Source organism: Lepisosteus platostomus, chromosome 18 (assembly GCF_059453375.1).
Source record: "Lepisosteus platostomus isolate fLepPlt1 chromosome 18, fLepPlt1.hap1, whole genome shotgun sequence".
Taxonomy (NCBI): Eukaryota; Metazoa; Chordata; class Actinopteri; order Semionotiformes; family Lepisosteidae; genus Lepisosteus; species Lepisosteus platostomus.
Window position 1 is genome coordinate 16,641,218 of NC_142628.1, and position 142,972 is coordinate 16,784,189.

Sequence of the window (142,972 nt, forward strand, 5' to 3'; positions counted from 1 at the left end):
CTGTTCGGACGCTCCGGGCATAAACTGCAAAGTATATCTCAGCTCATCGATGTAGGTTTCCACATTATTCCCTGACACTGACGGGTCAAACCTTTCTACATCTTTGGCTAACTGCCTCAGGGAGTGGAGGTTAATTTTTACGGTTTCTCCGCGGGCAGGGGGACGGCCGTGATCAGGAGCAGGGGGTCTATGCCTGAATTGCATCGCCCTTGCGTCTCGCGCAGGACTCGGCGATCTCCCCCATGCCGATCCGACCACAGACCCTGGCCGGGAGAACCTCCTCCCGGCGCGCTGGTTGAGCGCTCCGGGCTGCTAGGTGGGCTGGCATGCAAGTGGGATCTAGCCTGTTTTGCTTCCAGTACGAAAGCATCTAACTCCTTTTGCCTTTCCTGGCTGAGTTCATTTAAACTCTCAATTTCTTTTTCTTTTTCTTTCAAGCTCGCTTCCAGGTCTCTCCTAGCTACCTCAGCCGCAGTTTCTCTAGCAGACAAGTCATCTAATTTACCTAAAACTTCCCTGAGTCTGTCTTCACTTTCCTCATTTTTCACTCTCTTTTCTCTGATTATATCCAACAACTCAACTCGCTCCGCCTTATATCTTTCTAGCTTTCCCTGAAGCTTTTGAAACTTTGTCAGCTCGGACAAAGACAGTTCCAGCTGTTTAGCTAGATTTAAGGCGAAACTCGATAGGACCTGAACTGCGTTCACGGACCCTCCTGTGTTAAGCTGGTTCGCTACCTTAGCTACTAAATCTACTTGCAGCTTCTCAATATCATCAAAGTTCAACTTTTCGATACCGCTCCAGTAACCAGGATTGTCGTCGCTAGAAATAGTACTTATAAGCGACTCCACTTCAGACATTTTAGCAGCCATTGTCATTACGTCAGAGAAACTTTAAGAGTATTACTTTTTTTCTTCTTTTACCAAAATACAGTATGGAATCTAAACACCCGAGCAGATGGATTTCCAATCAGCAAGCGTTACACTAAACGCTAGAAAACAGGGGGATTTCTTTGCGCAGTTATCAGCACACCCGGTATTCGCGTATAGAAGCTGCGGTGCTGTGCTGAACTTGAACTCACAGCAATATCAGTTATTCTGTGCGATTGATTTTCATTTCATTCTAAACTCAGCCCACCCAGGGACGCCATTAAATGTAGTGGTTTGATGGGTTTACTGAGACAATTATTAATTGTAGCAGTAATCACGAGGTTGTTCGTTGGGGCTTTTAGAAAATCAATCGTCAGAACAACTAACAACGCACACACACGGGTTCAATACACGGGATACATTAATTAATATAAACTGTGCACCAAACATATACTAGTCTGCCTGGATACGAGCGGCAGACCTTACTGTGAGGGTTATCAATATACAAGGTATATAATCTCGAAGAGATGCAAACACAAAGAGATACACAACAGAGAATATATGTCAATATATATAATTCGGTTACCAAATCGCTAATCAGTGTTATTACCCACTGTTACTCTAAACTCGGAAGTAAATACATTACTCATGAATTAAATTGATAACAACTTGTGTTGAGGTACAATTGAATTCTCGAGACGCAATGTAGAACATGGGGTTTACTTATCCACTGTGTATGGATTTGGAATTTCCTGGCACGAACACCAAACCACCTGACAGGCTCTGTTGCAGCCTCTGTTCCAGTGGTTGTCCAATGGGCATTGTGTCGGCGTCCTCTGGCTACCGGCCAACCAGTCAAGGTGCAGCTCGGAGTAGGACAGGCGGAGGAATCTGACTGCGGCGCGCAGGGCAGTCGTTGCTCCGAGGGGATCTACCAGCAGTCCGGCTGGCTAGTAGAAAGTCTCTATGCACAGAGTGTGACCGCGAGTCCACACAAGTCACTCTTTTGCCTGGGAAGAAGCTGGTTCGTTCCCGGTCCAGCGCTGCTTCTGAATAAGCTATTCAGGTTGTCGACGAGGGTCCAACTGTAGGCTGCCGTTGATCAAGCGGAGCATTCACGTTGGTCATTGCAGAATTCTAGATTACGTACGGGATCCTCGGCCTCGCGCTTAGAACAAAGTCCAAGTCCTTTTGCAGACAACAGCAGTTGTCACGTGATTGTCTCTGAAGATGCGCAAAAATGGCCAAGGAGAGCCCAGAACTGAGCTTGCTCTCCCTTTTTGATCAAGACCCAGATGTGTGCTGATTGGTTGAGAGTTTGGCGGGCATTGGAGACCCACGTGGTATTACCACGCCCTGCCAGTCCCTGATTGGTTGGTCAAGGTGAGATATAAGTCACTTACTCTTGACACTTAGGAATGCAGTCCAGATGTCCATTCGGCACTCCCTAGACTGATAGGCGCCAATGGATGACCATTGATCATGATAGCCAGGCTTAGCTAAGTGCATCCCCGTCTGGGAGCTTGTTCCTTATCAAAAGAAAACATCTTAAATCAGCCTGCATGAATTCTTTCTCTGTGGCTGCACCACAGAGATGGAGGGTGAGATGGGGCCTCCTTTAGGAGAGCATACCAACGCTTAATTCTGTCTCATTAACAAGCATTGCCGCTACATATCCCCCCTTTTTGAAGGTAACGAGGTCCTGAGGCGTTGTTGCCTTCAAAACAAAAACAGAGTTAAGTGATGTCTGTTGTACCACGGTGGATTCTACCACCCAATATTCACATTACCTCTCGAGAATTTGTACAGGAAATAGTGTTGGAAAGAACATTGCATATACCTGCTCTCAGTTATAAGGTACATAGAAATGAGGCATCGGGCATCATCATTAGCCCTAGACCTTAAACTTCCGGCAGTTCACTATCAGTATCGGATAGCTCTGCAGCAGGCAGACGTTTGGGAGTGGTTACCTGATTTCGGTGATAAACCATTGCTCCCTTTGTCTCATTCAAACTACCCCACAAGGCTTTGATACAAGAGAACAGCATCCAACACATTACCCCAGCCATGATCCAGCTGCCCAGCAGCAGTGTCAAGATGACCACGTTTACTGTTCCCAGCGCCCCAGAGGATCCACAACGACTGTGCTTGGGACCTACCAGCGTAGTTTTTAAGTTTGTGTCGTTGAGAACAAATTTGACTAACTGTACGCCCTTAAGACTTACTGTCTCTTGGATTCTCTCATCCAAGACAACGCTGTGTCCTCTGAAAGCGTCCACAATCTCGAGTTCCATTTCATACAGTTCTGACTCCAGGTGATATAGTGCTAAATCCTTGAGATGCACTATAGCTCCTTCAGGAACTTGTAGAAAAACTGTTTGGTTGGGTAGCTGCACTTCGGTAGCTGTATCATGTCTGTCATAGGTTATTGTAACAGTTAACTGTGGTGTGCTGACCAGCCATTTCTTTCCCACCTGCTCAACCTGGGGTTCGTTAACCTCACTTTTGCTCGTCACTGTGGCTTTACACTTTTCAGTGGCAGCCCCCTTTCTGATATCACACAACCTCTGAGTTGTGTCCCTAAGGAATGGCTTACTTGGGCATACCCAGTGGATATCCTTGGTTGATATACACAGTTCCAGGTTTGGAACAAGGTACAAATTCGGATCATCCTCCTGGTAAGCTACGAGCGGTGGGGTGGTCAACTTCACATGCATGTCCCCCCTCCAGAAGCCAACGATGCACCCACTTGTAGACCGGAGATTGCCTTCCCTTTTCAATCCGAATTCGATAAGCTACCGGTGATACCTTATCGACAATCTCGTGGGGTCCTGTCCAACTGGGTAAGAACTTCCGGGCCACCCCTGTGGGTTTGGCAAATTGGAAGTACAGGACCTTGTCTCCTACTTGGAGTTCCTGGTTAACTGCCTTTCGGTCATAGTATGCTTTCCTACCCTCTGCACTCCTTCCCAGATTGTTCTGGGCAAAAGCAAAGGTTGCCTGCAGATGTGCGCCCAGGTCTGACACATACTGATGGGCCGTAGCAGCCCCCGTCGTGCTCAGGTCCTCCACCCCATAGAGACAGTGTAGGGGAAGAGTCATCTTCCGGCCTGTCATCATCTCAAAAGGTGGGACCCCCGTAGAGCAATGGGGTGTGGCTCGGATGGCCATCAGAACCAGGGGCAGCTTAATGTCCCAGTCCCTACTGCTGGTGGAGACAAACTTTTTGAGCATACTAACCACCGTTCGGTTTGCCCTTTCTGCCTGGCCCGAGGATTGAGGGTGGTAGGAGATATGTAACTGGGCCTTGACCCCAAGCATATTCCACAGGGTTGCCATTACTGTAGCTGTGAAATGGGTTCCCCGATCCGAGTCCACGGTCAGGGGGAGTCCCCATCGACTGAACACATGGTTCACCAACAGCACTGCAGTTGTCTCTGCCGTGTTGTTGGGTGCTGGGAGGCACTCAATCCATTTTGTGAATGCACACGTAACAGTGAGGAAATATTTGTTCCCTCTGGATGACCTCACCAGCGGCCCCACCCAATCCATTTGTAGATTGGACCAGGGGAATGTCATGTCCTTTTTCTGGAGTGGTGCACGGTGCAAGGGCCATGATGGTTGGAACTGGCTACACGTCAGACACCCCTTTACATACGCGGCGATGTCTTGGCCCATGTGAGGCCAGAATGCCACCTGCTGGATAGTGTCGTATGTGGCCTTGATTCCCCGGTGACCCCCACAGGGTTCGTCATGAGCGTGTTGGATCATGACCCCCCGATGGCAGCGGGGAACTACCCACTTTGGGACACCTTGTGAAACTGGTACACAAACCAACAACCCCTTTATAATCTTTAGGTTGTCTTTCACCTCTGCCAGCTCCTTCAGCTCCGGAGACTGGCTCAGCACCTGCTCTGAAAGAGGTTGACGCACTGGGTCAGCGATATGCTGATACATTTGCCCAATTGCTGGGTCCTGTTTCTGCATTTCCGCAAGATCGGTGTTAAAACCCTGTGACCCAAGCACTACAGATTGAGGGTCAGCTCCGACATCCTGTCTAGCCCTGCTTCGGGTGACCGCCTTGACCTCAGCCACGGTTTCTGGGGGTAGCCATTCCTGCTGGAACTGCCAGGGTTCACCCTCTAAGGCGCCAGATTTGGCCAGCCGGTCGGCCTCATCATTCCCGTCTTTGTCGGGTCCCTTCACCTGGGAGTGTCCCTTCACCTTCCTCCAGTAAACCATCATTCCAGCCTCGGTCGTGAGCTTGTCACTGGCCAGGAACAACTCTTTGTTCTTTACTTCCTTGCCCCGGGCATTTTTCATGCCGTTACCCTTCCAATACGGAAGGTGGGACACGAAGCTATGTCGGGCGTAGTTCGAGTCACTACAGATGACAAACTGTTTAAGGCCATTTGTCAGGGCCTGCTGGAGGGTGATCAGCACCCCAGCTACTTCCGCATACTGACTAGTCTTTGGTCCTAGCTTATAGCGGGTCGGCCCACAGGGAGTATTGTCTTGCCAGACTACTCCTACCCCTGCTAGCACCTGCTGTTCGTGGCGAAAAGAGCAACCGTCAACATAGGCCATGGGTAAGCCCTGGCCCACGTTCTCATCGTAGTACCGATGATTGTTCGGTAGCTCAGCAGCGGGAATCAGAGAGATGGGGCCTCATTTGGGAAAGCACAGCAACACTTAATTCTGTCTTATTAATAAGCCTCGCCGCTACAGGGGGAGGTCAAAATGGGAGAGGGAGGTTGAGTGAGGAAGGGATGCATGAGCTGTGGACTTTCTTGATGTACGAATATGTGTCAAAGCATCTGTCTTAAGCTGTAGGCAATAGGGGGAAGGCATCTTTTATGTCTCGGTTTTTGTGTGGTTTTGTATCTGAAGACATTAAGAGTTCTGGCAATTCCTTTAACAATACCTGTTGCTTTTAACCTCCCTCACTCATATTCCATAATAAAGAAGGTTTTAAAGGAATTGAAACTGACGATCGAGACAATGGACATGTTGACAAACACAAAGGGGTTGGAACTTGTGGTACAAGGCAGGGAGCAGGGGTTTCGAATTCGTGGCCTCGTGGCCGTGTTTGGGAATGAGTTGGTCACCCTGGCTGGCATGTTGACCAGGCATCGAGACATGTCCTGGCTCATTGCACACGAGAGTTTACCAACAAGGGCCGTGATGCACACACTGGGCATGGGGAAGACCTCAAGGTGCCCAGCGGAGGGATGTGAAAGATCGAGGGGCTTCTGCTGAGTCGTCTCTCCCTCATCTGGGGCAGGGAAACAGCAAGAGGGCCAACAGCACACTGGGGGACAGTGTTGAGTAACTATCACTGAGAGGACAGCACACTGGGAGACAGTGTTGAGTAAATATCACGGAGAGGCCAGCACACTGGGGGACAGTGTTGAGTAAATATCATGGAGAGAACAGCACTCTGGGGGACAGTGTTGAGTACATGTAATTGAGGGGACAGCACACTGGGGGACAGTGTTGAGTAACTATCACTGAGAGGACAGCACACTGGGAGACAGTGTTGAGTAAATATCATGGAGAGGCCAGCACACTGGGGGACAGTGTTGAGTAAATATCATGGAGAGGCCAGCACTCTGGGGGACAGTGTTGAATAAATATGGAGAGGACAGCACACTGGGGGACAGTGTTGAGTAAAGGAACAAGTAATAGGTTTATTCCATGCTGAAAAAAAGAAGAAAGAGAACACAACGTTTTGTGCCGTGGAGCCGTGGAGCCCTGGAGCCTTCTTCAGGTGTGAAGCCTTCTTCAGGCTTCTTCTTTTTTTCAGCATAGAATAAACCTATTACTTGTTCCTTTGCAGCCTACGCATGCTGACGCAGCTACCCACATGAACTAGTGTTGAGTAAATATCATTGAGAGGACAGCACACTTGGAGACAGTGTTGAGTAAATGTCATTGAGAGGACAGCACACTGGGGGACAGTGTTGAGTAAATATCATGGAGAGAACAGCACTCTGGGGGACAGTGTTGAGTGGATAGCAGTTGGACAACAGCATTCCTATGGAAATGACACATTTCAGAGTCACTTGTCTTTAAGATTGATGAGAAAATGACACTTTGTAGTCAAGTTCTTTACCAGCCATGTTGAAGAAATGGCACAGAAAGGAGTAGCTGAATATAATGTGAAGCGTCTCCAGGTAATCACCTGGATCACCACTGCAGGGGAGTCAGGCTGAAGAGAAACTCCACAGGAAGTAAAGTAAAGCCGTATCTGAAGATCTTCAAACAGCCATTTTACAACAACTGGCTTTTCTAACGTCCGGCAATCCCACAGAACGCAGTCAAGTAGGATCTGAACATGTCAACAGTTATCTTCAGATGGACATTTTAGAATTAACAACTTGCAGTTTAGATTTACACACATGACATAATTAATGTGAGGCTGATCACCACTGCAGGGGAGTCAGGCTGAAGAAAACCCCCAGTGTGTCCAACGTCCAGCTATTCCACACAAAGCAGTAAAGGAGGATATGAATGTTGCAACAAATACCTTCAAATGGCTTTATTACAACAATTTGCATTTTAGATCTACACACACTGTCAAATATGACATAATTAATGTGAATATTTCTATGGAGCTAAAAGCTGTTTCAGTTCCATAATGTGAGCTGCAATCTTAACAAACGAGTTCTTTAGTGAAGACTGTTTTCACTCAGTACAAAGCACAGAATTACTCAAATGACCTTTCATGTGGCATCACTGTCCAGTCTGTGTTAAAAGGGGAAAGAGAACCATTCCTCTTAGGTTTGTCCTGTTCTTGGTCTTTGTTTCTGCTCTCTCACTGGGTTTGCAGGACACTGCAGTCTGAACCCCTGTGTGAACAGAGCCAGAGTCTCTGCAAAGAAAAAGCAGGGGGAAAATCAGGCTGGGATTCCTCCCACAAAAAAGCACAAAGAACCTCAGTTCTGCTTCAGAAGTGAAAGCAGATTCATCAGACAAGACAGCTGTGCGTCAGGAGTAACCAGGAGGAGCTGCTCCTGCTTCAGCAGACATGATCTCTGCAGTCAAAGAGCCTGCTGGCACTCAGCGGGGTCACATGATCAGGCTTCCTCTGTGACATCACGTGCTGACATCACTTCCTCATCGCTCATGGTGGTCACATCACAGTCCTGTAAGAACCACACATGGGACTGGATCATCAAATACACAACAGCACTGCTACTACTGATTAAATTAAAGAATGCTAATGGACATCAAAGCAGTCGCCTTTCAGTTTCACAATTTATCTTGTCTTAAAAGAGCAATATGATCAGAAATGTAGGAAATATCACAAGCCCATGTAGAGCAGTTATTTCCATGCAATTCTGACACACTCGTATCCCAGTTATTCTTCATGACACAGACTCTGATCATGAGTGAGGAATGAGTAAACACTGAGGACTGTGAGCCCACGTCCTGCAGGTCAGACAGCAGCAGTATCAGACATGGCCGAGAGGAACAGAGAGCTCCTGTAGAGCTGCAGGCTGAGCTCATGGTCACGGGTTCGAGCCCGGCTCATGTCAACACTCAACAGGCTGCGTTCTGCCTGGGGAAGAGCTGTGATATTTCACAGAAAATAACCGCTGATATAAACTTCTCATGAGGGATCAACCCCACTGTGTCCTCAGTCACAACCCCCATGATCTATTAACCCTTCAGAAGGTACAGAAGTTCACAGCCTGCAGGATTCTGGGAAGGCTTCATCCGGACCTGCTGTGCCGGCAGACTCTTGGGCTCCAGCTGAAGACAACGGCTCCTGTTCCTTCAGCTCCTGTTCCTCCTGGAATCCAGAAACAAGGCTCATCAGCTCCCTGTGAGACAGCATGAGCCCTGATTCTGGGATCAGTCACAGCAGCCGAGGAAATGGAAACAGACTGACACCCCCACATCACCCCCCCTGCCTGGGCCTGAACCCCTGACCCCTCCTGCCTGCATCCTCATCCTCACCTGGACTGGACTGTGACTGTGGGGAGAGTGGACCGAGCTCAGGACTGGACTGTGACTGTGGGGAGAGTGGACTGAGCTCAGGACTGGACTGTGACTGTGGGGAGTATGGACTGAGCTCAGGACTGGACTGTGACTGTGGGGAGAGTGGACTGAGCTCAGGACTGGACTGTGACTGTGGGGAGAGTGGACTGACCTCAGGACTGGACTGTGACTCTGGGGAGAGAGTGGACTGAGCTCAGGACTGGACTGTGACTGTGGGGAGAGTGGACTGAGCTCAGGACTGGACTGTGACTGTGGGGAGAGTGGACTGACCTCAGGACTGGACTGTGACTCTGTGGGGAGAGTGGACTGAGCTCAGGACTGGACTGTGACGACAGGATCAGTCAGAAAACACATCAGCCACTACAGAGAGATGATAATCCTAACTGTTCCCTTAGTAAACCTTAGTTTCCCCATCTAACCAGTCTGTCTGAGGAACATCTGAACTGAAGAAACGGCCCACCTACCTGTTTGTGTGTATTGTGGGTATTTTGTCCTGATGGCTCTTGAGATTCAGTTTGTGATCTCAGGGAAAAAAGAGACATGATGTAACAAGACTTTTAATATGGTCTTAAAATATATTCAAATAGATGTATAATCTGGTAATTAAATCTGTATATTTGTCAGTAAATCTATATTTGTATGTTATATAATTACAGATCTGAAGTCTCTGATTGAGCTATGTTACTAATCTGGATACAATTACACAGACTGGTTTTAAGGTTTCTTACAGAATATTTGCTGATAAGGAAACTGACCTAAATACTGCACAGTGATAAATAACACTTTCAGAATTATAAGCACTGCCTTATGAACACTATAAAGTGAAGATAAATGCTTACTATACTATGAGAAACTCTACTCACCTGTTTTTCTTCTCCTCCTTATCTGGATGGACAAAGCAGGAAATAAAATGTGAGATGTCAGATATCAACAATACAGGACCAGACCACAGCTGTGTGTCCTGAAGCACAACACAGCCCCACTCTCACCACACAGCTGGGCACAGCTGGCACAGTTGGCAGTGAACACTGGGCTCTACTGCACCACAGACATTCCAAGGTCAAATACACTGAGCTCATGATGATGATAATATCCATAAAATTTGATGCATTAACTGTGCTCTTTCCTTTGGAAAAGAGTGGACAAGCCCAATGTTACAAAAAATAGACTTTCAGACTTTTCCTGCATAGTTAGACTTGTGTTGCTCACTTTTCTACACAATGTGACACTTTGTGTGATTTCAGAACAAACTGGTGGTGACAGTGGACTACAGCCCACAGTGATCAGAGGACAGTAGCTGGTGCAGAATGTCTGAGGTACTTACAGTCCGCATACATCAGCAAGACAAGCCAGCAGACAACGAGGAGGATCTGACAGGGCAAGACCACCAAGCGCAGGTCTGTCAGAGTGCGGCGGCCTTTTTCTGAAACAGCATTGGAGCTTAAAATGAGCCCCTGTTATATCACACCATCCTCTTACCAGTGAGAATTAGAAACGGACTTCAACATCATCAGAATTCTGTTGAATACATACCAGCTCTAAACAGATCATGGGTAATCTGTGTGTAAAAGCTGATTAGTTCCTTATTACTGTTCATCTGACTCATAAGAATACACATTTACAAACACATACCCTCTAGTTAAAGGTTAAAGGTTGCTTCACAGCACTTCTCAACCTGACCTGAAATGTCTGAATGAGGATTCCTGCTGCCTGTAGACTCAAGGGATTCTTTGGCGTTTGTGTCTGAGATGATTCTCCTGCATATCTGAGTGTCTGCAGACGTGTCAGAAGGAGACAGTATGAGAGGAAACTCAGCCTGTGGCTCAGGGGCCCAGACTGAGGGCTGATTGGAGGTGTTTGGGGGTGATTGATCACCAAACTGCTCTACATACATTCAGAGCTCCAGGCTGGTAGAATCTGCTACATGTCTGTTCCACACTGATGTCTCCTTCACTGCAGGAGCAGTGTTCAAGCACAGGAGCCCAGAGGAGCCTGTCCTGTGGGTCTTTAGCTGGACGGGTCACTTACCTGCCTTGAGGATGAGCTCTGCAGTGAGAGCAATGGCACTGACCGCAGGCAGGACTGAGGACCCCAGCACGTACACCCCCACCTGAGCTCGGGCTGCAACACAGACAGCAGAGCTGGGAAAACTGATTCAGGTACTGACACAACACTACAGAGCTCAACACACTGTACTGTACCAGTGACCAGAGCACAGAGCTCAACACACTGTACTGTACCAGTGACTAGTAACCAGAGCATAGAGCTCAACACACTGTACTGTACCAGTGACCAAAACACAGAGCTCAATACACTGTACTGTACCAGTGAACAGAGCACAGAGCTCAACACACTGTACTGTACCAGTGAACAGAACACAGAGCTCAACACGCTGTACTGTACCAGTGACCAGAGCACAGAACTCAATATATTATACTTTACCAGGGATTCCGTTGAGAGGCTCAAATACCTCCAGACAATTCAGAAAGACGAGAAATGTTGATTCACACATCCGTCCGAGTCGCCCTGTAATCAAATTATATCATCACTGAGGCACATAGTGGAGTGAAGTCATTTTATAAATTATATAAATGGTTTATAAATATTTTAGGTAAGAGCTTTGTGGTTGCTACACTCTAAAGTTCATCTGGCCAGATGTACTTCAGCCTTCACAGAGTCCAGGCTAACGACAGAGGTGACCACAGATGTCCAGTGTGCACCCAGAGCCCAGGGCCCAGTCCACACAGCTGAGCCCACCCAGAGCCCAGACACTCTTACCCACCTCTGTCACTCTCTGGAGCCTCGTTCAGCCAAAGCAACATGAATGCGATGAAAACTGTCAGCAAAGCCACAAGAGCAAGTTTGTGACACAAAGCTAAAAAAAGAAAAATAGGATTGTTCCATTGATGTCTCACATACCTCCACTGCACAACACAGAAACAAACAAAGCCCTTCTCATGAATGATCTCAGTCTAGTTCAAACGTTCTACATGGAGCTTGGGATTCATGTTTCAGCCAGAGCTCATGTTTCACTTACAATACAATAGTGTCACAGTTATGATGATCTTCATCAGCTCATAAAAAACTCTACATCAATGAATCTGACCTTTATAAACATTAAAGGTCTATTGTGCTACAGTTATGTTTTACATTAGATATCGGTCTAATTAAGAGGTTTTAGAAATGACTAAGATTACATTATGGATGTACCTGTTAGTCAGAGCACTTCAGTTAAAACCATGAATAATGACCCTTTAATAATAATAAGAAGAATTGCTTACACTTATATAGCGCTTTTTCTGGACACTCCACTCAAAGCGCTTTACAGGTAATGGGGACTCCCCTCCACCACCACCAGTGTGCAGCCCCACCTGGATGATGCGACGGCTGCCATAGTGCGCCAGAACGCTCCCCACACACCAGCTCTCAGTGGGGAGGAGAGCAGAGTAATGAAGCCAATTCATAGATGGGGGTTATTAGGAAGCCATGACTGGTAAGGGCCAATGGGAAACTTGGCCAGGACACCAGGAGTTATACCCCTGATACAGAAAGAGCTCTGTCAGGAGCTACAGTCCTGGCTTCAATGGCAAATTACTGCACAGTGACAATTCACACTGAGCAGCTCTGCTCCTGCTTGTTCTGCTCTGTCTCTAGCAGTGCCCATGCAGAATGGTGTCATGCCTTCCTCCCTCTCCCTCTCTGAGCAGCCCTGTGCCAGAGGACTGCAGCTCTGCAATGACTTGACTGGGAGGAACTCTATCTCCTCCCCAGCAGGTGAACAACAGACACAACTCCACTTACATGCACGTGCTCCCCAGAGACCACACCGCTCCTTAAAGGGCACAAGCACAAACAGAGCTACAGCACTTACAGCCAGTCCAGTTATGTGTTCTGCACAATGAAAAACAGAGAAAACAGGTTTGAATAAAGTGAATTTAGCGAGTCTGTGGGTCTGTGAAGTACATCATTAACACAAGAGGGAAACCACCCCATCAACTCATTTAGAAAGACCCCTGGAGTCACACACTCTGTACTTACAGGTTTGCCAGAATCATGAGTACTGTCCTCCTGGACATGACCACTCACAGACATTTACAGTGTCCTCCAGACGTCTTCACACCCCCAGTGAAAACTGTAGTCAAGAGCAACAGCTCACAAGGACTGCAGTCCTCAATAACATGCAGATCAACACACACATCAGCAGCAGCATTCCTGAACACAACAGGTGATCCTCTGAGCCCATCAGCACACAGGCGTCAGGTCACCACAGGATCAGACCCATCACAGCCCAGATATCTAACCCCAGCTAAAGAGCCAGAAACATGGAACCTATCAACAGATGTGAAAGTTTTACTTGAGTACTTACTTATTGCAACTGTCTGTGAAGTAATGACAAAATAGAATGTGAATGTGAATCCCAGACTGAACATCAAACTAAGAATGGAAGCTGTAGGGAAAGAGAAGAGAGGAGTCATGCAGAGTATCTGTGTCTCAGTCAGTCAGCTCTCAGCAGCACGTGGACAGACAGGAGCTGCTCTGTCTCCTCCACAGCCCTGGTGTGCTGAGGCCACTTCACCCCCAGCTCCAGACTCCAGAGAGGCTCAGGCCCAGTGCACTCCCCACGCCCCAGCGAGAGGGAGAGCTCACACCTCCCTGCATCCCAGCCAGGACCACAGCTGTGCAGCCCCTCCTCACCGGCCAGGACAGCAGCACACAGATCGCTGGCTCCTGACCAGGGCTCTTCTCACGTCTCGAAGCTGCTGAGCTCTGCCTGCCTGGACTGGGACCTGGCAGTGACTCACTGGAGCAGACTGGCACCTCTCCTCAGGGCCCAGGGAAGAAACCTCCTTCAGGGCTTCACTGCCTGTGCTGTCCAGACACTCAGCAGGAGGGAGAAACAGTGAAGGTGAAGACCACTGCAGAAGGTCTTCAGGGACAGAGGCTGTCTTCTCCTGGGCCACTTCCATGAAGACACCACTGCGTTTCGGGAGGTCATCTGAACCTCTTGAATTCCAGAACCGAGCGAGGAGCCTCTTGAGTACTGGGACAGACAAACCCCCAGTGATGGATCTGGGCAGCCCTTGGGGTTGAAGGAAGTGTGGCAGAGCGTGGTGGTGATTAACCTCACCTTCACTCCTACAGTGAACCTGGACTCAGACAGACAGCACAGGCCTGCCCACTGGAATGTAAGGCTGTATCTTCCACACTGTGCTGGGACACTGCAGTCCAGTGACTGAGCCAGGATGGGTAGGAGAGCAGTATAACTTACCTGATCGCAGGAGGTGTTGACAGCAGGCACTCCTTGCTATACAACCTGCAATCAGAGCAGAGATTAGGAATCTGCAGAGGCTAAAGCCAGTATAGACTCTGGGTTCTAAATGTGTGCTTATACTCTACTAGTGATTTTGTCCTCATAACTTGTTAGACAGTCACAGTCTCATACAACAATTACAGTGGGACATCAAAGTCAAAACTGTTACTTTGGTTCAGAATCAAGAAATGTTAATTTATGTCCATGAGATTAAGATGAATTATAAGTACAATGTAATATGTTTTATTCTTCAGTAATTCCCTTCTAACCTTTGAACATATTAGAACACAAATATACTCTGTACTCAACCCAGTGGTTTCTTGTGACCATGTGTACTGGGACACCTTCATGAACTCAGTGTCAGAGTGTGTCTGCAGATCCCTCTGAGACAAGACCTGCATGAAGTCTGGGACCCATGAGCTCCCCCAGCTCTGTATGTGATCACTGAGCTGCTCTGCAAGCCTCTGCTGCAGCTGCTTGCAGTTCTTGCTGTTTCCTGGGGTGGGAGACTTCAGGATCTACTGGATTTCAGTCTTGTTCAGTCCAAGAGTCTTCTGCTCTGATCTGCCTGTGTGCTCTGGATCACTGTGATACTGTATGATGAAGTGCTCTCCAATAACTACTGTAATATTTTCTTCTACATAAATCCCAAAACGTTAGGCACTGCATGTGTGTACTGGATACCATCTGAATGGGAGAAACTTCCCCATGAACCTCCCTAGGGGCTCTGCTGTCTGCAAGCCTGTGACCCCACCTGGACAAGACACACTTCTGTCCACAGGTGGAGAAAAGAGCAGTGAACTCACCAGGGCATCTCTGACAGGGATTCTCAGAAAACGTCCTCCAAGCTGCAAAACAGGAATGAGATTCTTAAATTTAAAGTAAGACCCTTTCACTAAGAACCACAGCATCTAGAACTGAATGCCTTGTAAATGCCTGGAATCCTTGGTGAGACAGGTTGACCTGCTTGGTCAGTGGGCAGCCTCCTGGCCACAGCATGAGGAGACTCGAACCCCAGTCAGAAGGAGGGAATCAGCTGCAGAGTGGAGAGCGAGAGGAGAGAAGCTTGAGACAAACAGAAGGGAGCTGTGTGTTTGAACTGATTTCGTAATGCAGTTGATTAGGTGCAGCTGTGTGTGACTGACCTGTTGTAAACGTCAGTTAACAGCTCTCATATATAAGCCATTGTAGACTTCTGTTTTTAACAGTTTTTCAGTTCTTTTTGTAACTATCCACCCAACGTGGATCAGCCCACAGCTGTAAGCCCTTAGAGTGTGTGTGAGTGTATTATTGTGTGAGTGTGTGAGTATGTGAGTGTGAGTGTGATTGTGAGTGTATGAGTGTGCAAGTGCATCAGTGCATGAGTGTGTATGTGTGTGTGAATGTGCACTAGCTAGTTCTAGTGTACGAGTGTGTGATTGCGTGTGAGTGCCTGAGTGTGTTTGTGAGTGTTCCAGTGTGATTGTGAGTGTTCCAGTGTGTGAGTGTGATTGTTTTTGTGAGTGTGCTAGTACGTGAGTGCATGACTGTGTTTGTGAGTGCTACAGTGTGAGTGTGTGATTGTGTTTGTGAGTGTGCTAGTGCGAGAGTGTGTGTGTTTGTGAGTGCTACAGTGTGAGTGCTAGTGTGTGTTTGTGAGTGTGCTAGTGCGTTAGTGTGTGAGTGCTACAGGGTGTGATTGTGTTTGTGAGCGTGCTAGAGCATGAGTGTGTGATTGTGTTTGTGAGTGTGCTAGTGCGTCAGTGAGTGGGTTTGTGTGCTAGTGCGTGTGTTTGTGATTGTGTTTGTGAGTGTGCTAGAGCATGAGTGTATGATTGTGTTTTTGATTGTGCTAGAGCATGAGTGTGTGATTGTGTTTGTGAGTGTGCTAGTGCGTGAGTGTGTGATTGTGTTTGTGAGTGTGCTAGAGCATGAGTGTATGATTGTGTTTTTGATTGTGCTAGAGCATGAGTGTGTGATTGTGTTTGTGAGTGTGCTAGTGCGTGAGTGTGTGATTGTGTTTGTGAGTGTGCTAGTGCATGAGTGTGTGATTGTGTTTGTGAGTGTGCTAGTGCGTGAGTGTGTGATTGTGTTTGTGAGTGTGCTAGTGCGTGAGTGTGTGATTGTGTTTGTGAGTGTGCTAGTGCATGAGTGTGTGATTGTGTTTGTGAGTGTGCTAGTGCGTGAGTGTGTGATTGTGTTTGTGAGTGTGCTAGTGCATGAGTGTGTGATTGTGTTTGTGAGTGTGCTAGTGCGTGTGTGATTGTGTTTGTGAGTGTGCTAGTGCGTGAGTGCATGTGTTTGTGAGTGCTACAGGGTGTGATTGTGTTTGTGAGCGTGCTAGAGCATGAGTGTATGATTGTGTTTGTGAGTGTGCTAGAGCATGAGTGTGTGATTGTGTTTGTGAGTGTGCTAGTGTGTGAGTGTGAGTTCACTGCTCTTACCAGACTGAGTGCAGTGATCAGTGAATTCAGGCGCAGGTGGAGACAGGCGGCTGACAGGGGAAGCAGGCAGGCAGGGCTGTGCAGCAAATAATCAGCCGCAGTAAAAACAAACCAAGTTCAAGTCAAAAAGATACATTGCAGAGGCACCACAAGCACATCCAGACACGAAGCAGGGAAGCAAACAGGAATCAAAACACAGATTATGTCCAAGTACAGGGGTAATCCGAGAAGCAAAGTCAGAGAAACAAGCACTAAGACTGAGCAGAGAGGCACTGCTGAGACTCGACTTAAATACCGTGATGATAACAGACACGCAAAGGATCTAACTACACGCAGGTGTACAGATCTAGTCACTATGGTCTCTGATGATCAGGGCAATTGAGAAGGGGCTCTGTTAATTGCTGTGGTGTTTCGGGTGCGTGCAGCAGCAATTTCACAAGAGTGGGTATGACACTGAGGGCACACACTTGGCACAATGAGGACGAGCAGGCAGACTCCTTCAAGCCACTCAACTTCCAGCACATCATGGAACATCAGCACATCAGGTATTTTATTTTTTTAAAGAAATGTTTGTTAAAAGAAAAGTCGTGGCACCACAGTACCACCCACAAGGTCACATGAGGAGTGGTGAAACAGCCCTACACATACAGTATCAACAGACATTGTACAGCGTGTTCTATTGTGTTGCAGTATATGAATATAATTATATCGTTAATAATTTCTTTAGATACGCGATTCCATATTATATTTTCAGAAAAGCTTAAAACTACCACTTTTTATACACATTATTTCACTTGTTAAAGACTTTGATGCTTAAAATGTTTAGGGAGAAATGGAATACTGGAGTGTATTTTTTCTTTAAAGTACCGAGACCAGCCATATACTGTAATACTGTATGTTTATGTTCCAAAATTAATATCCTTTATGGCCTTCACATGCGTTATGCTGCTATTCTTTTTATGCTCAGCTACTAAGATTTCCCTTCAGTGGTAAAATTCCATATAAATATTCAATACTAAAATGGGCCCTGTCGGTCAACCAATCACGCACTGCGGTATTGCACGTCATCGTGCGTCACAATGCACGATAACGAGCCAATTACCCCCGGTACGTGTCTGTGCCGCGCACTTTGAATGGCTGCATCTCTATATCATAATGATCTTTGGTGATTTACATTCTTAAAAGCTGACCCTGTGAAAGGTCACCACGAAGAATCTCTAAAAGAGGAGAAACAGGGTGTTTGTTCATCACAGGCCTATGGAAGACATTGATTTTGTTGTTACTAGACATGTAAAAACACATTAAGGAGCAAAGTCTAAAAAAATGTTTGGTGTGAAATCACAAAGGAGTTGAAAAAAGCATCCTTACCTTTGATAGAGATCCCAGTGAGAAATGCCAACAAAGAGCACCCACACAAACTCCAGACAAATGTTTTGAAACGTTTATCTGGTGCTCTAGTTTTAAAAAACACCGTGAGAACAACTGGATAATAAGACAAAAGGAACAGAAAGAAACATTTAGAATCTAGGTGTCATAATTAAACAAAGCGTTTAGAAACTGGTATTACATCATTAGCTTAATAATGACCAGATTGCTATCGCTACACTAAAGTGTATGCTTTGTAAAGACTCTGAAGTTTTGAAAACAAATACTGTAAGAACTAAAATCTGAGAAAAAATTTAAATCATAATTCATTTCACTAACCCTAAATATATTGATCCTAAAGTATGTAAATAAACCTCTTCCAGTTCTTCACTGAACTGCGCTGTGATTCTGTGCTTCTCTATGATACCAAACTGTTGTTCACTAACATATTGATTTCCAAGTGTCAGAAGCTGTGCGAATTTAAGTATAAGACCCCTTGGTTATGGGGAGCCCCCTGACCACAGCACTGGGGGACGACTCAACCAAGGGGCAGCTGCACAGGTGGAGATGGGGTGGCGGAGAGATACAGGAAATATGTTTGTGCGAGTTATGTACTGTATATATACTGCAGCTAACATGGGTAATGATTGTGATTTAGCACTGCTGGGTGAAACTGTCTTGTCGTTATTCCTCATGAGAACTATACTGTAAGTCAGTTAAGAACTTCCAAAAAGACACATTCAGTCAGTCAAATCCCTCTAAACGTCCCTCTTACTTACCAGAACACATTTCTGCTAAAACAACACCCAACACAAACGGACCACAGAAGTGCTTCAGAAGCTTGCGAAGGGTGTCTGAAAAAGAGAAGTTTTTACTAGCAGCGATTCTCAGCAATACTGAAGCATGACTTTCTGAAGGGGCCTGCACTGCACCTGCTGGACTCCTTCATCCCCCCAGACTGGGAACAGACTTTCCCTCCTGGAGCACAGAGCCAACAGGAACCAGCTGTCTGTGCAGTCAGGGACAGGAGGTTCAGCACTGGTCACAAGAATCAATCTGACCTCTCTGATGAGTGGAATGGAAGGACCATTATCAATCAGTATTACACAGCACTTATATTTCACTGGTGCTGTTAAAGAAGAGGGAATGTGTGTCTTCAATCACACACTCGGCACCAGGATTCCTGACATGGGATTTCAATGGCTGTGCTGTAAACACTAATTACTTCCACTTTCCAGCAGCAGAAGGGGTTGTTCAGCTGGGCACAAGAGACTGGCGGTCCAAGTACAAGACAGTGTATCCAGAGAGAAGGGGGACTTTCTGGACTGGGGGGTTAGAGACTCAGCTCTGTGTCCTGAGAGTGCCATCACTCAGGAAGAACAGCTCTCCTCAAGGTGTTGGACATCTATAGATTTCTTTATCTCTGAACACTGCGCTCAAGATCTCACACAGCACAGGGTGCCGACACTAACCAGCAAACACAGGGACTAGAGTTAATGACATCGGAAGACTGTGGACTGGAGATCAGGAGCTCTTTCAAGTGGGCTGAAGAGTTTACCTCCCAATGGGTCTCGATCCACCAGTAACACATGTGAGAACTCAGTCTCATGTCCCAGATCAGCTGCGCTGCTCTCACCTGGATACCTGTGTGAATAGGGGGCCATCATTGACACCAGCAGGATCCTCAGCACACTGACAGTGGCGCAGGTGACAGACTCCTGGAGAAAACCTTCAAAACACACAGAGATCTCAGAATAGGGAAGAGCCCAAGATCACAGCGTGGATAAGGACCTGACAGACTCACCCACCTTCAGTCAGGCCCCACAGGATAAAGGCTACAGACAAGAGGAGCCCAGGAGCAACACAGTTCACCAGACAGCAGCACCACCCCCTGCTGGTCTCACCTGGGACAGGAGACAGGAAGGATTTTAGACAGTTAGTGGGAAAAACTTACAAGTATAATGTGAAAATGTATAATATCCTGTGGAATTAATTAATATAATATATTAAGGGGTTCATGTCATCAGCCCACTGGATAAAGGAACATTCCACAGGATAAGGAATTCGGATGTCTGGTGATATGCAGAAGATGTGCCTGCAGCTCGGTGTTCACCACACTGGTATGAATAAAGCTGTTTCAATCTGCAAAGTGCATGCTGGGACATGACGTCAGCTGCCTACTGGGAATAAGAGCAGGTTCCCTCTGTCTGTGGGTTTCTTCTGAACCAGTTATGCTGCTTCTGCTCATAGTCCTTATTACTGCAGACAATTTTACACTTTAAATGTCATTAAGATTGACAAATAAACACAGACAATTAAATTAAGCATTGTGCTGATTAACAGGTCTACAGAAGCACAAACTGCAGTGGCAGAAAGACTTGAAATTAATTATTTAGTGCACCTGCCTGGCTTCTTCAGACTTCCAGGGAAAACTTCAGTACCAGAGACACAAGCACACCTGCCTGACAATCTGAGTTTAAAATTCCTTTATGAGTGGGTCTTGAAACTCTCTGGTTTGATTTTAATAAGTTATGCAGAGGGAGTTCTTGTTGCTTTTTGTGCTTCTGGGATGATTTGGTTCCAGCCTCTATCAGACAGGTGCCTCTTTGGGAGCAGAGATCTGTCTCAGTGACAGAGGTGCAGTTACAACAAGAGAACACCAGAGGGCGATGCAGCACTGAAGACAACCCAGTACAGTTAAACCTCAACTGTGGCTGAGCAGGAGGCTGACTGAGGGTCTCAGGGCAACACAGTAGCAATCAGAGTCAAAAGTTTCTTTCAGCTCTGGTGAGGATTTTAAGCACAGGCAACATATGATGTTGCAGATTTAGAATTACAGCATGAAATTAGGTAAAAGCTGAACTCACGTTTCTTAAGCAAGAACTGGTATGTTGGCACGCTGGTCAGGATCACGACTCCCAGTGCAGAAAGAGCCAGAAGCAGGATCCAGATGTGAGCTGTGGAAAAACCTGGGAAGAGCAGAGGAGAGCAATCAGCCGCGCTGGGCCAGTTCACCCAGTAACCACAGAAGGTAAAAAGACAGGAGAGTCTACAGCATAGGCCTGCAAGGGCAATGCTGTGTCTCCATGGCTGTGGAAGAGCTGTCAGAGTGTGGAGTCAGGAGTGGGGCTGACATGAGTGCTGAGAGAAACATCCCGACACTCAGCTTCAGCTCAGTGCCACACACACAGGGCTGAGTCTCCAGCACAACCACTTCAATAATATCACAGTCATGTTCTCCTAAAGCTTTTATTAACCCATGTGACGAATATAACACAAATTAACTGTTTTTGGAACTTAAACAGTTTGCCTCTCCAGGAATAAGCAGCTTTATGAAGCTGCCTCTCTGTATATTTTAGCTGGTATATCAGCTAGCAACTGTAATCAGTTCACCAGTCTGAATCAGCCTTTCATGCTCCTGATGAGCAGGAGGAACAGACACCAGGGCAGTACTAGCAGGGCAGTTCACTCAGGGTGTTGTTCTCACTTTCACATCTTCTCACTTACTCAGCTGTTCCAGCTCTGCTGTCGTGTTTGCGGAACCCGAGTCTGTGTGGACTCTGCACATGTACTCCCCCTTGTCTTCAGTCCGGACGTCCTTCAGCCGCAGAGAGAAGTTTCCTCTGGGAATCTCCTGAGGGAAGAGCTCCGCTCGTCCCCGGTAGCTCTGGTGCTGGGACTCCGGCCTGCTCTCCCCCTCGGAAAACAGGAGCACCAGCGTGTCTGGATCTGTCCTCACCCACTCCACCTCCAGCTCTTGCAGGGGGACATTTGTGTCCACAGAGCAGCTCAGCACCACCTCCCCTCCAGGGTAGGACACAACAGCACGATCAGCTCCAGTCACAACTAGACGCTCTGAAACACAAAACCAATAAACTTGATCACAAGAGGTTAAGAGAGACACAGCAGTGCAATAGTCAGCATTGCTTGGGACCTGGGCTCAACTCCAGACCTGGGGAGCTGTCTGGGTGGAGTTTGCATGTTCTCCCCATGATCAGGAGGATTTCCTCTGGGTGCTCTGGTTTCCTCTCACAATTCAAAGACATCCTGGTAGGGTTATTGGCTTCTGGGAAAATTGGTCCTGGTGTGAGTGTGTGTGTTTCTGCCCGTGTATGCCCTGTAATGGACTGGTGTCCTGTCCAGGGTGTACCCCGTCTTGCACCAGTTACTTGCTGGGATAGGCTCCAGGTCCCTGTTAGAAACTGGAAGAGTGGACAAACAGAGGAGGTTTCTGTGTCTGGTGTGACTATGCACACATGTGCAGAGAGGTGATCCTGCACTCAGCTTTACTACAGTGGAAACACTGCCATCAACAGGAAACACTCTCCACTAGACAGAGGTGCAGAAGAGGCAGCACACAGTCCAGCCGAGCAGCTGATGCAGGTAGACATGAGCACAAATTCATGTGTGTTAAGTGGTTTTCCAACACAATGGCGGGTTAAAGAGCAACACAGAGCTTTCCCATCTTACACAGTATCTAGCTGTATTGTGTTGCTGTGAGCACGCAGCTCTGGTCTACATTCAATTATTGTTTGTCAGGTGAATTCTTTCCAGATCTTCTTGCAATTTTCTTTGCAGCTTCTAATGTAAAACATGTAAAACCTTTAATGAGTTAATGAGTGTTTTCTCCAAGAGATAAACTGGTGAAACATTGAAGATCAGGTACATGTGTGGTTTCCTTTAAAACCTCAAACAGTATTCTGGCTTAGCACTTGCAACGTATTTCCTCCTGCTGAGGTACAGTACCACCTGGGCGCTCTAGTTTACTAACTGTAACAGAATCTATACGGATCCCTGTTATCACCGAGGAAGCTTGGTGGTCCTAATACTGATCCTTGTGGTACGCCACTCCTTCAGAGGACTGTTATAACAATAAGTTCCCTGTCACTGTAAATAGACACACTGGGTGATCATTAGTCAATTAATTTGATTATTGGTTAATCCCACATTCTATATACAGGGCTTCTACGGGGGGTGGTGAGAGTGAAGTTTGGAGGGCAGTCAGCTACAGAGCTGTGGCAATAAAGCCCACTGCCCTTCCTCTGTGGTCAGTTTATCACAGAGCGCAGTTTCACTTCTGTATCTCTGTGTTCTTTATAATAACTCGAATTCCTGTTTTCCAGAGAGGATGATGTCTCTGTGTTCCCAGCTCACCCTGTTCCTTCAGCTCCACTGTGGTCTCACCGGAGCCCTGCGCCGTGTGGACGGCACACCTGTACACTCCTGTGTCTTCAGCCGTGACGTTGGCCAGCCACAGAGAGAAGTTTCCTCTGGGAATCTCCTGAGGGAAGAGCTCCGCTCGTCCCCGGTAGCTCTGGTGCTGGGACTCCGGCCTGCTCTCTCCCTCGGAGAACAGGAGCACCAGGGTGTCTGGATCTGTCCTCAGCCACTCCACCTCCAGCTCCTGCAGGGGGACAGCGCTGTCCACAGAGCAGGGCAGCAGCACCTCGTCCCCAGGCCTGGCCACTAGAGGCTCCTTGGGGCCCTGCACAGAGAAACCTGGGGCCACAGATTAGACAAAAAGATCAATTCACATCCTTAAACTTCCTGCCCCCCAGATACTGAGGGGGACAAACCAACAGTGAGTGTGTCGTTCATCAGTGGATAAAACACTCGACCTGTCCAGTCCCCTGTCCTGTACCCCATCCAAACCTCTGTCAGCCCCCTGTCCAATCTTCTGGTGAAAAACCTCTGTCCAGTCCCCTGTCCAGGCCTCCATCCAAACCTGTCCAAGCCTCTGTCCAGTCCTCCTTCCAAACCAGCAACACTGCTCGTAACTGTGCGAAGCGAAGACTCAACTTTTCACTGCCATCTGCTGTCCTGACTCTGGGCTGTACAGTCTGGACAGTAAACTGACTCCTGACTGCTGGGTCACTAGAGACCCCAGGGCTGTGTGTGAGAGGAGGGGTGCTCACACTGCTGTCCTGACTCTGGGCTGTACAGTCTGGACAGTAAACTGACTCCTGACTGCTGGGTCACTAGAGACCCCAGGGCTGTGTGTGAGAGGAGGGGTCCTCACACTGCTGTCCTGACTCTGGGCTGTACAGTCTGGACAGTAAACTGACTCCTGACTGCTGGGTCACTAGAGACCCCAGGGCTGCGTGTGAGAGGAGGGGTGCTCACACTGCTGTCCTGACTCTGGGCTCTACAGTCTGGACAGTAAACTGACTCCTGACTGCTGGGTCACTAGAGACCCCAGGGCTGTGTGTGAGAGGAGGGGTGCTCACACTGCTGATCCCCCTAATTCAACCTCAGAGCCAGTTTCTCTCTGCTCCCCTGGGCTGTGTGCAGGTGGAGGAAGTGTGTATAAAGATGTGTATGAAGAGCTCGGGGATGAAAGGTGTTTTATTGCTGCAAGTATTGTTATGGAAGAAACAGGGTCTGTACCTTCAGTGCCCAGTCCTCTCCACACAGCGGCCAGGAGTCCCAGCACAATCAGTGTCCTCATCTCTCCTGAGGGTCCCGGGTTCGACAGAACTGCCGCAGAGTCAAGAGGTTTCTGCAGAGCTGGATTTACAACATACCAGCTCATGTTAGTATAGGGTGATAATGACTGTGATATGATTTAGAAAGTACAGCAGCCTCTGGATAGCTGTGACTGTTTACATGTCCTGATTCCAGTCAGTTTGATTGAACTCTATTATCAACCTAAGTTAAAGCCTTTTCTGTGAGAGCTTGTCTGGTATTGCCAAGTTTTCCTTATTGAGTTTACTTTGCCCATTTTGAGTTGGGCCTGACCAACATGCATGAACACGATGTGTCACTCCACACTATGTGTGCAGATGAGGTGACATTCGATTTCATCAAACTACGAGTGGAGAACAAAAAAATCTTAACAGCATTCTTGGCTGGAATGCACAGAGCTACTGGCAAAGAAGCATCGCAAAAGCAGCAAGAACAGAAAGCGTTCTGACCCTGATCCGTAGCCAGCGTGTGCCGTCACGAGGGAGTGTCTCATCACCTTTTTATAACGGTGCACCTCTCGTGCTCGTGCACCTCAAGTGCACACCTGCTCTACGTCACAGAAGTGTGGTCCTGGGGAAGGGCTTAGGGCTTAGTGAGAGATCTGGGACACAGCCTGTACCCCCCCTGTGACCTGGAGCTTCACAGGCGCAGAGGAGTTTGAGCTCTTGGCCAGAAGGGGGCGCCTCTGAGGAGATTCAGCAAGATGGCGGCCAGCTGAGACCTGTTTTTTGTAGGTCCGAAAAATCTGGGGGTCTTATTTCCCAATATCTTGATGTAGAAAATTTCTGTTTAGAACCGTATGCCTTGGTAGACCAGCTGTTGTTTGTTATTTCTCTGAGTGTTTTACTTCAACTATTTCCCAAAATAAATAAGCCCAACTTGGCAAATTTGCTGATTTAGCATTACTTGAAAAAGCCTCCTGTAGATAACTCACTGCTTCCGCACGGATACCATCACCCATCCCACCTCTGGTATAAACAAGAGAAAAGAGAAGCATCCTTCTAAAACACAGCGGCCATCAGGAGGACAGAAACACTTTGTAGCACTTTGTAGCAGGTACGAGCTGTGGAGCTGTGAGTCAGGGGTTATACTCCCTTGACCGTCAACTGAGCTCAAGTCAACCATAGCTGATATCACCTCTGATTCTCATACTCCATAAGTCCCATGAAGTCCCCCGACTTACACCTCTCATACTCCCTTGGCAGCAAACTGAGCTCAAGCCAAACACAGCTGATATCAACTCTGATCCTGAAGCTCCTGGAGTCAGAGTCAGAGTCTGAGCCTGATCCTGAGCTCACACCTCCTCGACTGCAAACTGAGCTCAAGTCAACCACAACTGGAGCAGCTACCCAATATCAGCTCCGACCCTGATACTCCTGCAAAGCCTCAGATCAAGACCATGAAAGAGGAACCGTCCCTGCTTGAGCTGCAGAATAACACTGTGGTTCTCCTCTCCAGGAAAATTCTCGAGAGAGCAGATCATCTGGAGGACAGGGTTAGAAAGAATTGCATCGGCATCGACACATTAGAAACATCCACACTTAATGAGGTAAAGGACTTCCAATCTGATATGAAAGCAATGGATACATTGACCAAGAACAAACACTAAATTAACTGGAGCAGAAGATAAATAAGGTGGAAAGTTACCGTCAGAGCTGGGTCCTGAGGCTGCACAGGAGGATGAGGAGAAGATGAAACACACAGTGACCGGTATCTGAGGAGCTGTCGTTCCTGAACACAAGGACAGATTCAAGGCTGATGTGAATCTTGTCCTCAGGTTGGGACCGAGGGAACAGCGATCATTCAGTCACCAGCACATCTACTCATGATCCGCTTTGGAAAGGAGCCAAGACCTGTGAGTTTCTGGATCCGGAGTGCCCGCGGTCCAGAGGAGCTGAGCTCAGGGGAGGTGGTGGTGAGGAAACTGCGGAGTCGAGGTTCACCGATGGTGAAGTGAAACTGAAGTGAAACAGGAATAAAGGAGGGACTGTTCTTGTGGTGTTTACAATCCCCAACATAAGATTTCTGTAAGAGATTTAAGTGCCTGTTAGCTCTTTTACATCTTATTTCTTATTTTTTTTATGGTTGTTTTGTTGTGCAAGGGATTTAGTCCAGATTCTTATTTTTTAGAACATTTTCTTTTGACTTGAACTTCTGGAAGATCAATGGGCAGTGATGTCTGAGTGTAATCCTCCTGCTGGGGCTGCAAGAGGTACTTTGAAAGGTACATTTATTGGCAGTTAAATCAAAATGGAGGGAGATTGATCGTTGTGACAGGAGCTCTTGGGGGAAAATGTTTCTTTCAGGGAAATATGTCTTTAATAACAAAAGAATAGCGCTCTGTTTCTTAAAGTTGAGGAAGAGATCACCAAGATTAAAAATAAGTTTCAGGATATTGAAATCATTCTCGGAGGAGATTTTAATACAGTTTTTGATGCCATGATAGACAGATTCCCTGTGCCTATTAGATCAGCCCTCAGGCTCAGGGCTGTATAGGTTATGTCTAGGAGTCACTGACTTACTGCAAGGAGATCTGAACGTCCAGGACTAAAGGAGTTCATAAGGTGTAATATAGACAGATCTAACAGTCTTGAACTGTTTTTGGTAAAAAGGGAACTGCAACATTATTTTCACATTTCAGGGTTAGAAAGAATCAGTACTGATGAGGGCATTTCAAACCACAGTGAAAGTAAAATGTGCACAGTAACTTGTAAAACCTCCAATTCACATCTCAAAACAGATTAAATATCCTGGTGGGCACAGCGCCATGCTCAGCGATTCAAAACGAGGCAAGAAAGCGTCCAGTGAGGTGAAACCCTGTTACACTGTAAACCAGCAGGCTTGTGAAAACAGCTCTTTAATCCAGCAGAAATAGTGCTCTCGCTCTCAACGACACATAGTTTGTACTGTACTTGTTCACTCTGCCTGCAGATCATGTTGGAACATCTCTGTGGGGCAACGTCTCCTGCACAACCTGCACTTATTCAGTCGTAACTGTGATTAATAATAACACCTCCTTACACTTATATAGCGCTTTTCTGGACACTCCACTCACAGTGCTTCACAGGTCATGGGGATCCCCTCCACCCCCACCAGTGTGCAGCCCCACCTGGATGATGCTCCAGTCCTCTCACACACACCAGCTCTCAGTGGGGAGGAGAGCAGAGTGATGAAGCCAGTTCAGAGATGGAGGTTATTAGGAGGCCATGACTGGTAAAGGCCAGGGGAAATTTGGCCAGGACACCGGGGTAACACCCCTACTCTTCTCGAAAGTCACCCTGGGATTATTAATGACCACAGAGAGTCAGGACCTCAATTTTACACCTCATCCGAAGGACGGCACCTGTTTACAGTATAGTGTCCCCGTCACTATACTGTTGCATTAGGACCCACAGAGACCGCAGGGTGAGCGCCCCCTACTGGCCCCACTAACACCTCTTCCAGCAGCAGCCTTAGTTTTTCCCAGGAGTCTCCCTTCCAGGTACTGACCAGACTCACACCTGCTGAGCTGCAGGGAGCTGCCAGCTGGGAGCTGCAGGGTGATATGGCTGCTGGCAAACACATTACATCAGTCATTACAGAGACTAGTGAGCAGGAAGGGCTGCTTCACAGCGCAATTCATGGGAACTCTCGCTCTCGAACAAGGTCTCTATTGAACCATCAGTACTGACTGATCATAATCAGGTCAGAATAGGGAATTTATGAGGTGGAAGATAAGATCAGCAGCTGTCAGAAGTCAGGAAGCTGCAAACTCCCACAGAGTAAAGGAAGAGGAACTTCATGAATGAGGACAGTTTTCTTTTACTGGTTGATTTTTATACAGTAGGGCCTCTGATACAATTGAACGTTCCTTTTTCAGACTGTTGACTTCTTTGGTTTGGGTAAATATTTTAAAGGGTAATTAGAACTGTGTACAACTAAGGCGATACTGTAGCTCTATTACACTGGTTTGGGATTTGGAATTGGAAATTCAGCCCATTTCTGTTCCCAGTGGTCACACAGGTTATGGCTGCTCATATTACAAACTGATGGTTCTGGGTCTTCAGATACAGGACAGAGAGATCAAGTGTTCACAACAATCTCTATAGGAAACCACACACACACAGGCGGATCAAGCCAATTCGTGCTGAGAACTCCTGTGCTCTCTACCTGGTCTTCCTTTCAATATGAAAAAAATGTGAATTGCAGATATTTTGTTGTTACAATAAAAAAAAAATTAAAATAATAGTCTGCTCCTGTGCGTGTGACCGCGACTCTGTACCGTGAACGCGCAGCCAGGCTCAGAGAGGGTGGGGTTATTACATCAACAAGACAGCATTAATTAGATACTGTTTATGAATTATTGCGAACTCTAATAATGCTCTGGTTTACAAAGTTATGATCCATAATAGCAGTATTATTAATGATAGAAATGATATTAAAGCATGGTCAGTAAACGCGTTCTCTCATTTAGTTCTGTTTCTATTTTATGACGCACGATGTAACCGACAGCTGCTTGTACTAATACTGATAATAATCTATTAATAATAATCCCGAGTTTTCTCCCTGATCCCTCAGTGATGTTGTGGAAAGCGGTGAATAGTGATATTAATGTTTCTGCGCTTTACAATCAGCTGACGCGCCGGTCAGAGCACTCGATTGGAAATCCCACATTTTTAAAATAAAATAACTACTCTGACGGTGTTGATTAAATCATCACCGGGGAAAATATAAAGCATAAAATTAGATTCCTAGGTGTTGGGCTGAAACGTGTCACATTCCCGAGAGTCCTGGGGATTTTCCAGCTGCTCTGATACGGGCGCTGGAGGGACTTCAGCAGCTCCGACATTCGCTGACATTGTGCCAAAAGAAGAGCGTTTTCCCTCGAAAGCTCAAACTCCTGCTGTTTCCAGGTCTTTTCTGAAACCCTTCAGCTGCCTGACGCTGAGGTCCTACATAACAGCGTCGAGCTCAAGTGTGTGAAACCTCACAGCCCCTGAGTGGAGCCGCAGACCTGATTCCTGTGGTGTTTATTCACCGTCCTTTCGGCCACATGTCTCGGTGAGTCACCGCTCCTCAACTTGTAAATACAGCGCGCACTCGACTCAGTTCATTAAATATTCTGTATAACAGGTATTAAACTAACAGCGGCAGACTACAGTGACATTTATACACACTATATGAGCAGTATATCTATATAAACGAACCGAGGACGAGTCTTACTCACCCCTCCGGCTCCAGGCGCTGAACTGGGCTGCGCCCCGTGAACGCGCACAGGTCTGCTTTCAGTTTCGCTCTGCGCTGTTCTGAGCTGCTCTGTTGCGGCCCAGCAGGCAGAGAGAGTCCCGGTCCGAGTCCAGCAGAGTCAGCGAGCGGGATAGAGAACACACTGGAGCCGCGAATACACTGGAGACCCAGCACAGCGCGAATCCGACTTTCAGCTGAGTTATAAAATAATAATAATAATAATAATAATAATAATAATAATAATAATAATAATAATAATAAACGCCTAATACTAATATACAGTAGCACATTTCTGGACACTCCACTCAGAGCTCTTTACAGGTAATGGGGATCCACTCCCCCCCACCAGTGTGCAGCCCCACCTGGATGATGCTCCAGTCCTCTCACACACACCAGCTCTCAGTGGAGAGGAGAGCAGAGTGATGAAGCCAGTTCAGAGAGGGGGGTTATTAGGAGGCCATGACTGGTAAAGACCAGGGGGAAACTTTTATAAAGAGCCCTTTGCCTTCTGTCTTGAGGCAGCCAGGCTGTCCTGCTGGCCCTGATCCTGTGACCCTCCTGCTGAGGAGCAGATAGAGGAGATGCTGGAGGTCCTTCAGTGTGCAGGACCAGGAGACACAGGAGAGGAGCAGGAGCGCCCCCCGGAGGCTGCGTCAGTGAATCAGGGGCTCTTCCAGGAGATGAGAGAGCTGTCAGGCAGTGCAGGTGACGCTGGGGGGTGAGGAAGGGTCTTGTTTCCCAAAGCCCACAGAGACTGAGCCAGTGACAGAAGATCAGATCACCTGGAAGCCCTGGTCTGTACAAAGATCAGTCAGTGGAGCAGAACTAACAGGACTGTCTGGGGTAACTGGTAGAAATGACAACAGAAGGGATGAGAACAAACACAGAGGAGACAACAAAAACAACAGCAGAGCCAGTGGCAACGAGGGGAAAGAGCAGCAGCCAGAGATCACAATGGCAGCCATGTTTCAGACACACAGAAACAAGAAAGACAAACCAGACAACAAGGGCAAAGATGATCATAGTAGACAACACTGAAAACATTCGGAAGCCAGAGACTCAGTCTGGTCACGAGTGAGCTGTAGATCACTGATCTGAAGATCTCCAGGTGCTTCAGTCTGGTCACATGAGTGATCTGTAGATCACTGAGCTGAAGATCTCCAGGTGCTTCAGTCTGGTCACATGAGTGATCTGTAGATCACTGATCTGAAGATCTCCAGGTGCTTCAGTCTGGTCACATGAGTGATCTGTAGATCACTGATCTGAAGATCTCCAGGTGCTTCAGTCTGGTCACATGAGTGATCTGTAGATCACTGAGCTGAAGATCTTTACAAGCTGTTTCATCAAGGAAAGAGCTCCATCAACACAGCTGGGAATGTATTTCAAAAACATCTTTAAAAAATAGGAATGATGCAGAAAGGACAAAGACAACAGAGGCATGTCAGCAAGGACATGAAGGACAGACCAGACAAAGACAAGGAGAGGGGAGATTGAGGATGAAGAGAAGGACCAGTCAAGAAATCAGATTTATGACACTGACTTTTAATAAAAATTCTGCTGAAATAAATAATACATTAACACATGTAAGAGATATACATGTATGATGAGAAACAAAAAAATATACATTAAAATACACAATCAATTGTCCACATTTAGCAAGTTCATAAGTGTGGGAATAAAAGATCAATTTGCTCTGAGCAGTTAAAGTCAGAGCCCAGGTGGAAGGAGCTCAAATTCACTGAGCAGGGGCAGGTCAGGACAGACCTTTCTTGACTTCAGTTTTCTTCAAAAGGTTTGAAACACGTTGAGCATCAAATTCAACCTTGGTGATGGTCATGCTGGTCAAACAGGGTAAAAACCATGTAGTTCATCAGCCAGCTCTCTGTAAGTGTTAAAACCATCAGTGTTCACTGTGCTTTTTGAGAGATTATCTCTGTCCTGCAGCCTCACCCTAGTTTTCATTCTGCTCCATGGACATTTCTAGAACTTGGTGCGCCTTCGAGTTTTTCCTGGTACTTGAATCTTCTCTAACGTCAGACCTGACTTCCCTCTTCACAGGCTCGCTGCCCTGTGGTGAAGCAGTGTACTTGTGGCAGGTTGGCTCTTCTGTGATTTGTTTACCCAAGGCTCACTACCTGAATAAACTTGAATGGGTTTTGTAAGAATCACTGTTTCCCTGCAGAAAGATGTATAACTGCAGAGCACAGCTGTGAGTCTGGCTGACTGGTCGCAGGTGTAACAGGCCAGACCAGCCGGTGCAAGAAGAACAGACCCTGACTGGCAGCACTGAGCTTCCTCCCTCTGCAGTGCTGTCCTGCAGGTGGGTGTGAGGAGCAGTGCTGAGCTCAGACGAGCCCAGAGAAGGATCCACAGCAGCCTCGTACGCCTCTCTGATTGAACCTGGGTTCTACTGTTACAAGCTGGGCAGTTGACATACTGGGAGAAGTTATTCAAAGACTTTCTCGGGCTGCAGTAGTTAAAATCACCCAGGATCAAATTAGGTGTGTGGGGGGACAGAGATTTAACAGAGTCTCATTACAAGGGCTGTTTACTGTCGTTGTATCATTTGCTTTGGGGAATGTACACAAGGGTTATGGACATCTGGGGGAATTCTCTGGGCAGATGAAAAGGTCTCCCTGATACTGAGAGCAAGTCAATATCAGGCAGACAGAGCCTCTCTCGCACTGTGACGATGCTGATACACTCCCAGACAGTTCTGTCTCAGTCCAGCACGAGCAGGGCGCCAAACCCATCAACGGTCAGGTCCGGGTCCAAATCTGAGTCTGTGAGACAAGTCTCTGTAGAGGCCAGCAGTCCTGCAGCCATAGAGACAGCTGACACTTGCTTGTAGCTCATCAGCCTTGATCCTAAGTGACTGGACATTACTGAGGGTTATCAATGGCAGAAGGTCGAGATTATTACTCCTCACATGGACTCTGTCCCTTTCCGACGCTTGCAGCCTGGTTTCTTAAATTCTTTGTTTTTTCCCTCGTGCTGTTGAGATGTTCACCTCAATAGCGTTCTGCAGAAATATGTCCACAGAGTGATCCTGCAGACCTGCCTGGGTCTGTAGCAGGAATTCTCTAGAGTCCTGCTTCTTGTTGCATGTGGAGGACTCAGTGCCAGTAGACTCTGTGTACAGTTCAGAGAGGCACTAACAGTAGTAAAAAAACAGGTCCATTTCAGTCCATTCTCATACACAGATGCACCAAACAGTAAACAATTAACATGAGTGGAAACAGACTCACACAGGACTTTACATATCAAAACAACTTTAACTTTCAACTTTATTTTATTTGTCATTATACTTACACAGGTGCATAGTATAGTGAAAAGTGTTTCTCATTAGTCACTCAGGTGCAGTATATAAATAGAACAGAGGATAAGACAATAGACACGAAAACAATAACAATAACAGTGTAATAACATTAACGTAATCAAAACTGTGCAAATATGCAAACAGAGAAAATAATACAACAGGACAAAAAGAGTGCAAGGTAATTTGGGGAACAGTATGGTGATTAATAAATATTACAAATAATATGGTTTTAAGTCCATTTTTAGCTTCCATTCAGTTGTGGTGTGTGTAGTGGTGTAGGAGTACAGTCATTGTGGGTACAAGAAGACGTGAGGAGAGATGACAGTATGTTGGGAGGGACTGGGGGCGTCACCAGCTTGACGGCTCTGGGGAAGAAGCTGTTTTGGACTCTAGTTGTGTGCGACTGGATTGTCCGGAACCTTCTGCCAGATGGTAGGGGGACAAATAAGTTATGACCTGGGTGAGTGGGGTCAGACATAATTTTGGTGGCTTGTTTCAGACTCCTGGTGTTGTAGAGTTCCTGGATGGATGGTAAGGCACTGCTGATGATGTGTTGGGCAGTTTTGACCACCCGCTGCAGTGCCTTACAGTCGGATGCGGTGCAGTTGCCGTACCAGACTGTGAAGCAGCTGGTCAGTATGCTCTCCACCGTACATCTGTAGATGTTGTTAAGGATCTGTGGACACAAGCGTATCTTCTTCAGCCTTCTCAGGAAGTACAGCCGCTGTTGTGCCTTCTTGATGAGACTGGATGTGTTGAGTGTCCATGTGAGGTCCTTAGAGATGTGAACACCTAGGAATTTGAAGTTCTTCACCATCTCTCCTGCAGACCCTCCGATGTAGATGGGGGAGTGGACTTTTCCTTGTCTCCTGAGGTCAACGATCAGCTCTTTGGTTTTGCTGATGTTTTGCTGATGTTGAGACATAGGTTGTTGGTTCGGCACCAGTCTGCAAGCTGTTTTATCTCCTCCCTGTAGGCAGCCTCATCGTTGTCAGTGATCAGGCCCACGATTGTGGTATTGTCAGCAGACTTGATGATGGTGTTTGTGCTGAACGTCGCAGTACAGTCGCGGGTGAACAGGGAGTAAAGCAGTGGGCTGAGCAGTACAGACATCAGCTATCTGCCAGGCACATGTTCTGAGTACCAGGCCAGGGATACCATCAGGTCCAGCAGCTTTCTGTGTGTTCACTCTACTTAGTGATTTCCACACATCTAGCTTGGACAGTGTGGGGGGTGGCGTGGCAGGGGAGTCAGTGGTCCAGGTGGATGGTTCAGGGTTATGAGCTTCGAAGCGTAGAAGGTGTTAAGCTTGTTTGGAAGAGAGGGGTCAGTAGCGCTTACAGGGCTTGTTTTGCTCTTGTAGCTTGTGATTGTATGTGTGTCTTGCCACATGCGTCGTGGGTTAGCGTTGGTGTTGGAGTGGTGTTCTATCTGGGATTTGTACTGTTTCCTGGCAGATTTTATGCCAGCTCTTAATTTTTTCCTAGCCCCTCTCAATTCTTCCTCATTACCAGATTTGAAGGCTGCATCACGGGCAGCGGATCTCGGTGATCATCCAGGGTTTTTGATTCGGGAGTTTGCGTATCTTTTTAACGCTCACCACATCATCAGCACATTTGCCGATGTAGCTGGTGTCTGATGATGCAGACATGTCAATATCGGTGTGGGATCCGTGGGAGGCTGCGTCTTTGAACACACTCCAGTCTGTGCACTTAAAACAGTCCTGAAGCATTGATTCTGCCTCTTTGGTCCATGTTTTTACAGCTAGAACTGAACCCCTTGGTGCGTCTGAGAAGTCGTAAGTAGGCTGGGAGTAGGAACAGGGAGATGTGGTCAGATTGTCCAAGAGGGGGTGAGGTGCTGCTTTGTAAGCACTGGGTACATTAGTATAGTGTGTTGTTTCCTCTGGTGGGACAGTCAATGAGTTGGAAAACAAGTTACACTTCTCACCACCAAACAAGACACACAACCTCACAGTGAGTGTCTGTGGGTGCTGGTGACACTGAGTGACAATGGGTGACAATGGGTGATAGTGGGTGCCTATGGGTGACAGTGGGAGTCAGTGGGAGTCAGTGGGAGTCAGTGGGAGTCAGTGGGTGACGGTGGGTGACGGTGGGTGACGGTGGGAGTCGGTGTTCCTGCTCTCTTCAGGTCTGGGTCCTGCCATCAGTCAGACTCCTTATTGAGCTGAGCTTCTCCTGGGCTTCTCTCTTCTTCAGGGGGGTTAGAGTCTCTCTGTAACAGAAAGAGACACTTTCACTGGACTGCAGTCTGTCTGTGAGGGACTGTCAATGGATCAGCGTCTACAAACCCACAGGGGATAAGAGAGCCACACACTCCAGCTCCTTGTGAAAAAGTCTTTTCATTTGGAGTTTCATTGGTTATTATTTATTACAACAGGTTTCTACTCAAAGTGGTAATTCTGGAATTACCACAGTAAACAGGGGAAAGTGTCAAAGGGAAAGGAGACACCAATAACTGCTAATTAAAGATGTGTGTGATTCATAACCTGGCCATCTGGAGCAGCAACAACTCAAGAGCCTTTAGCAAGAGAAGAGTCTTGAGTTAAATATGTCCTATGTGGCCCCATCAGAGCCCAGTGACGACTTGAGCTCCAGTTCCTGAGGGTGACCTGTGTCCTGGACAATCACACAGGGGCATTAGGAACAACACCAGCCAACAGCTTATTATTCATTTATTCATCTGTTATTAGTATTAGTATTATTATTATTATACAGCCCTACCTGTGTGCTGTGACTCACCTTTCCTGTCCTCCTGTCCATAAACTCTCCTACAGACTGCTGCCCCTCATTCCTAATGTCTTTTCCTGGTTTTAGGACGACTGAAACAGTCTTTGGAAATTTCACTGCACACTGACTTTAGATTTCCCTGATGCAGAACTTTCCCAGGCATTTCCCTGGACAAACAGGATCCAGTTTTAAGTGCAAACCTATAACACTCATCAGTTTAAATGCCTCTCAGATTTCTGGATTCAGCTGGTATTGGTCTTTTTGTCAGTCCTATTAAGAGCAGGACAGAAAAAAATGAGAAACATACAGTACCTCCTGTTTTTGCAATAATGTCTGTAATGTTGGTAATTTTCCCTCTATCCTGTAAAACATAAGTGTTATTTTAAGATTTTCATACATATATATTATGTAGCGGCGAGGCTTATTAATAAGAAAGAATTAAGTGTTCTGAGCCTTCCCAAATGAGGCCCCATTTCTCTGTTCATCTCTGTGGTGCAGTTCACTATTCATGCAGGCTGATTTAGGGTTCCTTTGATAAGGACAGCTCCCAAAGGGGGATGTACTTAGCTAAGCCTGGCTATCATGATCAATGGTCATCCATTGGTGCCTATCTGTCTAGGGAGTGCCAGATGGACATCTGGACTGCATTCCTAAGTGTCAGGAGTAAGTGACTCATATCTCACCTTGATCAACCAATCAGGGACTGGTAGGGCCGAGTAACCCACGTGGGACTCTGATGCCCATGGAACTTTCAGCCAATCAATGAGCTGAAGTTCCTCCAGGTAAAAACAGGCAACACAGAGAGCCTGAGGGATTCGGGGAGATTCAGATTCAGAAGGGATTCAGGAGAATTCTGTGGACTTTTATAAAGGGAATTCAAAGGAGAATTCCAGGGCAGGACGGCCCAGGAGCAGAAGGCTCCCATGGGCAGGACATTCTCGCAGCGCGCCTCCTGACCATCCTGAGACTTAGCCCAGACAACCACGGAATGGCCAGTGTGTCCGAGTGCCAGAACTTTCCTTTGTTCTAAGAGTCTAGAGCGGAGGTTGCCAGAGAGTAACCAGAGGATCCACCCGAGGTTAGCACCAGCAGCAAGCCTCATGAACAGGTCGGAACTGTGGACAGCTGAATCACTATTCAGAACTAGTGCTTCATCAGGAACGAACCGGTCCTCTTCCTGACCTGCTAGGACCCACAGTCATCTTTTCTCCTGTGCGCAAACTGTGCTAGTTAAAGCCAACACTAACTAGCCGGTCAGTGAGCATCAGCAGCGCACCGTCACAAGCCGCACAGCACAGCCTGGCACGCAGCCAGAGAGCGCGGATTGGACAGCAACAGCCTGCAACTGTTTCTTTGTGCCTGCAGGAGATCTGAATCCCCAGAGATTGGATGAGTATTCAACTTCACTGCATTACAGCTCGAGAATTCAATTGTTATCCCAACCAGTTGATATCAATTTAATTCCTAAGAGTTATGTACTTGTTTTGAGTATCTAATGTAGAAGTTATAACCAAGTTCATTTACGAAACGGTCTAAATGAATGATATACTGAACGTATGTCCTCTTGATATATGTAACTCTTTGTAACTGACTGAATATATACCTTTTGTATTCTGATAACCCTCTCGATAAGATCTGTTAGGTTTACATGCATATTCTATGTATTAATAAATGTATCCTCGTGTATTAGTACCTGTGTGTGTGCGTTGTTTGAGTTATGTCGCATGGTTGGACTCTAAAGCCATCAAAAGAATCAACTTTGTGATTTACTGCTACAATTAATAATTGTCCCAGTAAATGCCCAAACCCTACAGAACTGGTGCCTTCAGAGAGCCACTACATTTACATTTTGGCTATGGCACCGTTACATATTTGGCGTCCCTGAACGGCTATGAAACACTACAATTACATATACCAAATTTAATGTTTAAGACTTTTTTTAAAATATAGTACCTAAACAAACGTTTTTGCTACAGAATGGCATGCTTGCTTAAGTTTAAAGACAGTTGAAATGCTTTCCTGACACTTTTCAGAATTCATTCTGCTTTCTGTTTATAACAGCTTGAAAACTAATTCTCGTTCCTGTACATATTCAAAGTGAGAAATATTTGGCTTTTTTACTTACTCGGGTTTGTTGTTCTTATTCTTGTTATTCTTATCTGCAGAGGACAAAAAACAAGTTTAGACAAACTAAACATTCCCATCAGTTTAAAATCATCAAAAAGAGAAAAAAAACAAAGATGTTGTAATCTTAAGGTTACCTAAGAAAAATTATTCAAGTCTGTAAGGAAAAACATTGGTGTCACAGTTAATGAGATACATATATACATAGATATACATATACTGTACCTGTACCTGTACCTCATCCCCACAATTGTGATGAGTCAACAGTCAACAGAGCTGAGCAGTACAGTACCTGTACATACTGTATACAGCAGCACATATAGAGTACAACACCACCCAGTTTGGACAAGAGCATTATCCAGCCTGAGGTTGTGTTGAGATTAACAGAGGCTGATAAATCAAGTGTCTCCTTCAGCTGTGACACTTCCTTTGTTACAAGACGAGTATGTCTTTCTGTATGAGACACACTCAATTCTGTTTTCACACAACGTCACACCAGTATTCCCAGGAACAGGTCAGAGCTGTGAATGGTGATGTAAATAAGTTCCCAAGCACTGCTGATGTAATGCACAATGCTAAAAAACATTTTTCAGTTTAATTGATGTGAGTTTCTGTTAACATTATTATTTTTGTGTGAATTGACTGCAGTGTTTTTACCCAAGCGCACGAACTTTGGTTTAAAAGTATAATATAACAGCAAATGTCGCACTGGGGTGAAACACAGCAGCGCTAATTAATAGCCTCTGTAAATTTTACAGAAACCTAAATAAAAGTGTTGTGCCTGAATGGACACGCTGCTTCATTCCTGAAGTGCAACACTGACAACAGGAAACCAAGACAAACTTTCTGCAGAGGGCCTTATCTCTCACCAGACCGGCTGCTCTCTGGTATATCTACTGTACACAGTATATCTTCCAGTTGAAGATATCTGGGCCTCAGTACCTCTAAGAAACTACAGCAGGAACCTGCCTGTGTCCCTGGCTGTCAGACTCTGAGATGTTCCAGACTTGCTGTGATCAGTTCAATTAAGGAAGGACCTTCTGTGAAGAGGTACCTGTAGGGTGAGGGTGTTTAAAACCCTTTAGTGATCCAGGCACCCAGAGCCAATTTCCACCTGGAATATTCTCCCCTCAACATAACAGAGGCCTGGTTCATGTCTTACACTGAAGCGAACCCCTGGGGCATTAAGTGTAAACAATCACATTTCTTTTATCTCTTACTGTGTCCTCTCAGAAGACAAAAAAATACAGACAAAAGCAAAATAACAGCAGGCAAAATTTTGTTTTTCTGTCTTCAAAGATCAATTTTTCAGAAGCTGGTGTTCAAATGAAACAATCAAAAATTCTGCAGCAGAATTCATTACTTCTCTTTCCTTCAATTGCTTAGATAACACACTTTATTTCACTGGGAACAACATCCAAGAACTGAATGCCTTGTAAATGCCTGGAATCCTTGGTGAGACAGGTTGACCTGCTTGGTCAGTGGGCAGCCTCCTGTCCACAGCAGGAGGAGACTCGAACCCCATTCAGAAGGAGACAAGCTGTAGGGCAGAGCTGGGTGACTGACTTGTTTATCCCTCCTGATCTCCTGTTACTGGAAAAGCTTCCAGTAAGGGTATCAGTTGAGTGAAATTGTAAATACTCAACCTCTTTACAAATCTCACATGTATTTTATCATCTTACATAACTGTGTCAATAAAATCCTTTCCTAGAATGTACCAACAGCTGCTTGTATTTTTACCACAGATGTTAAAACAACCTTCAGTTTTCTCCTGCTCTGTCTCTGTCCTCCATTACTACTGTATAAAGGATAACTGCTAGAACTCATGGCTGAGATACTCACAGTAATTATACATCAGACGCACAACACCGCAGATCACAAAGAGGGATTCACAGGGCACGACCACCAAGCGAAGATCTTTCACAGCTCGGTAGCCTTTAGCTGGAATTCAAGACATTGATACTGATAAGCAAGTGGTGGCAGAACATCTGACATCATAATTTTACTGATTCTTTTTAAAACTACTGACACTGCTATCACATTTTATGGTGATACTGGTGTAGTGATAAAATGTGAAAAACATTCCACAGGCACTAAATGGCACATTTTAACACACAGAAGTGTTAAGAAATTGATTTGGTCTGCCTTGTCTAAGTTTACTTTGGTACTGTTTTTCAATAATACTAGAACTTTCTACACTCTGAGAGTGACTCTTCACAACAAGCTCATCATGTCAGTTAAAGGCCAAAGGATCTCCACTCCACCAGCTACAAAGAAACTGATCATTCATTTCTTTCACTACTGATCCTAAAAAATGTTCAGTAGATTCATCAGCTCAAACTTTTTATTGTTTTATTCCTTTTTTCATTCCTTGTTTTTCTCATTTTTTTTCTTTTCATTCCTCTCTGTAGAGAAAGATGATATTAATGGGTAAAATAATGGAGAGTTTGGAATAAAAGTTTTATGAAGAGATGAGACCAAGATAAAAGAAATGAAAGTAATAAAGGTTTATCTAAAGTTGAAGGTGAGGAGGAAGATGAGGGTGTGGTGAGAGTTGAGGGTGAGGAGGAAGATGAAGGTGTGGTGACAGTTGAAGGTGAGGAGGAAGATGAAGGTGTGGTGAGAGTTGAAGGTGAGGAGGAAGATGAAGGTGTGGCGACAGTTGAAGGTGAGGAGGAAGATGAAGGTGTGGTGAGAGTTGAAGGTGAGGAGGAAGATGAAGGTGTGGCGACAGTTGAAGGTGAAGAGGAAGATGAAGGTGTGGTGAGAGTTGAAGGTGAGGAGGAAGATGAAGGTGTGGTGACAGTTGAAGGTGAGGAGGAAGATGAAGGTGTGGTGAGAGCTGAAGATGAGGAGGAAGATGAAGGTGTGGCGACAGTTGAACGTGAAGAGGAAGATGAAGGTGTGGTGAGAGTTGAAGGTGAGGAGGAAGATGAAGGTGTGGCGACAGTTGAAGGTGAAGAGGAAGATGAGGGTGTGGTGAGAGCTGAAGATGAGGAGGAAGATGAAGGTGTGGTGAGAGTTGAAGGTGTTTAGTCAAAATGTGGTTTAGCCCGCTTGGCTGAAGGCTGCCCTCCTGGCCAGAGGACCCCAAACCACCTGGGCAGAATGAGGGGAAGTGTAGAGAACTGCTCTGCTTGAGGTTTGAACTGTTTGTGTGAAACAGAACTGCTCAGCAGCAAATCCAGACTTAGTAAGAGCTTGATCTTGCAGATTATAGAGAAACCAGGAGAGGAGAGCTACTCTAATTGAGTGTCAGTAATTATAATCAATGAAAAGTGACCAGTGTAAAGAAGACTGATTGGGTGATGTGACGTCTTGTTGAATACTCCAGTGTCTGGTAGTGTTAGTGATTAACGAAGATAAGGAAGAGTTAGTGGAAAGGTCTGACTGAGTCATTTAAAGAAGAACAGAGAAACAAAAGACCATGCAGACTCCCCCAAGAGAGCACCAGTGAATCACCCAGTAGGCTGGAGTGTCTGTGAGATTGAACACAGAGCACTGGAAACACAGAACTCTAAGGTGACACGTTGGCAGGGCTGTGTTTGTGGTCCTTATTGAGCTGGAGTTGTCACACAGGCATTTAAACAGAACAACATTTTTAACTAAGAATATTTTTGCACCTTAAATACTTTATAACCTTTCCTAAAGATGAAGAAAAGTTAACAGCGCATGTTACACAGAGAACAGTGGACAGATCATTATTGTCACTTACTTGCTTTCAGAATTAATTCTGTTGCGAGTGCAGTGGAATTCACTAAAGGCAACCCAAAGTACCCCAAGTTGAAGATAATCATTAAAACACCTGAAAAGCAGAAAGATGTTGTTATTGAAGAGTGTCTGAGCAAATGGGTTTTACAGGATGAGCTCACAGCTGTCCAGGCCTGAGTTTCTGCTGTGATTGTGAGGAGTGTAGAACACAGTGAGAACAGCAGGGAGGGGTGGAGGAGAACAGGACAGATGAGCCAGATGTGTCACAGGGTCAGTCTGAAAGAGGACATGAGGGGCTCTGGGACACTAAGCAGCAGGAAGTCAGAATGTGAACTGAAACTGTAACATGTTTCAAGGAATCACTCACAACTACTTACAGAAGACACTCAATCACATTCAATCACAACTGTCTAAAATAACACTTAAATAATTCCTACTGTACCATCTACATCTCTGTCTTCCTTTGTAAAGACTGTCCCAACAGCCAGAATCCAGAGAAACAGGACTTCACACATGAGTCCAGGTCCCCCTGTAATCATAATTAATAATCACTGTAATTACCTGAGAGTCACAGCAGGTGAGCATCACAGTATCTTTCAAAGAAACACAGTTTCACAATGGGAGGGCACTGCTGAGCACTAGGATGTCAAGAAGCAAAATGTGAGCTCCTCAATTTGTGTCTCTTAAAGTTGTACAATTAAACATTATTTTTCCTCGTTTCACCCCTCAATTCTGCATATCGTCTTGGAGTTTTACTTGATTTGATCTCTGTGTGACTTCTCATCACTCCTGGCTCACCCAACAGAACAGAAGCAGGTGGCCTGTGACCTCCGCCCTCACCAGCGTCAGGCAGCTGTTTAACTGGTGCAGCAGCTCTTATGGCGGCTACAGTCCTCAGAAACTGGACTTCACTCATTCGCTCAGTGTTTGACTGGCTTACTGCCACTTGTCAAGAGGAGAGCTCTTCAGTTCTACAGCCCAAAGACAGATGAAAGACTCAATGATCTTGGAAAGAGCACTAATGACTGGTCATCTTCAGTTGTGTTGTTGGAGTCGAAGGTACATGAGCTCTGCATGAGATGTATTGATTTGGAGGGGAGGCTGAGGTATAATAACACCTGAATTACTGGATTTTCAGAGAATCAAGAGGCTTGTGGTGGCTCTCAGCCTGCAGGAAACAGCTCTGCTGGACAGAGCACATTGTTTGAGTTTCACTGTGAGAGAGGAGCTCCTCCACCTGGCCAGACAGACGTGCACAGGTCACTGTGAGAGAGGAGATCTCCACCTGGCCAGACAGATGTGCACAGGTCACTGTGAGAGAGGAGATCTCCACCTGGCCAGACAGACGTGCACAGGTCACTGTGAGAGAGGAGATCTCCACCTGGCCAGACAGACGTGCACAGGTCACTGTGAGAGAGGAAATCTCCACCTGGCCAGACAGATGTGCACAGGTCACTGTGAGAGAGGAGATCTCCACCTGGCCAGACAGATGTGCACAGGTCACTGTGAGAGAGGAGATCTCCACCTGGCCAGACAGACGTGCACAGGTCACTGTGAGAGAGGAGATCTCCACCTGGCCAGACAGATGTGCACAGGTCACTGTGAGAGAGGAGACCTCCACCTGGCCAGACAGACGTGCACAGGTCACTGTGAGAGGAGATCTCCACCTGGCCAGACAAGTCACTGTCAGCTGCGATCTCAAGAGAAGAGTGTGTGCGTTTTTCCTCATTTTGACCAGGGTTGTTCAGACAGTAGGCAGACATGAGGCACAAGTTGATCAACAAGGTCAAAATGATCAATGGGAAAATCAAATTGGAGCTAAGTGTTTATCCTTGTCACAAAGTGTGCTACTCTGTGGTTCAGGGAACTCTGATATCTTGTGTAAAGAAACCCTCAGTTAAAAATGCCCTGTCCTCGTTAGTGGGTGCATTTTTAGAACAGGGAGATAGACTCAACTGCAGGTTGAATTCTATTTAGTTTAGAAGACATCTTGTCTCTTCTTCTGTGGCCTGTGTAGGGGTTACATAAGAGTTTGAATACTTGGTAGCAGTCTGGTGTTTTTGTGGGTGGTGAGGACTCCTTGTTTGACTTATTTACAGTAATCTTGTACTGTGAATAGTGTAGCTTATTTGTTGTATGTTTCTGTTGTGTGTTGTTAGTGTGTGTATTGTCATTGGTAATTGTGTGCCTGAATGTATTTTTTTCACCAAATCTGTGCCACACAGAACAAAGAGCTCATGTGCCTATAATTATATCAACCACTCAGGTACTGTATATTCTTGGCAAAATCTTTACAAGTAGGGAGTTTTGATTATTTATTTTAATTATTTATTCATCTGCTTGGTCATTTTGTGAGCTTTCTCTAATTTCATACTCCCCAACTGGTAACAATGTGCAGAATGCATTAATATGAGAGAGCCCTGCATACAGGCCTGTGAGAGTTACACTGTGATGCTGTGTCACACTTGAGATAACTCTGGGCTGGTGCAGCAGACTTACTGCAGAGGAATGTGATGTGTTAATGTGTGACTCAGGGTGTGTGTCCAGGCTGTGAGACCTGACTTACGCCCTGCTAGTTCTCTCCAGGACTGGAGCACTACTGTCCACTCAGAAGATACAAACCCTGGGGAGTCCTTTCCTCACAGCAGCTGAAGAGCCGCACAGGGGCTGTCAGTGGGGCTCAGAGGAGTGGGGGGCCTGTTTGCTCAGGACTGTGGAAACACTGGGGTGTGAGTGCAGCATGATGACATGCCCACAGGATGTCCTGATTCACATAAAACACATCTGTCTGAACTGACAGGTGGGCACACAGGAGGTCAGCTGTTGTCAAAACCTGCTGACTGTCACACACTCGCCCCTGTACATACCTCTGAGAGTGTCCAGGACACTGGCCAGATACAGCAAGCTCAACACGAACAGAAGCATGAAGAAAAACACAACTGCAGCTTTCTGACAGAAATCTGAAAGAGTAAAACATGCATTTGAATCTTATTATAAACCAGAAATATCTGAATAAGAAAAACATGCAAGAGTCCAGTATCAGGGCAGAAAGGAACATGCTGTTCACCTACTGTACACACAGGCCTGCTGCCCATTTCAAGATCAAACAGAGGGTTTAGTTTAAAGGGAGTGTCCCACACTGACGGGCCGAAGGAACTGAGTCTCTTTAGTCTTAAGAGAGTGTTCCACACTGACAGGCTGAAGGAACTGAGTCTCTTTAGTCTGAAGGGAGTGTCCCACACTGACAAGCTGGAGGAACTGAGTCTCTTTAGTCTACACTTCCCTCTCCTTCAAAACTAGAGCAGCCACTTCTGCAGCTTGAGCTAATTTTGAGCTAATTTTCATAATCAAAGCTCTAGGCTGCTGGTCCTCTCCTCCAATCAATCTCTGTGCCCACACAGCTCCCTCAGACACCTCAGCTGTCCATCTATCCATGACTAGCAGCTGGAGTGGGGCGTCTGTTCCCATGGGACTCCAGAGGTTTCCCCTCGATTGGCATTTAAGGGTTTTTTTCCCTCCAGTGTGCAGTCAGACTTACATACAGCCTCCATGTCTCATTTTCATCCATCCTTCAGACAGCGTTTGGCTCTTTAGTTGTTATATGTTTGAACAGTTTTGTTTCTCCTCACGGGTTTTGGTGAGAGAGTGGTGGGCCATGTGTCCATCTTTTGGGGGACACGAGAAGCTCATTCCTATCTTGACCTCTTCTGGGGAGGCTCTCTCAGTGTGAGAAAGAAGGCACCCCTGACCAGACTGTCCTCTGCAGCTCCAGCTTACTGATTCTGCTCCTCTCTGTCCCCAGAGCTCTCAGCTCCCAGGCGTGAGGCAGCCTCTGGGTCTGAAGAGATAAACAACCCCGACTCTCTGGAGCCACTTGAGGTCCCAGTGCAGTCTGGACGCCCCTTTCCTGTTCTTTACTGTTCCTGCTGCTCCCAGTGAATTATTCTTGTGATGTTTCATAGTGGCAGAGGGACAGTTCTTGTCCCAGTAGATGTTGACTCATCAGTATCCTGTGAATCTGTATTTACAGCACAGTCATCACTGTTCCTACTCACCTCCACATCGTCCTCGGGCAGAACAGATCCTCTGAAGTGTCAGAGACACAACCAGGGCAATAAGAGCTACAATCAGCACAGTCAGATAACCTGGGAACAGAAGAGTGGATCAGGAAGGATATATCTTTTATCGAACATGCAGGACTGTACACAAAAGAGTTAGTAACATACAGGTTCTGTCAGCCCTGTGGAAAGTGGTCTTACAGGTACTGATGCCGTCAGTATAAAATCATTCCAGTTAAACACAACTCTGTACACTGTAAACAGTGGGTGAGGTTGGAAGAGTGCTCAGTGTGGACTTCATCTCTAACTGATATGGAACCTGGGCTGTGGGCAATGTAAGTTCACCATCAGCAGAGTGAGATACAGAAGGACCCCCTTCGCTATTGGAGCTGCTTCACTTACCATGAGTGGTTAAAAAAGGTGCCCTAAAACAGGGCATATATATACAGTACATAAGCCCTATACCTGTCCCATCACTCCTGACTGGACAGAAGAGGGATCAGCTGTCTGTGATCAAAACCACCAAAGAGCATTAAAATTAGGGACCTGGAACATCAGGACCCTCATGGACTTTCCACTTAATGACACCAGACTTGGTTTTCTGACAACCTAAGGAAGAGGTCACCTAGACAAAGAAAGAGGGGATCCTGATGAGATTTTTGATAATCTATTCAATTGTACTAATGACTGCATAAGCAAGCACACAGACAGACACCTCATGAAGTTTGCTGATGACACAGCCCTGGTCAGTTTATTAAAGGACACAGAATACCATCATGGGCCCATCCTTAATGATTTTACTAACTGGTGCAGCGAGTCCTCCCTAAACTTAAATGTTTCGAAAACAAAGGAACAGGTTATTGATTTTAGGAAAAAGACCACACCTCCTCAACCCACTACAACTGATGGTCAGCCTGTTGAAATTGTCGATGACTATAAGTACCTGCGACTGGTCACTGACAAAAACCTAGGACAAATGTTGTGACACAATCTATAAAAAAGGCCAACAGAGACTCTTCTTTCTTAGGAAACCCAGGTACTTTAAGGCAGATAAAACTATTCTTACACTTTTCTACAAATCATTCCCTGAAAGTGTCTTCACATCCTGCTTCACTTGCTGGTGTGGCAACATGAGCACCGGTAACTGTAACAGGCTGGTCAATTAGGGAATATCAGGGGCAAAATAATCAGGAATAATCAAATCAACTGAAGTATCCTTTACAGACAGAGGGTGACTAAGAAAGCCAAAAGCATCAGGGAGTGTGTGTCTCACCCCTCCATTGCGAATTCACACTTCTCCCATCTGGGAGACGCCTCTGTGCCCCCAGGTGTAAAACCAGCAGACTCAGGAAATCTTTCATCCCCACTGCAAGCTGACATCTCCTGGGACAGCACCTGCTCACCCTGCCAGAGAGAGTGGGGGTCCCACACTGGCCTTATCACTCCCCTGGGGTCATGAAAGACACTCACCCTTGACCCCAAGACACAGCCAGTGACTCTACTGCTTCGACAGACACACCTGAGTTAACAGCTGCAACTACTGACACAGCCCAGTGCTCCTGACCTCAGTGTAGCTCAGGAGACACAGGCATGAGCAACAGGCTGCAGATAAGCTACAGTGGGCCAGGATATCAGTTGGAGAACAGACACAGCTCCCTGGGTCTGCTCAGGACCACAGACTCCAGGCCAGAGACCTCTCCTGCACACAGTCCTGCCTTTAAATATCTTACATCACTGTGACTGTGTCTGGATGTGCCAGCTGTAACAGATTCACGTTCAGTGTGGTCATGTGTTGAAGGTCTGCTGTGGATCTGGTGTGTTACTGGAGTATAGTACTTACCCACTATGAGCCTTTCTATGGAAGCTCTGAAAAGGATGAAGACAACAATGCTGCCAACTGAACAAGTGAAGGGAACTGCAGCAGAAAGAGAACAAAGCAGGTACAGTATCTGTTAGCGCCACACAGTCCCTCTCCCCTGCTATCTTCACCTATAGTGGGGTACCACCCTCCAGCTCTCCCTGGCTCATTGCCTCTGACAGTACAGGTGTCTGCACACAGCAGAGACCAGAGACCACACATCGCTGTCCAGGCCTGTGGGAGGGACAGCAGAGTCCCCACCCTGTAGTGTGACCTGGCCTGGTCAGCACTGGATTGAGAAACCTCTGCAGTCTCAAGCTGCTACAAGTGGTGCTTGTGGACCAGTAGGTGGCGCTCTCTCCTCAGAACAACACTTTCTAAAGCAATTCCTCACTGTAGTGACAGGGGACAATGTGCTGTAAGAAATATCAACTTTAGATAAGAGTGTCCTATAAGTCTCTAAAGAATAAAGTTTTAATTATTTTTCTCCCTGGTACTGTAGATTTTCCATTATATTCCATTTGAAACACAACACAACATGTTCAGCTCAGAGTCTATCTGCTGGCATCTCTCCCTGGAGCTGGATTCTGCTTTGCGCTGTCAGTGATACCAATCAGACTTCAGCATCATCTTTCAACTCATGAAAGCAGGACCATCTCCCTTTGGAAGGGTTGTACAGATGTATTGCTCAGTATAAAGACGTGTTGTTAACTGTTTCTCAGTACTGGTCCTGTCCACATCACTCTGCAGGAACAGTTTGCTGCCCATGGTCTGCCCACGATTCAGGATGTAAGAGATCTTCTCTCGCTGTCTGGTGTTTCTGTTTTGTGTGTCTCAGGTTCTGCTTGGCCCTGCAGTGTCTCCTCTGTCACACACTGAGGTAAGAAGACCATACCTGTTCTCCTGATGCTTTGAGAAGATTTCCTCCACTTTGAATACACTGAAGAAAGAAGATACATAGACACTAAATTTAAAACATGTTTTAATTATGATATTGAAAAGAAATACTAAAAACTGTTTAATAAAACAATTTATTTGTCCTATTTACTGTTTGGTGGAAGCACTGTACAGCATGTGGCTGTTCTTACTGATGGAGTTGGAGACAGATGACAGTAACCAAGTTCTGTTTCACCCCTGTTACTCTAACTCATCACACATCTTCCTGAAAACCCTCATCTTCCTGCACCCCTCCTCTACCTCAGCTCTGCTCTGCAGCTGCCCCTCGGATGACATCACTTCCTGCAGGAGGGCCCTGAGGTGCAGGTGCCTCTGGGAGCTGCCTGAGCTCCTGCACTTGTCTGAGCCACGTTTGTGCCTCTGAAAGGAGTGTTTGTGCTGCTCTCCTTCCTCAGAAAGTGCGCCCTCGATCTTCAGGGAGTGACCTCACTGAGCCTCTGAAGTTGTGTCCCCACAAACAGCAAAAACAATTTCCCGAAAATGTCATTTAGATTTAAATCTTGTATAGGCAAACGCATGGCTGTGATACAGAGGTTTTAGGAATGCAGTATATAGTGTCTGAATTTCCTGACTGGTCACTGCTCTCTGGTGTTTGTCCAGACTATACGACTGGTATATAAATGTAGCTGTGATAGGTACCACCTCTTCATTGACCATGATTTTACCTTATTTCAGGACTCAGTGACCTACAAGCTCTAAGCGATGAGGCATGTTACAGAACTGATGGTTGTGAGACGTGGTCCCGATGCTAGTATAGATTTTGGGCACATATTGTACATATATTCCCATAAACAGGTGGTTCAAACAAAAGTAAAACATTGGTTTAGTCTACATTTTGGCTCATGAAAGACTGTTTTCTTTCAGAACTGTTGAGATGTTACTGTTTACATTTGTGAGATATCAGACCTTTTTTACATTTACAATGTAAATGACAATTTACAACATTGCTTTGATGACTTATTTTAAAATACTGCTGACACAGCAGGGCACCAGGACGGACATACTGTATATTCCACTAGCCTGGAGAGAGAGGGCACTATTTCCCAGGATGGAAAGCAGGACAAACTGCTTTTAGTGGTACAAACTGGCACAAATGTATCTGAAATAAATCTGGTGAGAGTCATTGTTTGTGCTGCTAGTAGGCAGGGGATCTTCAGCCAAGAGAGTTAAAATATCTTAGGTCTAACTCCTCAATAAATAAATACTTTTAAATTGTGAATCAGTATTTAGCAGCCATATCACCCTGCAACTCACAACTGGCAACCCACTGACGCTAAGCAGGCGTGAGCCTGGTCAGTACCTGGATGGGAGACTCCTGGGAAAAACTAAGGATGGTGCTGGAAGAGGTGTTAGTGGGGCCAGCAGGGGGCGCTCACCCAGCAGTCTGTGTGGGTCCTAATGCCCCAGTATAGTGACGGGGACACTATACTGTAAACAGGCGCCGTCCTTCGGAAGAGATGTAAAACCGAGGTCCTGACTCTCTGTGGTCATTAAAAATCCCAGGGTGTTTCTCGAAAAGAGTACGGGTCTCACGTCCCCGGGGTCCTGGCCAAATTTCCCATTGGCCCTTACCAGTCATGGCCTCCTAATAACCCCCTTCTATGAATTGGCTACATTACTCTGCTCTCCTCCCCACTGAGACCTGGTGTGTGGGGAGCGTTCTGGCGCACTATGGCTGCCGTCGCATCATCCAGGTGGGGCTGCACATTGGTGGTGGTGGAGGGGATCCCCATTACCTGTAAAGCGCTTTGAGTGGAGTGTCCAGAAAAGCACTATATAAGTGTAAGCAATTATTATTATTAATTATTATACAAAGCACATAAATAACTTCCTGTGTTTTATGTTATGTCCTTTTATGTTGAATTAAAGCAGCACTGTATCAGTAATAGATCCAGCTGCTTCCTGTGATTCTCTAGAAAACTCCTTGTTCTTATCGAGTGTCTGTTGGAGAGAGATTGTGAGAGTCTGTTCTCATCCCTCCCAGTGCAGTCTGGGCTTCTTTCTCTACTGTATCTCCATCACATCGCTCCATGTGTTTTCCGGAACTGAAACCTAGCAAGGAGAGAGGCTAGATCTGAGCTCTTCACATCGAATCTCTCTCTCCTGGATCTGAGAAAGCAGCTGTTCTTACCTTGAATATAAACCCCACAGAGATAGGAGATCAGTGATGAGGTACAGGCCAGTCCAATACCTGCTCTAACACCTGTGTCTAGTGTGTGGCTCTTGAAATACTCCCACAGAGCAACTGGGAACACAGGAAAAACAGAACAGAAACAAAAACATCTTCCCCTTCATTTTCTCTGACTTATTGACTTCATTTAGTGACTCACTAGTGACTCAGCTCCTGTGTCTGAGATTTCTATGACCTGTTAGTGTCACTGTGAAGACATCACTCCATTACTACAGCAGTTGTAGCAAATAATGGCACGCAGGCAGGTGTGGAACAATGGACTATGTATTAAAGAAAAGTTAGTCTATTACAGTACACTACTGATCGGACACCTTTCTCTCACGCTAGCTGTCTCCCACTGTCCCCTGTTCTCCCTGTTTATACATTCCTATATCACTTTACTACAAGAGTAACAGGAAATTCTGTGTGAATCTACAGGAGGAAAACATGTACAATTCACACACTTCTCCTAATAGATTCAGTGTCACAAGAATAAATAGGGACACAATCATGACAACAAGCTTACAGGGTGTGAGCTATTGTGCTGTATTGCACTGTTTACATACTATGAGTTTGATTTTAATGTGAACACTACAATATGGCACTGTAACTGTTTTATAGCAGCAGTAATACACTGGCTTTATAAGTGAACAGGAACACTAACAGGGCCTGTCCAGCTGGTTACAGACTGAATACTCCTGGTCTGACTGTATACTGGCCCTGAGAATCACATCACACTCACACACTGGAGCAAAGACAAGCAGCTCAGCAGCCACTATACAGGACCTCAAACATGTGTGTGTTTATTACTGTAAATACACGAGCTAACAGCTAATACTTCTCTGAAATTGGAAATAGAAACAATCAGTTTTAATTTTACTTACCAGACCACATCACTGTTATCACAACAAAATTAATTATTGAGAAACTGATGGAAACTGAGTTCTTCACTGGAAAAAACAGACACAAACATGTGAATTGGACACCACTCCTCAACACTGTCACTGAATTTTAATTTTAACCAGCCTCTGTTAAAAACCACTACAATTCACACACTGCTTTCATCACCCTGTGAACTCTGACTCTCCATGCTGAAGGAGAGGAACTTCACCTCAGTCCAGACCCTCATGGTGTGATCGAACACACTTAGACTGCAGCTGAGCTGATGGCCAGGAGTCACCAGACTCACTGATTCTGTGGTCTAGTTCTACTGCTGAGGCGCTTGGTTCAGTTCAGTCATGTCAAGACAGCAGCAGGGCTCAGAGAGGGAAAAGCAGACAGATTCCCCATCCTGAGGTCCTCCAGAGAACACAGCAGCACAACAGATACTGTCAGTATCATTCACAGATACACTCTCATAACCAGTACTTAGCCAGTCTATAGGAAAGATCATGATTCAGGATCTGAGCGAAACTGAAATGATAAACTGCACTGTGTATTTCTGGAGATCCAGTTACAGTGACAAGAAGATGAATAAAGACCTAGAATTATTGTTCTGCATTGTGTCTACAGTTCTACGGTGAGTTAAAAAAAAGTCAAATACTTTTTTTAAACCAGAACCACCCAGGTGGACTTAGGTTTATGATCTAAAAACAGAGCTCCTTTAAGGATCTGATCTTTGAGTATGAGCTCCCCCTGCAGGTAGATACTAGTACAGAAAAATCTCAGGACAAGAACAGGACAGGAGCCATTAACTGGTAAATCACAGAAGAGCAACAGTTACAGGTCTAACTCAGGGCAGGCAAGTCCTCAGGTTCTCTGGTTATCTTTCTATGTCTGATTTTAATGGGAGCAAAAAACTCTCCAACTGAACTGTGAGCAGGCTGGGGTTGAGCTCACAAAGCTGGTGACTTCAGTGTTGATGGTGCTGAAATCAAACCCCTGATCACAGCTAGAATCTCTCATGTTCCTTCTGACCCTGAGTTGTCATTTGATGTTCAGGTTAGTAATGTCATAGCGATATAACTCTTGCAGATGAGAAACACTGCTCAGCTACAGCCCCTACTGAGTGAAATAGGCCTGTCTGACAGTGAAATATTAATAAAAAACTGGAAACAAGTCTTTATTATGCAAAGGAACAAGTAAAGGTTTATTCCATGCTGAAAAGAGAAGAAAGAAAACACAATGTTTCGGCCGTGGAGCCTCCTTCAGGTGAATAAACCAATTACTTGTTCCTTTTCAGCCTACGTATGCTGACACAGCTACCCACCTGAACTACATGTCTTTATTATGTCTCTCGTTTACATAAAAAAGCTCAGTTTACATGTTGTTTGAACTGTACTGGCTCTTACTGGCATTCAGAGTGGGACAGCTTACTGTGCCTTCCTTATTCTGGTCACAAATATGATCTTTTTAGGAAAATATACTTTGTACTGAATTTATATTTAACAGTCTTAATATAATTTGAAAATATTAAGAAATATTAAAATACAAATAAGCAAATAAAAATGAAATAACCATAAAATTATTGATTTTCTAGAGTATGTACATAGTACAAAGTAAATACTATATAATCCAGGTGGATATTGCACATTGGTGGTGGATCCCCATTACCTGTAAAGCGCTTTGAGTGGAGTGTCCAGAAGAGCGCTATATAAGTGTAAGCAATTATTAATTATTAATTATTATTATTACCTATAATTGTGCCAAATGTGTAGATTTTCAAGATGCACCTAAAAAGAAACAGTTCTCTAAAGTGAGCTCATCTCTTAAGAACTTACCATTGAATAAAGACAGAACTGGCACATTCCTCAGAAGATTAACAGTCACACACATGATCACTTCTTCCAAAGACCCTGCAAAACAAGTCACATCAGGAGCCAAAAGCAAAGCAGTAGTGATTACACACAAGTAGCTAATTAAAATTCTGTGCCAGAGAAATTAGAAAAGTTCATCAAGTTAACCTAGCAATCCTGCCTGATGTACTTTAATTGTTTGCCTGTGACAGTAAACATGAACACAGTACAGGCTATAAATAATCACTGCCTGCACAGAGCAACAGATTCACAGATCTCTGCAGCCCCTGACTTCAGAGCAGCTCACAGACAGACCTTCAGATGTTGAATGGGAGGTTGATGTCTGTTTCCTGAGACATCCTGTTTTATTAATATCTAAAACACATTTCTAAAATATGTTAAACAGCACTAATGATATTTCTAACAACCCTGAATATGTCTGGAGATACCAGCAATCAGTACAGTAACCAACAAACAAGCTCCAGTATGTCCAAAATTTGGCAGCCAGAATCCTGACCAGGTCTAGTGCAAGTGATCACATCACTCCTATCCTGGACTCCTTGCACTGGCTTCCTATCAGGTTTCATGTGGATACTCACCTATAGGGCTGTGCATGACACCTCAGTACCTGTCTGAGTTACTACCGTCCTTCTCCCCACCTCACAGCCTTCGCTCAACTGACTCTGGTCTCCTGTCTGTCCCCCGAGCTTGTCCACACTCTGTGGGTGACAGGGTCTTCTCCTGCTGCACCCCAGAGCTCTGCAACTCTCTCCCCACGGATATCAGAGAGTCACCCACCCTGAGCACATTCAAATCCAGACTCAAGAGCTTTCTCTTCAGAAAGGCTCTTATTAATTTGTGTCTGTGACTGCACACTGCATCTTCTACTGCTCATTAATCTTCTACATCTTCTACAACACTCAAATCTCTATATATATACCTGACACTGATGGGGCTGTCTCTATTCTCTCTAATTGCATCTCTGACATAAAAACTTGGATGACTCAAGATTTCCTTCATCTAAACTGTGACAAGACTGAAGTCATGTGTATTGGACCCCATCAGCTTTGAAAAGCCAGTGCTGTAACCCTGTGGACGGTACTGTACTTGAGCTTCAGTCTAAACTGAAACACTCGGGGGTGATATTTGATTCAGGCTTGACATTCGACCCACATGGGCAGCATATTGTCAAAACATCTTTCTTTCACCTCAGATATATCGCTAGACTGTGCCCGTTGTTATCACTGTGGCTGAAAAGCTGGTCAACACATTTGTGTTCTCTCGAATTGACTACTGAAATGCTCTACTCGCTGGAGTATATAAATCCACTTTGAACAAACTCCAGATCTGTCCAAAATTCGACAGCCAGAATCCTGACCAGATCTAGTGCAAGTGATCACATTACTCCTGGAGAATTTCTAATCCCTTGTGTTTCCCTTAAATGTGTTATCACCTATCTTTATGAACTGTTTTGTTTTGTTTTGTGTTCAATCTGTGCACTGGATTTTCAGAGATGACAAACAAGCATGGTCCCACATGCAGTACAGTACAGTACAGTAATAAAGAACCAATCGTCACGGTATGGCAGACTTGGTACCTAAACAAACTGAACAAATCCAGCATTCGTATAATAAAGGAAGAGAGGAGAAGAAAAAAGAAAACCAGACATGTGAAAGTCAGAAGGAAAAGAGGAGATAAAGCAGAGAAAGGAGAGAAGGGGGGAGTCACAATCTTCAAAGTCTGTCAACTGTCTGTGTCAAACTTCTCCACTTCACTAGTGAGACGTCAGACTTTGCTCCATCAGGAACAACCTGTTCCCCACCTTCACTCACCAGGGAGGGTTGTGATGCACTTTCTCCAGCTTGAGAGAAGCAAGTTTTCCCTCTGTGGCCCGACTGCAGTTTTTATCTGCCTGGATATTCTCTTTTAAACTTCTTTAAGAGTTTGCAGTTCGTGTCCTTTTGTTTCAACTGAATCTTTTACTTTCAGTGTATTGCACTTTGGGAATACACATTAGAGATCTTTATAAAATAAAGTTTATTCTTATTCCTACAACCCACAACATCCAGATAATTACAGTCAGAAGAGCAGAATGTGCTCTGAGATGAAATGAACAAACTTACCTTCAGTTACACCCCAGAGGACAAATGAAATAGACAATAAGACACTAGGAGCAAAGAGGAATGTCCTAACAAGCACACGTTTATCTGCGGAAAGATAAAAGATGAGAAAAAATAAAAAAAATATTTAGTTAAGGTGTAAAAATAACATTCAGATGTCAAGTTTCATGTATTTATCAGTTAGCAGGAAATTCAGTAATGTCTCCATTACTGCTTCAGTTCTATATACAGAACAGTCAAACTGCAGGAGTACTAATTCTAGACTTTACACACCTAAACTGCCTCCAGTGACAAACAGATAACTAGACTTCTGTTTCTTCTGTTCTTTAACAACTTCATAAAACTGAGAGTTCTACTACAGAGAAGTTCAGTGAAAAGCTTCCACACAGGTACTGGGTGATGTCACTGTGTTCTTCACAGAGCTACTGGGTGATGTCACTGTGGTCTCAACAGAATTGCTCCACATTGTGTCTAAAGGACTGACAAAGGGGTCAACACTGGAGAGTACTGGACAGCTAAGCTGAGATCTTCTGCATCTAAACTTGACTGTGCAAGAACGTGAGCCTTACACAGGTGAGCATAAAATAACAATAATTAATTGCTAACATATATATATAAATCCTTATATAGTGCTTTTCGGGACACTTCACTCAAAGCACTTTACAGGTAATGGGTATCTCCTCCACAATCAGTGTGCAGCCCCACCTGAATGATGCTCCAGTCCTCTCACACACACAAGCTCTCGGTGGGGAGGAGACCAGAGTGATGAAGCCAGTTCAGAGAGGGGGGTTATTAGGAGGCCATGACTGGTAAAGGCCAGGGGGAAATTAGGCCAGGACACCGGGGTAACACCCCTACTCTTTTCGAGAAATGCCCTGGGATTATGAATGACCACAGAGAGTCAGGACCTCGGTTTTACGTCTCATCCGAAGAACGGCACCTTTTTTTACAGTATAGTGTCCCTGTCAATATACTGGGGCATTAGGACCCACCTAGACCACAGGGTGAGCGCCCCCTGCAGGCCCCACTAACACCTACAGCAACCATTTTTTCCCACAAGAGGTCTCCCATCCAGGTGCTGACCAGGCTCACACCTCCTGAGCTTCAGTGGGTTGCCAGTTGTGAGTTGCAGGGTGATATGGGCACTAACCACTTTCTCTGTTCATATTTATTAAGTGGACAGGCAATGTAACTCTAACTCATAAGATAATTTAAAATTTAAAATGTACTTACCAAAACAGATGCAGATATACATTAGCATCCAAACTACTGGTGCAGAAAAGGCCAAGAGCAGTGCCCCCACATGTATTGAAGAAAAGCCTGAAGAGAGAACAGAACAGACCATTGAAAAACCCGGCTTTCTGCTTTCATCTGTACGTACTGTGATGTCACAGGGGGCACAGAGATCAGATGGGCACTTATATAAGTGTGGCCTGGCCCACAGGCACTCACTTCCAGAGTCAGTCTGACAGTTTAGCAGTGTTTATTGTAATACACAAAAAATTGGAGAAAAATAAATTGAACTTCAAGAAAGCCTGAATGGTAGTTTGAGCTCATGACTGACTTAAAGTTCCCTGTCTAAATACATATAGGATATTTCTCTTTGAAAAACACCGAAAAAGAAGAAACATTTTCTCTCCAGACTCATACTCCATATGCCCTGTCCATGCCTGTTTTCCTTTCAGTGTCCTCCTCTGGTCCTTAGTTGAAATCCAGTTTAAATCTCCTCTTGTAGGTCTTAAAATTTTTATTTCTCACAGTTCTGTTCTTTCATTCAAGTCTCTGCTTATATCGCTCTTTTCCTATCTTGGTCTAGTCACGGTTATTTTTGTTCTTTTTATCAGATTCCAAACAGCTGAATATTTACAGCAAAACACAGCTCTTTGCCTGCAGTAGAGTAGTAGAGGAGTTTATTGCCATAAGCACATGTACATTGGAATTCGTATTCACGCTGATCTCTTGGGAAATACTCACACCACACAATGTAGACAGTTCATTACAAACATAATAAATAATAACAGCAGAACAATAAATATGTAGAGCGCAGGAGGGAGAACAGTCTGTCACAGGATGATTGGGATCCTGAATGAGGAATTGGGTTTATTGCGACAGCAGATGATGTCAATCTCACCGATTGATGGTCAATCACATCCTGTAATCCTCTGTGCCCTTGCCACAACCCTTTGTAGCCCATCTCTGTCATGCACAGTAGTACTGCTGTCCCACACAGTGATGCCACTAGTTAAGACACTTTCTAAGGTGCTGCAGTAAAAGTTCATTAGGAGCTGCTTCTCCAAACCACATTTCTTTAAGCACTGCAGAAAGTGCAGGCGCTGTTGTGCCTTTTTCAGGCTACAGTGTTGTGAGACCAAGCCAGGCCAGTGGTGATCTGCAGGCCGAGGAACCTGAAGCAGCTGACAGTGTCCACTGCTGTGCCCTTGATCCTGAGTGGGGCAAGACTCCCTCTGGGTCTCCTGAAGTCCACATGAGCTCTTCTGTCTTGTTGAGAGTCAGGGCCAGATTGTTGTCAAGGCACCATCTTGTAAGATGCTCCACCTCACTCCTGCGTGCAGACTCATCGTTGTTGTTGATCAGCCCAATAATAGTGGTGTCATCAGGAGACTTAATAATGTGGTTGCTGCTGTAAGTGTCTGTACAGCCAGGACTGAGACAGCAGCCTTGTAGAGCTCCAGTGTTCAGGATCACTGTAGAGTAGATAATGTTGCCAATTTTCACCACCTGAGGTCTGTCTGCCCGTTGGAAATCCAGTATCCAGTTGCAGATAGAGTTGCACAAACCCTGAGTTCTGGGACCAGCTTGGTGGGAACAATTGTGTTGAAGGCCGAGCTGTAATCTGTAAACAGCTTCCTAACACAGGAGCCCCGTCTGTCTGAATGTCCGAGGGCAGTATGAAGTGCTCGAGATACGGCATCATCAGCTGACCTCTTCAGGCAGTGAGCAAACTGACGTGGGTCAAGGGAGTCTGGGATAGAGCGGTTTATATACAGTAGGACAATATTAGTCCTTTTCCTGACCACTGAAGTGAGATGTAACCGTGAAATGGAGTGGTATGCTCCCCTGATAATAGTGATCCAGTGTGTTACTGCCTCTAGGGTGAACAGAGACGAGTTGGAAGTGCTTTGGTAGCACTTTTTTAAGGCTGCAGTGGTTAAAGCCCCCGCCAGGACAGAAACAGTTTCAGGATGCCTGTTTTCATACTTGCTGATGGCCCTGCACAGATTCAGCATCAGCATGCGGGTGAATATACACAGCGGTCATAATAACGGCCCTAAATTCACTCGGTAGGGAAAACGGCGACATTTCATAGTGAGGTACAGTATTCCAGATCAGGTGAGCAAGATCTGTAGACAATTTCTCCATCAGTGCACCAAAGGTTATTAATTATGAAACACACTCCAGCTCTTTTCTCCTAAAGGGCTCTAAATCTCCAGTCCAGGAATGTCTGTCAGTAGTAGGTGATGGTCAAACACATATTTTTGGCTACAAATGAGACATAACATGTAAATATACAACATAAACAAGAGAGCTACACGTGAGATGTCACCATGGGACAGGGCCATCTTAGTGTATGGCGTCTACCTTCTCTGGTTCTGTAATACTTCCCAAACGTCATGTGCTCCTGCTATCAGCTAGAAAGTAGAACTACTGTATATAGGCTGGAATAGAGAGCACAGCATTTAAGGGTATTATTTTATCCCAGAGAATTTTTCATAGTGCAGTAGGAAGTGCACCTCTGTCTCTATTTCTCCCCGCTGGCAGTGGGAGCACAGCCTGTCCTCTCTGGGCAGCCAGGTCTGCCTGTGTCCAGTCTCTATGGCCAGGCTGCGGTCATTGAGTCTGTCCTCTCTGGGCAGCCAGGTCTGCCTGTGTCCAGTCTCTATGGCCAGGCTGCGGTCATTGAGTCTGTCCTCTCTGGGCAGCCAGGTCTGCCTGTGTCCAGTCTCTATGGCCAGGCTGTGGTCACTGAGCCTGTCCTCTCTGGGCAGCCAGGTCTGCCTGTGTCCAGTCTCTATGGCCAGACTGTGGTCACTGAGCCTGTGCTCTCTGGAGAGCCAGGAGCTATATCACCCTGCAGTTCACAACTGGCAGCCCACAGAATCTCAGCAGGTGTGAGCCTGGTCAGTACCTGGATTGGAGACCTCCTGGGAAAAATTAATGTTGCTGCTGGAAGAGGTGTTAGTGGGGCCAGTATGGGGCACCCACCCTGCGGTCTGTGTGGGTCCTAATGCCCCAGTATAGTGACGGGGACACTATACTGTACAAAGACACTGTCCTATTAAAAGGCCTCCTAATAACCCCCATCTCTGAACTGGCTTCATCAATCTCCTCTCCTCCCCACTGAGAGCTGGTGTGTGTGAGAGGACTGGAGCATCATCCAGGGGGGGCTGCACACTGGTGGGGGTGGGGGGGATCTCCATTACCTGTAAAGATATCTGAGGGGAGAGTCCAGAAAAGAGCTATATAAGTGTAATAAGTGTAAGGTATTATTATTATTATTATTATTATTATTATTATTATTATTATTATTGAATTTCTAATCCCTTGTGTTCCTTTGTCTTAAATTTGTTATCTTTATGAACCATTTTTTGTTGTTTTGTGTTCAATCTGTGCACTGGATTTTCAGAGATGACAAACAAGCATGGTCCCACATGCAGTACAGTAATAAAGAACTGTGACCAATCGTCACGGTATGGCAGACTTGGTACCTAAACAAACGGAATAAATCCAGCATTCGTATAATAAAGGAAGAGAGGAGAAGAAAAAAGGAAACCAGAGGTGTGAAAGTCAGAAGGAAAAGAGGAGATAAAGCAGAGAAAGGAGAGAAGGGGGGAGTCACAATCTTCAAAGTCTGTCAACTGTCTGCGTCAAACTTCTCCACTTCACTAGCGAGACGTCAGACTTTGCTCCATCAGGAACAACCTGTTCCCCACCTTCACTCACCGGGGAGGGGGTGTGATGCACTTTCTCCAGCTTGAGAGAAGCAGGTTTTCCCTCTGTGGCCCGACTGCAATTGTTATCTGCCTGGATATTCTCTTTTAAACTTCTTTAAGAGTTTGCAGTTCATGTTCTTTTTTTTCAACTGGATTTACTTTCAGTGTATTGCACTTTGGGAATACACTATTAGAGGTCTTTATAAAATAAAGTTTTTTCTTTTTCCTACAACCCATAACATCCAGATAAATAATAGTCAGTTATGATTATTATATCTGCCTGTGTCCACTTTCTGTGGCCCAGTCAAGGTCAGTGAGCCAGTACTTCATCAGGGTCTGTTAATCCTTCCTGTCTCTCACTCTGATCAGATACTTGGCAAGTGAGTGTTGTCTGTTTAGAGTCCTGTGGTCCAGTTTCTGCTGTGTTGTTTGAATGCAGGTCTAGGTGAGGTAGCTGGAAGACTCCAGACTGTGAGAGACACAGAAGAAAAGAGTCTGAACCTCTGAATAAGTCTAGAGAAAGAGCAGCATTCTGGGCAGGCTGAGGATGAAGGGTACTCTTGTTTTGTCTTTAAAACAATAAAGAGCAGGGTCACACTGCCGACTGAGGTGTGTCTCCCCAGGAAGTGTGTGCCTTAAGACACTGCGGAGACATCATTAATACAGACCTGCTGGTTAGAAACCACAGAGGGGGATATATCCCCGCAAGGGGAGCCACTTAAGATCAAGGAACCCGGAGGGGATCTGGGACACAATGACCAGTGAAGACCAGGTGGCCTGGGCAGTGGATTTAAAACTGCAGCGCTGGCCATGTGCCTCGTTGGTCAACACAGCCAGGTGGTGCAGGGTCCGGCTCCAGTGGCTACATGCAGACAGGAAGCCGAAGGGCAGCCTGGCAAAGCATCAGGTGAGCCAGTAGTTGCTGTTCGTTACACTGAGGAGCAGATACAGCCCTGAATAAGTAGCAGAACCTGTTGTTACTGTGTTCAACCACTAGTAAGGTAAGGAAGAGCTGCCCTGGCCAAACAGGAACAACCAAGGTTTACTCTGCTACTGCCTGTGAGGGACCAGGAAACGTGTCCTCTGCTCTGAGTCTGTAAGTGAAGGACTGGGGGCACAGGCAGTGCCAGGACTTCACCTGCCAGAGCCATAGAAGGAGGAGATCCCACAAGCCAGGACCGAGGCGTGATGAGAGTACGACAGGGAGTAAAGAGATACCGCTGGCGGCTCTCTGAGCCTGGGAACCCGTGAGCACAGGGCTCAGAGATCCTCGTGAGGTTATCACTCAGAGAGAGCGAGGGTGCAAAAATGTGAAGGCGACCCAGGTACGACACTGGTCATCTTGAGTCCTAGTGTTTCCTCAGTGAGAGGACACGTAACTTCCACGCTCTCAGAGAAGAGTACAAATGTGATTAGTCCGACACTCCGGGGCACGATTTTCATTCAGCTGGTTCTTGAAAGAAACCAGGACATCAGATTTAACAACATGGCTGGGGAAAGAGCCTCCTGTTCTTAGTTTTAAATGCACATCCTTGTAGTTTCCACACATGTTCTCTGGTTAATGTTTCACAGTTGATTCTGAAGAAATCCAGTTGACTTTGTCAGTAATTCTGAAAATTTCAATAATAATAATAATATCCCTACACTTACAGTATGTAGCACTTTTCTGGACACTCCACTCAAAGCTCTTTACAGGTCATGGGGATCCCCTCCACCCCCACCAGTGTGCAGCCCCACCTGGATGATGCTCCAGTCCTCTCACACACACCAGCTCTCAGTGGGGAGGAGAGCAGAGTGATGGAGCCAGTTCAGAGATGGGGGTTATTAGGAGGCCATGACTGGTAAAGGCCAGGGGGAAATTTGACCAGGACACCCCTACACTTCACGAGAGATGCCCTGGGATTATTAATGACCACAGAGAGTCAAGACCTCAGTTTTACGTCTCATCCAAAGGACAGTGCCTGTTTACAGTATAGGGTCCCCGTCACTATACTGGGGCATTAGGACCCACACAGACCGTGGGGGGAGCACCTCCTACTGGCAGTTGTGAGCTGCAGAGTGATGCTGGCAATAATACTTAGAACATATATATAGTCCCTTGCAGTCTCCACTGCTCGAGACTAAAGAGATTCAGTTCCTCAGCCTGTTAGTGTGGGACACTCCCTTCAGACTAAAGAGACTCAGTTTCTCCAGCCTGTCAGTGTGGGACACTCCCTTCAGACTAAAGAGGCTCAGTTCCTCCAGCCTGTCAGCTGTAATACCTGTAAAAGCAATGTACCCATACAGTATCTCCATGGCTGCAGGACGAGTCTCCAGTCAGTCTGTTAGATCCTCTAATGACAATTACGCACAAGTAATCTGACTGAGGCTGTTAGTTTCACTTTCGCCCACTGGCTAGATGTTTAAAACAGGGGCTCCTGTCTCCTGGCTGCTGCTGTCAGGTCAGTGTAGTTTGTACACATTCAACATCACTTTCCAGGTGATTTTTACTAAATCCTTTTCAATTTCATCGTCTGCGTCCATCGAGTTTGCTAATCCTTGCATTTTGCAAACCTAACTAGCTTACTAACTCGGTATTATAACACTGTAGATGTACAGTATGGTGTAAATGCTTTATTTAAACCCAGTTTCTGATAGAACCCCTCCTACAGGATATAGACTTCATCCTGTGTTTCTGCGTGGAAGTGGTTTGACTTACCCAGCTCTATCAGCTCTGCTGTAGCGTCTGCAGACTCATGTTCACCAAAGACTCTGCACACGAACTGCCCCTTGTCTTCAGTCCTGACGTCCTTCAGCCGCAGAGAGAAGTTTCCTCTGGGAATCTCCTGAGGGAAGAGCTCCGCTCGGCCCCGGTAGCTCTGGTGCTGGGACTCGGGCCTGCTCTCCCCCTCGGAGAACAGGAGCACCAGGACTTCAGAGTCTGTCCTCAGCCACTCCACCTCCAGCTGCTCTGGGAGAACATGTGTGTCCACAGAGCAGTTCAGCACCACCTCCCCTCCAGGGTAGGACACAACAGCACGATCAGCTCCAGTCACAACTAGACTCTCTGTGAATCAACAGGAACAGCAAAATGCACTCAAGTCATTTAATTACAGTGACACTTTATCTTATAAAATGGGGGTGAAAATAAACCTTAAAATTTTGATATACAATCTAAGCAAACATTTTTTTTCTCACCTTAACTGAGACTCTTTCACAGCTGGCTGACTGTAATCTATTGGACTATAAAGGACAGTATCTGTCACAGTGAGGTAAAGCCAAGCTCCCAACACTAAACTGCTTGTAGAAGAGAGATCACTCCCAGATCACTCCTGCTGTACTCATGGGGCTGGCTCTTCCACTTCACTGCTGTTTGATCAGAAAGCTATATTTCAAGAGGTGTTTAGAACTAGTGAGAGAACAGAATGTCTCAGGCAGTGTTTTATTATTTCAATAACTGGACAAGCCGGTCAAGGGATGAGGAAACCTTACTCACTCTTTTCTTTGAGCTCCACTGTTGACTCACCGGAGCCCTGCGCCGTGTGGATGGCACACCTGTACACTCCTGTGTCTTCAGCCGTGACGTTGGCCAGCCACAGAGAGAAGTTTCCTCTGGGAATCTCCTGAGGGAAGAGCTCCGCTCGGCCCCGGTAGCTCTGGTGCTGGGACTCCGGCCTGCTCTCCCCCTCGGAGAACAGGAGCACCAGGGTGTCTGGATCTGTCCTCAGCCACTCCACCTCTAGCTCCTGCAGGGGGACAGTGCTGTCCACAGAGCAGGGCAGCAGCACCTCGTCCCCAGGCCTGGCCACTAGAGGCTCCCTGGGGCCCTGCACAGAGAAACCTGGGGCCACAGAAGAGTGGATCATCAGGCCCAGAGCCAACGAGCCCTGTGTTTACTGCAGGTACCGGTGCTTCAGGGTCACTTTATATAGGATGACATCATTCTTATACAGTACGTTCACACTTACTACTGTTACAATTATCACAGTACTGCACTAAATGACACTATTCTACACTGTACAGCAATTTAATAAGAGCTCTAATTCAAGCAAAGAGCAATCTTTCACATCACTAGAACACTGGTCAGTCATGCTGGAAGGGCATCACTGCAGACACACAGCAGACATTACTCCAGACACACATACACACCAGGCAGGCCTGAGGCTGCACAAGTGTGTGTGTAAAGCTAGATTGACACCTATCCGGAGGACCTTTACGACCTGTATGACTGCAGAGTCTGCAGGTCTCTGCCCCCTGTGCTCTAACTGACCTGGTCTCCTGCTGTAAATTAAAAACCTTCTACCCCAGGAGGCTCCAACCCCAGAGTCAGGAGGCTGCTGTGTGAAACTGTGCTGAAATGTAAAACCTAATTTTATCCGTGGAGCTTCCAAGGTACAGTATAAACAGAACTTGAAACTCATTTGCTCCAATTTCAAATGTATTGATCATCAGTTTCTCAGGATTATATACTATTGAATTTGTCCTCTATCCCACCCTTCCTGAGCTGAGGAGAGGCAGGAGGAAGAAGAGGGAACTACTGTACCTTCAGTCCTCAAAGCTCCCCACACAGCAGCCAGGAGCCCCAGCACAGTCAGTGTCCTCATCTCTCCTGAGGGCCCTGGGCTCTACAGAGCTGTCAGAGTGAAGAGATCGCTGCAGAGCTGGGAGTACAGCACACAGGAAAGGAGATGTCAGCATTGGTGAATTCAATCTTATTACAGATCAGATTGATACCAATGGATAAAAGCAATCGGTTTAACTTCTGTTTTAGCCCAAAGCTACACTGTAACTGTATCTAAAACATAACTGTTTACCAGTGATATATAACTTGCTAAAAAGTACTCATTTTAACAGAGAAAGGCCAGTAGGTGTTAAAGCCTTCATCCTGAAACTGCAGGATAGAAGCGTGAGACATTACACTTTCATTTTCACTCTCTCCTGCTCACTCCCTTGAAAATCCACAAGGCCATATGAATCCTTCTACAGCACCTACAGGACTCGGTGTGCCAGAGAGCTTTCACAGGAGTAAACAGAGGGTACAGACACAGCCTAGTGTCCCAGAATTTCTGATGGGACGTGGGAGTTCCCAATATCAACAGTTCTTGTAGGAAACATCTGATGATTTAAACTGGGAAAATAACTAGACTCCTAAACAAGGACAGCTCAAAATACTGGCTGAACAGCTATGCACCTCTTTAAATTCTTTGTGTGACACACAGAAGATAAAAATGTGCCTAAAAGTCTAGTTCACAAAATCAGAAAACACTGAGCTGTTTTGGTGCCTTTACTGTATGTGATGTAGACTTCCCTGGAACAGTAGTTTTGCTCCAGTTAAAATGGGGCCAGTAACTGAGGCTGGGGCAATAATCTCAGTGAGTGTGGGCACTGATACAGGAGACGAAAGAGACACATTGCAGCTGTAGGGCAGTGCTTGTCAAGAACTAAGCAGGAGAATTAATTCATTTCTGAGCACCAAGGCACCTGTGGTGGTATCAATAGCAAAGCATCTTGACCAGAGTCCTGAACAACATACACATTTATGTGTGAACCAAGCACAGTGAAACAGTTAAAGTGGAACTGCAGTCCCAACTTCTACAGTAACAAAATAAATTCATTGATGTTATAGAAAAAAAAAAACAAATTTCAAATTAAGCACAAAATCATGAACTCTGTGAAAGTGCTGTAAGTTGCCATGCTGTTGCAAAACTCTGGTCTCACCATGGGTGAGAGGGTGAGTTCCCACGAATTGTGATGTGAATTGGCCCTTCCTGCTCACTAGTTCCTGTCATGACTGATGTACTGTGATGTACGAGTGGATCAGTACAGGTTGTGCAGCAAAAATTTCACTGCAGAAATGTTCCACTGTGATAAGCATGCAGGGTTAACCAGTAGTATTTGTGGGCAAAACTGTCCTGAAATTGAGAGCAATATTTCTACTGGGTTAAAGAGCTGGATTCACAAGCCTTCTTGTTTACAGTATTACAGGGCCTCTTCACCTCACTGGAAGGTTTTGTTGCCTCGTTCTGAATCAGAGAACATGGCGCTGTGGATACCTGGAAACTGGATGTAACTTGAGGTTTTACAAGTTACTGTGTACATTTTACTTTTATTGTGGTTTGAAATGCACGCATTAATGCTGATTCTTTCTAAACTCAAAATAGGAAAATAGCGTTGTGGTTCCCCTTTAATGAGCCCAAACTGCCACGCTGCTCAGCTGTGAGTGTGTGTGCTACTTGAAAGTGCTTCAACAAAGAGTGATGCTTTAGTGCTGGAGTGTGCTGTAAGTTTTCACTAATTAGTGACAAACTAGTGCCTGCCTCCAGGAAAGCGCTTCCTCTTCCTGCTCCTCAGTGAATCCCCGGACAGAAGGTGTCCATGCTGAGTGCTCCAGGGACAGAGATGATGTTGACTTGTGGGCCTGCTGACAGTGAAGCTGAAGACCGGCCCCCATCTCCAGCTCCTGTACCAGTGGTGTCCTGTCTCTGGGCCTCTGGGAAATTCAGGAGACACACGTGATGGTGTTGGGCTGGGAGAACGATGTCTCACCTCTGTAGCTGTCTCTCTCACAGCTGGAGCTCGGGCTGGCTGGGTCCCCTGAGCGATGGCTGTACCTCTGCCAGGACGATGCAGACTCCCTCTTCAGGGCTGTCAGACCTCCTGCACTGACAAGGGCTGTGCTCTGGATGGACCAACACACCAGTACCACCACACAGCCTCATCACAGCCAGCAGCCAAATCACCCTGCAGCTCCCAGCTGGCAGCCCCCTGGAGCTCAGCAGTGTGAGCCTGGTCAGTACCTGGATGAGAGACTCCTGGGAAAGCTGAGGCTGCTGCTGGAAGAGGTGTTAGTGGAGCCAGCAGGGGGCGCTCACCCTGCAGTCTGTGTGGGTCCTAATGCCCCAGTATAGTGACGGGGACACTGTACTGTAAAAAGGCGCCGTCCTTCGGATGAGATGTAAAACCAAGGTCCTGACTCTCTGTGGTCATTAAAAATCCCAGGAAGTCTCTCGAAAAGATTAGGGGTGTTACCCTGTTGTCCTTGCTAAATTTTCCCCTGGCCTTTACCAGTCATGGCCTCCTAATAACCCCCGTCTCTGAACTGGCTTCATCACTCTGCTCTCCTCCCCACTGAGAGCTGGTGTGTGTGAGAGGACTGGAGCATCATCCAGGTGGGGCTGCACACTGGTGGGGGTGGAGGGGTTTTGAGTGGTAAAGAGCTCTGAGGGGAGTGTCCAGAAAGGTGCTATATAAGTGTGAGGAATTGTCATCATCATCTTCATCATCACAGCTGTGGTGCTGCTGATATGACCTGGCAGCAGGACTGGGGCTGGAAAGGCCAGCTATGACTGCTGGAGCTGCATGATGGAGGTCGGCCTCTGCTGTAGACCCACGAGCAGGGGAATCTGTTTGATGTCGACACTCATAACAAGGACTGCACTGGCCCTCCCAGGGCCCCTCTGGGGACTGTGGTCTCCTACGTGCAGATGGAGACGGGCCCTCTGGAGAATGAGAACAGGCACGTCCACATGAGTCAGTGGTGTCCAGTTTCAGTGTGAGTCTGTCTAGCCCGGCTGTCAGCTTGATGTCAGACAAGCTATGGGCTGGAGTGGAGAGAGCAGGCGGTGGAGCAGACATTGGCACTGGAGCTGGGAAGGAGATGTGGAGTGAGGAACGCGCTCTCTCACACTGGCCAGATATCTTTAGAGCTTCATCCAGCACGGCGACACCAGACTCCAGGACAAGTCCAGCAGTTCTCCTGCAATGGCAGTTTGTCCATGATCCGGGAAAGCTTGCAGTACAGGGAGACACAGCTCTGCGGCATACACCTCCGCAGCTTCATCAGGCTGAGGCAGCTGTGCATTCAGATATGTCTGATTTCTCCCCGCTGCTGAGCGGATACAGGGAGAGAGGAGGGTGGGGAACAGGCACTCAGGAGGATACAGGGGGAGAGGGGGGGTGGGGAACAGGCGCTCAGGAGGATACAGGGGGAGAGGTGCTCAGGAGGATACAGGGGGAGAGGCGCTCAGGAGGATACAGGGGGAGAGGGGGGGTGGGGAACAGGCGCTCAGGAGGATACAGGGGGACAGGTGTCAGGAGGATACAGGGGGAGAGGCGCACAGGAGGATACAGGGGGAGAGGTGCTCAGGAGGATACAGGGGGAGAGGCGCTCAGGAGGATACAGGGGGAGAGGGGGGCAGGGAACCAGCCCTCAGCCATCAAGAGGAGAAGAAACGTTCAAACCGCAGGACAGGGACCAGACTCACACAGGCTCACACTCCTGTCCGTGGAAAACACCCGGGTGGGGCTTGAGGGTGCAGGCATTGGTGTGCAGGAAGACGGGCTGTCAGAGCCGGCCGGTTCTCAGAGTTTATTGCGACAAAAACAGAGAAAAAGACCCGGAGAAAAATAACGGCCTCCCTCCCCCGGGGTCAGAGTTCACGCATGACAATGGAAAGGGCCTGGAGGGACTCTGTCAGTGTGCAGATCCGCTGGCACTGACTGACTGGACAATCACCCCATTAATAATAATAACACCTCCTTACAGTTATATAGCGCTTTCCTGGACACTCCACTCAAAGCGTTTTATAGGTAATGGGGATCCCCTCCACCCCCACCAGTGTGCAGCCCCACCTGGATGATGCTCCAGTCCTCTCACACACACCAGCTCTCAGTGGGGAGGAGAGCAGAGTGATGGAGCCAGTTCACAGACGGGGGTTATTAGGAGGCCATGACTGGTAAAGGCCAGGGGGAAATTTGGGCAGGACACCAGGGTAACACCCCTACTGTTCTCGAGAGTCACCCTGGGATTTTTAATGACCACAGAAAGTCAGGACCTCAGTTTTACGTCTCATCCAAAGGACAGCGCCTGTTTACAGTATAGTGTCCCTGTCACTATACTGGGGCATTAGGACCCACACAGACTGCTGGGTGAGCGCCCCCTGCTGGCCCCACTAACACCTCTTCCAGCAGCAGCCTTAGTTTTTCCCAGGAGTCTCCCATCCAGGTACTGACCAGGCTCACACCTGCTGAGCTGCAGAGAGCTGCCAGCTGGGAGCTGCAGGGTGATATGGCTGCTGGCAAACACATTACATCAGTCATTACAGAGACTAGTGAGCAGGAAGGGCTGCTTCACAGCACAATTCATGGGAACTCTCGCTCTCGAACAAGGTCTCTATTGAACCATCAGTACTGACTGATCATAAAGCCCTTAATAATAATGACCCTGGAATCTCTAGTTCTAGTTTAAAAAATTAAGAATATTATAAGGACTGGAATTAAACTCAAAGTTTTATAGTCAGAATTGGGAATTTATGAGTAAGGAAGAGAAACTTGTGACTTCATGAACGAGGACGGTTTTATATAAAGTAGGGCCTTTGATACAACTGAAGATTCCTTGATTTTCCAAACTGTTGACTTCTTTGGTTTGGGTAAATATTTTCAAAGGGTAATTAGAACTGAGTACAAATGAGGGGATACTGTAGCTCTATTACACTGGTTTGGGATTTGGAATTGGAAATTCAGCCCATTTCTGTTCCCAGTGGTCACACAGGTTATGGCTGCTCATATTACAAACTGATGGTTCTGGGTCTTCAGATACAGGACAGAGAGATCAAGTGTTCACAACAATCTCTATAGGAAAACACACACAGGCTGATCAAGCCAATCCGTGCTGAGAACTCCTGTGCTCTCTAGCTGGTCTTCCTTTCAATATCCAAAAATATGAATTGCAGATATATTGTTGTTAAAATAACAAAAATATAAATAATAGTCTGCTCCTGTGCGTGTGACCGCGATTCTCTGGACCGTGAACGCGCAGCCAGGCTCAGAGAGGGCGGGGTTATTATATCAACAAGACAGCATTAATTAGATACTGTTTATGAATTATTGCGAACTCTAATAATGCTCTGGTTTACAAAGTCATGATCTATGATAGCAGCATTATTATTTTGAATAGCAATGATATTAAAGCATGCTCTGTAATCGCGTTCTCCCATTTAGTTCTGTTTTATGTCGCACGATGTAACCGACAGCTGCTTGTACTAATATTGATAATAATCTATTAATAATAATCCCGTGTTTTGTCCCTGATCCCTCAGTGATGGTGTGGAAAGCGGTGAACAGTGATATTAATGTTCCTGCGCTTTACAATCACCTGACGCGCCGGTCAGAGCACCCGAGTGGAAATCCCACATTTTTTAAATAAAATTACTACTCTGACGGTGTTGATTAAATCATCACCGGGGAAAATATCAAGTATAAAACAAGATGCCGGGAGATTCCGAGGTGTTGGGCTGAAACGTGTCACATTCCCGAGAGTCCTGGGGATTTTCCAGCTGCTCTGATACGGGCGCTGGAGGGACTTCAGCAGCTCCGACATTCGCTGACATTGTGCCAAAAGAAGAGCGTTTTCCCTCGAAAGCTCAAACTCCTGCTGTTTCCAGGTCTTTTCTGAAACCCTTCAGCTGCCTGACGCTGAGGTCCTTCATAACAGCGTCGAGCTCAAGTGTGTGAAACCTCACAGCCCCTGAGTGGAGCCGCAGACCTGATTCCTGTGGAGTTTATTCACCGTCCTTTCGGCCACATGTCTCGGTGAGTCACCGCTCTTCAACTTGTAAATACAGCGCGCACTCGACTCAGTTCATTAAATATTCTGTATAACAGGTATTAAACTAACAGACTACAGTGACGTTTATACACACTATATGAATAGAAACTAACGGTGGACAAGCGAGGACGAGTCTTACTCACCCCTCCGGCTCCAGGCGCTGAACTGGGCTGCGCCCCGTGAACGCGCACAGGTCTGCTTTCAGTTTCGCTCTGCGCTGTTCTGAGCTGCTCTGTTGCGGCCCAGCAGGCAGAGAGAGTCCCGGTCCGAGTCCAGCAGAGTCAGCGAGCACGATAGAGAACACACTGGAGACCCAGCACAGCGCGAATCCGGCTTTCAGCTGGGTTATATAGCACCCTGCACGTTTTGGCATCTGTTAAAGTCACCTTTTATAACAAGAAAACATGGCTTTTTTTTCTGCTTCCAATCAATGACAGAAATCCCGTGTAAATCAGTAGGTTTTCAGTGTGGTGTCCCAGAGTTTCCCATGTGAAGGAGGCAGGAGGTTTAGTTCCACTTTCCCTACATGCCCTGCAATAGAAATGCCTGCTGGTCCGGTCTGTGAGACCACCTGCGAGTGCACCACTGGTACCAGTCTGATCTGTTCTGCAAGCGTGAGGTCGACTGAGGAGAGAGAACCGGCAGGGAACTGTGATCAGAAAATGACAAGTCATGAAACATATTACAGAACTGTACAGGGTGAGTCCAGAGCAAAAGTTTACAATTTCAGCAAATCAGACTTCGACTGAGGCACACTTGAAGAGTAAAGACACAGGGGGGGTGTGAACTCAGGGAGAAACTGATGGAAACAGTTTGAACAGATTCTGCCTGAAGCACAGAACAGATTGGCTCACTGCTGGAATCAATCAAAAGCTAAAAACTGGCTCCCCAGATGGTTCAAGAAATCAATCAGTATAAGGCAAATGAAAGAGCTTTATGAACCGATTGAAAAAAGTACAGGATCCAGTTCAAGAAGACGAGTACAAAGAACTGCAGGTGGAGTTAAAAGGACAGTAGGAAGCCGAGAGAGACGTGCAGTGTTGAGCTGGGATCTGGGAAACCAGACAGCAGGGCTGCCAGACCTCAGTCACAGCTGCAGTTACAGGAGTGGGACCATTTACAAACGTTACAGCTGAGAGAGGTCTGTTCCAGTCTCTTCTTCCCTTGCAGTAGGGTTGATAAGAATGAGCCCTGCCGGTCCCCTAGTGTCCTGTCCCCCCGTCCCCCTGTCTTTCTGCTCTAGTGTCCTGCCCTCCTGCTCTAGTGTCCTGTTCCCTCGTCCCCCTGTCCTCCTGCTCTAGTGTCCTGTCCTCTAGTGTCCTGTCCCCCCGTCCCCCTGTCCTCCTGTTCTAGTGTCCTGTCCCCTCGTCCCCCTGTCCTCCTGCTCTAGTGTCCTGTCCTCCTGCTCTAGTGTCCTGTCCCCCCGTCCCCCTGTCCTCCTGCTCTAGTGTCCTGTCCCCCCGTCCCCCTGTCCTCCTGCTCTAGTGTCCTGTCCTCCTGCTCCAGTGTCCTGTGCCCCTGTCCTCCTGCCCTAGGTCCTGTCCCGCTGTCCTCCCTCCCCCTTTCCTGCTTTTCTCCTGCCTGCTGTCCCCCTGTCCCAGTGTCCCGCTGTCACGCTGTCCTGCTGGGCAGGGGAGCAGAAGCCTCAGGAACGAGCCCGGGCTGGATGAGGGGCCCTCAGACTTGGGGAACGAGCCCGGGCTGGATGAGGGGCCCTAAGACTCAGGAACGAGCCCATCTGGATGAGGGGCCCTCAGACTCGGATTCTCCTGGAATGTGGCAGGAGCTGCCCAGCTGTGCTGCTGAAACTCTCAGACACAGCTGCAGGACTCCAGAACGCCCCTCTGGTCTGTAAGCACTCCTGTGTTCTGATGCTCCATGAGGTGGAGCCCAGACCGGGTTGGCTCAGTGAGACACGGGTTCAAGAAGCCAGCAGAGCTCAGGACTGCAGCCTGTGCAAAGAAAGCCGGTGTCTCGTTTGTCTGCTGCTCTGTGGTGTCACTCTGGTGATTCAGAACCTGCAGGGAGGAATCACTGAGGGGCCGAGGAGGAGACTGACCTGCCCAGCAGATGTCTGAGCCTGACAGGTCCGCCATCTTCTGTTCTGACCCTGGAGGACTGAATGCTGAGCTGCAGGTGTCTTCCACTTTAAAACTTAGAGTCTCCCATTCTTTTATAGTCTATACCCCCACTGGGAATCAGCAGTTGAGTCTTGATGTAGATAGCTAGATAGCTGTGTCTTGATGTCCAGCCTGTGGCAGCGTGGGGAGAAAGGAAGTGTCGATGGGCTGGTCAGGTCTGCCCACCCTCCAGGCTCACACACTCCCCAGGGTCTTTATAGACTTTTATTGCTGTTATGTGTTATGTTGAAATTCTGGACAAGCAATCAAATTTATCTACCATTACTGTAAGAATAGTTTTACTCACCTCAAAGATCCTTCCCTAAAGATTAAGAAAAGTGAACAGCACATGTTACACAGCAATCATTGGACGGACAATTATTTTCACTCACTGTACTTGCTTTCAGAATTCAATCTCTTGCGAGTGCAGTGGAATTCACTAAAAGTAATCCAAAGTACCACAAGATAAAGATCCATTCTTGACCAGCCGTGATCTTCATCTTCACTGTTAAACTGTTCCGATAGCCCAACCAGAGAAGCAGAACTTCACAAGTCCAGGTCCAGGTCCAGGACTTATTGGAGGCTCTTGGCAGAAAGGTGCTGTACCCCACCAGATCGTGATTTGTGCCAGAAACCATCAACCACCAACCATTGTTCCCAAAACCATCTTTCTTTACTATTCAGAACAATCAAATAAATTATATTCCTAGAAAACATCTATTAACCAACTTTGAATAAAACATAATGATCAACTTGTAAAAAGGAACACAAGGCACTCATTTTCAATCCTGACACCCAGACTGTCAGGATTGGCAACCTCACCTCCAACACACTCACCCTTAACACCGGTGCCCCTCAAGGCTGTGTGCTCAGCCCACTGCTTTGCTCCCTGTTCACCCACGACTGTACTGCCAAGTTCAGCACAAACACCATCATCAAGTCTGCTGACAATACCACAATCGTGGGCCTGATCACTGACAACGATGAGGCTGCCTACAGGGAGGAGATAAAACAACTTGCAGACTGGTGCCGAATCAAGAATCTTTGTCTCAACATCAGCAAAACCAAAGAGCTGAGAGTTGACTTCAGGAGACAAGCAAAAGTCCACTCCCCCGTCTACATCGGAGGGTCTGCAGGAGAGATGGTGAAGAACTTCAAATTCCTAGGTGTTCACATCTCTAAGGACCTCACATGGGCACTCAACACCTCCAGTGTCATCAAGAAGGCACAACAGCGGCTGTTCTTCCTGAGAAGTGCTGAAGAAAATACACCTGCTGTCACGAATCGCACCGGGGCATGTAAGCGCTCCCACATTCCCACGAGCTCTTCTCTCCCTAAACGTCCACGCACCAATCTACTCAGCACTATCTAAACCCTCACTAGTCTTCCCTCCTCGCTCACGATTGAAGTCTCCTCCCTGAGCTGCATATTCGTACGTTTCCCACCCTGCTTTACTTGTTGTTAGACCCCTGGAATTCTGACTCAACGCCTTCCTTCAACTATGTCTTCGCCTCCCAATTTGGTACCTATGAACTCTCGACACCTTCCCGGATTTTGGACCCCAGCTCTTGTACTCGACCACGTCTTCGCCTACCTACTCAACTCCTAACCTTCGCCATCAGAAGTGCCTCGCATAGGATCCCTATCTACCAAGGTCCGGCATTACCTGACAGAATCGTGAGCCTAATGATGGATCCCGCGGGCACTATTAACCCCTTGGCACTCCTGACCCAGCACTCCCAGGCACTGGATCAGCTGAGTTCTACCGTCCAACATCTCATTAACCTGGTCTCCGGATCCTCTCCCCGGCCTCTCGTTTCCCACCCTCCGCCTAGCCCCATGCTGCCTCCAGTTTCAGCCGCCTCCTCCAGTCCCCTGCCTGCTCCCACCCCGGACCGATTCGACAGCAGCCCAAATATGTGCCAAGCTTACCTGACGCAGTGCTGGATAGCATACAACATGACCGCCACCTTCAGACAGGTCCAGTCTCCCTACTTCGCCGCCTCTCGTCTTTCAGCTTTATCGCAAGGTGCATGGACTCTCCAGGAATATGTGACGGACTTTCAGGTTCAGGCCTCCCAGATTACGTGGAACCAGGAAGCCCTCATCCACCAGTTTCATAGGGGGCTCTCTGAGGAACTAAAGGATCACCTGGCCCACCTCCCCTTCCATACACCGACCCTGGAGAGCTTTGTTTCCTTGGTCACTGAGATTGATGTCCGCCTACAGCAACGTAGGACTGAATGCCACCTGCTCCGCTCTGTTTCCAGCCGTACCGCTCCTGTTTCCTCTCCAGCCACTCCTGAGGAACGGAACCGCCGACTCTCTGAGGGGCGCTGCCTCTATTGTGGGGCTTCTGATCACCTCAAAGCCTCCTGTCAGGTGCGACCCCCATCGCTCCACCCATCCCCTTGCTAAGGTCAGTGTCCTCTCACTCAACCCTTCTGCATCCGGGCTGTCCCTCTCTGCTACTCTCTCCTGGGGCGGCTCTCAGGAATCTCCCCTGGCTTTCATTGACTCAGGTGCAGCAGGCAACTTTCTAGATTCCGGACTCGCTGCCTCTCTGAAGATTCCTTTGCTGCCTGTCTCCCCTCCCATCCGCATCCAGTCCAACGATGGCTCCTCCCTCCCTCCAGGATTGGTTGAATGGCAGACGATCCCTCTCTCCTTGCGTATTCTAGCCACCCACCTGGAAGTTATTCAGTTCCTTCAACTTCACTCTCCGTCACTCCCACTGATTCTCGGTTTCCCTTGGTTACAGCTACACAATCCCCGCATTTCCTGGTCTGAGAGGGAACTCACAGCCTGGGGATTCCGCTGCTTAACTCATTGCTGAAACCTCCTGTTTCTCAGATCTTTCACGTCACCTCCTCTGATATTCCCTCCTCTTACACCGACCTCCACATTGCTTTTAGTAAGCGTAGGGCTCTCTCTCTTCCCCCTCATTGTCCTTGCGATTGCGCTATCGATTTAGTCCCCAGAGCTCTACCACCTAGTGGGTGTGTTTATCCCCTCTCCTTGCAGGAATCCAAGGCATTAGAAACTTACATCCAGGACTCCCTGCAGTCTGGCTTCATCCGTCCGTCCTCCTCTCCTGCCTGTGCAAATTTTTTTATTTCTAAGACGACCATGTGTTGATTACATGGTGTCTCAACAAGATCACCGTTAAGAATCGCTACCCTCTGCCACTCATTCCTGCGGCGCTGGAGTCCCTTAACGGTGCAAATTGAATGACATTTCACGAGGATTGACAGCAGCCAAAAGGTGGGGAGAAATTAGAATCGTTTATTGGGATGTGAAGACTTGGCTTAACCTGCTTGGCTGAGGGCCAACCTCGCGGCTGTTTGGCGGGTAGGATAGGACCCCCAAAAGAACCAAGCGGGACCCCCAGTCACCAGTGCAGAAAAACAATGATTATTGAACTAATTCAGCCGAGGAGAGGAGGTGCCTGCTCGTGGATACCGGGGTTAGTTTTAGTGTATGCGTGATTGGTCTCAGAGGACCAGCGGCCGAGTTGTTTGATGAGATACTCGGGGATGCCTTGGCGAGTGGCAGAGGAAGTGGCTCCTGATCTAAAGGAGAATCGTTCAGGAGGGTATCAGGTGGTTAGAAGGACGTCGTGGAGGTGAGAAAGACACCAGTCGCGGGTCACGATGAGGCCTTTCTCGTTTACCAACAGAAGCCGGTAGGTAAAACTCTGGCAGGGGTGCGAAGATGCTCGTAATGAGATAGAGGCTCATATGGGCTGATGTAGGAACGGAGTTTGAAATAATAATCGAGGGTGCTGGACCTGAGTTGGTCGGTTTTGCTTTTCTTGAGATAGAAGGTCAGTGTATCGGAAGATAAGATACAGATGTGAGATAAGCAGGGTTGAGAAGAAGGATCGAAGGATGCGGAAGCAGCGGTAAGCTCGGAGCATCTCAGGAAGCTAAAGGAATCGAGAATAAAGATTCGAGAGTGCGGTCGACCCAGGGTGAGTGGTAACCAGACCCAAGAACTTACAGTAGATGCAGGATTCCAGGATGTCTGAGGCAAGTGGTGCGCACTGGTTTGGAAGTGGTTTTTCAGATCGCTGAAAGCCTTTAAGAAGGAGAGTAATTTGAGGGTGGATAAGGGAGGACGGGTCGTGCCGAAAAGGAGTTTATGGAAGAAGTGGATGTCACTGAGGTATACTTTGGTGGTGGATACTCATACTTTGAGTGAGGTTCTACAACAGCAAACGAAGGGTGATATGGTGAGAATATCGAAAGAAGGGAATTTTATGTTTGTGGAGAGGTGGAAGGATTGGAAGCTCTTCCAGGCAGTCCAGTAAGAGTTGAGAGTTCGAGGGGCAATCCCTGAGAGGATAGTTTGCTGGGCCAACTGGAGATATTGATGGAAAGGATGATTCAGAGGAACGTGAGTTCCGACAATTGGAAATATTTTGAATATAATGCCGATATAAGGCCGATAATATTTAGAATAATGACTGGTTGGCAAGAGGAATTGAAGAGAATTCGGTGAAGAACTACTGTAAGTAGGAGAATCGATTGATTTCTGAACACGAAGGTGCCTGTGGTGGTATCAGTAGAAGCAACGTGTCTCTTTAAAAAGTCCAAGCAAAGCATCTTGACAAGAGTCCTGAACAACATACACATTTATGCCTCGAGTCTGTGAACCAAGCGCAGTGAAACAGTTAAAGGGGCAACTGCAGTCCCAATTTCTACAGTAACAAAATAAATTAATTGATGTTATAGAAAAAAATTAAAAAATTCAAATTAAGCACACAATTGTGAACTTTGTGAAAGTACTGTAAGTTGCCATGCTGTTGCAAAGCTCTGGTCTCACCATGGCTTCCAATGAATTGTGACGTGAAGCGGCCCTTCCTGCTCACTAGTCCCTGTCATGACTGATAATATGATGTACGAGCGGATCAGTACAGGTTGTGCAGCAAACATTTCACCACAGAGATGTTCTGCATGCAGAGTTAACAAGTAAGTAGTAGAGGTGGGTGGTAAAACCAGTATCCCGGTAAACCGCGGTTCTTTAGTCACACGGTACGTACCGTGGTATGTTTTAGACCGTACCGGTACGCTTGGTAATTTTTCTGGCAATTTCCGTCAGCAGTTTTATTTAGTTTCAATTTTAACAAAGATTTTCTACTGTTTATTCATAAAATCAATTTTGATTCAAAGAACAAAATGACTGAGATAAAATGTCGTTACCTTTAAAAGGGTGAGTAAAAAAACGTCACACTAAAGGTATTTGCAGCATATCATTGGCTAGTAAGTTTAGAAATATGACGTGATTTCGGAAATCACACAGAAATAATCGCAGCTGGGTGGTTCAGAACGACCCTGACTCATGGATACGGGCATTCCCAATGACCACTGAACATGTGATGTGTTTCTGATTCTACTGTAACTCTAGTCGGGAAGGAAGTCTAGTCTTCATCATGTTTTTATTTCCATTACTACCATTAGACTTGCTTTGAGTTTTTTCATTTTTTGCAAGGAAAGATTGTCTTAAGCTGTTTAAGTCAATATGTCCCTGCAGCTCCCAGCTGGCAGCCCCACTGGAGCTCAGCAGTGTGAGCCTGGTCAGTACCTGGACGGGAGACTCCTGGGAAAGCTGAGGCTGCTGCTGGAAGAGGTGTTAGTGGGGCCAGTAGGGGGCACTCACCCTGCGGTCTGTGTGGGTCCTAATGCCCCAGTATAGTGATGGGGACACTGTACTGTAAAAAAGGTCCAGTCCTTCACATGAGACATAAAACCATTAAAAATCCCACAGTATTTCTTTAAGGAGTAGGGGTGTTGCCCTGGTGTCCTGGCCAAATTTCCCCCTGGCCTTTACCAGTCATGGCCTCCTAATAACCCCCATCTGTGAACTGGCTTCATCACTCTGCTCTCCTCCCCACTGAGAGCTGGTGTGTGTGAGAGGACTGCAGCATCATCCAGGGAGGGCTGCACACTATGGGGGTGGAGGGGATTTGAGTGGTAAAGAGGGGATTGTCCAGAAAGGTGCTATATAAGTGATGATGATGAGGAATTGTCATCATCATCATCATCATCATCCTCATCACAGCTGTGGTGCTGCTGGTACAGTATGACCTGGCAGCAGGACTGGGGCTGGAAAGGCCAGCTATGACTGCTGTAGCTGCGTGAAGGAGGTCGGCCTCTGCTGTAGACCCACGAGCAGAGGTGTGGGCATGTGCCTCCTCCCCCGGGTCAGAGGTCACACGTGACAGGGACAGGGCCTGGAGGGACTCTGTCAGTGTGCAGATCCGCTGGCACTGACTGAGAGTGGACAATCACCCCATTAATAATAACAAAATAATAATAATAAATCCTCCACCAGTGTGCAGCCCCACCTGGATGATGCTCCAGTCCCCTACGCACACCAGCTCTCAGTGGAGAGGAGAGCAGAGTGATGAAGCCAGTTCAGAGATGGGGGTTATTAGGAGGCCATGACTGGTAAAGGCCAGGGGGAAACTTGGCCAGACTGTGGGCACTTTTATAAAGAGCCCTTTGCCTTCTGTCCTGAGGCAGCCAGGCTGTCCTGCTGGCCCTGATCCTGTGACCCTCCTGCTGAGGAGCAGACAGAGGAGATGCTGGAGGCCCTGTAGTGTGCAGGACCCAGGAGACACAGGAGAGGAGCAGGAGCGCCCCCCGGAGGCTGCTGTGTGAATCAGAGGCTCTTCCAGGAGATGAGAGAGCTGTCAGGCAGTGCAGGTGACGCTGGGGGGTGAGGAAGGGTCTTGTTTCCCAAAGCCCACAGAGACTGAGCCAGTGACAGAAGATCAGATCAGCTGGAAGCCCTGGTCTGTACAAAGATCAGTCAGTGGAGCAGAACTAACAGGACTGTCTGTCTGGGGTAACTAGAGAGATGAGATGAGAACAAACACAGAGGAGACAACAAAAACAACAGCAGAGCCAGTGGCAACGAGGGGAAAGAGCAGCAGACAGAGATCACAATGGCAGCCATGTTTCAGACACACAGAAAGAAGAAAGACAAACCAGACAACAAGGGCAAAGATGATCATAGCAGACAACACTGAAAACATTCGGAGGCCAGGTGCTTCAGTCTGGTCACATGAGTGATCTGTAAATCACTGATCTGAAGATCTCCAGGTGCTTCAGTCTGGTCACACGAGTGATCTGTATTTCACTGATCTAAAGATCCTTACCTGCTGTTTCATCAAGGAAACGTTTTTGTGTGTTTCGTGAATGATTCTGAAACACATTCCCTGTTGTGTTGACGTTACAGATGTCGGATGGGCAAGCCGTGGAACAAAAACACCCCATGCATAGCTGCGAAACAGGCATTAACCTGGGCTCAGGAGGACAGACAATGTTGGGTAGAAACCTACGCCATCAGGCCGCAGAGGAGACGACCCGGTACTAGGCGGGTCTCGGGACATCCTAACCCTCAATGCTGAGCCAGGAGCAGAGCAGACACAGGAAGTAAATAGGCTACTCAACAAGCCACACCGGAAAGACATGAATAATCACAGGGAACTACTGTTGGAACAGGACAGAAGTAGAGCGCCCTCTAGGTGTACTGGGGGCGTGACAGTTGATTGAGCTCCATTAACAAAGGGCAATGATACTGAAAGGACAAAGACACAAAAGTCAACAGACTCCTCAACAAGGACATGAAGGACAGAAAAGACCATGAGGACAAGAGAGACAGGGACAGAAAGGAGAGCTAGTGGACAAAAAAAAGGACCAGGCAAGAAACAGGATTTATAACATTGACCTTTAATAAAAATGCTGCTGGAGTAACAAATTGTAAACATGATCAAAATTTTGTTTTATTGCTTATTGTAATAGTGCAAAACACATTTCCGATACCACACAAATTATGCACAGTGCCCTCAAGGACACTGGATGTTTTAAATAAACACGCTCAGCGGTGATGATAAAGACACTGTTGCTTTGCTGTGCAGAGTTACGAATTCTCTTTAAACAGGTTCATATACCTGCAGTTAGACAAGCAGACAGTGTACAGGAAAGGCGATTATACTCTCTGTTAACACTGCATATCACAACCCACTCCTGATACACTAATACAGTGAATGACACACTCACTGTTACTTTAGTTTCACAAAACTACAACACTGAAGCAGCACCATCCCCAGGTCACTCTGGGGAAGAGGAACATGTCCTTGATGTCACAGTGTCGGTGAATGTCTGTGGGTGTTGGCCACATTTGTTACAGTACATTTGCTTTCGGATGAATGCACTGTACATAATGTTGACAAATATTCCTTTTTCCTTGAGTTGCTAAGACAATCGTTCTATAGGCAAATCAATTGTTGTTTTAGAATGGAAGTTTCTGGGTATCAGGAGTTGAACCTCATAGATGAAAGGTGCATTGTAGTCTTCTGCCACTTGTGCTCCCTGAGACTGTGCTGTTATCTGAATTCCTCAGATTTCGGTGGACATTCATGGAAGCCTATAATACAACACAAAAGACATAGAAACATTTTTTTTAATGGGAGTTATTCAGTAATTCCAATTATACTACAATTTTATTTAAAATGAAACTGACATTACACTTGAAGTTTTAAATTGACTGACGACAGGCAATTATATTGAAAGATATTTCTCAATTATTCTCATAAAAATAATAAATGCTAAACAATTTTACAGTGCCCTCCAGAATTATTGGCACCCTTGGTAAAGATGAGCAAAAAAGGCTATGAAAAAATGTCTCAGTTGTTTATCAGCTTGATCTTACACTGAAAATATGAGAGAAATCTAACCTTTCAGTGAGGTAAAATTATTCCCCCAAAAAATCCTTATAAAAAAATAAACATTTTTCTCAAAAACACAGGTGTAACATTTATTGGCACCTCTGCATTTAGTACTTTGTGCACCTCCCTTTGCCAAGATAAAAGCACTGAGTCTTCTCTTGTAATGCTGGATGACATGGGAGAACACATATAAAGGGACCTGAGACCATTCCTCCATACAGAATCTCTCCAGATCTTCAGAGTCCTTGGTCCTCACTTGTGGATTCGCCTCTTCAGATCACCCCATAGGCTTTCAATGGGGTTTAGGTCAGGAGACTGGGATGGCCACTGCAAAAGCTTGATTCTGTGGTCAGTGAAGCACTTCTGTGTGGATTTGGAGGTATGCTTTGGATCACTGTCCTGCTGGAAGTTCCAGCCACGACCCAGTCTTAGCCTCCTGGCAGAGGCAGACAGGTTTTGATCTAAAATCTCCTGGTATTCAATGGAGTCCATGATGCCATGTATCCTAACAAGATTCCCAGGGCCTTTGGAAGAAAAACAGCCCCACAACGTCACAGATCCACCACCAACTTAACAGTGGGGATGAGGTTCTTTTCTGAATGACCTTGACTCTTCTTTTGCCAAACCCACCTCTGGTGTTTGTTGCCAAAAAGCTCTATTTTTGTCTCATCTGACCATAGAACCCGGTTCCAATCAGAGTTCCAGTGATGTTTAGCGAACTCTAGACGCTTATGTTTGTGGATTGACACAAAGCATAGGCTTTCTTCTGGCAAGCCTTCCAAATAGTTTGTTGGCAAAGAGGTGGCTTCTAATTGTAGTTTTGGACACTTGGTGACCCCAGGATGTACCCAACTCCTGTAATTGTCCAACTGTGATCCTTGGAGAACGTTTTGCCTCGCGAACCATCTTCCTCACTGTGCGTGGCGGCAAAATACACTTGCATCCTCTTCCAGGCAGGTTCACAACAGCTCCGGTTGTTCGAAACTTCTTAATTATTGCCCTAATAGTGAAGATGGGTATTTTCAGGTGTGAAGCTATTTTTTTATAGCCATTGCCTGATTTATGAAGGTCACCAACTTTTTGTCTCATTTCATTTCTGTATTCTCTTCCCCATTGATGGATGACTAAGGGTGTTTGTCCTGCATGTCACCTCATATTTATACCCCAGTGAAACAGGAAGTCGAAGTCATGGATGACCACTTAAGAGTTCTTAAAGGCTCAGGCGTGCTTAAAAAAGGTAAAATATGGGATGGGAATATATGTCAATTCGATTTTGTTTATAGGAGGTGCCAATAAGTGCAACACCTGTGTTTTTGAGAAAAATGCTTATTTTTTTCTAAATATTTTTTTTTCTTTGAATAATTTTACTTCACTGGAAGGTTAGATTTCTCTCATATTTTCAGTGTGAGATCAAGCTGATAAACAACAAAGACATTTTTTCATTGCCTTTTGCTCATCTTTACCAAGGGTGCCAATAATTCTGGAGGGCACTGTATATAGTGCCTTTAAAGGTGGCTTCTCAAAGCCCTTTGCAGAGCAACAATAACATCAATAAAAAAATGCACAAGATATGTACAATCAGAACACACAGTGAGAGGAGACAGTAGATGAGGGTATTGAATCCAGCAGGAGAAGAGGGATACAGAGCAGAACCAGTGAAGTAGAGGCTCTTCTACAGGAGAAGATTTTGAGTCTGGATTTGAAGGAGTTTAGAGAAGGAGACTCTCTGATATCCTTGGGGAGAGAGATCCAGAGCTCTGGGGTGCAGCAGGAGAAGCCCTGTCACCCATAGAGTTTGGGGGACAGATAGGATGGGCTTGGGGGACAGTTAGGAGACCAGAATTAGAAGAGCGAAGGTTGCGAGGTGGGGATTAGGATGACAGTAGCTAAGACGCCTTTAAGGTGAGCAAGAGGATTTTGAAATCGACACAAAATCTGACAGGAAGCCAGTGCAAGGACTCTAGGACAGGAGTAATGTGATCACTTGCAGTAGACCTGGTTGGGACTCTGGTTGCTGAATTGTTCAATGTGGAAAAAGTGGCAATATAGTATTTTTTTAAGTTCACTACTTACCATTGTTGATCTTCATGTGTAAATATTTCATTAACTATTTACTATTATAAATCCACTGTTATATACAGGAAACCCATCTCCACGCATTTACCAAAGCACAATCAGTATATTCTTTGAAAATGCATCATAAAAAATATAAAATAAAAAAATCAATAAAACATAACTGAATAATCTTTACAATATGAAAGGCTTTCTTTAGCCTGAAACTTCTAGGCATCAGCATTGAAGCAGCCTCTAAGAAGTAAAATGACTGTTCATAAATACCTCCTGTGGTGCAGGCACAATACGACCCAGATGAAGATTAAAGTTCAGTCTCTCCTTGAAAAAATCACAATACTATTGTCAAACAACACTCCTGGGATTATGTTACAGAACAAATCTTAAATTGCCTGTCTATCTTATCCTGAATTTCTAGATCAGGATTTTTTATTCCAGTTTCTTATCATAATTTGGTACTGTAGAGTCATTTCTCTACATCATAAGTTCCTGTCCTGACTGTACTCGTCTTCCACATTAAACTGGGACGTCATGTGTTGGGTTATTTTGTAACATGATTGAGTCTGGACCAGGGGCAGCTTTCAAAGCTTCCATTGAACTAGTCTAGAACTACAAGAAACAGCAAATCAGGTACTGGTTTCAGATTTAAATTATGGATTATATTGTTAAAACTATGGGATTAATGAAGTGTATCAGGGTAATGTTTTTGTTCAAACCTGAAGCTCATCATTTATGATAAGCATTTGGATTGCACAGTGGTCTGTTGCTGTGAATAAGCTGGTTGTAAAATGGAGAAGCACAGGAGGTGCTGAGGAGGTTCTGCAGAAAAAAACATTCAGCACAGGTAACTATCTAGCAAATCGGATTGTTTGAAGTAAACCAAGGGCAGGAGTCAACATGGGCCAGGCTGTAATTTGTAAAACATGATGTTCTGCTTTTAGTCTGATTTGCAGAGGTAATTCTTGAAACCCTTATCTTAATTCAAAATTAAATGTCTGTTGTTTTTTCAAGGACTGTTACATTTAAATGGAAAAAGTCCAAAACTTTAAAAATATTTTTGTATCCATCCTACAGGAAAGGGCTTTGAAGGAGTGCAGGAATGTAGGGTGCCACATTCCCTTATCTACCAGAGAAATGTAGCTTTCGTTGTCACTGATTACTATTCTGTAGCTATTGTGCTCCAATGCTTTGTACAACTTTCAGGGTTAGAGGCAGTTTGGGAGCTAGTAATCTCTCCAGGTATAGCTTGGAGCACGTTGAGCTGCCTGTACCACATTTGCAGTGAAAAAAGTTGAAAAAGACAAAATAAACACAAAAGAATATAAATGTGTTAAAACTGAATGATTCAAAGTTATTTTCTACCATGAAAAAAATAATTCTTGAGACAAGAGGCATAATATCATGCAGTACATTGTAAAAGAACATTCCATTTACTTTTAAACTATTGCAACTTTCAATCACCAAAAAGTCCAGTTTCTGAACAACATGAGATACTTACAGAATGCATATATCTGTAAACCAATCCAGCAGATCACAAAGAGGGATTCAAATGGCAAGACTACCAAGCGAATGTCCTTCACCAAGCTGGAGTCATTTTCTGAAACTATTTTTAAATAATTATTTAAAAACACCAATGGTAGCAGACCTTCCTTATCAAAATATTTGAATTCCAATTCTATTATTCTAAGAACAGCTAAATGATTTTTTTTACATTCTAAACAACTCGTTTATATTTGGTTCTTGCATCTCTTTACTTACTGAATTGAAGTGCTGTAGGAGTTTGAATGACAGTGACACCACTGCAAATTTCAGAATCCAACATGAGGAAAAGCGATATTCTGGTATCTCCATCTACCCCACAGGTACCACAGATAAAACACTCCAATTTTTTTTCAATCACTTTTACTGTGTTAATAGAGTTAAACCTAATTTACAGTAGATAACATTACTTATACAAGTACAAATCTATCTGATAAGAGATTATATTTTGGTTATCACTTATCAGATATATATGTCAACCACAGTGTAACATCTTTCTTCAAGCGTACATTAATATCCAAAATTAGATTTACTTTCTCTCATTTTCAATAAAAGTGATAAAATCACAGTTGCAATTCTGCTTACAATTTCAAAGTACTTAAGATTGCCCCTCGAAACTTAAATGAGCTACGTAGGCTGGATGTTCTTGTTTGCCAACTTTACATTCTAAAACTGTCACCTCTGTTTCAAATAGTAATTGAGTGAACTTCCAAATTATTTGAACTACAGGCAGCTCTACAGTGTTCAAGATCCAAAAATGGAGCCTAAATTCACTGTGTTCGTCAAACCACTGGCACAGAGCACAAAACTTGAAAAAAGTCACTTATTTACTTAATTGGGTTACTCAAAAAGCAGTTGTAATGAAAATGATGGATGTACTGTAGCACACAATGTTACAAAGGACTTAAATACCAACACCATCCTGTGTTTTGTATTTTATGTACTATCTCGTGAAAATGTATTATTACACAGTGAATACAATTTTTATATTTTATTACTTACCTGCTGATATGAGTGCAATGGAATTCACTATAGCTAAACATGAAGTCCCAAACATGTATAAGATGATCTGAAGATGTCCTGAAATGTAAAAAGAACATCTATTATCCTAACACTGGCTACATTATTTTTTTACATTCTAAACAACTCGTTTATATTTGGTTCTTGTATTTCTTTACTTACTGAATTGAAGTGCTGTAGGAGTTCGAATGACAGTGACACCATTGCCAATTTCAGAATCCAACATGAGGAAAAGCAATATTCTGGTATCTCCATCTACCCCACAGGTACCACAGATAAAACACTGCTAATGTTTTTCAATCACTTTTACTGTTAAACCTAACTCAGATAACATTACTTATACAAGTACTTTAGTGTTACTGACAATAAACAAAAGAAAGAAAATTATTATTAGTTATATTTATCATCAGTCCTCACCAGGACAGTGCACTGAAAATGGAAATATACCGATAATAATATTCTGCCCATCATCTGTCATTTTCTTCATTCATATTCAGAGGCAAAAATGCACCATGGCATTTCACATAAAGACATCGCATCTCTTGATATCTAACAAGAGGTGTATAAATACAAAGGAAAGCATACTGTACCAGGGATATTTCTGTCATGTGTGAAAACTTCAGCAACAGACAGAGTCCAGAGAAATATAACTTCACATATAAATCCTGACACACCTGTCAAATATTTCAAGATTAATATATTAGTTTGTTGAACAACATTAAAAAGTGAACACAACTGATTTAAATTCTGAGCAAGTGTACTATAGCTGTTTTAACTTTGAAAGCTTTCATATTTTTCAGAGACATGGTCGTTTCAGGCATCCGGGGTTCCTGTCCATAGGTGAGAATAGGGACACATGTATACCTTTAAAACACACTTTGTTTAAGGACTCACATCCTTCTTCACCAGCACAGTACCCATTGACATTTCACCAACAGGCCTCATCCTCGTGCTGGCCATCACATCATTCATGAACAAAACCCCAAGGTACCTGAACTAACCCCTAACAGCAGCTGCATCTCCCTCACCTACAGAGAGCAGTCTGCTTTTCTGCAAGGAAACCATGGCCTGAGATTTGGAGGTGCTGACTCCTAGCAGAATTATATTTGACAGCAAAATGTAAAGGTTTTGCTTTGGAGATAATCGGAAAAGACAAGAAAGACAACATCTACAAACAGCAAGGATTCCAGGATGTTTGGTGAAAATCAAACACTTGTCAAAGACATTGTTTGGAAAGAGAAAAATAACATTCACAAAGTCATTTACTCATATGCAAATCATACTGTACATACCTTCCTCATTGCGGAGGATCTTGTTCAACAAAAGGATGCTCATTATAAACAGAAGTATGTAGAGAATCACAGAAACGACTTTCAAAAATGTATCTGAAAGAAGAAATTGTACAAGTTTATTTACAATGAATTTGATGTGAATGTGGTAGTCTGAATCTGTAACAATGTCAGATTGTTGAGAACCCTTTAAGGGAAAATAAATCATACAATTCGGCAAATAATATGATTAATATTAAATTACGAACACCAAATAAACAGTGAAAGCCAACCCTCCATCTCACATAAAAGTGTAACCTCTCAAAGGGAATGTTTTCTGGAACTATTAGTGTTCTTTGGTTTATATCGTGCTTAAATGTGCAATTTAAATGTATTGAGACGCATAAATAGAACAGGATAATTGTTAAGTGTATTATTATTACTATTACATTAATGGTTATACAGCAAGCTACCCAAATGTATGTTTCACAAATGTTGCAATAGAAATACGCCCATTTACAAGCAACAAACAGCTCACCAATTCCCAATTTGTTTATGCCTGCCTCCATTAGTCTTTCAATTTGCCTGCATCTATTTCTCCAATACCCATTGTTTAAGCTTCGATCCTTTCAAAGATCACAGAAGTTGCTCCAAGAACCTGCGCTTGGAGCTTGGCTTGCAATCCACTATGGCCCTGAACTTCAGGGACTGCTGCATAACAGTATGTCTTTGGACTGTTGGAGGAAACTGGAGGGAACCCATACGAACACAGGGATAACATACAAACTCCACACAGACGGCACCCCAGGTCCAGAATTAAATCCAGGGCTCCAGCACTGCAGGAGGGCAATACTAACCACTGAGTCACAGTGCAGCCTGTAATCATTACTTGGGTTGGTTTTGTCACCCTTCTTATGGACGGGCACTTCAGTTACTGTTTGGCAATCCATGGGTATTCACCCTGACTTGAGTGACTCTTGGAAGAGTTGAGTCAATAGCTTCTAAGAACATCACTCATTTCCTTGAATATAACTGGTAAGATACTATCAGGACCTAAAGACTTATCTTGAACACTTATTATACATCACTAAACCTTCCCTTCTTCTATCTTTCCTGGGTCTCCAGAACAGTAAAATGACGAAGAAACCAGGAATCTTCTGATGTTATCCACTCAGCTAAAGCCACAGCTTTCTTGTGTTCACTGAATGCCAAAAGGCTTTTGACCAAAGAGCAAGTGTTGTTCTCAGATTGCTATTTCTAGAGTTCTACTTACATTTCTGCCAACAAATATTCACATTCAGGAAAAAAATAGCTACACATGCTCCAGATGCACAACCTGCAAAACAAATATGCTATTTGTAATTGCACATAAAGCAAATATTATTTTTATACTTTACATTTTTCAAATTGGGTGAAATACTCTTCACTATGTATGTTAAATCTTTGCTAACACTGCTCTCCAATACCTTTCCAGTAGACGTCTGCACATACTGGCCCACAGTATAACCTGGAACATTTGGTGTTAACCCTTGTAATTTTTTTTCTTTCTAAATTTAAGAAGTTAGAATTTACAAGTTACATTACTTTAACAATGTTTGGAATCACTTTTATCGTATTTTTTCCTGTAAAAATCCAAATTGTAACTATTTTTTCCTCTGGCAGTAGTATGGATTTGAGTTCACATTGTCACATGAGGAAAATTGTGGTTGAGCTACGATGCAACATTGGAGTTTGTTGCAGTTTAGAAGCAGTAAAGGTGGGGCTTCCTTGAGAGTGTTTAGTGTGTAAAGCTAATACTCTGTAATAAAGCCTCTTCTACCTCACTGAGTGTTCAGATGCTCAGAACCCCAGAACCACCTTAGTGTAACCTCTCATGGGGACTTAACACTGTCCTGTCACACATTTAAAGTCTAATAGAGGCTATAGGTACAAATCCATCCATCCATCCAATTTCTAACCGCTTTACCCAATTAAGAGTTTTGGGAGAGCTGGAGCCTATCCCAGCAAGCAACAGGTACAAGACAGGGTACACCCTGGATGGGATGCCAGTTTATCACAGGGCAGAAAAACACAGATGCACACACTCTCACAACAGGGCCAAATTTCCCAGAAGCCAATTAACCTTCCAGTATGTCTTTGGATTGTAGAAGCAAACCCATGGGAAAAAAGGGAGAACATATAAACCACCCTGGGTACAATATTATACAGTACTGTATTGTGATCAGGAGCTGTATTTGGGGGTCTACTTTTCTAAAAGTAGATCTAATCTACTTTTATAAATCTGACTTCATCAGAGAGGCTTAAAATTCATTCAGAATAGTGCTAGTTCGGCTTTAACCAATGATATCCTTCTATAATTTAGAAATTGTTTCTGTGATTGTCCAGATTTACCCCTAAAAGATCCCTTTTAAAAATGAATGAATTTGGACTTGCAGCTGACTCTTAAAGGTTTATTTGATAACTTACCAATTATGAATTTTTCTGTGAAACTCATAAAAAGGATTAAAAAATATAGAAATACTGCTAAATCAATAAAACCACCTGTGGAGAAAAACAAATGTACATTATGTATAACGGTTATTAATTTTCGATGGTTGCTTATCTAGCATTTCAGAGGGATTACAACATTCAATGATATTAATATCAGCATAAAGTGAGTCAGAACAACTCACCTCAGCTACATCTAGAAACACTTTACAGAACAATTGTTAACTATAAAATGAGTAAAATGAACACTGCATTGTTTACATGTATGATAAATTGATAGTGAAATGAATTATTAGCAATTTCACACCCTAAATTATAAAAGCACATAGATTTATGACACACTATCACAACCCTGTCAGATTATTTACAGTATGTCTGGTTTAATGTGTGCCTGTGCCAATTAAAATGCATTGTAAAATTCCAATGTTCAAAGAGATGCTTTCTTAAAAATTGCATTCTCTGCAGTCTTTATATGTATCTTCTTCTTCATAATAAGAAAAATGTTTTAGTGCTTACAAAACACTTTTTCCAGAACATTTGATGCTGTTCCTGCAAAGAGAAAACACAAGAGTAAATTAAGGTGCAACTTACTGAATACTAAAAGTAGAGTGCTCAACGGTTTACTTGAAATTCTAAAAATCGCATTTTACCCACCAATGTAACAGAGATGTACAGTAATGCAGCACACACAGATCACAGTACCAAAAGGAAATAAAGGTGCATCTAACATAGGATATATAGATAAAAGCACAAATTTGAAATCAGGGAATTTTGTGTTAAAATTGTACAGTGCACAAGGAATGCCTCATTGAACAGTTTGGAAAAAGAATGGCAAGTGTGCACAAACAGGCAGGAAGACTGGTGTCTGCTATCAGGACAGTGGGTTAGGAGTGATTCACAAAGATAGGCATGTATGATTAGACAACAAAACTGACTTGTAGGTGTGTCTCATGGCATATTATAATCCAGAAACATCTGGTCTTCTGCAGTGGTTGATGCCAAAATCGCACACTGTTGAATTGTTAAGATATGTTCATAATGATCACTTTGCATCACAACAATGTGCACCCGCCCTAAGGTGAGGGCGGCAGTGCAGCACATTGAATAACTTGGATTTGAGCTACTTTACTTCCCAGATCTCACACTGTGGTATCTCTTAGTATGGAGAAGGGACTAAGGATAAAGACAGAGCTTCAACAGGCAACCAAAGGTAGTCCAGGAGAATTTCATGGTGTTGGGAATTTCAGGTTTGTTTGTGGGTGTCTGTGAGTATAATGTAATTGAAAATTTGTAATGCATGATTTTTATTTACGTTAAAAAAATAGTAATATACAGTATACAAATAAAATTATATTCCTACCTTTTACAAAAAACCCATAGAGAGAAAACATCACTGAGCCTGTATATGCCAATACAGTGAGCCGTTGCTCAGCTGAGCTCTGTGCATGAGTTGTACCAAACTCCACAGCCATAACTGGACAATAAAACAAACAGCAATGTAAGACATACAATTCATACAAGTTCCTAAATTCTATGGCAAATCCTACAGGTGCCACAGAGCATCAAAAGGACTCTAATTGCTACTACAGATAATAATAATAAACTATTATTATTACAGATAAACAGATGCACAAATCACGTTCGCTAGAACAAAAAGAAGAAAAGTTATGGTCTGTATCTGGTTAAAAATAACATTTCCATACATCCCAAACATACTATGATAAGAAATAAAAATACAAATAATGTAATGAATGAAGTAATGGATACAGAGCATATTATTCTCGATATGAAGCCATTTTCAGGAAACTGCACTTCCCTCCCTACTACTTGATAATTTACAGAATACAATCTCTCCATTTCCTCAATATTCGGCTTGTTTTCATACCATCATAAATAAAATGTTTAAACATTGTAAATATATGTTGTTGACTACTGTACTAGTTTAAATGGGCTTAACTATCAGCAACATGCAGTAGTTTTCTTATTCTGTCATTTCAGTACTCTTAAGAGTAAATGAGACCTTGGGTTTGTGTTGTAAGCTTCTTCACAAAGTAATGAGAATTTAATTTTCTTTATGCACATTTTTTTTCATTACGTAAACCCGAAGATGGGTGTACTTGGTTAATGGACAGAAACCGGAGTACAGATCAGGGGTGAAAACGCACATTGGGGTGATGTAATCAATCAACCACAGGGATCTGTACCTGGACCACTGCTCGTCCTAACTTATATAGATTCTAGTATACTAAATGAGTCAAGTTTGCAGACTGAAAATTATACCTAGATCGTTATAAGGGGAAAATGATTTAGATGTAATTCAATACTCATCAGGCACTCCACAGACTGCAAGCGCAGGAAATATAAACTACAGTTGACAAATGGGAAACAATGGGACAGGAGAGAAAGCCCTGGCAACATATGTCACTGCTGGGGATAATAAAGCAGCAACACATTTTTGTGAAATAAATCCAAGAGCAGGCAGAGAAATATCAGCAAACACGTGTGGTACAGACAAATGAAGTCTGAAGTGTAGGCAAGGTTCAAAGCAAGGTAAACACAGAAAAAGCATGAGGGGAACTCCGAACTCAGAGACCAGGGAAACAAGCAGAGTCTGTAAGCAAAGTGCCAGGGGGAATCCAATGAATAAAGTCACGGTAAAGCATGGGTCCAGAAAGCAGGAAATAACACAGCAAGAGCTCACGTACATGGGGAGAAGCTCAAGACGTAGCGAACTCTGTGACAGAGCCCCTGAGCGCTGCCAGATCACAACTTGTGTAGTACTGAGCCACCTAAGGCAGGTGCAATGGATAATTGCCTCCGGGGGTTACACCTGTCCTAGGGAATTAGTCACCTTGGTAAACAAAGCAGGAATAAAAAGCAATTGAGGGGTGGCTGGCTACTGTTTCCTACCTCACGCTGCCACTCATCCACAGCAACAAGCTGTTCACACATCATTTACTTCTTCTAAAAAGAGTCTCTTTAGTCTGAAGGGAGTGCCCCTCACTGAGGGAACTGAGTCTCTTTAGTCTGAAGGGAGTGTCCCACACTGACAAGCTGGAGGAACTGAGTCTCTTTAGTCTGAAGGGAGTGTCCCACACTGACAGGCTGGAGGAACTGAGTCTCTTTAGTCTAAAGGGAGTGTCCCACACTGACAGGCTGGAGGAAATGAGTCAGAGAAAAATAGAATAGACAATTTTGCCCCTGAAATCCAGCTGATAATGATGTGAAGTAAAAAAAAGCAATAGCAGCTTATTAACAATCACTTATTCCTTACTTACCAATGCAGAAGGTGATATTCACAACTAAGATAACAGGAAAACGTTTTGATAATTTGTAGAGGCAATCTTAAACAAGAAAACACAAATAAAATAATATAATAAGTAATAAATAAGTAAGCACAGAGAAACTCAAACCTCAGCATTTATAAGCAGATCAGCAGCAATCTGCCACAAGTTTTATATTCACAACATTGTCTCACAGGCTTGTTTACATTTTTCCAGTTTTTTTCTTCAGCGGGTGACTATCTCTTCAGGCCAACTCGCAAAGCCTCACAGATAGTGGCTGTCACTGGGCAAGCCAATGCTTAAAAAGATAGGCCAATTAGGCTTGAGACAAAAAAGTGATCAGATAATCTGACGGACACAGTACTGTTACAAATGGTCAATCATTAAATTGGGTCTTTTCTGATGATTTCAAACAAGGAGCTCTTGCCTGGCAGAAGCTTCCAGTTCTGTCTCCTCTCTCTTGTGGTGACTTCTTCTCTCCCCTTTCCTGTTCTGTCCTATGCCCTACACTTTTGACACTCTTAATCATTTATCCAGAACTTAATCAACTAAGGTTAACCAAGATAAACTTTATAATTGCTTTGATTACAGTATCTGGACCCCACCCCTTTTTTCATTCAAGCTGGAAATGTTTACACTGCAAGGTGTTACACACTTTATCGGGAGTTAGGGACACTTCTTAATCAACGGTAAACTGCTCTCAAAGACTGTGCCAGGAGCCCCTGGAAAAAAGCATCATAAGGAACTGCTGTAGTAAAGCTAAAGCAGTGACAATATAGATCTTGTCTTTGAGATCACTAAAGGCAGGGTGTCATTCTCTGGTGAAAGGTTTAAGCTTCACTCATGTTGAGTAGCCCATCAGTATGAGATGTGACAGTATCGTCCCTTTGGCCTTCACGACCTGGCTGGTCTGTACGCCATGCAAAGGAGGACATTGGAATACTACAGCACCTAAGTGCCAGAGGCCATGGATCCAAATGTATGGAGGGTGTCAGAGATCTAACCCAGTACTGCTTCAATGTTCCTGGTGAGAAAAGACTGTGTGCTAAGAGGGTTCATGATCGATAGGGAGAAATGAAGCATCATCTAACCACCTTTTGGTCTTAAACCAACAGGCTTTCTTCAATCAACAGGTGACGTTCTCTCCAAACCACCTCTCACCGACTCAAAAATGATTAATTATTTTCTTTTTTTCCTTAAAAGAAACTCAGCTATCCTGAGGATATCATTCACCTGGAAACCCCTTTGAAGACGGGGCCATCATTAACACCAGCAGGATCCTCAGGACATTGACAGTGGCACATATGATTGACTCCCAGAGAAAACCTACGAAACACACGTATGACATTCAGAAACAAAACAAATAACATTCATTAAGCTCACAGTTAGCAATTAAGACCCTGCTTATAATTGCTGACGAGCCAAATTCTGATTCATGTTGCAATATTTCTCAACTTGAAGGCTGCAAGTATCCAAAGTAATTTCTAGGATTCAGATCGAAATGATGAATTAAAAACGAAGAGTGATGAGAAGGGTAGATATTTCAAACTGGGGCCGTGAAGAAAGTGGGGCAGCACAAGCACAAGACTGAGAATAAGATACAGTACTTTACACAAAAGGTTATGGGTGTTGGAAACAAGCCGTGTTGTTGAATAGGATTCTCTGGGATCCTTCATCAAAGGACTGAATGATGTTACCAGTCAAATGAGCCCTGGTAGGGTGAATGGCCTCCTCTCCTCTCCTCTATGTTCTCATCAATGCAGTTGTTCACAGTCACAATTCAATTACTTAAGGTGCAGTTGTGTTGACTGTATTTTGTCACTTAGATATGCAGAAGAATACCCTCATTCTTTCTTTCCAAAGTTAAATCATGACTGCAAGGCTACAGTTTCACAGGGCTCTCAGACTAACTGGACTCACCCACCTTCAGTTATGGCCCACAGAATAAAGGCTGTGATCAAGAACAGTCCTGGGACATAGCAGTTCACCAGATAGCAGTGGCACCATCTTCTGGTCTCACCTGGGACAAGAGACATGTTCATAGTGTGCTATTTTAATTTTGATTAATTTTATTAAAAATAATCTTAACAACATAATTTTAGAGGAATATAAACGGAAATGCCAGCAAAAATTAATCATTTTTGCTATTAAGTATAAAATATGAAATCTTATGATTTAAATGATTTATAACAGGCAATAAAGGATGTTGGGAGATTTTGAATTACAGCATGACATGAGGTAAAAGCTGAACTCACGTTTCTGGAGCAAGAACAGGCATGTTGGCACACTGGTCAGGAGCACGACTCCCAGTGCAGAAAGAGCCAGAACCAGGATCCAGACGTGAGCTGTGGAAAACCCTGGGAAGAGCAGAGGAGAGCAGTCAGCAGGAGTGAGGCCGCACTGGGCCAGTTCACCCAGTAACCACAGGAGGTAAAAACCAGAGGCTCTTTGATCTCGTGACATGAACAGGGCAGTCAGTGTGAAGCCTTGAGTGGGTCAGAACAAGAGTCACTGACATGACTGGGATGGTGTAAATGACAGATGTTTAGAGGAAAGCAGACACTGAACGAATGAGACAGAGCAGTACAGGACAGGTAAGGATCACTGGAGAACGGATGGGAGCAGTTTAAAACATTCCACCTGAAGCAGAAAACAGATTAACCGAAGAGTGATAAGATTAAAAGCTAAAAGCAGTATGCCAAATAGTTCAACAAAGCAATTAGGAGAATATAAATGGAAAATAAAGGACAAAAAGAATAAAAAACAACATAAACGAGTTCAAGAAAAGGAGCACAGTGAATGAAGAACACGGGTAAAATATGATATTAGAGGACCCAAGAGAGAAATTGAAAGTAATATTACAATGGAGGCTAAAATGAATTAGGTTATTTCAGCCCTGCAACAGCAAAAGAGCTGTTAATGATGAAGTAAAATACATCCAGGATAGCAATGGGAAACCTCTAAACAATGAAAAGGAAATGGCGATGCATTAAATGAGTGTTTCACTCACTCAGGTGGCTGAAGAGGCAAAGGTGTTTCAGGTACTATAGGGGACTCAAGGTAAATCAATCTCTAGGTCCCAGTGGTATCTTACCAGTTAGCAAAGGAAATGAGTGATGTTCTTCAGAACGTACTGTATCAATTCAACTCTTCCAACAGTCACTCAAGTCAGGGTGAATACCCATGGATTGCCAAACGGTAACTGAAGTGCCCGTCCATAAGAAGGGTGACAAAACCAACCCAAGTAATTATAGACCAATAAGTCTAATTTCTGTTTATGTGTAAGGGTAGAGAAACAATTAAGTTAATACAAACTAAACTAGAGGATCACCTACTCTATGTTGAAATATGTATCAAAACTCAGTTAATCTCAGTGAGCCTTTTAAATACCAATCATTTCAGTCTCAGAATTACGTTACACACCAGCCATGCATCTTCGAATCGCTTTATCCAGTAAAGGGTCGTGGGTCACAGTGGAGCCAGAGCCTATCCCAGCAAGCAACGGGCACAAGGCAGGGTACACCCTGGACAGGACAGGATACTTTTGCACTAATTTAGGTTTTATACAAAATAGGCTCTTATTTAATCATTTTATTTATTGAATATGAAAGTTGTAGCTGTCAATTTATACAATGTTTTCACACAGTAGATAACTTTATTTTAGAGTCTCGCTGACTTTATTTCAGTTTTTATACACAATAAACATGAGGTTCGAGTAAGACAATTAAGAGCTGGTAAAGATTAATTTAGTAAGCCCGAGATAACGAGACGGGACAGTGGCTGGAAGACAGGGACAGCGTATTGAAACGCCCACGGCCTCCATTGCTCGCGAGAGCTGAGCCGTCTTACCAGCGCGGTGACGTCACCGCCCTTCCCTGTGAATAGCAGGGACCACAGCCGCTGGGCTGAGGGGAGATTTCCCTTTAGCTCAAGTGGCTGGGTCCCTGTTGAGTGACGCCGGAGGCCCAGGTTCGAGTCCCCGACGGTGGGGGGCCGACCTGATGCGGCAGCCCAAGTGAACCCCGAAGTGTTACAGTATCATCCAAGCTCTGCTATTCTTCCACACTCCGACAAGCAGCAGATAAAATTCAAAATGATTTAAATGAAAAACGTGGTTGGACAAACGCCTGCAAGATGAATTACTCTAATCGATTAATTTCACGATAAATCATCAGAGACTTCAACAGAAACAGAACACAGCACAAAAACCAAAAACAGCCTGTTCAGTTCTGATCAGTCTCGGATTGTGGATTTATTAACATAACTTTAGACAGCTTGCCATCCAATGTATTTTAGGGAGCTCTGACTTCCTGTACTATGGAATCCACAGATATTTATTTTCTCTTAATTGATGATGCATTTTTTAAAATAGGGAGACAGATTTCTTTTCAGGCATCAATTTTGTAGGAAGAGAGATTAATTTCTGAGTTGTATCCATTTCTTAGGACACACATTAATCTCTGTGTGGCCTGTTAAGGTGTTGCATAGTGATTTCAGCTTATAGGGTTAGCTTTTAGCGTTTCTGGGTCTGTAGGACATAGGCCTCTGAAACAAAATGACATATATGTTACTGTCTAACATTACCTGTTGTGTAGTTGTGTTATTGTTTTGTTAATGAATATTTGTCTTGTTCAGGATTGTCTCTGATTTGTATTCATCCAAGATATGCCAGAAATATAAAGAACTCAAGCTTCTTGCATGCCTCAACTTTTAACCAACCTCTTGGATACATTTTATTTAACCACTTCCTCTAGTTTGGAACAATAACATTTGTTTTTACTTCTGAGTTTTACTTGAGGTGTTCTCTTCTCAGTTTGAATGAGCCTTTTTATGAATCTTGCTCCAAGTCTTTTCAGTGGGACTCCTCCAGGACTGGGGAGATGAGCTGAGCTGCAGGAGCTCCAGTGTGTGTGAGGCAGTTATACTCCTCTATTTGCACAGCTAGGACATACAGCAGGAGCACTTCCAACATTCAGCTTTCTTTATGGACATAAATAACTATGTCTTACCCAGCTGTTTCAGCTCTGCTGTCGTGTTTGCGGAACCCGAGTCTGTGTGGACTCTGCACATGTACTTTCCCTTGTCTTCAGTCCTGATGTCCTTCAGCCGCAGAGAGAAGTTTCCTCTGGGAATCTCCTGAGGGAAGAGCTCCGCTCGGCCCCGGTAGCGCTGGTGCTGGGACTCTGGCCTGCTCTCCCCCTCAGAGAACAGGAGCACCAGGACTTCAGAGTCTGTCCTCATCCACTGCACCTCCAGCTCCTGCAGGGGGACATTCGTGTCCACAGAGCAGTTCAGCACCACCTCCCCTCCAGCATAGGCAGCCACAGGCTCGCTGGCTCCGCTCACAGCCAGTCGCTCTGAAACATGGAGCAGGGAGGTCGAGTCAGGTTAGTAACAGCAGCAGTGTTGCTCAAGAGCTGAAAGCCACCCTGTTGTTCACACGTCCCCCAGCAGTGAGCACCCCAGGCCCTGAGAGCCACAGGCCAGCAGCTGTTACAGGTCATCAGGCTGTAAAGACCCAGAACACCTGAGTTCTGACCAGTTCAGCACCTGGGTAGGGTGGAGCAGTGGCACTGTGGCTAAGGATCTGTGCCTGTGGCTGGAAGGTTGCTGGTTCAAATCCCACAGCTGGCAGAAATCCTACTCCATTGGGCCCCTGAACAAGGCCCTTAGATCAATGACACATACTCTGGTCCCCCCAAGAATACAAAGATACAATACTGGCAATCTAGACACACAGCCCTTAATAAGACAGTAAGTGTAACTACTATATACCTGTTGAGTTCTCAGTTAGGTATTTGGGAAACTTTCCTGTTAATCACATTAAGACCAATAGACTGACTTTGTCAGTAATTCTGAAAATTTTAATAATAATAATAATAATATCCCTACACTTATGTAGCACTTTTTGGACACTCCACTCACAGTGCTTCACAGGTCATGGGGATCCCCTCCACCCCCACCAGTGTGCAGCCCCCCCTGGATGATGCTCCAATCCCCTCACACACACCAGCTCTCAGTGGGGAGGAGAGCAGAGTGATGAACCAGTTCAGAGAGGGGGGTTATTAGGAGGCCATGACTGGTAAAGACCAGGGGAATGTGACCAGGACACTGGGGTAACACCCCTACTCTTCTCGAGAAACACCCTGGGATTTTTAATGACCACAGAGAGTCAGGACCTCACTATACTGAGGCATTAGGACCCACACAGACCGCAGGGTGAGCGCCCCCTGCTGGCCCCACTAACACCTCTTCCAGCAGCAGCCTCAGCTTTCCCAGGAGTCTCCCCTCCAGGTACTGACCAGGCTCACACTGCTGCCAGCTGACCAGTGGGCTGCCAGCTGGGAGCTGCAGGGAGATATGGCTGCTGGCTATGAATGTAGTTAAAACAATTAAAATACAGATGCAGAAGAACAGATGTTGCTGTGAATAACTTAACTTCCTGTTTCCCAGAGAGGATGATGTCTCTGTGTTCCCAGCTCACCCTGTTCCTTCAGCTCCACTGTGGTCTCACCGGAGCCCTGCGCCGTGTGGACGGCACACCTGTACACTCCTGTGTCTTCAGCCGTGACGTTGGCCAGCCGCAGAGAGAAGTTTCCTCTGGGAATCTCCTGAGGGAAGAGCTCCGCTCGGCCCCGGTAGCGCTGGTGCTGGGACTCTGGCCTGCTCTCCCCCTCGGAGAACAGGTGCACCAGGGTGTCTGGATCTCTCCTCATCCACTCCACCTCCAGCTCCTGCAGGGGGACAGCGCTGTCCACAGAGCACGGCAGCAGCACCTCGTCCCCAGGCCTGGCCACTAGAGGGTCCCTGGGGCCCTGCACAGAGAAACCTGGGGCCACAGAAGAGTGGATCATCAGGCCCAGACCCAATGAGCCCAGTGCTTACTGCATCAAGTATAAAAGAATACATATACTGTGCATAAAGGTCACATTTCACAAACCCTTAGATAAAATTAATTTTCCATAAGTCGGAATGCTTTCTTATACAATACATACACACTAAACACTGTTATCTGTAATTCAGTACATTGCCCTTCCAGACTCTGTTACTAACAGTGTGATTGCCTGTAGTCACCTGATTACACCAATAATGAAGTGCTGTATCACTGGAATGAAAGTAGTGTATGACATACTATTTAACATCTGGGAATGTGTGCTTATTTCTTGTCAACAAGTAAGTTGTGAACAAAGTAGGCCTGGTAACTCTCAAGTCAAGAGAAGAGACTCTTGAGACACGATCATAAATGTGGGGTCATTACAAGGAATGCAAGAAAGGACCTTTGTTCATTTTCAGTTTGAAGAAACTGGGCAAACATACCTTAAAAAACATACCTTAAAATCATCCACATTTATACTCTATATATGACAAACAGCATGTTTATCATTCCTTTGATGTTACATGAAGAAATTACACAGTAATACTCAAAAGAAACAGAACCAACTACTTCAAACCTCAAAGAACATTGGATATCGAGCAACTGCCCATAGATATCACAGTTGATCTTGAATTCGAGTTTTTTGTAAAAAAATAGATGAAATGGACAGAATTATGATTGCAAAAAAGGTTTTAGAATTGAGAGAACAGATTATCCTGATCCATCCACATCAATTAAGGGTCCCAGTTTGGGAAACCGAGTCACCCCTCTACTGGTGAAATGAGGACTAACCCATTGCTCTCCCATTGCTTGTATAGTAAATCAGAATTTTGACCCAATAAAATAGATAGATACTTTATTGATCCCGTGAGGGAAATTGCAGTGCAACAGCAGCTTAACACACACAACACAGCCACAGTGTGACGAATGATACAATAATAATAATAATAGTACAATACATACAATACAATCAGTACAGTGAGGGGAGCACTAAAAGAGTGACTCACAGTCCGGACACACAAAGAACAAACTAGAACAGAACAGAACACAGAAAAATCATATCACACATATGAATATAAATATAGATGTAAATATAAACATAAATGTATTGCACGGGTCCCTGGCATATATTGCACAAAAAACGGTTGTAAATGGGAAAATAGCATCCTTCGTTCCTTACTGATAAATGATAAATGACAGTATGAAGTACACAGTACATACTTCATTCCCTTCCCTTTCGAAAGTATAAATCCAAAATATTTAATTCAAATACAATTAATGACATCATAATTACTTCAGAAAGAAGTGGGCAGAACATGGGCAGTTCAGAAATGTTAATATCAACCCTGTGTGTATAACTCAGAAGAAGTTCTGAGTTTTCTCAAATACTGGATATTTTATCCTGTCCCTCCTGATGGAAGCAGTAAAAAGTCCTGAAGGACAGATGTGCAAATCTCAGATTAGAATTGGCTGATCTGAACCCCGGCAGACAGGTCTTTGGAATGTATTGGTCTGAGGCTGATAAGTGAGCCAAGCCAAGAGCCACACTGTGGACGTTAGTCCCACGAGGACTGGAAGAAAATTGGAAGTTAAGTCTGAGAAGACTAGAAGTCAGGCCTGAGAGGACTCGACTTGAGTTTGGGTTGTTAGCCTTGAGTTAATTAAGGCATCCCTCCAAAACATCTGACCCACAGAAGCACAGCCTGCACTTTCAACGGCACAAATAACCACAACTGGAAGCACTAACAAATATGGCCGGTTTCAATTTCATCTGCTGTTTATAGGGGGGGCACCTTCAGGAAGTTGTCCGTTAGTCTTCTCCAAAAATACACACAAGACAAGGAAGAAAACTTGTGCAAGAGAACTTGCAAGACACCCTTTGATCTGAATTCAAATGTATCGACCGTTCATTTCCCGGGATTAAATGTAGCTGAAGTTTCCCTTTTCCAGTCCTGAGCTGAGGAGAGGCAGGAGGAAGAAGAGGGAACTACTGTACCTTCAGTCCTCAAAGCTCCCCACACAGCAGCCAGGAGCCCCAGCACAGTCAGTGTCCTCATCTCTCCTGAGGGCCCTGGGCTCTACAGAGCTGTCAGAGTGAAGAGATCGCTGCAGAGCTGGGCGTACAGCACACAGGAAAGGAGATGTTAACACAAAGAAACTTAATCCTATTACTGTGAGATCAGTTTATAAAGCAAACAACTTTCCTTCCCTTTTAGCCCAAAGATACACTGTTACAGTATCTAAGACCTAACTTCTCACAAGTGATAAATTACTTACGAAAACACACTCACCTTCACTTAAATGCCGAGTGGTCTTTCTACATTATTATCTTGAAACTGCGCAAGAGAGCAAGAGATTTAATTTTCACTTTCGCTTTCTCTGCTGGCCACGCCCTGGAAAAACCAGTTGTGAGCTTCGGGTCAATAAATACCCTGGGTCTTAAAGCCTGCAAAGCAATATGAATCCTTACACTGCACAGTGTTCCAGAGAGCTGTTACAGCAGTAAAGAGAGAGTAGAGATACAGGAGTAAAGAGAGGGTAGAGATACAGCAGTAAAGAGAGGGTAGAGATACAGCAGTAAAGAGAGGGTAGAGATACAACAGTAAAGAGAGAGTAGAGATACAGGAGTAAAGAGAGGGTAGAGATACAGGAGTAAAGAGAGGGTAGAGATACAGGAGTAAAGAGAGGGTAGAGATACAGCAGTAAAGAGAGGGTAGAGATACAGGAGTAAAGAGAGGGTAGAGATACAGCAGTAAAGAGAGAGTAGAGATACAGGAGTAAAGAGAGGGTAGAGATACAGCAGTAAAGAGAGAGTAGAGATACAGGAGTAAAGAGAGGGTAGAGATACAGGAGTAAAGAGAGGGTACAGATACAGGAGTAAAGAGAGGGTAGAGATACAGCAGTAAAGAGAGGGTAGATAAACAGCAGTATAGAGAGGGTAGAGATACAGCAGTATAGAGAGGGTAGAGATACAGGAGTAAAGAGAGGGTAGAGATACAGCAGTAAAGAGAGGGTAGAGATACAGCAGTAAAGAGAGGGTAGAGATACAGGAGTAAAGAGAGGGTAGAGATACAGGAGTATAGAGAGGGTAGAGATACAGCAGTAAAGAGAGGGTAGAGATACAGCAGTAAAGAGAGGGTAGAGATACAGGAGTATAGAGAGGGTAGAGATACAGCAGTAAAGAGAGGGTAGAGATACAGCAGTAAAGAGAGGGTAGAGATACAGCAGTAAAGAGAGGGTAGAGATACAGGAGTAAAGAGAGGGTAGAGATACAGGAGTAAAGAGAGGGTAGAGATACAGCAGTAAAGAGAGGGTAGAGATACAGGTGTAAAGAGAGGGTAGAGATACAGCAGTAAAGAGAGAGTAGATAAACAGCAGTAAAGAGAGGGTAGAGATACAGCAGTAAAGAGAGGGTAGAGATACAGGAGTACAGAGGGGGTAGAGATACAGCAGTAAAGAGAGGGTAGAGATACAGGAGTAAAGAGAGAGTAGAGATACAGCAGTAAAGAGAGGGTAGAGATACAGCAGTAAAGAGAGGGTAGAGATACAGCAGTAAAGAGAGGGTAGAGATACAGCAGTAAAGAGAGGGTAGAGATACAGCAGTAAAGAGAGGGTAGAGATACAGGAGTAAAGAGAGGGTAGAGATACAGGAGTAAAGAGAGGGTAGAGATACAGGTGTAAAGAGAGGGTAGAGATACAGCAGTAAAGAGAGAGTAGATAAACAGCAGTAAAGAGAGGGTAGAGATACAGCAGTAAAGAGAGGGTAGAGATACAGCAGTAAAGAGAGAGTAGAGATACAGCAGTAAAGAGAGGGTAGAGATACAGGAGTAAAGAGAGGGTAGAGATACAGGAGTAAAGAGAGGGTAGAGATACAGCAGTAAAGAGAGGGTAGAGATACAGCAGTAAAGAGAGGGTAGAGATACAGGTGTAAAGAGAGGGTAGAGATACAGCAGTAAAGAGAGGGTAGAGATACAGCAGTAAAGAGAGGGTAGAGATACAGCAGTAAAGAGAGGGTAGAGATACAGGAGTAAAGAGAGGGTAGAGATACAGCAGTAAAGAGAGAGTATAGATACAGCAGTAAAGAGAGGGTAGAGATACAGGAGTAAAGAGAGGGTAGAGATGCAGCAGTAAAGAGAGGGTAGAGATACAGCAGTAAAGAGAGGGTAGAGATACAGGAGTAAAGAGAGGGTAGAGATACAGGAGTAAAGAGAGGGTAGAGATACAGCAGTAAAGAGAGAGTATAGATACAGGAGTAAAGAGAGGGTAGAGATACAGCAGTAAAGAGAGGGTAGAGATACAGCAGTAAAGAGAGGGTAGAGATACAGCAGTAAAGAGAGGGTAGAGATACAGCAGTAAAGAGAGAGTAGAGATACAGGAGTAAAGAGAGGGTAGAGATACAGCAGTAAAGAGAGGGTAGAGATACAGGAGTAAAGAGAGGGTAGAGATACAGGAGTAAAGAGAGAGTAGAGATACAGGAGTAAAGAGAGGGTAGAGATACAGGAGTAAAGAGAGGGTAGAGATACAGCAGTAAAGAGAGGGTAGAGATACAGCAGTAAAGAGAGGGTAGAGATACAGCAGTAAAGAGAGGGTAGAGATACAGGAGTAAAGAGAGAGTAGAGATACAGGAGTAAAGAGAGGGTAGAGATACAGGAGTAAAGAGAGGGTAGAGATACAGCAGTAAAGAGAGGGTAGAGATACAGCAGTAAAGAGAGGGTAGATAAACAGCAGTAAAGAGAGGGTAGAGATACAGGAGTAAAGAGAGGGTAGAGATACAGGAGTAAAGAGAGGGTAGAGATACAGGAGTAAAGAGAGGGTAGAGATACAGGAGTAAAGAGAGAGTAGAGATACAGGAGTAAAGAGAGGGTAGAGATACAGCAGTAAAGAGAGGGTAGAGATACAGCAGTAAAGAGAGGGTAGAGATACAGCAGTAAAGAGAGGGTAGAGATACAGGAGTAAAGAGAGAGTAGAGATACAGGAGTAAAGAGAGGGTAGAAATACAGGAGTAAAGAGAGGGTAGAGATACAGCAGTAAAGAGAGGGTAGAGATACAGCAGTAAAGAGAGGGTAGAGATACAGCAGTAAAGAGAGGGTAGAGATACAGCAGTAAAGAGAGGGTAGAGATACAGGAGTAAAGAGAGGGTAGAGATACAGGAGTAAAGAGAGGGTAGAGATACAGGAGTAAAGAGAGGGTAGAGATACAGCAGTAAAGAGAGGGTAGAGATACAGCAGTAAAGAGAGGGTAGAGATACAGCAGTAAAGAGAGGGTAGAGATACAGGAGTAAAGAGAGAGTAGAGATACAGGAGTAAAGAGAGGGTAGAGATACAGGAGTAAAGAGAGGGTAGAGATACAGCAGTAAAGAGAGGGTAGATAAACAGCAGTAAAGAGAGGGTAGAGATACAGGAGTAAAGAGAGGGTAGAGATACAGGAGTAAAGAGAGGGTAGAGATACAGGAGTAAAGAGAGGGTAGAGATACAGGAGTAAAGAGAGAGTAGAGATACAGGAGTAAAGAGAGGGTAGAGATACAGCAGTAAAGAGAGGGTAGAGATACAGCAGTAAAGAGAGGGTAGAGATACAGCAGTAAAGAGAGGGTAGAGATACAGGAGTAAAGAGAGGGTAGAGATACAGGAGTAAAGAGAGAGTAGAGATACAGGAGTAAAGAGAGGGTAGAAATACAGGAGTAAAGAGAGGGTAGAGATACAGCAGTAAAGAGAGGGTAGAGATACAGGAGTAAAGAGAGGGTAGAGATACAGCAGTAAAGAGAGAGTAGAGATACAGGTGTAAAGAGAGAGTAGAAATACAGCAGTATAGAGAAGGTAGAGATACAGGAGTAAAGAGAGGGTAGAGATACAGCAGTAAAGAGAGGGTAGAGATACAGGAGTAAAGAGAGGGTAGAGATACAGGTGTAAAGAGAGGGTAGAGATACAGGAGTAAAGAGAGGGTAGAGATACAGGTGTAAAGAGAGGGTAGTGATACAGGAGAAAAGAGAGGGTAGAGATACAGCAGTATAGAGAGGGTAGAGATACAGGAGTAAAGAGAGGGTAGAGATACAGGAGTAAAGAGAGGGTAGAGATACAGCAGTAAAGAGAGGGTAGAGATACAGGAGTAAAGAGAGGGTAGAGATACAGCAGTAAAGAGAGGGTAGAGATACAGGAGTAAAGAGAGGGTAGAGATACAGCAGTAAAGAGAGGGTAGAGATACAGGAGAAAAGAGAGGGTAGAGATACAGGAGTAAAGAGAGGGTAGAGATACAGGAGAAAAGAGAGGGTAGAGATACAGGAGTAAAGAGAGGGTAGAGATACAGGAGAAAAGAGAGGGTAGAGATACAGGAGTAAAGAGAGGGTAGAGATACAGCAGTAAAGAGAGGGTAGAGATACAGCAGTAAAGAGAGAGTAGAGATACAGGAGTAAAGAGAGAGTAGAGATACGGGAGTAAAGAGAGGGTAGAGATACAGCAGTAATTAAAGGTTAGATATACAGCAGTAAAGAGAGGGTAGAGATACAGGAGTAAAGAGAGGGTAGAGATACAGGAGTAAAGAGAGAGTAGAGATACAGGAGTAAAGAGAGGGTAGAGATACAGCAGTAAAGAGAGGGTAGAGATACAGGAGTAAAGAGAGGGTAGGTAAACAGCAGTAAAGAGAGGGTAGAGATACAGGAGTAAAGAGAGGGTAGGTAAACAGCAGTAAAGAGAGAGTAGAGATACAGGAGTAAAGAGAGGGTAGAGATACAGCAGTAAAGAGAGGGTAGAGATACAGGTGTAAAGAGAGGGTAGAGATACAGCAGTAAAGAGAGGGTAGATAAACAGCAGTAAAGAGAGAGTAGAGATACAGGAGTAAAGAGAGGGTAGAGATACAGGAGTAAAGAGAGGGTAGAGATACAGCAGTAAAGAGAGGGTAGAGATACAGGTGTAAAGAGAGGGTAGAGATACAGCAGTAAAGAGAGGGTAGATAAACAGCAGTAAAGAGAGGGTAGAGATACAGGAGTAAAGAGAGAGTAGAGATACAGGAGTAAAGAGAGGGTAGAGATACAGGAGTAAAGAGAGGGTAGAGATACAGGAGTAAAGAGAGGGTAGAGATACAGGAGTAAAGAGAGGGTAGAGATACAGGAGTAAAGAGAGGGTAGAGATACAGCAGTAAAGAGAGGGTAGAGATACAGGAGTAAAGAGAGGGTAGAGATACAGGAGTAAAGAGAGGGTAGAGATACAGCAGTAAAGAGAGGGTAGAGATACAGGTGTAAAGAGAGGGTAGAGATACAGCAGTAAAGAGAGGGTAGATAAACAGCAGTAAAGAGAGGGTAGAGATACAGGAGTAAAGAGAGGGTAGAGATACAGGAGTAAAGAGAGAGTAGAGATACAGGAGTAAAGAGAGGGTAGAGATACAGGAGTAAAGAGAGGGTAGATAAACAGCAGTAAAGAGAGGGTAGAGATACAGCAGTAAAGAGAGGGTAGAGATACAGGAGTAAAGAGAGGGTAGAGATACAGCAGTAAAGAGAGAGTAGAGATACAGGTGTAAAGAGAGAGTAGAAATACAGCAGTAAAGAGAGGGTAGAGATACAGCAGTATAGAGAGGGTAGAGATACAGCAGTAAAGAGAGAGTAGAGATACAGCAGTAAAGAGAGAGTATAGATACAGGAGTAAAGAGAGGGTAGATAAACAGCAGTAAAGAGAGGGTAGAGATACAGCAGTAAAGAGAGAGTAGAGATACAGCAGTAAAGAGAGAGTAGTGATACAGGAGTAAAGAGAGGGTAGAGATACAGGAGTAAAGAGAGGGTAGAGATACAGCAGTAAAGAGAGGGTAGAGATACAGGAGTAAAGAGAGGGTAGAGATACAGGTGTAAAGAGAGGGTAGAGATACAGCAGTAAAGAGAGGGTAGATAAACAGCAGTAAAGAGAGGGTAGAGATACAGCAGTAAAGAGAGGGTAGAGATACAGCAGTAAAGAGAGGGTAGAGATACAGCAGTAAAGAGAGAGTATAGATACAGGAGTAAAGAGAGGGTAGAGATACAGCAGTAAAGAGAGGGTAGAGATACAGGAGTAAAGAGAGGGTAGAGATACAGGAGTAAAGAGAGGGTAGAGATACAGGAGTAAAGAGAGGGTAGAGATACAGGTGTAAAGAGAGGGTAGAGATACAGGAGTAAAGAGATGGTAGAGATACAGCAGTAAAGAGAGGGTAGAGATACAGGAGTAAAGAGAGGGTAGAGATACAGGTGTAAAGAGAGGGTAGAGATACAGCAGTAAAGAGAGGGTAGATAAACAGCAGTAAAGAGAGGGTAGAGATACAGCAGTAAAGAGAGGGTAGATTAACAGCAGTAAAGAGAGGGTAGAGATAAAGGAGTAAAGAGAGGGTAGAGATACAGCAGTAAAGAGAGGGTAGAGATACAGCAGTAAAGAGAGGGTAGAGATACAGGAGTACAGAGAGGGTAGAGATACAGCAGTAAAGAGAGGGTAGAGATACAGGAGTACAGAGAGGGTAGAGATACAGCAGTAAAGAGAGGGTAGAGATACAGCAGTAAAGAGAGAGTAGAGATACAGGAGTAAAGAGAGGGTAGAGATACAGCAGTAAAGAGAGAGTAGAGATACAGGAGTAAAGAGAGGGTAGAGATACAGCAGTAAAGAGAGAGTAGAGATACAGGAGTAAAGAGAGGGTAGAGATACAGCAGTAAAGAGAGGGTAGAGATACAGGAGTAAAGAGAGAGTAGAGATACAGCAGTAAAGAGAGGGTAGAGATACAGCAGTAAAGAGAGGGTAGAGATACAGCAGTAAAGAGAGGGTAGAGATACAGCAGTAAAGAGAGGGTAGAGATACAGCAGTAAAGAGAGGGTAGAGATACAGGAGTAAAGAGAGGGTAGAGATACAGGAGTAAAGAGAGGGTAGAGATACAGGTGTAAAGAGAGGGTAGAGATACAGCAGTAAAGAGAGAGTAGATAAACAGCAGTAAAGAGAGGGTAGAGATACAGCAGTAAAGAGAGGGTAGAGATACAGCAGTAAAGAGAGAGTAGAGATACAGCAGTAAAGAGAGGGTAGAGATACAGGAGTAAAGAGAGGGTAGAGATACAGGAGTAAAGAGAGGGTAGAGATACAGCAGTAAAGAGAGGGTAGAGATACAGCAGTAAAGAGAGGGTAGAGATACAGCAGTAAAGAGAGGGTAGAGATACAGCAGTAAAGAGAGGGTAGAGATACAGCAGTAAAGAGAGGGTAGAGATACAGGAGTAAAGAGAGGGTAGAGATGCAGCAGTAAAGAGAGGGTAGAGATACAGCAGTAAAGAGAGGGTAGAGATACAGGAGTAAAGAGAGGGTAGAGATACAGGAGTAAAGAGAGGGTAGAGATACAGCAGTAAAGAGAGAGTATAGATACAGGAGTAAAGAGAGGGTAGAGATACAGCAGTAAAGAGAGGGTAGAGATACAGCAGTAAAGAGAGGGTAGAGATACAGCAGTAAAGAGAGGGTAGAGATACAGGAGTAAAGAGAGGGTAGAGATACAGGAGTAAAGAGAGGGTAGAGATACAGCAGTAAAGAGAGGGTAGAGATACAGCAGTAAAGAGAGGGTAGAGATACAGCAGTAAAGAGAGAGTAGAGATACAGGAGTAAAGAGAGGGTAGAGATACAGCAGTAAAGAGAGGGTAGAGATACAGGAGTAAAGAGAGGGTAGAGATACAGGAGTAAAGAGAGGGTAGAGATACAGCAGTAAAGAGAGGGTAGAGATACAGCAGTAAAGAGAGGGTAGAGATACAGCAGTAAAGAGAGGGTAGATAAACAGCAGTAAAGAGAGGGTAGAGATACAGGAGTAAAGAGAGGGTAGAGATACAGGAGTAAAGAGAGGGTAGAGATACAGGAGTAAAGAGAGGGTAGAGATACAGGAGTAAAGAGAGAGTAGAGATACAGGAGTAAAGAGAGGGTAGAGATACAGCAGTAAAGAGAGGGTAGAGATACAGCAGTAAAGAGAGGGTAGAGATACAGGTGTAAAGAGAGGGTAGAGATACAGCAGTAAAGAGAGGGTAGAGATACAGCAGTAAAGAGAGGGTAGAGATACAGGAGTAAAGAGAGAGTAGAGATACAGGAGTAAAGAGAGGGTAGAAATACAGGAGTAAAGAGAGGGTAGAGATACAGCAGTAAAGAGAGGGTAGAGATACAGGAGAAAAGAGAGGGTAGAGATACAGGAGTAAAGAGAGGGTAGAGATACAGCAGTAAAGAGAGGGTAGAGATACAGCAGTAAAGAGAGGGTAGAGATACAGCAGTAAAGAGAGGGTAGAGATACAGGAGTAAAGAGAGGGTAGAGATACAGGAGTAAAGAGAGGGTAGAGATACAGGAGTAAAGAGAGGGTAGAGATACAGCAGTAAAGAGAGGGTAGAGATACAGCAGTAAAGAGAGGGTAGAGATACAGCAGTAAAGAGAGGGTAGAGATACAGGAGTAAAGAGAGAGTAGAGATACAGGAGTAAAGAGAGGGTAGAGATACAGGAGTAAAGAGAGGGTAGAGATACAGCAGTAAAGAGAGGGTAGATAAACAGCAGTAAAGAGAGGGTAGAGATACAGGAGTAAAGAGAGGGTAGAGATACAGGAGTAAAGAGAGGGTAGAGATACAGGAGTAAAGAGAGGGTAGAGATACAGGAGTAAAGAGAGAGTAGAGATACAGGAGTAAAGAGAGGGTAGAGATACAGCAGTAAAGAGAGGGTAGAGATACAGCAGTAAAGAGAGGGTAGAGATACAGCAGTAAAGAGAGGGTAGAGATACAGGAGTAAAGAGAGGGTAGAGATACAGGAGTAAAGAGAGAGTAGAGATACAGGAGTAAAGAGAGGGTAGAAATACAGGAGTAAAGAGAGGGTAGAGATACAGCAGTAAAGAGAGGGTAGAGATACAGGAGTAAAGAGAGGGTAGAGATACAGCAGTAAAGAGAGAGTAGAGATACAGGTGTAAAGAGAGAGTAGAAATACAGCAGTATAGAGAAGGTAGAGATACAGGAGTAAAGAGAGGGTAGAGATACAGCAGTAAAGAGAGGGTAGAGATACAGGAGTAAAGAGAGGGTAGAGATACAGGTGTAAAGAGAGGGTAGAGATACAGGAGTAAAGAGAGGGTAGAGATACAGGTGTAAAGAGAGGGTAGTGATACAGGAGAAAAGAGAGGGTAGAGATACAGCAGTATAGAGAGGGTAGAGATACAGGAGTAAAGAGAGGGTAGAGATACAGGAGTAAAGAGAGGGTAGAGATACAGCAGTAAAGAGAGGGTAGAGATACAGGAGTAAAGAGAGGGTAGAGATACAGCAGTAAAGAGAGGGTAGAGATACAGGAGTAAAGAGAGGGTAGAGATACAGCAGTAAAGAGAGGGTAGAGATACAGGAGAAAAGAGAGGGTAGAGATACAGGAGTAAAGAGAGGGTAGAGATACAGGAGAAAAGAGAGGGTAGAGATACAGGAGTAAAGAGAGGGTAGAGATACAGGAGAAAAGAGAGGGTAGAGATACAGGAGTAAAGAGAGGGTAGAGATACAGCAGTAAAGAGAGGGTAGAGATACAGCAGTAAAGAGAGAGTAGAGATACAGGAGTAAAGAGAGAGTAGAGATACGGGAGTAAAGAGAGGGTAGAGATACAGCAGTAATTAAAGGTTAGATATACAGCAGTAAAGAGAGGGTAGAGATACAGGAGTAAAGAGAGGGTAGAGATACAGGAGTAAAGAGAGAGTAGAGATACAGGAGTAAAGAGAGGGTAGAGATACAGCAGTAAAGAGAGGGTAGAGATACAGCAGTAAAGAGAGGGTAGAGATACAGCAGTAAAGAGAGGGTAGAGATACAGGTGTAAAGAGAGGGTAGAGATACAGCAGTAAAGAGAGGGTAGATAAACAGCAGTAAAGAGAGAGTAGAGATACAGGAGTAAAGAGAGGGTAGAGATACAGGAGTAAAGAGAGGGTAGAGATACAGCAGTAAAGAGAGGGTAGAGATACAGGTGTAAAGAGAGGGTAGAGATACAGCAGTAAAGAGAGGGTAGATAAACAGCAGTAAAGAGAGGGTAGAGATACAGGAGTAAAGAGAGAGTAGAGATACAGGAGTAAAGAGAGGGTAGAGATACAGGAGTAAAGAGAGGGTAGAGATACAGGAGTAAAGAGAGGGTAGAGATACAGGAGTAAAGAGAGGGTAGAGATACAGGAGTAAAGAGAGGGTAGAGATACAGCAGTAAAGAGAGGGTAGAGATACAGGAGTAAAGAGAGGGTAGAGATACAGGAGTAAAGAGAGGGTAGAGATACAGCAGTAAAGAGAGGGTAGAGATACAGGTGTAAAGAGAGGGTAGAGATACAGCAGTAAAGAGAGGGTAGATAAACAGCAGTAAAGAGAGGGTAGAGATACAGGAGTAAAGAGAGGGTAGAGATACAGGAGTAAAGAGAGAGTAGAGATACAGGAGTAAAGAGAGGGTAGAGATACAGGAGTAAAGAGAGGGTAGATAAACAGCAGTAAAGAGAGGGTAGAGATACAGCAGTAAAGAGAGGGTAGAGATACAGGAGTAAAGAGAGGGTAGAGATACAGCAGTAAAGAGAGAGTAGAGATACAGGTGTAAAGAGAGAGTAGAAATACAGCAGTAAAGAGAGGGTAGAGATACAGCAGTATAGAGAGGGTAGAGATACAGCAGTAAAGAGAGAGTAGAGATACAGCAGTAAAGAGAGAGTATAGATACAGGAGTAAAGAGAGGGTAGATAAACAGCAGTAAAGAGAGGGTAGAGATACAGCAGTAAAGAGAGAGTAGAGATACAGCAGTAAAGAGAGAGTAGTGATACAGGAGTAAAGAGAGGGTAGAGATACAGGAGTAAAGAGAGGGTAGAGATACAGCAGTAAAGAGAGGGTAGAGATACAGGAGTAAAGAGAGGGTAGAGATACAGGTGTAAAGAGAGGGTAGAGATACAGCAGTAAAGAGAGGGTAGATAAACAGCAGTAAAGAGAGGGTAGAGATACAGCAGTAAAGAGAGGGTAGAGATACAGCAGTAAAGAGAGGGTAGAGATACAGCAGTAAAGAGAGAGTATAGATACAGGAGTAAAGAGAGGGTAGAGATACAGCAGTAAAGAGAGGGTAGAGATACAGGAGTAAAGAGAGGGTAGAGATACAGGAGTAAAGAGAGGGTAGAGATACAGGAGTAAAGAGAGGGTAGAGATACAGGTGTAAAGAGAGGGTAGAGATACAGGAGTAAAGAGATGGTAGAGATACAGCAGTAAAGAGAGGGTAGAGATACAGGAGTAAAGAGAGGGTAGAGATACAGGTGTAAAGAGAGGGTAGAGATACAGCAGTAAAGAGAGGGTAGATAAACAGCAGTAAAGAGAGGGTAGAGATACAGCAGTAAAGAGAGGGTAGATTAACAGCAGTAAAGAGAGGGTAGAGATAAAGGAGTAAAGAGAGGGTAGAGATACAGCAGTAAAGAGAGGGTAGAGATACAGCAGTAAAGAGAGGGTAGAGATACAGGAGTACAGAGAGGGTAGAGATACAGCAGTAAAGAGAGGGTAGAGATACAGGAGTACAGAGAGGGTAGAGATACAGCAGTAAAGAGAGGGTAGAGATACAGCAGTAAAGAGAGGGTAGAGATACAGGAGTAAAGAGAGGGTAGAGATACAGGAGTAAAGAGAGGGTAGAGATACAGGAGTAAAGAGAGGGTAGATAAACAGTAGTAAAGAGAGGGTAGAGATACAGCAGTAAAGAGAGAGTAGAGATACAGGTGTAAAGAGAGAGTAGAAATACAGCAGTAAAGAGAGGGTAGAGATACAGGTGTAAAGAGAGGGTAGAGATAGGGTATAGGTACAGAGAGGGTAGAGATACAGCAGTATAGAGAGGGTAGAGATAGGGTATAGGTACAGAGAGGGTATTGGCCCCTTTACTGCACGGGATGTTTTATGTTTTAAGTCTGGAGCGTTTTTTTTTCCTCTAAATTGACACTAAGGGCGAATGTTAAGATTTTAATCCTGAAATATTGACAATTATGCCCAAACTGCGCGCTTCTCGTCGTGCACATGAGGGTCAGAGTGCAAGACGCAAAGGAACAAGGAGTCACCCGTGTTGTATCATCGGTCCGTGATGCATGTATATAAAACACGACCGAGTTCTATTGTTTTGACTTCTTTATTGAACTTACTTTGTTATTGAGAGTCCTCCCAGGCGCCTCTCGACCGTCTCTCACGTGCTTCCCGCACTTTCTGACAGGTCACGTGGTACAGCGCCGCTACGCAGGGAGCCGCGCTGCTCGCCTCTGGCGGAACGTTCAGAGCGCTGCCGCTGGCCCGGACGGACCGGTCATAGTGCGACACTCCGGCGGATCACAACACTGCTGCTCAAGATGGCGGCCGCGAGAGGAGGTGGGTGGATGCGTTGCTATAGAGATACCTTACCGCAGAACGCAAGCTACATAAACAGTAATGAAAACATCAAAACGCAAAACATTATCTAACTACAAGAGATGATGTACATACGACTGTCCATGACAGCAGTCCGTTGTTGAATACGGCGTTCAAATATTTTATTATAAAACACAAATCCACATCTGCAAATCGATTTATTGTACCTATGGGGAAACAGGTTTCTCGATTTAATAATAATAATAATAATAATTGCTTACACTTATATAGCGCTTTTTCTGGACACTCCACTCAAAGCGCTTTACAGGTAATGGGGACTCCCCTCCACCACCACCAGTGTGCAGCCCCACCTGGATGATGCGACGGCAGCCATAGTGCGCCAGAACGCTCCCCACACACCAGCGATCAGTGGGGAGGAGAGCAGAGTAATGAAGCCAGTTCACAGAGGGGGATTGTTAGGAGGCCATGATTGATAACAGCCGATGGGGAAATTTGGCCAGGATGCCGGGGTTACACCCCTACTCTTTTCGAGAAACACCCTGGGATTTTTAATGACCACAGAGAGTCAGGACCTCGGTTTTACGTCTCATCCGAAGGACGGCGCCTGTTTACAGTATAGTGTCCCCGTCACCATACTGGGGCATTAGGACCCACATGAGCCGCAGAGTTAGCGCCCCCTGCTGGCCCCACTAACACCTCTTCCAGCAGCAGCCTTAGTTTTTCCCAGGAGGTCTCCCTTCCAGGTACTGACCAGGCTGCTGAGCTTCAGTGGGTTGCCAGTTGTGAGTTGCAGGGTGATATGGCTGCTGAATTTAAATTTAAGTTTACTTTGTGATTCCAGTTCTTGTCAATTTCTCCTGTTATTGGATTGAGAGCTAAGCAAGTGTCTTCGTTTTTAAAACAGATGTTGAGAAACGACTTAAATAGCTGTTTCAGTAATATAATAAAATGTTTGTGATAAAAATGGATCTTTCAGGTGGTGAGATAAATCACTGTTCTTCTTTCACAGGGAGATCGGCTGTTGTTGTATCCTTTCCTGTGTGTCTTTGTTACTGCACCTGGAGAGTTTGATACCGGGGGCTGGGAGCAGGGAGTCTCCTGTCAGGACCAGAGTCCAGCAGGGGGCGCTGTCTGCCCTGGCCCCTGGGAGGAGCAGGACTTTACCTGCCAGGGAGATTCTGGCTGAGAGGCGCTCGGTCACAAGCCCACAGTGAGTGGGGCGGCAGTGAGGCCCCACTTTCACAGTGTGTATTCACCAGTGGATGTTCTGAAGCACTATTTACCTGTTTCAACTGAGATACAAGAGCGTTGTGCTGTGATGGAGTCTGTGTCCTGTCTTGAGCTGTGGTCAGTTTCCTTAGTGCTGGCCAGCTGTCCTCAGTGCCCCTGCAGGTACTGTTCTACCTGACTGGCCTCTGCTTCGCCTTCTACTGCCTCTGCACAGTGCTCATGGTCATCTACAAGAGTGAGTATCTGTCTGACCACCACACTGCTCATGGTCATCTACAAGAGTGAGTGTCTGTCTGACCACCACACTGCTCATGGTCATCTACAAGAGTGAGTGTCTGTCTGACCACCACACTGCTCATGGTCATCTACAATAGTGAGTGTCTGTCTGACCACCACACTGCTCATGGTCATCTACAAGAGTGAGTATCTGTCTGACCACCACACTGCTCATGGTCATCTACAAGAGTGAGTGTCTGTCTGACCACCACACTGCTCATGGTCATCTACAAGAGTGAGTGTCTGTCTGACCACCACAGTGCTCATGGTCATCTACAAGAGTGAGTATGCAGGTGTGCTTAGTGACCTGTGCTCTGTGTGTCCAGGTGTGCCGAGTGACCTGTGCTCTATGTGTCCAGGTGTGCTGAGTGACCGGAGTGACCTGTGGTCTGTGTGTCGAGGTGTGTTGAGTGACCTGTGCTCTCTGTGTCAGTGACCTGAGTAACCCTGGTCTGTGTCTCCAGGTGTGTTGAGTGACCTGTGCTCTGTGTGTCCAGGTGTGCTGAGTGACCTGAGTAACCCTGGTCTGTGTGTCCAGGTGTGTTGAGTGACCTGTGCTCTGTGTGTTCAGGTGTGCTGAGTGACCCGAGTGACCTGAGTGACCTGTGCTCTGTGTCCTGTGTCCAGGCCAGGTGCTCAGCTATCCTGACAGGGACCTGGCGCTTGACCTGGCTCTGCTGTTCCTCATGGCAGTGCTGGAGGCTGTCAGGCTGTACTGGGGTGAGAACCTGATACTGGACAACACCTCCCCTCCTCTCTAACCCTCACCCAACACTCCTTCTTCTCTAACTAACCCCAACCCACCACTCCCCCCTTCTCTAACCCTCACCCAACACTCCTTCTTCTCTAACTAACCCCAACCCACCACTCCCCCCTTCTCTAACCCTCACCCAACACTCCTTCTTCTCTCACTAACCCCAACCCACCACTCCCCCTTCTCTAACCCTCACCCAACACTCCTTCTTCTCTCACTAACCCCAACCCACCACTCCCCCCTTCTCTAACCCTCACCCAACACTCCTTCTTCTCTAACTAACCCCAACCCACCACTCCCCCCTTCTCTAACCCTCACCCAACACTCCTTCTTCTCTAACTAACCCCAACCCACCACTCCCCCCTCTCTAACCCTCACCCAACACTCCCTCTTCTCTAACTAACCCCAACCCAACACACTAACCCTCACCCACCACTCCCCCCTTCTCTAACCCTCACCCAACACTCCTTCTTCTCTAACTAACCCCAACCCACCACTCCCCCCTTCTCTAACCCTCACTCAACACTCCTTCTTCTCTAACTAACCCCAACCCACCACTCCCCCCTTCTCTAACCCTCACCCAACACTCCTTCTTCTCTAACTAACCCCAACCCACCACTCCCCCCTTCTCTAACCCTCACCCAACACTCCTTCTTCTCTCACTAACCCCAACCCACCACTCCCCCCTTCTCTAACCCTCACCCAACACTCCTTCTTCTCTCACTAACCCCAACCCACCACTCCCCCCTTCTCTAACCCTCACCCAACACTCCTTCTTCTCTAACTAACCCCAACCCAACACTCCCCCCTTCTCTAACCCTCACCCAACACTCCTTCTCTCACTAACCCCAACCCACCACTCCCCCCTTCTCTAACCCTCACCCAACACTCCCTCTTCTCTAACTAACCCCAACCCACCACTCCCCCCTCTCTAACCCTCACCCAACACTCCCTCTTCTCTAACTAACCCCAACCCACCACTCCCCCCTTCTCTAACCCTCACCCAACACTCCTTCTTCTCTAACTAACCCCAACCCACCACTCCCCCTTCTCTAACCCTCACCCAACACTCCTTCTTCTCTAACTAACCCCAACCCAACACTCCCTCTTCTCTAACCCTCACCCAACACTCCTTCTTCTCTAACTAACCCCAACCCACCACTCCCCCTTCTCTAACCCTCACCCAACACTCCCTCTTCTCTAACTAACCCCAACCCAACACACTAACCCTCACCCAACACTCCTTCTTCTCTAACTAACCCCAACCCACCACTCCCCCCTCTCTAACCCTCACCCAACACTCCTTCTTCTCTAACTAACCCCAACCCACCACTCCCCCCTTCTCTAACCCTCACCCAACACTCCTTCTTCTCTAACTAACCCCAACCCACCACTCCCCCCTTCTCTAACCCTCACCCAACACTCCTTCTTCTCTCACTAACCCCAACCCACCACTCCCCCCTTCTCTAACCCTCACCCAACACTCCCTCTTCTCTAACTAACCCCAACCCACCACTCCCCCTTCTCTAACCCTCACCCAACACTCCTTCTTCTCTAACTAACCCCAACCCACCACTCCCCCCCTCTCTAACCCTCACCCAACACTCCTTCTTCTCTAACTAACCCCAACCCACCACTCCCCCCTTCTCTAACCCTCACCCAACACTCCTTCTTCTCTCACTAACCCCAACCCACCACTCCCCCCTCTCTAACCCTCACCCAACACTCCTTCTTCTCTAACTAACCCCAACCCACCACTCCCCCCTCTCTAACCCTCACCCAACACTCCTTCTTCTCTAACTAACCCCAACCCACCACTCCCCCCTTCTCTAACCCTCACTCAACACTCCTTCTTCTCTAACTAACCCCAACCCACCACTCCCCCCTTCTCTAACCCTCACCCAACACTCCTTCTTCTCTAACTAACCCCAACCCACCACTCCCCCCCTCTCTAACCCTCACCCAACACTCCTTCTTCTCTAACTAACCCCAACCCACCACTCCCCCCTTCTCTAACCCTCACCCAACACTCCTTCTTCTCTAACTAACCCCAACCCACCACTCCCCCTTCTCTAACCCTCACCCAACACTCCTTCTTCTCTAACTAACCCCAACCCACCACTCCCCCCTTCTCTAACCCTCACCCAACACTCCTTCTTCTCTAACTAACCCCAACCCACCACTCCCGCCTTCTCTAACCCTCACCCAACACTCCCTCTTCTCTAACTAACCCCAACCCACCACTCCCCCCTTCTCTAACCCTCACCCAACACTCCTTCTTCTCTAACTAACCCCAACCCACCACTCCCCCCTTCTCTAACCCTCACCCAACACTCCCTCTTCTCTAACTAACCCCAACCCAACACACTAACCCTCACCCACCACTCCCCCCTTCTCTAACCCTCACCCAACACTCCTTCTTCTCTAACTAACCCCAACCCACCACTCCCCCCTTCTCTAACCCTCACCCAACACTCCTTCTTCTCTCACTAACCCCAACCCACCACTCCCGCCTTCTCTAACCCTCACCCAACACTCCCTCTTCTCTAACTAACCCCAACCCAACACACTAACCCTCACCCACCACTCCCCCCTTCTCTAACCCTCACCCAACACTCCCTCTTCTCTAACTAACCCCAACCCAACACACTAACCCTCACCCACCACTCCCCCCTTCTCTAACCCTCACCCAACACTCCTTCTTCTCTAACTAACCCCAACCCACCACTCCCCCCTCTCTAACCCTCACCCAACACTCCTTCTTCTCTCACTAACCCCAACCCACCACTCCCGCCTTCTCTAACCCTCACCCAACACTCCCTCTTCTCTAACTAACCCCAACCCAACACACTAACCCTCACCCACCACTCCCCCCTTCTCTAACCCTCACCCAACACTCCCTCTTCTCTAACTAACCCCAACCCAACACACTAACCCTCACCCACCACTCCCCCTTCTCTAACCCTCACCCAACACTCCTTCTTCTCTAACTAACCCCAACCCACCACTCCCCCCTTCTCTAACCCTCACCCAACACTCCCTCTTCTCTAACTAACCCCAACCCACCACTCCCCCCTTCTCTAACCCTCACCCAACACTCCCTCTTCTCTAACTAACCCCAACCCAACACCACCCTCCTCTCTTACCATCAATCACTCAAGGTTTATTGATCAATGCACGAACAGTACAGAAGACAGCGGTGTTATTGGCAATGAAATGCTTTGTCCGCGAGCTCGTTGAGAGGGATAGAGGAGAAGAAGGACAGGACTTTATAGGGATTAGGTTAGGATTCCGATACAATAAATTACACAATAGTAATTAACAGTACAATTACAGATTGTGCAAAGGTAACACAAGGAGATATGGTAGGATAGGAGGTATTTAGCTCTGTTCTTTTGTGTCCTGAGAGTGCAAAGTGACAGGAGGGCGCCGGAGCACCCTGCCAGTTCAAGCAGGTCGCCTGTTCGCCAGCGGCTGTTTGGGTAACTGCAGGCGTCTGCTGTGGTTGACTGTTTAGCATCTTACTGCCTGGAGGAAGAAGCTGTTTCGAAACCTGGTGGTCTTGGCCTCGGTATCGTTTTCCAGATGGTAGTAGAGAGAACAAGCTGTGGTTAGGGTGCCTGGGGTCCCTGAGGACAGACCTGGCCTTCTTGAGGCATCTGACACAGTAGATATCCTCCATGATCGGTAGCGCACAGCCAGTGGTGTTCTGAGGCAGTTTCACCCCCCTCTGGAGCACCTTGCGCCCTCGGGCGGAGCAGTTACCACACCAGACAGCGCTGCAGCCGGTAAGGATGCTCTCAGTGGTGCACCTGTAGAAGTCGGTCAGGATGTGAGACGGCATGCCCAACTTCTTTACTCTGTGGAGGAAGAACAGGCGCTGCTGTGCTGTCTTGGCTACGAGGTTGGTGTGGTGGGTCCAGGTTAGATCGTCTGTGATGTTGACACCTAGGAATTTGAAACCGTTGACTCTCTCCTCTGCGGACCCGCTGATGTGAATGGGTGCATGGTCTATTCTTCAATGCTTCCTGTAGTCCACAGTCAACTCCTCAGTCATGCTGGTGTTCAGAGAGAGGTAACTAACCCCAACCCAGCACTCCTCCCTCTCTTACTGGGGCTGCTTGTCTTGTTTGTGGGAGATTCACTCTCCTGTTGCCTCCTGTCTCTTTCTTCAGGTGTCAGAGGGAACCTGAAGGAGAGTCAGCAGTCAGTGGGGATCTGCCTGGCCATCACGCTGGCCTCTGTCCTCCTGTCCATCTACTTCCTGCTGTGGCAGACGTACGTCCTGCGGGCGGACGTGATCCTGAACGCCATCCTGCTGAGCCTCTATGGCCTGCAGAGCATCGTGGGCCTCATCACCATCGCCAGCTTCGCCAGGTCAGCACCCAGACACAGCACTGGCACTGAGACTACCAGTCCAGCGCACCTGTCAGAGTAACACTCCCTCATCAGAGCTGTAGATACTGTAGACACTCAGTCCAGCTCCTCTGTAACTTCACACTAACACTCCCTCATCAGAGCTGTAGATACTGTAGAGACACTCAGTCCAGCTCATCTGTAACGTCACACTAACACTCCCTCATCAGAGCTGTAGATACTGTAGACACTCAGTCCAGCTCCTCTGTAACTTCACACTAACACTCCCTCATCAGAGCTGTAGATACTGTAGAGACACTCAGTCCAGCTCATCTGTAACGTCACACTAACACTCCCTCATCAGAGCTGGAGATACTGTAGACACTCAGTCCAGCTCCTCTGTAACTTCACACTAACACTCCCTCATCAGAGCTGGAGATACTGTAGACACTCAGTCCAGCTCCTCTGTAACTTCACACTAACACTCCCTCATCAGAGCTGTAGATACTGTAGAGACACTCAGTCCAGCTCATCTGTAACTTCACACTAACACTCCCTCATCAGAGCTGTAATACTGTAGACACTCAGTCCAGCTCCTCTGTAACTTCACACTAACACTCCCTCATCAGAGCTGTAGATACTGTAGACACTCAGTCCAGCTCCTCTGTAACTTCACACTAACACTCCCTCATCAGAGCTGTAGATACTGTAGACACTCAGTCCAGCTCCTCTGTAACTTCACACTAACACTCCCTCATCAGAGCTGTAATACTGTAGACACTCAGTCCAGCTCCTCTGTAACTTCACACTAACACTCCCTCATCAGAGCTGTAGATACTGTAGACACTCAGTCCAGCTCCTCTGTAACTTCACACTAACACTCCCTCATCAGAGCTGTAGATACTGTAGACACTCAGTCCAGCTCCTCTGTAACTTCACACTAACACTCCCTCATCAGAGCTGGAGATACTGTAGAGACACTCAGTCCAGCTCCTCTGTAACTTCACACTAACACTCCCTCATCAGAGCTGTAGATACTGTAGACACTCAGTCCAGCTCCTCTGTAACTTCACACTAACACTCCCTCATCAGAGCTGGAGATACTGTAGAGACACTCAGTCCAGCTCATCTGTAACTTCACACTAACACTCCCTCATCAGAGCTGTAGATACTGTAGACACTCAGTCCAGCTCCTCTGTAACTTCACACTAACACTCCCTCATCAGAGCTGTAGATACTGTAGACACTCAGTCCAGCTCCTCTGTAACTTCACACTAACACTCCCTCATCAGAGCTGGAGATACTGTAGAGACACTCAGTCCAGCTCATCTGTAACTTCACACTAACACTCCCTCATCAGAGCTGGAGATACAGTAGACACTCAGTCCAGCTCCTCTGTAACTTCACACTAACACTCCCTCATCAGAGCTGGAGATACTGTAGACACTCAGTCCAGCTCCTCTGTAACTTCACACTAACACTCCCTCATCAGAGCTGTAGATACTGTAGAGACACTCAGTCCAGCTCATCTGTAACTTCACACTAACACTCCCTCATCAGAGCTGGAGATACAGTAGACACTCAGTCCAGCTCCTCTGTAACTTCACACTAACACTCCCTCATCAGAGCTGGAGATACTGTAGACACTCAGTCCAGCTCCTCTGTAACTTCACACTAACACTCCCTCATCAGAGCTGTAGATACTGTAGAGACACTCAGTCCAGCTCCTCTGTAACTTCACACTAACACTCCCTCATCAGAGCTGGAGATACTGTAGAGACACTCAGTCCAGCTCCTCTGTAACTTCACACTAACACCCTCATCAGAGCTGTAGATACTGTAGAGACACTCAGTCCAGCTCCTCTGTAACTTCACACTAACACTCCCTCATCAGAGCTGTAGATACTGTAGAGACACTCAGTCCAGCTCATCTGTAACTTCACACTAACACTCCCTCATCAGAGCTGTAGATACTGTAGAGACACTCAGTCCAGCTCCTCTGTAACTTCACACTAACACTCCCTCATCAGAGCTGGAGATACTGTAGACACTCAGTCCAGCTCCTCTGTAACTTCACACTAACACTCCCTCATCAGAGCTGTAGATACTGTAGACACTCAGTCTGGCTCATTGTGTCTGAAGTGTTGCTCTTATTTCCAGGCCCTGCTGAGCTCTGATGGAGTTGTGTGTCTGTCTTTGTGTTGCAGGGCCTATGCCTGAAGAGCTGGTGACTCTTTGCTGTGTCCAGCCCTCAGCCCTTCACCTCAGGCCTGTCAGCTGAGCCCCGAGACACAGACAGGGACCCCGCCTGCGTGCTGCAGGTTCAGGAAGGCAGTTAGTTCGTCTCTGACTTGTAACAGGACAGAGGGCACTGGAGACTGGATCAGTGTGAAACCTGTGTACTGGGGCACATGGCCCAGGGTTCAGGCAGTGTGCTTTAATCCTTATTGCATCACAAGACCATTCCTTGTTTTTTACTTACAGAATATGCTGTGTATTTATATAGATTTTATACAAGTTTCACGTCCTATTTTTTTATCAGTGCAGGTGCAGATGAGAGCGCTGCGTGGGGCGGTGTTGTTTCCAGTTCCTGCCACTAGAGGGCAGCCGTCGCTCAGAAATGTTGTGTTTTAGCGTCGAAATCTCTGTGCTGGAAGTTTCACGATTAAAGTGTTTTGACAGAAATCAATCTTGTCCACATCATTTAACTCCGGATTTCCCCTGCGGACGTTTATTTCACATCTCCCCGGAGTTTCTGATCCGGGCTGTGTTTACAGTAAGCTGCACAAAGCGAGAGAAGCAGAGCAGTACAGCCTGTCCCGCTGCAGCAGTGAGGATTTCAAGCACTGGGGAAAAGGGCTGAAACACCTGGACCCAGGGCCGCCGGCCTCTGTCTGTCTGTAAAGACAGCAGCTGCGTGTCGGACAGGTGCTGCGGCCGCAGTCATGGACAGATCTGGGCGGGGGAGGAGTTTCCAGACGAAGCTCTCGGTTTCCGGTCGATCTGCGCCCCATCCCCGCCCGTGGTCGACAGCTCGGGTCGCCGGTCCTGCGCCGGGGCGCCTGAGTGCTGTCTGTGTGGAGTTTGCATGTTCTCCTCGTGTTTGCATGGCTTTACTTCGGGTGCTTCGATTTCCCCTCACAGTACAAACACAATTTTTTATTTGTATCAGCCGGCCCTGGTGTGAGTGTGTGTCTGTGTGACTGGCGTCCCGTCCCCGGTGTACCCGCCTTGCGCCCGGTGCTGCTGGGATAGACTCCGACTGTGAGCTGGAAGAAGCGGTTAGACGCTGGGGGGGCTGGCGGCCTCTCGCGGATGTCCCGGGAACAGCAGCTTGAGACACCTGACCCCCCCAGAGCTCCTCCCCTGCTGTCGCGCAGGTAGAGTTACCTGTCGCTCACCTGCCCTGGACCGGACTGGACTGGCCGCCTCTCCCGGGACTCTCTCGACAGCGGGCAACACACGCGTCTGCTTCCCGGCTCGGGCTCTGTTCGGGTGCCGGTTCTCGGAGTGACACGGGCGCGCCGCCCCGAGCAAGGTTCAGCCACGCGTGGCAGCAGACGGGCCGCCCACGGGCTGGAATGGAGCCCTGAGCTCGAGCCTTAGACTTCCACAGCGGGACACGGGACACGGCACACGGAGAGCACCTCGGGGACGTCGAAGAAAGCACTGTGGGTCTCCGGTAAGGCGCTGACTTTGGCGTGCGAGCTTTGAGTGGGAGTGGGAGTGGGTACCGTGAAGCCCAGCAGCCCTGTGTGTTTGTGTGGACAGCGTCGCCCCTGGCTACCTCTTCACCTCCCCGGGACACCCGAGTCTCTCCGGCTCCGCACCCAGCCCACGTCCCGCCGCGCGTCAGATCCACGGGCAGCCCGTTGCCAGGGCGCCGGTTCTAGAACACAGCGCGACCGCGTCATGTATAATAGATGCGCGCTCTGGCCCTGCGTGGAAACACGACCCCGACGCGTCCCGTCCCGACCGCACTACGCTCCGGAGCGGCGAGTTTGTCTGCAGATTAAACATTTTAAATGTTGGAGGAAAAGAGTTCTTTACTCGCGGGGAGTATTTATCTTCCAGCTCTGCTTGAGCGCGTCTGCTGCCGTGTCTGTGTGCTGGCCAGGACGGCCTGCGGTTTGTGCCTCACAGAACTGCTTTTAATAGGATTTTATTAAGCCCGAGTGTGGTCACGCCTGCCTTCAGTGTTATTTTAATATGGTGTCCTTGACTCGTCACCCTGCATTGTGCTTTTACTCTGCTATGTTGTGACACACTGTTGCTGTGCACTGTCACAATGTTATTGTGTCACACTGTTGCTGTGCACTGTCACAGTGTTATTGTGTCACACTGTCACTGTCTCAGTGTCGCTGTGCACTGTGTCAGTGTTATTGTGTCACACTGTCACTGTGCACTGTGTCACAGTGTTATTGTGTCACACTGTCACTGTCTCAGTGTCGCTGTGCACTGTGTCAGTGTTATTGTGTCACACTGTCACTGTGCACTGTGTCACAGTGTTATTGTGTCACACTGTCACTGTCTCAGTGTCGCTGTGCACTGTCAGTGTTATTGTGTCACACTGTCACTGTGCACTGTCACAGTGTTATTGTGTGACACTGTCACTGTGCTGAGTTACTATCTCTGCATCAGAATTCCATGATATCCATCCCCAATCCTGATCCCGAGCAACAGATTCAAAGACATGATTCTGATTTCAGTTTCATTTTTTATTCTGATCCCAGAAGTGTGTCATGAGTCATTCTGATAATGTATCTAATCACAGTGATGGCCATAAAATATTATAAAACCATAATACACAACAATTTACAGTATATATAATATAAAACCAGAAGCACGTCAGCTCTCTGATACTCTCTCTCAGCAAGCTAATACAGAATCAGAGACACAAGAGACAGAGTATCTCAGAGCATAGAGACAGAGGAACTCAGAGCTGAGACAGAGTATCAGAACATGGAGACAGATTAACTCTGAGCTGAGAGACATTGGAGAACAAAGAAAAAGAGCACATCTCTGATCACACTGGCCGTTATTGTACTGTGCTTTAACTGTGATGACCCAGGGTGTTACTGTACTGTTACTGTGATGACACTGGGTGATAGTGTGCTGTGCTGTTACAGTGATGACACTGGTTGTTAGTGTGCTGTGCTGTTACTGTGATGACACTGGGTGTTACTGTGATGATACTGGGTGTTACTGTGCTGCATAGCTGAGTCTTTCCTACTACTTGATGGCTTTTGCCTTCAGAACTTTTGCCTTCACCCCTGATGGCTACTGGCTCTTCACTCTCTGCTGGTCAGTCCTTGGACTTGAGGTCCACTCCAGCCATTGACGTCTCCACTGTACGCCACCGGACCGGGTCTCTCGCTCTCAAGACCAACTCATAGTCTCCAGCGCCTAAGCCTCTCACCCCAGACTCACAGAACCCACAACTCACAACCGCTGGTGCCTCAACCTCATGCACCAGGTTGTACACTCACTGCTGCCAGCGCACATCCCTGTTGCATCACCTCTGCCTTAACTCACACCTCCGATGTTCAGCACACAGCTCCACACCATGCTGTAGTCCCCAGTGCCTCGACCCCGTGCCTCAGACTCACACTTTTCCACATAGACCCTTCCACCCCTCTGTGCTTCCCTTGTAGAGTGAGAGCACTCTGTTGCACTCCTGCTCTCTGGACGGCACTTCTCCCATAGCTCACAGCTCCTGACACACCAGCACAGACCTCCCTGTTCACACTCGTCTCTCACAGCTCCTGACACTCCTCCCTCGTGCCCAGACCTCCCTGTTCACACTCGTCTCTAACTCACAGCTCCTGACGCTCCTCCCTCGTGCCCAGACCTCCCTGTTCACACTCGTCTCTAACTCACAGCTCCTGACGCTCCTCCCTCGTGCCCAGACCTCCCTGTTCACACTCGTCTCTAACTCACAGCTCCTGACGCTCCTCCCTCGTGCCCAGACCTCCCTGTTCACACTCGTCTCTAACTCACAGCTCCTGACGCTCCTCCCTCGTGCCCAGACCTCCCTGTTCACACTCGTCTCTAACTCACAGCTCCTGACGCTCCTCCCTTGTGCCCAGACCTCACAGTTCACACTCGTCTCTAACTCACAGCTCCTGACACTCCTCCCTCGTGCCCAGACCTCACAGTTCACACTCGTCTCTAACTCACAGCTCCTGACAATTCTCCCTCGTGCCCAGACCTCACAGTTCACACTCGTCTCTAACTCACAGCTCCTGACACTCCTCCCTCGTGCCCAGACATCCCTGTTCTCATTGTCTCTAACTCACAGCTCCTGACGCTCCTCCCTCGTGCCCAGACCTCCCTGTTCACACTCGTCTCTAACTCACAGCTCCTGACAATCCTCCCTCGTGCCCAGACCTCCCTGTTCACACTCGTCTCTAACTCACAGCTCCTGACAATCCTCCCTCGTGCCCAGACCTCACAGTTCACATGTCTCTAATCTAGAGATGGTTGTGCCAAACATGTGCTCTCTGGTGTTCACTCACTAGCATAAATCTTACAATTCAACTCTCTGACAGCAGATTTCACAGACAACCCTGCTGTCTCTCACTCTAGAACAGCGTGTGTCTTTAAATAACAACGGATTTCCCACATTCCCAATCCCTCTGGATCAGCTGCTGTTACCTGTCCCCCTCTGTGGCACATGCCGTAAACACACAGTCCGGCCCCCTCCGGAATTACTGTTCCAGTCCTCCTCTTGGACAGCAACACTGCAGCGCTGAGACAGACGCTGCTCGGCCAGCCTGCTGTCTCTGCTGACAGACGCGCGCCCTCTCGCAGCTTCATCCCGATCCCGGCGGGACAGTCAGACACTCTGCTCGCTCTGCTCAGCCTGGGCTTCTGCCTTCCCTGCACACAGACTGCACTGAACACGGGAGCTACCGTTGAGCTCCTTCTCCGGGCTGAGCCCTGCTGCAGTACAGTGGTGCTGTGAGATGCAGTGCAGTAATCCTACAGTGCAGCACTTCCTATCCTACTCTCCTCCCCACATGGCCAGATGGCGCCCGGGCTGGGTACCATCTGAGTTGGATGCTGCATCACCGCCACGGATCCAAGAGGGACATCGTGGACATAGCTATCGTTTAGGAGGAATGTACTGGCCTACAGAGATCTGCACACAGAAGACATGATGACTGGATGGATTAATACCCTCAACGTTTCCTTTTTTTAATTGTATAATGTTAGCATGCCCAAAGGGGTTGGGCAGCCAGTTGACCTTGGACCCCCAGAGGTTTTTTCTCTCCTTACGAAGGAGTTTTTGGTTCCTCTCCTCCGTTGTCTTCTGGTCTGCTGTTCTCTATTGACAACATGTCTGGTTATTTGCTTTGTTAAACGCCTTGGGGCAACCTTGTTGTGAAAGGCACTATATAAAAATAAATTGAATTCAATTGAATTGAATACTTCTATCCTGTAGTAGTATGCTAATGCTGTGGTACAGTAGTGTGGGTCTGCTATAGTACACTAATGTATTAGACCTGCAGTGCAGTAGTTCTACACTATACAGTAAAAGTGCAGTATTGCTGTCATACATTAGTGCATTAGAGCTGTTGTGCAGTAATCCTATAGTATATTAGTCTGCTGTCGCAGAATAGCGCTGTAGTATACAGTAATGGTGCCGTAATGCTGTAGGACAGTAGTGCATTAGAGCTATAGTGCAGTAATCCTATAGTACAGTAGTGTTGCAGTACAGTGATGGTGTAGTGCTATAGTACAGTAGTGTTGCAGTACAGTGATGGTGTAGTACAGTAGTGTTGCAGTACAGTGATGGTGTTGTGCTATAGTACAGTAGTGTTGCAGTACAGTGATGGTGTAGTGCTGTAGTACAGTAGGACAGTATTATTGCAGTACAGTGATGGTGTAGTGCTGTAGTACAATAGTGTTGCAGTACAGTGATGGTGTAGTGCTGTAGAACAGTAGTGTTGCAGAACAGTGATGGTGTAGTGCTGTAGTACAGTAGGACAGTATTATTGCAGTACAGTGATGGTGTAGTGCTGTAGTACAATAGTGTTGCAGAACAGTGATGGTGTAGTGCTGTAGGACAGTAGTGTTGCAGTACAGTGATGGTGTAGTGCTGTAGTACAGTAGGACAGTATTATTGCAGAACAGTGATGGTGTAGTGCTGTAGTACAATAGTGTTGCAGTACAGTGATGGTGTAGTGCTGTAGTACAGTAGGACAGTATTATTGCAGTACAGTGATGGTGTAGTGCTGTAGTACAGTAGTGTTGCAGTACAGTGATGGTGTAGTGCTGTAGAACAGTAGTGTTGCAGTACAGTGATGGTGTAGTGCTGTAGAACAGTAGTGTTGCAGAACAGTGATGGTGTAGTGCTGTAGTACAATAGTGTTGCAGTACAGTGATGGTGTAGTGCTGTAGAACAGTAGTGTTGCAGTACAGTGATGGTGTAGTGCTGTAGTACAGTAGGACAGTATTATTGCAGTACAGTGATGGTGTAGTGCTGTAGAACAGTAGTGTTGCAGTACAGTGATGGTGTAGTGCTGTAGGACAGTAGTGTTGCAGTACATTGATGGTGTAGTGCTGTAGTACAATAGTGTTGCAGTACAGTGATGGTGTAGTGCTGTAGTACAGTAGGACAGTATTATTGCAGTACAGTGATGGTGTAGTGCTGTAGGACAGTAGTGTTGCAGTACAGTGATGGTGTAGTGCTGTAGGACAGTAGTGTTGCAGTACAGTGATGGTGTAGTGCTGTAGTACAGTAGGACAGTATTATTGCAGTACAGTGATGGTGTAGTGCTGTAGTACAGTAGTGTTGCAGTACAGTGATGGTGTAGTGCTGTAGAACAGTAGTGTTGCAGAACAGTGATGGTGTAGTGCTGTAGGACAGTAGGACAGTATTATTGCAGTACAGTGATGGTGTAGTGCTGTAGAACAGTAGTGTTGCAGTACAGTGATGGTGTAGTGCTGTAGGACAGTAGTGTTGCAGTACATTGATGGTGTAGTGCTGTAGTACAATAGTGTTGCAGTACAGTGATGGTGTAGTGCTGTAGTACAGTAGGACAGTATTATCGCAGTACAGTGATGGTGTAGTGCTGTAGGACAGTAGTGTTGCAGTACAGTGATGGTGTAGTGCTGTAGTACAGTAGGACAGTATTATTGCAGTACAGTGATGGTGTAGTGCTGTAGTACAGAAGTGTTGCAGTACAGTGATGGTGTAGTGCTGTAGAACAGTAGTGTTGCAGTACAGTGTTGGTGTAGTGCTGTAGAACAGTAGTGTTGCAGAACAGTGATGGTGTAGTGCTGTAGTACAATAGTGTTGCAGTACAGTGATGGTGTAGTGCTGTAGTACAGTAGGACAGTATTATTGCAGTACAGTGATGGTGTAGTGCTGTAGGACAGTAGTGTTGCAGTACAGTGATGGTGTAGTGCTGTAGTACAGTAGGACAGTATTATTGCAGTACAGTGATGGTGTAGTGCTGTAGTACAGTAGTGTTGCAGTACAGTGATGGTGTAGTGCTGTAGAACAGTAGTGTTGCAGAACAGTGATGGTGTAGTGCTGTAGGACAGTAGGACAGTATTATTGCAGTACAGTGATGGTGTAGTGCTGTAGAACAGTAGTGTTGCAGAACAGTGATGGTGTAGTGCTGTAGGACAGTAGTGTTGCAGTACAGTGATGGTGTAGTGCTGTAGTACAGTAGGACAGTATTATTGCAGTACAGTGATGGTGTAGTGCTGTAGAACAGTAGTGTTGCAGTACAGTGATGGTGTAGTGCTGTAGGACAGTAGTGTTGCAGTACAGTGATGGTGTAGTGCTGTAGTACAATAGTGTTGCAGTACAGTGATGGTGTAGTGCTGTAGTACAGTAGGACAGTATTATTGCAGTACAGTGATGGTGTAGTGCTGTAGTACAGTAGTGTTGCAGTACAGTGATGGTGTAGTGCTGTAGAACAGTAGTGTTGCAGTACAGTGATGGTGTAGTGCTGTAGTACAGTAGGACAGTATTATTGCAGTACAGTGATGGTGTAGTGCTGTAGTACAGTAGTGTTGCAGTACAGTGATGGTGTAGTGCTGTAGTACAGTAGGACAGTATTATTGCAGTACAGTGATGGTGTAGTGCTGTAGAACAGTAGTGTTGCAGTACAGTGTTGGTGTAGTGCTGTAGAACAGTAGTGTTGCAGAACAGTGATGGTGTAGTGCTGTAGGACAGTAGTGTTGCAGTACAGTGATGGTGTAGTGCTGTAGTACAGTAGGACAGTATTATTGCAGTACAGTGATGGTGTAGTGCTGTAGAACAGTAGTGTTGCAGTACAGTGATGGTGTAGTGCTGTAGTACAGTAGTGTTGCAGTACAGTGATGGTGTAGTGCTGTAGTACAGTAGGACAGTATTATTGCAGTACAGTGATGGTGTAGTGCTGTAGAACAGTAGTGTTGCAGAACAGTGATGGTGTAGTGCTGTAGGACAGTAGTGTTGCAGTACAGTGATGGTGTGGTGCTGTAGTACAGTAGGACAGTATTATTGCAGTACAGTGATGGTGTAGTGCTGTAGAACAGTAGTGTTGCAGTACAGTGATGGTGTAGTGCTGTAGAACAGTAGGACAGTATTATTGCAGTACAGTGATGGTCTTGTGCTGTAGTACAGTGGTACAGTAGTGTCAGAGATTGATGACCAGGAAGAGACAGAGGACAGTCTCAGTGATGACCAGGGGGAGACAATGGACAGTCTCAGTGTTGACCAGGGGGAGACAGTGGACAGTCTCAATGCAGTGATGACTGGGGAGACAGAGGACAGTCTCAGTGATGACCAGGGGGAGACAGTGGACAGTCTCAATGCAGTGATGACTGGGGAGACAGTGGACAGTCTCAGTGTTGACCAGGGGGAGACAGTGGACAGTCTCAATGCAGTGATGACTGGGGAGACAGTGGACAGTCTCAGTGTTGACCAGGGGGAGACAGTGGACAGTCTCAGTGATGACCAGGGAGACAGGAGATGGTGTCTGAGGGACTGAAACAGTGTCCAAAGTGAGCAGGCTGAGCTCTGATCTAACCAGAGTGAGGGTGTGTCATTGATACTCACAACTGACCCAACCTGCCTGTCTGCTTTGCGGCTGGCTGACTGAATCCTCGTTTAACACAGAAACACAGACAGCGCTGTGTGTGTTTGTTTGTTTATGCTGCTGTGGACGTCAGTGACGCTGTCTGAGTTTCTGTGTTGTGGTGTGATGTGTGCTGTTGTGTTGGTGTATCACCCTCTCTCCTCTGTCTCTGACAGGTGGATGACTTATACAGACCATGAGCCACGCGGGAATCCCAGTCGGCCACAGCAAGTCAGTGTGCATCACCCGAATTACAGTCCATCCCCACAGAGCAGTGTGTCCACAGCCCAGTGTAATACAGTACAGTCCATCCCCACAGAGCAGTGTGTCTACAGCCCAGTGTAATACAGTACAGAGCAGTGTGTCCACAGCCCAGTGTAATACAGTACAGTCCATCCCCACAGAGCAGTGTGTCCACAGCCCAGTGTAATACAGTACAGAGCAGTGTGTCTACAGCCCAGTGTAATACAGTACAGTCCATCCCCACAGAGCAGTGTGTCCACAGCCCAGTGTAATACAGTACAGAGCAGTGTGTCCACAGCCCAGTGTAATACAGTACAGTCCATCCCCACAGAGCAGTGTGTCCACAGCCCAGTGTAATACAGTACAGTCCATCCCCACAGAGCAGTGTGTCCACAGCCCAGTGTAATACAGTACAGTCCATCCCCACAGAGCAGTGTGTCTACAGCCCAGTGTAATACAGTACAGAGCAGTGTGTCTACAGCCCAGTGTAATACAGTACAGTCCATCCCCACAGAGCAGTGTGTCCACAGCCCAGTGTAATACAGTACAGAGCAGTGTGTCCACAGCCCAGTGTAATACAGTACAGTCCATCCCCACAGAGCAGTGTGTCCACAGCCCAGTGTAATACAGTACAGTCCATCCCCACAGAGCAGTGTGTCCACAGCCCAGTGTAATACAGTACAGTCCATCCCCACAGAGCAGTGTGTCTACAGCCCAGTGTAATACAGTACAGAGCAGTGTGTCCACAGCCCAGTGTAATACAGTACAGTCCATCCCCACAGAGCAGTGTGTCCACAGCCCAGTGTAATACAGTACAGAGCAGTGTGTCTACAGCCCAGTGTAATACAGTACAGTCCATCCCCACAGAGCAGTGTGTCCACAGCCCAGTGTAATACAGTACAGAGCAGTGTGTCCACAGCCCAGTGTAATACAGTACAGTCCATCCCCACAGAGCAGTGTGTCCACAGCCCAGTGTAATACAGTACAGTCCATCCCCACAGAGCAGTGTGTCTACAGCCCAGTGTAATACAGTACAGAGTAGTGTGTCTACAGCCCAGTGTAATACAGTACAGTCCATCCCCACAGAGCAGTGTGTCCACAGCCCAGTGTAATACAGTACAGTCCATCCCCACAGAGCAGTGTGTCTACAGCCCAGTGTAATACAGTACAGAGCAGTGTGTCCACAGCCCAGTGTAATACAGTACAGTCCATCCCCACAGAGCAGTGTGTCCACAGCCCAGTGTAATACAGTACAGTCCATCCCCACAGAGCAGTGTGTCTACAGCCCAGTGTAATACAGTACAGAGCAGTGTGTCCACAGCCCAGTGTAATACAGTACAGTCCATCCCCACAGAGCAGTGTGTCCACAGCCCAGTGTAATACAGTACAGTCCATCCCCACAGAGCAGTGTGTCTACAGCCCAGTGTAATACAGTACAGTCCATCCCCACAGAGCAGTGTGTCCACAGCCCAGTGTAATACAGTACAGTCCATCCCCACAGAGCAGTGTGTCCACAGCCCAGTGTAATACAGTACAGTCCATCCCCACAGAGCAGTGTGTCCACAGCCCAGTGTAATACAGTACAGTCCATCCCCACAGAGCAGTGTGTCCACCGCCCAGTGTAATACAGTACAGTCCATCCCCACAGAGCAGTGTGTCCACAGCCCAGTGTAATACAGTACAGAGCAGTGTGTCCACAGCCCAGTGTAATACAGTACAGTCCATCCCCACAGAGCAGTGCGTCTACAGCCCAGTGTAATACAGTACAGAGCAGTGTGTCTACAGCCCAGTGTAATACAGTACAGTCCATCCCCACAGAGCAGTGTGTCCACAGCCCAGTGTAATACAGTACAGAGCAGTGTGTCTACAGCCCAGTGTAATACAGTACAGTCCATCCCCACAGAGCAGTGCGTCTACAGCCCAGTGTAATACAGTACAGGCCATCCCCACAGAGCAGTGTGTCCACAGCCCAGTGTAATACAGTACAGGCCATCCCCACAGAGCAGTGTGTCCACAGCCCAGTGTAATACAGTACAGTCCATCCCCACAGAGCAGTGTGTCTACAGCCCAGTGTAATACAGTACAGAGCAGTGTGTCCACAGCCCAGTGTAATACAGTACAGTCCATCCCCACAGAGCAGTGTGTCCACAGCCCAGTGTAATACAGTACAGTCCATCCCCACAGAGCAGTGTGTCCACAGCCCAGTGTAATACAGTACAGGCCATCCCCACAGAGCAGTGTGTCTACAGCCCAGTGTAATACAGTACAGTCCATCCCCACAGAGCAGTGTGTCCACAGCCCAGTGTAATACAGTACAGTCCATCCCCACAGAGCAGTGTGTCTACAGCCCAGTGTAATACAGTACAGAGCAGTGTGTGTACAGCCCAGTGTAATACAGTACAGTCCATCCCCACAGAGCAGTGTGTCTACAGCCCAGTGTAATACAGTACAGAGCAGTGTGTCTACAGCCCAGTGTAATACAGTACAGAGCAGTGTGTCTACAGCCCAGTGTAATACAGTACAGTCCATCCCCACAGAGCAGTGTGTCCACAGCCCAGTGTAATACAGTACAGAGCAGTGTGTCTACAGCCCAGTGTAATACAGTACAGTCCATCCCCACAGAGCAGTGTGTCCACAGCCCAGTGTAATACAGTACAGTCCATCCCCACAGAGCAGTGTGTCCGCAGCCCAGTGTAATACAGTACAGTCCATCCCCACAGAGCAGTGTGTCCACAGCCCAGTGTAATACAGTACAGTCCATCCCCACAGAGCAGTGTGTCCACAGCCCAGTGTAATACAGTACAGTCCATCCCCACAGAGCAGTGTATCTACAGCCCAGTGTAATACAGTACAGTCCATCCCCACAGAGCAGTGTGTCCACAGCCCAGTGTAATACAGTACAGTCCATCCCCACAGAGCAGTGTGTCCACAGCCCAGTGTAATACAGTACAGTCCATCCCCACAGAGCAGTGTGTCCACAGCCCAGTGTAATACAGTACAGAGCAGTGTGTCTACAGCCCAGTGTAATACAGTACAGTCCATCCCCACATAATTTTTACAGGACTATATAATTCCTCCAGCACAGTATAACCTGAGAGAAGGTGAATCTTTTATAATCTCTCCAGCGCAGTTAAATGCAGGACAGTTTAATGCTGTTTAATGTTAAGTGCAGTATAGTCCCTGCAATACCTCAGTTTACACTTCAGAATGGCAGTAATAAAATATAAAGACTTCACCTTCTCTCAGGTTAAACTGTCCACTCTCTGTCCCTCCCTCCTTCTCCCTCTCTCTCTCCCTTTCCCTTCTCCTTTTCCTTTCCTTCCTCTCTCTCTCCCCCTCTTCTCCTCCTCTCTCCCTCCCTCCTCCCCACAGGCCTGCTGAGCCCCTCCCTGATCTCTGCTCAGCAGTGTGCTCGTGTCAGTAGGCTCTGGGCAGTGGGGGTGATCTGTCGCTGGGGTCTGGGCAGTGGGGGTGATCTGTCGCTGGGGTCTGGACAGTGGGGGTGATCTGTCGCAGGGTCTGGACAGTGGGGGTGATCTGTCGCTGGGGTCTGGACAGTGGGGGTGTCCTGTCGCTGGGGTCTGGACAGTGGGGGTGATCTGTCGCTGGAGTCTGGGCGGTGGGGGTGTCCTGTCGCAGGGTCTGGACAGTGGGGGTGTCCTGTCGCTGGGGTCTGGACAGTGGGGGTGATCTGTCGCTGGGGTCTGGACAGTGGGGGTGTCCTGTCGCTGGGGTCTGGACAGTGGGGGTGATCTGTCGCTGGAGTCTGGGCGGTGGGGGTGATCTGTCGCTGGAGTCTGGGCGGTGGGGGTGTCCTGTCGCAGGCTCTGGACAGTGGGGGTGTCCTGTCGCTGGGGTCTGGACAGTGGGGGTGTCCTGTCGCTGGGGTCTGGACAGTGGGGGTGTCCTGTCGCTGGGGTCTGGGCAGTGGGGGTGATCAGTCTCTGGGGTCTGGGCAGTGGGGGTGATCAGTCTCTGGGGTCTGGGCAGTGGGGCTGTCCTGTCTCTGGGGTCTGGGCGGTGGGGGTGATCAGTCTCTGGGGTCTGGGCGGTGGGGGTGATCAGTCTCTGGGGTCTGGGCGGTGGGGGTGATCAGTCTCTGGGGTCTGGGCGGTGGGGGTGATCTGGGGGTCCTGTGGGGATGCAGCACGCTGGGAGTAATTGTGCTCGCTCTCCCTGTCTGTGCAGTGGTGTGGCCCGCTCGGACAGCAAGCTCAGCGCCAAGGCACTGTACGGTAAGAACTGCCCGACCGCCTGCCTGTCCACCTGTGTGTCGCTGTGTGTGTAGCAGTGTACAGCTGTGTGTGTAGCAGTGTGTAGCAGTGTACAGCTGTGTAGCTGTGTGTGTAGCAGTGTACAGCTGTGTAGCTGTGTGTGTAGCAGTGTACAGCTGTGTGTGTAGCTGTGTGTGTGTGTAGCAGTGTACAGCTGTGTGTGTAGCTGTGTGTGTGTGTAGCAGTGTACAGCTGTGTGTGTAGCTGTGTGTGTGTAGCAGTGTACAGCTGTGTGTGTAACTGTGTGTGTGTGTAGCAGTGTACAGCTGTGTGTGTAGCTGTGTGTGTAGCAGTGTGTGTGTGTAGCAGTGTACAGCTGTGTGTGTAGCTGTGTGTGTGTGTAGCAGTGTACAGCTGTGTGTCGCTGACTGTGTAGCTGTGTGTAGCAGTGTACAGCTGTGTAGCTGTGTGTGTAGCAGTGTGTAGCTGTGTGTGTAGCAGTGTACAGCTGCGTCTCGCTGCATATATACTGTAGCTGTGTGTGTAGCAGTGTACAGCTGTGTAGCTGTGTGTGTAGCAGTGTGTAGCTGTGTGTGTAGCAGTGTACAGGTGTGTGTAGCAGTGTGTAGCAGTGTGTAGCTGTGTGTGTAGCAGTAGTGTACAGCTGCATCTCGCTGCATATATACTGTAGCTGTGTGTGTAGCAGTGTACAGGTGTGTGTAGCAGTGTGTAGCAGTGTGTAGCTGTGTGTGTAGCAGTAGTGTACAGCTGCGTCTCGCTGCATATATACTGTAGCTGTGTGTGTAGCAGTGTACAGCTGTGTAGCTGTGTGTGTAGCAGTGTACAGCTGTGTACAGCTGTGTGTAGCAGTGTACAGCTGTGTAGCTGTGTGTGTAGCAGTGTACAGCTGTGTATAGCTGTGTGTAGCAGTGTACAGCTGTGTGTCACTGAGTGTGTAGCAGTGTGTAGCTGCGAGCAGCTGTGTGCTGTGCCTGCCCTGTACAGTACATGTCTGGGTCTCAGTACATGAATTGGCCCATTGAGATAGAGTGGGGTTGGGCAGTCTGCCTCACTGTACAGCTCTGAGCTGACATTGTGTGAGATCTGGCCTCACTTCACACATGAGCTCAGGGGACGTTATTACAACACCCCACCCTTGAGGCACAGAGCTATATTGTCCACAGATCCTGCAGGGTTAAAATATAGAGGTCTCAACACCAGGCCCAGAAGAGGGCAGACTCTGACTACGTGACCTAATTTGATCCTTGTGTGTGTGGTGCATGAACTTACACACAGTGTCACAAAGAAATCAATGTTAATAATGTGGATCTGATCTATTTTTAATGGGTGTTGTGTTTTGTGGTTACATGTACAGTACACATTCAGGGTCTGTTCCAAGTGTCTGATCTCCCCTGTCTTTCCTCTGTCTCTGTGTCTCACTCGCTGTCTGATTTCCCCCAGTGTCAGATTCAATATGAATTTCTGCTGTGACTCTAGCAATCAAAGACTGATTGTCATAACAACCTTCTCTCAGATCACTTACCTCTCAACATGCAAAACACAAATAATTTCCTGCAGCCGTTCAGCGGGCAGCTATGCAAATACTGCTTGAGTGCTGGCAGTCTGCTCTATCAGATGAGAGCAGTGTGCTGTGAAGGAACAGTCAGTCTGCACTATCAGATGAGAGCAGTGTGCTGTGAAGGAACAGTCAGTCTGCACTATCAGATGAGAGCAGTGTGCTGTGAAGGAACAGTCAGTCTGCACTATCAGATGAGAGCAGTGTGCTGTGAAAGAACAGTCAGTCTGCACTATCAGATGAGAGCAGTGTGCTGTGAAGGAACAGTCAGTCTGCACTATCAGATGAGAGCAGTGTGCTGTGAAGGAACAGTCAGTCTGCACTATCAGATGAGAGCAGTGTGCTGTGAAGGAACAGTCAGTCTGCACTATTAGATGAGAGCAGTGTGCTGTGAAGGAACAGTCAGTCTGCACTATCAGATGAGCGCAGTGCTGGAGTGAAGGAACAGTCAGTCTGCACTGTCAGATGAGAGCAGTGTGCTGTGAAGGAACAGTCAGTCTGCACTATCAGATGAGAACAGTGCTGGAGTGAAGGAACAGTCAGTCTGCACTATTAGATGAGAGCAGTGTGCTGTGAAGGAACAGTCAGTCTGCACTATTAGATGAGAGCAGTGTGCTGTGATGGAACAGTCAGTCTGCACTATTAGATGAGAGCAGTGTGCTGTGATGGAACAGTCAGTCTGCACTATTAGATGAGAGCAGTGTGCTGTGAAGGAACAGTCAGTCTGCACTATTAGATGAGAGCAGTGTGCTGTGAAGGAACAGTCAGTCCGCACTATCAGATGAGAGCAGTGTGCTGTGAAGGAACAGTCAGTCTGCACTATCAGATGAGAGCAGTGTGCTGTGAAGTTACAGTCAGTCGGCACTATCAGATGAGAGCAGTGTGCTGTGAAGGAACAGTCAGTCCGCACTATTAGATGAGAGCAGTGTGCTGTGAAGAAACAGTCAGTCTGCACTATTAGATGAGCGCAGTGTGCTGTGAAAGAACAGTCAGTCTGCACTATCAGATGAGAGCAGTGCTGGAGTGAAGGAACAGTCAGTCTGCACTATTAGATGAGAGCAGTGTGCTGTGAAGAAACAGTCAGTCCGCACTATTAGATGAGCGCAGTGTGCTGTGAAGGAACAGTCAGTCTGCACTATCAGATGAGAGCAGTGTGCTGTGAAGGAACAGTCAGTCTGTACTATCAGATGAGCACAGTGCTGGAGTGAAGAAACAGTCAGTCTACACTATCGGATGAGAGCAGTGTGCTGTGAAGAAACAGTCAGTCTGCACTATCAGATGAGAGCAGTGTGCTGTGAAGGAACAGTCAGTCTGTACTATCAGATGAGCACAGTGCTGGAGTGAAGAAACAGTCAGTCTACACTATCGGATGAGAGCAGTGTGCTGTGAAGAAACAGTCAGTCTGCACTATCAGATGAGAGCAGTGTGCTGTGAAGAAACAGTCAGTCTGCACTATTAGATGAGCGCAGTGTGCTGTGAAAGAACAGTCAGTCTACACTATCAGATGAGAGCAGTGTGCTGTGAAGAAACAGTCAGTCTGCACTATTAGATGAGCGCAGTGTGCTGTGAAAGAACAGTCAGTCTGCACTATTAGATGAGCGCAGTGTGCTGTGAAAGAACAGTCAGTCTGCACTATCAGATGAGAGCAGTGCTGGAGTGAAGGAACAGTCAGTCTGCACTATTAGATGAGAGCAGTGCTGGAGTGAAGGAACAGTCAGTCTGCACTGTCAGATGAGAGCAGTGTGCTGTGAAGGAACAGTCAGTCTGCACTATTAGATGAGCACAGTGCTGGAGTGAAGGAACAGTCAGTTACATTAATCTCAGTAAGAACGGAACATTAAAGGAGCAACAGAATAAAGTCTGTCTGATTATGACAAATGATCAAATGTTGCCTTGATAAAGCTGTATTCAGGACTTGCGTCAGACGGCCTCAGCCCGTCTCTGTTACGGGAGGGACACAGCAGTAAATTGCCTTGAAACCGCAACCAGGAAATTGTTTGTGCACAATCACTTTACTGTGGCATGTTTACACAGTTACATCACACAAGGACACTCTGTTGTTCTCCTGTCACTGCATTTCTCCATCCTCTCCTACTTTCACTGTGCTGTCCTGCAGTTTCCTCCATATCACAGTATGTGTCTACTGTCTGTTGTGAGGGAAAGCATGGAGTCTTCCTCACTGTCCTGCCCTGGTCTGTCTGTGTGTCTCAGTGCTGCTGCAGGAGTCTTCCTCACTGTCCTGCCTGGTCTGTCTGTGTGTCTCAGTGCTGCTGCAGGAGTCTTCCTCACTGTCCTGCCTGGTCTGTCTGTGTGTCTCAGTGCTGCTGCAGGAGTCTTCCTCACTGTCCTGCCCTGGTCTGTCTGTGTGTCTCAGTGCTGCTGCAGGAGTCTTCCTCACTGTCCTGCCCTGGTCTGTCTGTGTGTCTCAGTGCTGCAGGAGTCTTCCTCACTGTCCTGCCCTGGTCTGTCTGTGTGTCTCAGTGCTGCTGCAGGAGTCTTCCTCACTGTCCTGCCTGGTCTGTCTGTGTGTCTCAGTGCTGCTGCAGGAGTCTTCCTCACTGTCCTGCCCTGGTCTGTCTGTGTGTCTCAGTGCTGCAGGAGTCTTCCTCACTGTCCTGCCCTGGTCTGTCTGTGTGTCTCAGTGCTGCTGCAGGAGTCTTCCTCACTGTCCTGCCCTGGTCTGTCTGTGTGTCTCAGTGCTGCAGGAGTCTTCCTCACTGTCCTGCCCTGGTCTGTCTGTGTGTCTCAGTGCTGCAGGAGTCTTCCTCACTGTCCTGCCCTGGTCTGTCTGTGTGTCTCAGTGCTGCTGCAGGAGTCTTCCTCACTGTCCTGCCCTGGTCTGTCTGTGTGTCTCAGTGCTGCTGCAGGAGTCTTCCTCACTGTCCTGCCCTGGTCTGTCTGTGTGTCTCAGTGCTGCTGCAGGAGTCTTCCTCACTGTCCTGCCCTGGTCTGTCTGTGTGTCTCAGTGCTGCTGCAGGAGTCTTCCTCACTGTCCTGCCCTGGTCTGTCTGTGTGTCTCAGTGCTGCAGGAGTCTTCCTCACTGTCCTGCCCTGGTCTGTCTGTGTGTCTCAGTGCTGCTGCAGGAGTCTTCCTCACTGTCCGAGCAGGAGTCCGGGAGGACAGTGTTCATTCCTGCTGTGATCCAAAGGTCTCACAAGGCCTGGGAACACAGAATCTGGGAGTGAGCAGGAAGACCAGAGCAGGAATCAGGACTAATCAGCCTTACTGTTGCTCGTTAATAAGACATGTGGCGTCTCAAGTTTCATGCGCTCATCCGGACAATCAGAGGCCATGATGGTCAGGTTTCATCCCGGACTGGAGAGAGGGAGAGAGAGAGGACGACAGGGGAGGAGAGCAGGAGGGGTAGGGAAAGTATGAGTGAGAGACAGAGAGGAGAGGAAAAGAGAGTGGGAGCAACCAAAATTCCTACCACCACAAAGCCCTGCTGAGCCAAGAGCTGAGCCCAAAACAGAGCCCCCTGGCCAGCTGGTCCTGAGGCTCACTGACCTGAGCCACACCAACACTAACCAGCCTCAGGACAGCACTGCTAGAGCACCACAACTCAGACTCAACCACATCACAGCACAGATCAAACAGCAATATCTCACACACTGGGACACACACACACAAACACAACATAAACTGGAATGCTACAGAACCCTAAACAGACAATACACACTAGCTGAATATTTGATCAAGATAAGAAATAGCAAACAGAAACAGACGCTGACAAGTACAGGCTCAGTGACCACAGCCTGGCCATAGAAACTGGGCGACACAGGCAGACCTGGCTGCCCAGAGAGGACAGGCTGTGCTCCCACTGCCAGCGGGGAGAAATAGAGACAGAGGTGCACTTCCTACTGCACTGTGACAGATACTCTGGGATTAGAGAAACATTCTTCCCGAAATTCAGAAATCTAATCCCAGAGTTCCCACACCTGCCAGAATCACAACGGGTCCCAATCCTACTGGGAGAGGGAGGAGGGAACTCAGTTGAACTGGCAGCCGAGTATGTGATCTCCTGTCACAGCCTGAGGACCAGTGAGCCTGTCTCTCAATAATAATAATACAGTGTGTGATCTCCTGTCACAGCCTGAGGAACAGTGAGCCTGTCTCTCAATAATAATAATACAGTGTGTGATCTCCTGTCCCAGCCTGAGAAACAGACAGTGAGCCTGTCTCTCAATAATAATAATACAGTGTGTGGTCTCCTGTCCCAGTCTGAGGAACAGTGAGCCTGTCTCTCAATAATAATAATACAGTGTGTGACCTCCTGTCCCAGCCTGAGGAACAGTGAGCCTGTCTCTCAATAATAATAATACAGTGTGTGATCTCCTGTCACAGCCTGAGGAACAGTGAGCCTGTCTCTCAATAATAATAATACAGTGTGTGATCTCCTGTCCCAGCCTGAGGAACAGACAGTGAGCCTGTCTCTCAATAATAATAATACAGTGTGTGATCTCCTGTCACAGCCTGAGGAACAGTGAGCCTGTCTCTCAATAATAATAATACAGTGTGTGATCTCCTG

At 46.3% G+C, this 142,972-nt stretch overlaps 4 protein-coding genes and 1 long non-coding RNA gene across 29 annotated transcripts in view; 3 read left to right on the plus strand and 2 right to left on the minus strand.

Moving 5' to 3' along the window:
* Positions 1–7,395: 7,395 nt before the first annotated feature.
* On the minus strand, positions 7,396–71,352 carry LOC148645812 (uncharacterized). Of its 7 annotated transcripts, XM_088611373.1 has the most exons (23): positions 71,149–71,352; positions 29,647–29,860; positions 26,088–26,465; positions 24,363–24,482; positions 23,130–23,474; positions 21,483–21,830; positions 20,843–20,944; positions 19,784–19,879; positions 19,612–19,704; positions 18,755–18,829; positions 17,979–18,092; positions 14,994–15,035; positions 14,146–14,190; positions 13,243–13,323; positions 12,678–12,767; positions 11,659–11,751; positions 11,319–11,402; positions 10,905–10,997; positions 10,201–10,299; positions 9,740–9,761; positions 9,341–9,398; positions 8,598–8,698; positions 7,396–8,017 (listed from the first exon to the last, which is right to left on the minus strand). In XM_088611373.1, the coding sequence occupies exons 4-23, from the start codon at positions 24,421–24,423 to the stop codon at positions 8,005–8,007; spliced, it is 2,055 nt and encodes a 684-aa protein (XP_088467499.1). In that variant the 5' UTR covers positions 24,424–24,482; positions 26,088–26,465; positions 29,647–29,860; positions 71,149–71,352; the 3' UTR covers positions 7,396–8,004. The 7 variants fall into 7 exon arrangements, with proteins under 7 accessions (XP_088467499.1, XP_088467500.1, XP_088467503.1 ...); XM_088611374.1 differs by lacking the exon at positions 71,149–71,352 and having other exon boundaries at positions 26,088–26,399; positions 29,647–29,833; XM_088611377.1 differs by lacking the exon at positions 71,149–71,352 and having other exon boundaries at positions 8,598–8,667; positions 29,647–29,831.
* On the minus strand, positions 31,193–102,847 carry LOC148645813 (uncharacterized). 12 transcript variants are annotated; one of them, XM_088611344.1, is made up of 20 exons: positions 102,696–102,847; positions 102,401–102,518; positions 100,015–100,359; positions 63,896–64,240; positions 63,119–63,466; positions 56,702–56,788; positions 55,472–55,555; positions 53,334–53,408; positions 51,498–51,563; positions 50,575–50,688; positions 48,382–48,426; positions 47,469–47,543; positions 45,626–45,715; positions 44,438–44,530; positions 42,013–42,099; positions 41,575–41,664; positions 39,702–39,800; positions 37,861–37,894; positions 36,048–36,096; positions 31,193–35,220 (listed from the first exon to the last, which is right to left on the minus strand). In XM_088611344.1, the coding sequence occupies exons 2-20, from the start codon at positions 102,459–102,461 to the stop codon at positions 35,152–35,154; spliced, it is 2,256 nt and encodes a 751-aa protein (XP_088467470.1). In that variant the 5' UTR covers positions 102,462–102,518; positions 102,696–102,847; the 3' UTR covers positions 31,193–35,151. The 12 variants fall into 12 exon arrangements, 11 of the variants coding, with proteins under 11 accessions (XP_088467470.1, XP_088467471.1, XP_088467475.1 ...); XM_088611345.1 differs by having other exon boundaries at positions 102,682–102,780; XM_088611349.1 differs by lacking the exons at positions 100,015–100,359; positions 102,401–102,518; positions 102,696–102,847 and adding exons at positions 64,943–65,060; positions 66,692–66,889; positions 67,011–67,277.
* An 11,776-nt stretch (positions 102,848–114,623) lies between these two features.
* On the plus strand, positions 114,624–124,014 carry LOC148645814 (transmembrane protein 80-like). Of its 4 annotated transcripts, none has more exons than XR_015928133.1 (7): positions 114,625–114,713; positions 115,723–115,739; positions 116,085–116,178; positions 116,847–116,939; positions 121,149–121,350; positions 123,537–123,650; positions 123,872–124,014. XR_015928133.1 is itself a non-coding variant. In XM_088611413.1 (6 exons), the coding sequence occupies exons 1-6, from the start codon at positions 114,695–114,697 to the stop codon at positions 123,547–123,549; spliced, it is 438 nt and encodes a 145-aa protein (XP_088467539.1). In that variant the 5' UTR covers positions 114,625–114,694; the 3' UTR covers positions 123,550–124,014. The 4 variants fall into 4 exon arrangements, 2 of the variants coding, with proteins under 2 accessions (XP_088467538.1, XP_088467539.1); XR_015928132.1 differs by having other exon boundaries at positions 123,877–124,014; XM_088611413.1 differs by having other exon boundaries at positions 123,537–124,014.
* Positions 116,592–116,829, plus strand: LOC148645815 (uncharacterized). Its single transcript, XR_015928137.1, has 3 exons — positions 116,592–116,620; positions 116,684–116,716; positions 116,758–116,829. It is a non-coding gene; the product is annotated as an uncharacterized LOC148645815 (long non-coding RNA).
* A 168-nt stretch (positions 124,015–124,182) lies between the features above and the next one.
* eps8l2 (EPS8 signaling adaptor L2) overlaps positions 124,183–142,972 on the plus strand; it is a 66,252-nt gene continuing 47,462 nt past the window's right edge. Inside the window, exons 1-3 of one of the 5 annotated variants that reach the window (XM_088611355.1) lie at positions 124,183–125,011; positions 132,587–132,641; positions 136,842–136,888. In XM_088611355.1, coding sequence (XP_088467481.1) covers position 132,641; positions 136,842–136,888 — 48 coding nt within the window. In that variant the 5' untranslated portion in view covers positions 124,183–125,011; positions 132,587–132,640. The remainder of the gene's footprint in view (positions 125,012–132,586; positions 132,642–136,841; positions 136,889–142,972) is intronic. The other 4 variants (XM_088611356.1, XM_088611357.1, XM_088611359.1 and 1 more) reach the window with 4 other exon arrangements.

Bases quoted from the DNA above. Each gene is read 5' to 3' on its own strand.
- LOC148645812 (XM_088611373.1), bottom strand. From the start codon at position 24,423: ATGAGGACACTGATTGTGCTGGGACTCCTGGCCGCTGTGTGGAGAGGA. The intron at 19,705-19,783 runs GTGGGTGAGTCT...TGTGTTTTGAAG, and splicing joins CCTGTGGGGCCTGACTGAAG to GTTTTCTCCAGGAGTCTGTC. The intron at 18,093-18,754 runs GTAAGTAAGAGG...CTTATTATCCAG, and splicing joins TTTAGCAGAAATGTGTTCTG to TTGTTCTCACGGTGTTTTTT.
- LOC148645813 (XM_088611344.1), bottom strand. From the start codon at position 102,461: ATGAGGACACTGACTGTGCTGGGGCTCCTGGCTGCTGTGTGGGGAGCT. The intron at 53,409-55,471 runs GTAAGTTTGTTC...CTTGTTTTGCAG, and splicing joins CCTCTGGGGTGTAACTGAAG to GGTCTTTGGAAGAAGTGATC. The intron at 37,895-39,701 runs GTGAGTATCTCA...TGTCCTCTGCAG, and splicing joins GCGTCTGATGTATAATTACT to ATAAGAATAACAAGAATAAG.
- LOC148645814 (XM_088611412.1), top strand. The intron at 116,179-116,846 runs GTGAGTATCTGT...TCCTGTGTCCAG, and splicing joins GCTCATGGTCATCTACAAGA to GCCAGGTGCTCAGCTATCCT. The intron at 116,940-121,148 runs GTGAGAACCTGA...CTCTTTCTTCAG, and splicing joins GGCTGTCAGGCTGTACTGGG to GTGTCAGAGGGAACCTGAAG.